Consider the following 144,179-nt stretch of genomic DNA (forward strand, 5'->3'; position numbering starts at 1 on the left):
ACCGCGGCAGCTGCCCAGAGAGGGACCACCGACATTCCCCAATCCCCCCCACACTTCCTGCTCTTCCTGCAGGGGTTATTCTCCCCGGATACTGCCTCTCTCTTCCTGTCCCTTCCCAGCTTGCACCCAGAACCCCCCACCCTGCTTCATCCTCCCGTCTTTGGGGCCACAAAATCCCACAGCCCAGTCTGTTTGGGCGCCTGGACCGGGAACTGAGTGCACCCAGACCGGTGGGAGGTTCCCTGTTTCATTAGCCTGCCTGCTGCACGGTAGGCCCTTTGTCAGTGAGCTGCTTGGCCTGCAAGGAAACCTGACTGTCTACCAGAAGATCCATCATTCATTGGGGTGAGTGAGTGCCTGAACCACAGCAGCCGCCCAGAGAGGGACCACCTACATTCCCCAATCCCCCCCACACACTTCCTGCTCTTCCTGCAGGGCTTATTCTCCCTGGATACTGCCTCTCTCTTCCTGTCCCTTCCCAGCTTGCGCCCAGAACTGCCCCCCCCCCCCCGCTTCATCCTCCCATCTTGGGGGCCACAAAATCCCACAGCTCAGCCTGTTTGGGTGCCGGGACTGGGAATTGAGTGCACCCAGACCGGTGGGAGGTCCCCTGTTTCAATAGTCTGCCTGCAGCAAGGTAGGCCCTATGTCAGTGAGTCACTTGGCCAGCAAGGAGACCTGACTGTCTACCAGAAGTTCCATCATTCATTGGGGCGAGTGAATTGAATTCATTGGGGTGAATTGAACTTCTAAAAGAAGACCCAAAGGGGATTATTCAGAGGAAGAAATGGGCAGGCACCAATGCAAGAATTCCTCCAACAATTTGAAAAACAACATGAAAGCACCAGAACCCAGCGAACTTATAACAGGAGGACTTGAACATACTAATCAAGAAGTAGAAAAAATTGACTTTATGAAAGTAATAGAGTCCCTTAAACAGGAGGTGAAAAACTCCCTTAAGGAAATGGACGAGAAGAATAACAAAAAGTTTGAAGAATTGAGTAAATCCGTAATGATATCCTAGGAAACCAAGAAAAAACAATCAAACAGATAATGGAAACAGTGCAAGACTTGAAAACTGAAATGGAGGCAAGGAAGAAAACACAACTCGAGGGCCAGCTGGATATGGAAAATCTATGTAAACGAACAGAGACTACAGAAACAAGCATAACCAACAGAATACAAGAGATAGAAGAAAGAATCTCAGATTCTGAAGATACCATAGAGAAAATAAACGCACTGATCAAAGAAAACAGCAAACCCAACAATTTTTCAACACAAAACATTCAGGAAATCTGGGACACAATAAAAAGACCAAACCTAAGAATAATAGGCATAGAAGAAGGAGAAGAATTACAGCTCAATGGTCCAGAAAATATATTTAATAAAATTATAGAAGAAAACTTGCCAAGCCTAAAGAAAGATATTCCTATTAAGGTTCAAGAAGCTTAGAGAACACCAAAGAGACTGGATCAAAAAAATCATCCCCTCGCCATATTATAATCAAAACACAAAACATACAGAATAAAGAAAGAATATTAAGAGCTGCAAAGGAAAAAGGTCAAGTAACATATAAAGGTAAACCTATCAGACTAACACCTGACTTCTCTATGGAAACCATGAAAGACAGAAGGTCCTGGATAGATGTTTTGCAGAAACTAAGAGACCATGGATCCAAGCCCAGATTACTATACCCAGTATAGTATATACTATACCCATTCACTATAAATGGAGAAAACAAAATATTCCAAGATAAAAACAAATTTAAACAATACGTAGCCACAAATCCAGCCTTACAAAAAGTAATAGAAGGAAATTCACAAAAAAGGAGTCCAGCATTGCCCAAAATAACTCATACATCTAGCGACCCTTCACCAGCACAACTAGAAGAAGGGAAACACACAAACTCTACTACCAAATAAAAAATGACAACCGGAGTTAACATCCACTGGTCATTAATATCACTTAATATCAATGGACTCAATTCACCTATAAAAAGGCACAGGCTAAGAGATTGGATACGAAAACAGAATCCAACATTCTGCTGTTTACAAGAAACACACCTCAACCACAAAGACAGACACCTACTCAGAGTAAAGGGTTGGGAAAAGGTTTATCAAGCAAATGGACCTAAGAAACAAGCCGGTGTGGCCATACTAATTTCTAACAAAGTTGACTTCAAACTAAAATCAATCAGAAGAGATGGAAAAGGACACTTTATACTCATTACAGGAAAAATCCATCAGAATGAAGTCTCAATCCTGAATATCTATGCCCCTAATACAAAAGCACCCACTTATGTAAAAGAAACATTACTAGGACTCAAGGCAGCAATCAAACCAAACACACTGATAGTGGGAGACTTCAAAACTCCTCTCTCACCAATAGACAGGTCAATCCGACAGAAAGCTAACAGAGAATTAAGAGACTTGATAGAGGTAATGAACCAAATGGACTTAACAGACATCTATAGAACATTCCACCCAAACAGGAGAGAATATACCTTCGTCTCTGCGGCTCATGGAACCTTTTCAAAAATTGACCATATACTTGGTAACAAAGCAAACTTCCACAGTTACAAAAACATATTAGTAACCACCTGTGTCTTATCGGATCACCATGGATTAAAATTAGAATTCAACAACAATGCTACCCCCAGAAAGCCCACAAACTCATGGAAACTGAACAGTCAACTACTGAACCACACCTGTGTCAAGGAAGAAATAAAGAAAGAAATTAAAGTCTTCCTTGAATTTAATGAAAACAAAGACACAACATACTCAAACCTATGGGACACAATGAAAGCAGTGCTAAGAGGAAAGTTCATAGCACTAACTGCCCACTTAAAGAAAATGGAGAAAGCACACATTGGAGACTTAACAGCACACCTGAAAGCTCTGGGGAAAAAAAGAAGCAGACTCACCTAGGAGGAGTAGAAGACTGGAAATAATCAAACTGAGGGCAGAAATCAAACAAAATAGAAACACAGAAAACAATCCAAAGAATCAATGAAACAAAAAGCCAGTTCTTGAAGAAAAGTCAACAAGATTGACAAACCCCTAGCCAAACTAATTAAACGGCAGAGAGAGAACACGCAAATTAATAAGATCAGAAATGAAAAGGGGGACATAACCACAGACACAGAGGAAATTCAGAGAATCATTAGATCTTACTACAAAAGCCTGTATGCCACAAAATTGGAAAATGTAAAAGAAACGGACACTTTTTTAGACAAGTACCATATACCAAAGTTAAACCAGGACCAGGTAAATGTTCTAAATAGTCCTGTTAGTCGCGAAGAATTAGAAACTGTTATCAGAAACCTCCCTACCAAAAAGAGCCCAGGACCAGATGGTTTCAATGCAGAATTCTACCAGAACTTCCAAGAAGACCTAATACCTATACTGCTTAAGGTATTTCATAATATAGAAACAGAACAGTCATTGCCAAATTCCTTTTATGAAGCTACAGTTACCCTGATACCTAAACCACACAAAGACTCAACCAAGAAAGAGAATTACAGACCAATCTCACTCATGAACATCGATCGACACAAAAATTCTCAATAAAATACTGGCAAACCGAATCCAAGAACACATTAGAAAAATTATCCACTACGATCAAGTAGGCTTAATCCCAGAGATGCAGGGCTGGTTCAACATATGAAAATCTATCAATGAAATCCATTATATAAACAAACTGAAGGATAAAAACCATATGATCATCTCATTAGATGCAGAAAAAGCATTTGACAAAATTCAACACCCCTTTATGATAAAGGTCTTGGAGAGATTAGGGATACAAGGGTCATTCCTAAATATAATAAAGGCTATTTACAGCAAGCCGACAGCTAACATCAAATAAAACAGAGAGAAACTCAAGGCCATCCCCCTAAATTCAGGAACACGACAAGGCTGTCCACTCTCTCCTTATCTCTTCAATATAGTGCTTGAAGTTCTAGCAATAGCAATAAGGCAACATAAGGGAATCAAGGGGATTCGATTTGGAAAGGAAGAAGTTAAACTTTTGTTATTTGCAGATGATATGATAGTATACATAAGCGACCCCAAAAACTCCACCAAAGAACTCCTACAGCTGATAAACTCCTTCACTAACGTGGCAGGATACAAGATCAACTCCAAAATATCAGTTACCCTCCTATACACAAAGGATAAGGAAGCAGAGAGGGAAATCAGAGAAGTATCACCTTTCACAATAGCCACAAATAGCATAAAATATCTTGGAGTAACTCTAACCAAGGAAGGGAAGCATTTATTTGACAAGAACTTTAAGTCCTTGAAGAAAGAAATTGAAGAGGATACCAGAAAATAGAAGGATCTCCCTTGCTCGTGGATTGGGAGGATCAACATAGTAAAAATGGCAATTCTACCAAAAGCAATCTATAGATTCAATGCAATCCCAATCAAGGTCCCATCAAAATTCTTCACAGATCTTGAGAGGACAATAATCAACTTTATATGGAAGAACAAGAAACCCAGGATAGCCAAAAAAATCTTATACAATAAAGGAACTTCTGGAGGCATTACCATCCCTGACTTCAAACTCTATTACAGAGCTGCAGTATTGAAAACAGCTTGGTATTGGCATAAAAACAGAGAAGTCAACCAATGGAATCGTATAGAAGACCCGGATCTTAAACCACAAACCTATGAACACCTGATTTTTGATAAAGGAGCCAAAAGTACACAATGGAAGAAAGAGGGCATCTTCAACAAATGGTGCTGGCATAACTGGATGTCAACCTGTAGAAGAATGAAAGTAGATCCATATCTATCACCACGCACAAAACTCAAGTCCAAAAGGATTAAAGACCTCAATATTAATCTGAACACACTGAGCTTGATAGAGGAGAAAGTGGGAAGTACGCTACAACAAATGGGCACAGGAGACCATTTCCTACGTATAACCCCAGCTGCACAGACATTAAGGGCAACATTGAATAAATGGGACCTCCTGAAGCTGAGCAGCTTCTGTAAAGCAAAGGACACTGTCACTAAGACACAAAGGCAGCGTACTGACTGGGAAAAGATCTTCACCAACCCTGCAACTCACAAAGGTCTGATCTCTAAAATATATAAGGAACTCAAGAGACTAGACTTTAAAATGCTAATTAACTCAATTAAAAATGGGGCGCTGAACTGAACAGAGAATTCTCAACAGAAGAAGTTCAAATGGCCAAAAGACACTTAAGGGCATGTTCAACCTCCTTAGCAATCAGGGAAATGCAAATCAAAACAACTTTGAGATACCATCTTACACCTGTCAGATTGGCTAAAATCCAAAACACCAATGATAAACTTTGCTGGAGAGGTTGTGGAGTAAGGGGTACACTCATCCACTGCTGGTGGGAATGCACACTTGTGCAACCACTTTGGAAAGCAGTGTGGTGGTTTCTCAGGAAATTTGGGATCAACCTACCCCAGGACCCAGTAATTCCACTCTTGGGAATTTACCCAAGAAATGCCCAATCATACTACAAAATCATCTGCTCAACTATGTTCATAGCAGCATTATTTGTAATAGCCAGATCCTGGAAACAACCTAGATGCCCTTCAGTGGAAGAATGGATGAAGAAACTGTGGAATATATACGTGTTAGAATACTACTCAGCGGTAAAAAACAATGACATCTTGAATTTTGCATGCAAATGGATGGAAATAGAAAACACTATTCTGAGTGAGGTAACCCAGACCCAAAAAGATGAACATGGGATGTACTCACTCATAATCGGTTTCTAGCCATAATTAAAGGACATCGAGCCTATAATTCGGTATCCTTGAGAAGATAATAAGAAGGTGAACCCAAAAAAAACCATATAGTAATCCTCCTGGATATTGGAAGTAGACAAGATCACCGGGCAAAAATTGGGAACTTGGGTGTGGGGTGGGATGGGGCCAAGGGGAGATGGAGAGAGAAAAGCGTGAAAGGGAGAATGGGGAGAGCTCGGGGGGAGTGGGATGCTTGGGATACAGGAAGGGTGGATATGGGAGCAGGGAAGCATATATCTTAATTAAGGGACCCATCTGAGGGTTGTCAAGAGACTTGACTCTAGAGGGGTTCCCGGGTTTCCAGGGAGACGCCCCCAGCTAGTTCCTTGGGCAGCTGAGGAGAGGGAGCCGGAAAAGGCCAGATCCTATAGACATACTGATGAATTTCTTGTATATCACCATAGAACCTCCACCTGGCAATGGATGAAGAAAATGAGCCCCACATTGGAGCACCGGACTGAGCTCCCAAGGTCCTGATGAGGAGCAGAAGGAGAGAGAACATGAGAAAGAAAGTCAGGACCGTGAGGGGTACGTTCACCCATGGATACGGTGGGACAGAACTAACGGGAGATCACCAACTCCACTTGGAATGGGACTGATGGAACATGCGACCAAACCCGACTCTCTGAATGTGGCCGACGGTGGAGGCTGACTGAGAAGCCAAGGACAATGGCGATGGGCTTGGATTCTACGGCGTGGAGGGGCTCTGTGTGGGCCTTGTCAGCTTGGTTGCTCACCTTCCTGGACCTGGGGGGAGTTGGGAGGACCTTGGACTTAACATAGAGTAGGGAACCCCTATGGCTCCTTGGCCTGGAGAGGGAGGGAGTGGGGGTATGGGTGGAGGGGAAGGGAGGGAATGGAATGGAGAGGAGGAGGGAAGGAAATGGAAATTTTTAATAAAAAAAATTTCCATTACTACTTCACAACTGTAATTCTGCTAATGTTATAAATGTAAATATCTGTGTTTTCCAATAGTTTTAGGTGCCCCCCTGTGAAAGGGTTATTTGACCCCCCAAAAGGACAAGACCTATAGGTTGAGAATCATAGCAAAGTGGAAGATGACAAGAATTATGAGACCAAAAATACAAAGACGTGTTGTTGAGGGGAAGCTAGTTTTAAAAGACAATTAACTCATAAGGGATTGTATTTCTAGTACTTAATTGACTGTGTGGGTTTGGGAGGAAGCCTGAAAACAATAGCTCAAAGTCTCTGTGCATTCTCTTGGAAATAAACTTATGTCTTTTAAGTGAATTTCTGTTGATCAATTCATGTGGTAATATGACATTTTGAACAAGGACAGAATTTCTAAAATAGGGAGATGCTTCAGTTGGCCAAGCACTTGCTGTGAATGCATGAAGACCCAAGCTGAGATTCCTAGCACCCCTGTAAAAAGCCAGGCATGGAAGGGAGTACACGCCTGTAGACCCCAGCGCTGGGGAGACAGACAGAAACAGCCCTGGAGCTTTTGGGCTAGAGAATTTAGCTGAATTGGTAAGCTTCCGTTCAGCGAGAGATGAAGACTGACTGAGGAAGGCACCTGATGTGAGCCTCTGGACTCCTCTACTCCCACACCAGCATGCATGTACACAACCAACACACATAGAAAATGGACTCCTCTAGTCCCACATGTGCACAGACACAACAAACACACACAAAAGCTAAATCAATAAGCTTTTGCTCACTACAGCTTTTTAAAAAGGCTATCTGATGAAAAGCACACAATCACTAGACCATGTTTTATTTATATGTACAAAACACATTAAAATGCAATGCAGGCATTTCAATTTAAATTAAGCAAAAATTCTAAATTAATGAGTAATAAAATTTTCTCTCAATGTTGCTTGGTTTCCTTTGTAATACTTTTAAAAGTTTTATATCTTTATGGGCTATATCTTTTTAAAAAAAATTCCTAGGATAGCTAGAGAGATGGCTTAACAGTTAGAGCACTGAGCTGTTCTTCGGAGAACCTGAATTCAATTCCCAGCCCCCACATATAAACTGGTTTCTGGGGATCCAACTAACTCTTCTGGCCTCAGAGGCAAGCAAAGTACCCTTAAACATAAAATAAAGTGTTTCACTCAATATTGTTTAACACTGTATTATCTTGACAAACTCAATCATTACTGCCTGAAAAACAGTACACAAAGGCTAAGTGGTAATGGCATGGTGAAGTGCCATGTTGTGACAGGTTAATGACTATTCCTTCATTAATGACTAAAGCATTTTACAGTATGGAGCAGACCACGGCTCAGATACATAATGGGCATTTATTATTTGAGGGGTTGGGTGAAGTGTGAAGCCTCTCTGGCCTGGAGAGTTAAACGCAACTCACTTGTGAGAAAATATCATCAGGTATTCCATGGAAGTAGCAGGCTCATGAGTACCTAGCTACCACTCAGAGGAGGGCTCTCTCCCCTCCTTCATCAAGCCAGCACTTTACAGCACTGATCAGCACTCCCTCTCAGTTCCTCTCTCTAATCAAAGTCTCAGCTCCTATGCCAACTGCCTCCTTCTAATGCTGCCTATAAAAACCACAACCAAGAAGCTGATTAAATTCACAGACAGTATAGCAGTTTGAATGTAATTGCCTCCCATAATCTGACACTACTAGGAGGTATGGCTTCACTGGAGTGGGGATGGCCTTATTAGAGGAAGCCTGCCACTGTGGGGGTGGGCTTTGAAGTTTCCTATGCTCAGGATACCACCCAATGTCTCAGTCAACTTCCTGTGACCTGCATATCAAGATGGAGCCAGCACCACATCACCTGCCTGCCACCATGTTCTCCACCATGATGATAATGGGTGGAACCTCTGAACTATAAGTGAGCCACCCTAATTAAATGTTTGCTTTGTAAGAGTTGTTGTGGTCATGGTGTCTCTCCACAGCAATAAAAACCCTAAGACATAATCACCATCCAATATGAAGCCTTTGGATTGGACAGTCCTCAAAGCAGATGGCCTCAGACTGCTGGACTCTACTATAGCTAGCCTATACTCAGTTACTTTGGGCACAAAGCAGAAATGTGTCCATCAGTAATGGTCATGACAATCAGGAGACTTGGCCAAACAACATGGAGGTTATAGAGAGAAATTGTTCATAGCATTTTATTTGAAAAGGAAAACAAGTACATTGAGAGCCTAAACAGTACTAAAGTTCTGTTTAGTAACACAGTTTTTCTGATACTGCTGGACAGAAAAGAGCTGCTGGCATGGTATCATGTAGAATACATGCCATGCTAAAGAACAGCAGCAGACAACCCATGTCCTGTGGCACAGACGGGATGTGTCACCCAGCAGCTGCCATGCCTGGGTTAAGCCACAGATCTTGGATTTCCCAGCAATATCTCGTCCAGTTTCTTCAGCGTCCCCTGAAACTGCTCTCACATCCAAGAGACAAGCAAAGAGCAATCCTCTGAAATGTGGCTAATCCTTGAAGTCCCCACATATGGTGCTTGGAAATGAGCATGGAAAAGCCATATCTGAGTGCCTAGACACAACGTGACCCATCCAAAGTGGCACTAGTGGAAGAAGCATTTAATGGAGTGTGGAAGAGCTGTACCTTTTGTACCTCGTGATATCTTCCCAGGGAGCATCCTGTCTAAATGGTATTCCTGAGGCGGGTAATAACTGCGAGATTCTGTGGGAATGTAACTGCCAGGGGATTTCCCTGAGAAGTGGCAAGTTCACAGCAGAGAATTGATGGAGTCCTATGTGGAAACACTCTTAAGTACACCTGCCACGTCTTGCTTCCAGTCAGCTAAAGGCCACCTGATTGTGTGTGGACATTCTTGGAAATGCAAATTCAATAGCACATTTTCTCTAATTATGTTATTGTCGGTTCTGATTTGTTACAGGAAATGGCACTTCAATTAGAAGAAACTTTAATTTTCTTTAGAAATTGATTTTAAAATAGTCACAAATAAAGAGCTACCACTTCACCAGAGAAAACATCAAATATTCAATACAACATATAGATATAATATATATATAGATATATATAGATATAGATAACATATAGATATAATCTTTACAAAATTCAAATTCCAGTGGGTATTTGCTTCTGGTCAAGACAGAGTAATGGGAACCAGACTTATCTGTCCACCTTAAAACAACAGGAGACACAGAAAAACCACAAGAATGAGCTCTTATGACAGTGACCATTACCCAGTAAGAACGGCATCCATTGAGGGTGGGTGATGGGGAAGCTTTGTTGACCAATTATCTTCAAGAGGTGGACCAAGTTAGGGTATGGCTTTCTGGAACCCGGAGAAAAAATGGTGCACAACCCAGATGAGCACTCTCTGTGGTTCCCTTGCAGCATAGTTGAGCTTGGACTTCTCGTTCCTGTTTTGTGAGTTTTTCCCCTTATAATAAATAAAAATATAATTGTTTATCTTTTAGCGAGCCTGGTTATTTCCCAAGTCGAGCTAACTTCTACAGTTGGTGTCCAGCATGGGGCTCAGGTCTCCAGTGGCTCTAGCTAGCCGCTGTCAGGTTCTACACCATTCATTTGGGTATAAATTTCCCACGCAGTGGCCCTGAGTAACCACTAGCCACGGTTCTTCATATTTTCTCATTAAATATTTCAGAAAGCCTTGGCCACCTGCTACTGCGTGGCTGGCTTCTGGGTCCAGTACGGGATGTGGGCTTCCCTGCTTTCTTGTTCTCTTTGTGCTCATGCGGCTGCGGACCAGTCACGAGCTTCTACAGAGCGCACAGTCTATAATTTACACCGAATAACTGTTTTTAATATGAGCATATCTTTCAGCATTTACACCAAAATTCAGGTTCAAGCAAGTCATGTGGCTACAAGTACGCTGTGACACCTACTGGCAGAATACAGTTATTGCACCTACTCCAGCTCAAATTCAACCAAAAGTAAGATTTATATTTTAAAATAGAAATTATAAATTTATAATTTAAAAGGGCAGGATGATGGACAATTTAACAATCCAGAAGTTCAATAGCCTTTTTACTCATACTATGTACAATGTTATGCGTGGGTTATATGATTTTCCTCCTACATTCCTCTATTTGATTGGGGGATCAGCTTTGTCTTCCATATTTTCTCCTTAAGAACATGGTTTGATAATAGGGCCAAGAATGAGGTGCTTTTTGAAATGATACAGTCTTTACAGACTGTTAATGACCAACTAAAAGGGAAAATCAGCATTCTGGAAGGATATAACCAATTCAACAAATAGAACCCAGCCAAATGAGGCACTTTAAAAAATGATAATGATCAACTAAAAGGGAAAGTCACGCTTGGATTTAGAGAAGTACAGAGCCATTGGCCAACTCCAAAGCCAGATCTATATATTCCTGTTGTATACACTTCTGTATTGGTTCTAGATGGCTCTTGTTTAGACAAAAGGGGAAGGTGACAGGGAAGCTCTGTTAACCAATTATCTTCAAGAGGTGGGACCAAGTTAGGGTGTGATATCTGCAAATATTTTCTAGATTGCCTCTGTACTCTTGTTCCCTTTTTTATTGCTAGGCATCAAACCCACAAATGCAGGCTTTGCACACAGAAGGCACACAGTCTGCCAGTGAGTGAGTCACGCGCTCAGCCTATCAGAGGAATAAAGGTTAATCTGGGTTCACAGCATCACCAAAGCAGCTCCCTTGCTTTGGGCCTGAGACAAGACAGAAATATCATAACAGCAAAAGAATGTGGTAAATTCTTCTCACCTCATGAGGACAGAAAGCAGAATACAACAAAAGAGGGGCCCAGGGTAAAGATACCTTCCAAGGCAATGTTCCACTGAATTCCCTACTCCAGCCAGGCCCTCCACCTCCAACGTCTGCACCACCTTCTGCTATCATTCATGACGCAGGTGACCCTAGGCTGGTCCCACGAGGGGCAGTGGTGGGTGACCTGAAGCCAAGATACACCATGAAGAGAGAGCTTGGATATAGTTAATTTAGTGGGTATTAGGAATGATATAAGAATAAGGGGTTATGGAGGGGTGGATAAGGACAGAAAAGAGAGGGGGGACAGAGAAGAGAGAGGGCAAAAAGAGGCAGAAACTGCCTCTTCAGAAAAAGGATGGACAGAGAGAGGGGGGGGAGAGGGGGGGATTTCCCTCTGTGTGCTGTGAATACCATTGGTTAATAAAGAAAACTAGCTTGGCCTGATAGGGTAGAGAGGTGGGGAAAACTAAACTGAATGCTGGGAGAGAGAAGGCAGAGTCAGAGGGAAGCCATGGAGCTGCGGCCAGAGACAGACATGCTGAAACCTTGCTGGTAAGCCACTGTTATGTGGCAATACACAGATTAATAGAAATGGACTAAATGTATATGTAAAAGCTAGCCAAGAGTTAATGGGCCAAGCAGTGATTTAAATAATATGGTTTCTGTATTATTATTTCAGGACTGAGCAGCCAGTCTTCTTCCAACAATTTGGCACAACAATGTAGCCAACTAAAAACCTGAGAGAGCTTGAAAAGGAATTCTAGACACAAAAATACAGAGTTTAACATAGCTTCTTGCTGTTTGTTGGCAGCATGCTGCAGCTCCTTTAAAAGAGGTTTTCCAACTCAGCAGTAGCAGAAAAAGCTGTATGGCTTTGAAATGCTGGCTTTCTGGGCTGAAGCTGAGCATTTAAATGGGGTCTGAGCAGAATGCTACAACTGCTTAATGCTCGACATAGACCTGCTGCACACTTGGAACCGGGGCGATGTGCACGGCTTGCAGAGGCGGTAAACGGACTTCCACCATGTTGGACAGTGAGGAGCAAGCAGGAAGGGCCATATATACCCTAGTAATGCCGCATCGTAAGTTTTTAAGAAGTGCTTAGCATATTAAGAAGAACTCCCAGACAGTAAAGAATTACAGGTTTTCAATAAGGACAAAGTCAGATGGAAAAGACCTCTAAATGGGTCACAGTGTTGGATAAATGTACATAGGCTTGGAAGAGAAGAAAAAGAATATAAACAGTTATAAAAAGAAGAAAATGTTTTTTTAAAAAAGGTAAAGTCTTTAAAGAGACAGAGTACAGACAGTCATAGATTAAAGGAATAAAGATAATAAAATATTAAAAAGTAATAGAGTAAAAGCAAATAAATTACATAAAGATGGAGAATACACAGAGAGTCTGGATTATGTATATTATTGTTTTCTTTTAATTTTTTGAATGTGAAGGAGCTAAGTAATCAATGTATATACTTTAAAGTATTATGTCTTCAGAATTTGGGTCTAAGGATTTGTGGCTTTGGAAAAGAGGTTCTTCTTTTGTTTCCACAGAGGATAAGAACCTGTGGTATTTTTCCAGACTAATGTGATTTTATGGGTCAAGACCCCATTGAAAGGTTGCTGTGAACACCCCCAAAAAATTACTTCACCCAACAAAAAGCAGGAAGCAGTCTGGAGAAGAAATATGCTCATATTCCTAAATATTATTTATAAATGTTTCTTTATATTTAAAGGGGAATATGCTATAGAGATTTGCATGGGTATGGATCTTGGTTTATTGATAAAATTTTTTGGTCAATTTTATTGTACATATATTTCTACTCTTGATTAGGGTGTTGTGTTTGTGCAGCTCATTTCAAAGTGTAATGTATAGGTTAATAGATGGTCATCTATAATAGCCAAGCTTGTAGTCATGTTAGGTTTTATATATATATATATATATAATTTCAGTTAGATATTCTTCAAATCTTTCAGAGACCTACAGAATATGGCATTTAAAATGTTTCAATAACTTAGAACTTTTCATGACAATAAGACACATCTGCTCCTGGAAGCACCAATCTACTACAAGAGGATGATGGGCATCAAAGAGGCTCTTTATGGATTTTGTTAGCCATTTGGGCAAGAAACTGCTCTTGCCTGGACTGCTTGATGGCATGCTATGTGAACTGGACATGCAGGACCTACAGAGAAATGACTGCTGAATTTGCCTAAAGGTGATACTGTCCTTCAGGGTTCCTGCTTCATGAAAGAATAGAAAGAGTCTGCTAGACATTCTGCTGGACACAGAAGAAAGTGACTGACAAACTACCAATATAGGCAGAACTGTCTTTGAAATTTCCTGCTTTGTGGAAAAGTCTGCTGGACACTATGGGCCTGTAGGCTGAAGATGGATGCCCCAGCGGTACAGAAGAACTTTGGGTGATTGATTGTTCAGGCAGCAAGATGTCTCTGTAATTTTTAGAGTTTTGGAAGTTGCTTACAATACACCACCTGTTTACTTAGGTAATATTATATCTTCTGGAGTCTTTGATGGAACTGATAGTTATAATTATAGTTTTTCTTAGTTATGATAAAAGATAAAGTAGATATAAATACTGTAACTGTAATTCTTGCTTGATAACTGTTTTGTTATATGTAATTTAACTGTGTTAAAGATAAAAACTTCCTCTTATTTAAACAGAAAAGTGAAGGTGATGTGGGATTCCCCTCTGTATGCTGTAAATACTATTGGTTCATAAAGAAAACTGGCTTGGTCTGATAGGGTAGAGGGACAGAGAAAACTACACTGAATGCTGGGAGAGAGAAGGTGGAGTCAGAGAGAAGCCATGGAGCCACAGCCAGAGACAGACATGCTGAAACCCAGCTGGTAGGCCACGAGCCTCATGGTAAAATTTAAGATAATGGAGATGGGTTAATTTAAGATGTAAGAGTTAGCCAATAAGAAGCTAGAACTAATGGGCCAAGCAATGATTTAAATAATATAGCTTCTGTTTGATTATTTCGGGGCTCAGCAGCAGGGAACCAACAAGCAAATTCCTTCAACAGGAGAGAGATGCCCTTCCAAAATAGGGCTGTCAGCAAGGGACCCATCCTTTAACACATGAACCCATAAGGTCAATCTATATTCAAATCACAGGAGTGAAGAAACTAGTCAAAAACAGATTTTAAAAAATCTGAAATGGCAGAGGGTGCTTTTTGTCTGCAGAGTCCATATTCAGGGGTTCAAGCCACCACAGATCACACATATTAAAATTTGTGTTTGCACTAAATACATACAGACTTTTTAACTGTACATACATACACCGTTTACTACAAGGAAACAACCTGTTTGCAGCAGTCACTTTGCCTCAGGCAGCATGAGTCCTCCTCCTGTGAGCACTATTAGGATTAGGGTCTGCTACCTGGGGGGAGGAGGGGGAGTACGTGGTCTTGGAAACAACCTCAGAGGTTGCCAAGGGACAACTGTACATGCTCATTAAACATACATATTATTCTAGGTTCATAATAGTCAGCTCTTTGAACTGCATTTTAGTATGACAACAAGGGGCAATAAATGATCCAGCTGCCCACTAACCCTAATTCAGATCAACACCGTGAAGGTAGTGGAGCTATTCCCATGGCAATACAATACTCATTTTCACAAACAGCCTTAGATCCACTATTTCAGCGCTATAGAGAGAGCAAATATAGAGATCACGTAGTATTTTAGAGTTTAAAAACCTTTAGGGCAACTTTCTGGGAAATGGCTGCACTGTTTAAAACAACAGCTAAACCAGCATCTGGAGTTTACACCTCAACATGAAAACAGCTACAGAATGAGGACTGGACTGGGGTGGGTTTAGGGGATGGGCTCTAGTTGCACGTGGTCTATTATGGTTTTCTTCGCTCTGAACGGCCAGCGTACAAATCTTAGAATCAAAGGTTTTAGTGTCCTCTAGTGGCCACTCTCCACCTCTGCAACCCACTCTGTCCCAAATATTCTACTCCTCCAATCCTCTGAAGAGAATGGCGGTTATAGCAACTCCCTATGTGTCACAGAAGGGCAGACAGTGCTCTTGAATTTTCCACGATAACAAGCAGCGAGTGGCAAACAAATAAAATTACTGCTATGTTTTTATTTAAAGATTAACTAATCAAAAATACTGACTCACAAGGGAAAAGGTGGGGAGTCTTTCAGTAGGTGACGGCTGTGGACAGTTCTTGGGAGGAACTGTTGATGTGAAGTGACTTGTTGGAATGTCCCTTTCATATCTGGGTCTCCATCTCACCACGCAGTTTCCATTCCAGCCTGAGGCACCAGGTGTCAGTGTCCAGGCACACTTTGGCCCTGCCGCTTGGGCACAGGCACCCCTCTGCTTTGGCACTGTACACAGGTGCAAAGACCCCTTTAAGAGAAGCTCTGTCTACTCCCAGTGCCCCCCACACCTTTCCAATAAACTCCATCCCCACCAATCTCTCTAAAGCCACAGTGCTAAAGCCTTAACTGGCCACCTGTGTGCTTAAGACCAGGCTATACAGCAAAGAATCTTTTCTTCTGTGCACACGCCTGTGTCCGGGCCTTTCTTTTATGACTGTATGACGGTCACAGTAACTGTTGACTAAAGTCAGTTCTCCCTGAATTTCACAGTAGGTTTTTTAGGTGAAAGACCTTAGCTAATATAAGCATCCCTTCCTATTCGTAGGTATTTGTTTCAAGCAATCCATTATTTACAGCCATAGACCATTTTCTGTTGCTATAACTGGAATAACACAGACTGAACAGTTTATAAAGAAGAAAGGTTTGTTCACCTCATAGCCCCTAGGCCAAGCAGATGGAAAGACAAGAGGCTGCCTCTGATCAATGGTCTGCATGCTGTTCAGAACTCTGCAGTGTGCTGAGGTGGCACAGGACACCACAAAGGGAGGGGAGCACAAAAAAAGGCAATCCCACATTGACATTTATAAGAGTTATTCCAGGACACCTCATTAATCTATTAATGGGTCAACCCATTCATCAGATGTGAGCCTCTGTGATCTACTTACCTTTTAAATCTTCCATCTCATTTCTTAAGATCTCACAATGGGGATTAAATCCAAAATAAGTTTAATGAATCATTAAAACCACAATACTTAGCATTTCTTTTTTTTTTAACCATACTTGTTCATTGTGTGGAGGTATGCTTATGTACATGTGTGTGCGCATGCATGTGCATGCAGGCATGAGAAAACAAGTCAGTTCCTTTCTTCCACCATGTAAGTCCCAGGATTAATCACAGATTGCAGGGCTCGATGATATGCACCTCTATCTGCTGTACCATCTCGTCAGTTCAAGAAATAAACATTTCTAAAAATTTGGACATCTTAACTGTTTACTCCAGACCTGACTGCATTTAGAGAATATGATTACAAAGCATTCTGAAGAGGATAAATATTCACATGCACATCCAGTGTGCTCATAAGCCCACCATATACAACCTACCGCATCTTTTAAATGAGAATCTCTTATAACAATCGGGGCTTACCGATGTCTCCCTCCCGTGATTCTGCAGTTTACATGGTAAATCAGCGAGGAAACAAGCAGGAGAATAAGGAAGCAAAGCTGTTGCCTCTGCCCATTCCCATTCCCAGGAGGGCAACTGAGCAGTGAGGGGAAGAAATCTAAAGCTCGGCAAGAGGAGACAGTCAGGATGTCACTCTACCCAAGGCCCCTGATAAAGGAAACTTGTGATATTCCCTGCAAGCTACTACAACTTACTACAAAAACACGATGTTTTATTCACAACTTTACAGAAAATGCTTTACAGTTTCACACAGACCGACTATCCACCTGGTCAAGTTGAGAAAGAAAGTTTCCCTCTACCGACTTGGGTTGAGTGCTCTGGGATCTCTGAATTGGCAACAGGTAGGAGCTCACTGCCTGGGAAGGAGGGAGTGGCTCCTTCAAGGGCCTGGGGTCAAACAGGGGTGGAGTTATATACCAGCTGAAAGTTCAGAAGGCAAGCTGGGACATTTCTGATCAGGTTCCTTTGCAAACTCTTCCGAATCGAACAGTTTTAAACATCAGTCATTTCCCTGTCTGGAAATCTGCAAGGAGCCTGTGAAGGCAAATTCCACACCTCTGCTTTGTGTCACGGGAGGCAGACGACCGTGCCCAACGTTTTCAGTTTAAAGTCATTTTATGACTTGCTGGTGGGTAGGTGGTCCCTTCTAGTCAAAACAGCACAAGAAGCTCTTCACAGAGCTTGCTATGGAGAGAAGAAATCTACACAAAGGAAAACCATTCAGCACACATGACAAAAGCCTAAACACACTGTCCCATAATGCCCTGAGCAAGTCGGTACAGTGCATGACTGCGTCTCAATTCTCTGATGCCAGATAGGAAATGGAAACTGTTATGGAAAATGATTTTAAGGTGGGTTACTTTTGTTCATGCTGTGGAACATTTGTTTAATGATGTAAAGGTGTGTGACTTTTGTTTATGTTGTATTTGTTTAACTCTGTGAAGCTGTGTTCAAACATCTGACGGTCTAATAAAGAGCTGAAGAGCCAATGGCAAGGCAGGAGAGAGAAACAGGCAGGGTTGGCAGGCAGAGGATAAATACGAGGAGAAATCTGAAAGAAAAAAGATCTGGAAATGAGAGAGGAAAAAGGGGGTCTTCAGGGGCCAGCCAGACGCAGAGTAAGAAGGAAAGAAATGGTATACAGGAATAGAGAAAGATAAAAGCCCTGAGGCCAAAGAGAGATGGGATGATTTAAGAAAAGCTGGAAAGAAACAAGCCAAATTAAGCCTGGGCATTTAGGAATAAAAATAAGCCTCCACGTTGATTTACTTGGGAGCTGGGTGGTGAGTTCCCCCAAAAAGCCTAAAGAGTAAACCAAAACAACCAACAACGGACACCATCTGCCCTATGTGGTTGACAGAAGCAGCATTGTGCTCAGGGACCGCAAACGCCCCTCCTCGTTATAGTAAGCAGTCAGTCAGCACGTCTAGGACGCAATTTTAAAGTACAACAGAAGTTCACCTACAGCTGCCATGCTCCCAAGGCCTGTGAGATCATACCGAATCTTTTTTTTTTTCTAACGCTAACCCTAACCCTAACCCTAAAAACCCTAACCCTAACCCTAAGATACAGAATCTTGATCCCTTTATTGCGGAAAACTCTAGAATCTGCTTTTTCTAGTGTAAGTTTACAGGTGAATGGAACCTGCAGTCACACTGCATGAGGACTGTTTCTACGTCTGTCCTGAATCATTTCCATGTGACATTCATTGCCTTTTGCATGAAGAAACCCAGGTTTTCAGCTGGCTAGCCGTGGAAGAGAGACGCCTGGCGAGGGACGCCACCCTGACCATTCAGGCCAAGCCCTCTATGTCAACAGCAAGAACACTGCTGCTCACAGGCCAGGGAAAGTGCACCTGTGGCCCACCAGGTCATATGGTCTGGTGGCATTAGTCATGGTGGCATCTGCACAGCTTCACTTCCAATGCTCTTGTAAGAGGAAAGAAAGCAGGCCACAAGATGCCTGGCAGACAAAACCTTCAGTTTGGTCTTAGTAACTGCCCAGGCATGGTATACTTCATGACCAAGCCACGTTAGTCGATGCTCCTATCCATCTACAATCACGGGCACAGAACAGATGGGATGTTCCACAATGACCTTTACCCTGGAGTAAACTTTTTTTTAAGATTTATTTATTTATTATGTATACAACATTCCTTCCCTGTATGCTTGCATGCCAGAAGAGGGCACCAGATCTCATAGATGGCTGTGAGCCACCATGTGGTTGCTGGGAATTGAACTCAGGACCTCTGGAAGAGCAGTCAGTGCTCTTAACCTCTGAGCCATCTCTCCAGCCCCCCTGGAGTAAACTTTTAACTTTTATACCAGGAGGGCTCCTGGTGTAAAATAATTTACCAAGGGAAGAGAGGGGCTTTGTCTTTGCATGCACACTGTACACTTTCCTAGGTCCATTCTAAGGAAGGGTCTACCAGATATGTGTGCTGGGAGAATAAAATAGGTCAGGTTTGGTTTTATGTGGTCTAAACGAGTAATCGATTAGGTAAGATGACTAGGGTTTGGAATACTAAACAGCAGGTATTTGGGTTGTGTTAGAATTGTGGAGAAAAGCATGCTTTAGTTGAAGCAAACCTCATTTGCAAAGGGGAGACCATCACATAGAAACAGTGGAAGAATATACGAGGGTAGGACAATAATGTCTACCCCATCTTTCTCCCAGTGAGAAAGGAAGATTTTTGTTAAAATTTCTAGGTCAAAAAATTTTCCAGGGGGGGGAAAAAGAGGCTATAAGGAAAGAAAGAGGAGAGAAAGCTGTAGACTTATGACCTTGGACAAAGTTGCCTACTTCAGGGTGGCTGGTGTGAATCTAGGGACCGTCATCAGTGACAGTGCACACCTTCTAACAGCTCTGCAGTATCCTAGTCTGCTGGCCAAAAGGACGGGCCTCTGTCAGATGCTGACAGCCTTGTCCTTGAAGTACTGTCTATGAATGACATCTGTTAGTTTTCATATATACCGGAGTGTATAAATCATTTACCCAAATCCCCATAATAGTCACTATCTAATATAGAAATAAGTTTAGAAATGCCAATAGGCATAAGGCAGTCAAAATTATTTCAAAAGTGGTCTGTATGGTTCAGCAGTTAAGAGCACTGATTGTTCTTCCAAAGGCCCTGAGTCAATTCCCAGCATATGGTGGCTCATAATTGATGTGGGATTCCCCTCTGTATGCTGTGAATGTTTTACTACCACTGGTTAATAAAGAAGCTGCTTTGGCCTATGGCAGGACAGAACAGAGCTAGGTGGGAAAACTAAATGCAGGAAGAAAGAAGGTGGAGTCTGGCAGTTACATTTACAGGTAGGCTACAGCCTCACGGTGATACACAGTTGAACAGAAATGAGTTATTTTAAGATGTAAAAGCTAGCTAGGAACATGCCTAAGCTATTGACCAAACAGTGTTGTAATTAATGTAGCTTCTATGTGATTATTCACATAGAAACCAAGAGCAGTCTCAGTTTAATTACTATCTGTAATGTGATCTGGCGCCCTCTTGAGGAAGAGACCTGGTCAGCTGTCCTCATCAACTTAGACCATGAAACCCAATATGGACACGTTCAACAGAACTGCCATTCACAGGCTGCCCATACATGCTTCAGCATTGCCAGAGCATAAATTTCATTCATTTCTCTAGAGGAACAGAACCAAAAAAGGCATTGCACTAAACCATATGACTAATGTGCAAGTATTATATATATATATATATATTATATATATATAATATATATAAAATTATATAAATATATAAAATTTATTAGCTTGACTGTGGGCTTTGGTCCAGCTAGTCCAACAATGGCTATCTACCACAGGGTGGGTAGGCTTTAATGCCAGTGGAGGAATAGATTGGCCAGCCAGAGTGAGTGCAAGAGAGCGAGCTTCCTCCTTCCCTGTCATTTATATAGGCTCTCACCAGAGGAAAGGTGGATCTTCCTACCTCAGAAGATCCAGATTAAAAGTGGGTCTTCCCACTTCAAATCATTTAATTAAAAAAAACTCTCAAAGGTGTGCCAGCTGCTTGGCTTTATGCTGATTCCAGGTGTAGCCAAGTTGACAACCACGAATAGCTATCACAGGGTCAATGCATGTCTCCTACTCGGGGTATTTAGATGTTTAGAAGAGTCAGCATAATAATTCTGCAATTTCAAGTCCTTGACTGATTTTTCCTAGAGTTCTACTGCTTTGTCCTACAGTGCTACCCTTGGGGGAGGGAGCGAGCAGGCACGGGGTCAACAGCATGGGCTCTGGCAGACAAGCTGAATGCAGCAGGCTAGTTTATTCAGGAGGGGGAAAGCCTTATATACCCTCCCCACCCCCACCCCCGCCCGAGGAAGGGGAAGCAGCACTGGCACCAGGCCATCTGTCATGGCAGCTGGGGACTAGTTCAGGTCTCCTGTCTCATGGCTCAGCAGCTGTTGCTGGGGCCCCTTGGCAGACCTAGGTTGGCTCATTTTGGGGAAATAAACAAACCACATGTTCAGATAGTCAGTTTTGTCTGGTTTAGGCCAGTTTAGGCCTGTTGACACCCCCCTCCCCAGAGTTCTTTTTAATGCACATACCTAGTGAGGCGGTCAGAGAACCTGAAGGAGTGGGTTCTCTCCTTCCACCATGGGGGATTCGGGGATGGACTTCAGGTCTCTCAGGTTGACTGCAAATACCATATCACTGAGATAGCATGCACGTGCATTTCAAGACACAAGAGGCCTTAAATGGCCTAAGGAGAATTTCTTCTACACTCTCTGCTGACTGGCAAAGGTTCCAACCAATCCTCTTTAAGAAGCTGAGGTATTCTTGAGTCAGAAGTTCCTAATCCTTAGTCTAAACAAGTTGAAAACAGACTTCAAAAGTTGGCTGGGAAAGGGAGAATCCATTCACCTCAGCAATCTGGTCTGTGGGAGTCTACCCTTACTCCAAGAGATAATCACACATACATGCACGCAGAGGCAGGACTGAGTAGACTCAGTGGGTCTAAAAGAAGAAAACATGAAATTCAGAAGAAAGATGTGGGGAGGGGAATGGGGAAGAGTTGAAGGGGAAAGAAAGAGAGGAAGATTTGATCAAAGATTTCATTATATGAATGTATGAAATTCTAAAACAACAAAAAACAACACATTAGAAACAAAGAGAATAAGAATATAGATCTGATCTATCCTTTGTCTCCCAGTGCTGAAAACCCAAACTTTCAGTACTCAAACTTTCAGAGCATTAGCTCTGGTTACCCCCTAAATGGGGTATAACCAGTTGTCCTGATGATACCCGATCACTGTGTGGAGCGAACAGAGCAAGCTCCTATTCCATCTCCCAGTTCAAAAAATCCATTTACCATAGTCTCTTGAATAGAGGTTTCAGATAGCAAACTGATAAGAACAGATACTACACTCGTGATGACATGGATGACCCGGAGAAGTTTGTAAGTAAGCCAGGGCAGTCCCAACATAGTCCATATGCGGTGACTTGAGAGGCCACTCTTACAAAGCAAATGGTATTGACCTGGGATTGGGGGATGAGTGTGCTTCACACCAACGCTGAATTTTAACTTAAAATAGTTTTAGATGGTAAATTTTGTTCTACATTTCTTATTACAGCATACAATTGCTGAGACAAAATTAAAGACTCCTTAATTTTTTTCTTAAGCACTGACCCAGGAACTTCCTAACAAAAGACTTCAGGTTACTGAAGACTAGAAGCTACGCCTCTTCCCTGTCATTTACTGTCTTGATCCCACAAGAGCAGGGCCAGGTTTGTCCTCCCTATTTCCCCACGCAGCCTAGTCCCAGCATTCTCAGGGGCACACTCAGTGCAAGCCTTTCTACCCCGTCTCTCTCAGCTTTGCCCTCCTGAACCCAGGCAAAAGTCGGCCTCGTGGCCTTGGGACCACAACTGTGAGCAACATGGAGGTGAGTTCAGTGTCAGTTGGAACAGTATTTACTTTCAAGTTCATGGCAGACAGTAGTGAACGTGGAGTCCCACCCACCCCCCAATTTGCAGATCCTGTACAGAAAAGGGCTTCCCTTCTTTGAATGCTCTATCAAGAAAACGAAAACACAGAAAGAACTGGAAGCCCCATATGACCATGCCCATTATTGATCCAAATGCAAAACTAAATTCTCCCACTGGAAACAAAAGGGAAGAGAATAAACAGAAAGAACAAAAGCAACACAGGCAGGCAGAACTTCCTCTCACTTTGTTAGCTCCTTCAAACAGATCCAAAACTCAGAAGCGTATGTAAATTCGTTTATTGTAGGTCCTCTTTATTTACAGTACAAGTCTCTAAAAGGTTAGGGTTATCTTTAAATAATATGTCAATCATATAAAACATTGGAAACAAGGTTAGAGAAATATATACATTTCAATACATTAAGTACTTTTAATATTGAGTTTTTCATATTAAATTAGGAGGCTACTGTGATTTACAATGTTATTTCTTCTGGTTAAAACCTGTTGAAAGACATTATGTACATCTCCCTTTATAAAACTGACAACGCAGCGTTAGCAAAACTGCTCATGATTGTAATTTTCATTTTTTCCTATAATACACTGCACCCGTTACAAAAACAACCAAAAAAGAGAAAAAAGGCATTGCACTAGGTATTCTGAATACTGCGTAAGTCACTGAGAGAGCATGAATGTCCTGGTCAGACTCCACCAGGCTCACCGGCAACAGTTCTCACAGTCGAAACTCTGCTAACTTTCTACAGGCTAATAACTCACCTTGGCATTTCCACGAAACCCACTGCTGATGGTTAAAGGGCCAAAAACAGTCAGCCACAAAGCTGTCACACGAGCCAATGTTGATCTGAATGACCCTTTTATTTATACAGATGCTTAGATTTCTTTAGGACCTTAAGAACCCATAAAGCACACAGTAGACTACAAAGGGGCTCACAACAGCTCATTTCTCCTTTCTTCCCTCAGGCAGAGAAAAAAAAATTAAGTCTCTTCTAATTTTTAAACAAAATTTTATATCATCAAAAAGCTTCAATTTATAAATAAGTTTTTTTATACAAAGCAATATGTTGACATAATTCTCTCATGTTACTATCAGTTACTTTGAAATTCATTTTATAGTCTGAGCATGAGATTTCTTCCTTATTCACAGCTTCTCAACATTAAAATTCTTTGGGCCATGAAAGAAAGTTCAAGAGGAAATCAGTCATTCAGTTGAAAGCATTTGAAATACTGTATAAACATACATATCGATGGCAGCGGCTAAATGCAAGCAGCCAGGAGTCACACACTTGTATCTCGCAAGACAGATCAATTATGCAATTCCCCTTCATTAATACCAGCCAAACATTAATTTTAAAAGGAAAACTCAAGCTTTCAAAGCAATAATCTTGCCTCAGAAAGTTTAGCTACCAAAATACCAGAGGCAACAATACTTTAAAAAGCAAAATTGCTTTTCAAGTCAGGGGCAAGAGAGGTTGGGCACACCATGCTCCTGTCAGGGGTTCCTGCCCTCCCTGGAGCTCAGCTATGTGCACTGAACTGAAACCAACAAGAAAAACAAAAACAACCACACACAGCAGGGAAAGGCATCAGTACAGCCAGAGGAAGTAGGGAGGACATACAGCCCTAACCAACCAGACAGAAAGAATGAACGGAGCTGGCATTTCAAACCAGACATGAAAGCCTTTGCTTCTGGATGCGCAGAAGCAGCACACACGCAGTCTGCATGTCTGCACAGCTCCTTTACTGACCTTGACGTCACAACTGGACTCTCCAGTGTTTGGTCCACCTTCACAAGGTGCAACATCAGGTAGACGTACATCCTTATTCAGCTTTGCTCTGAATTCAAGACTAAAGCTCTCAATAAACAAATAGTTAGCTACCACTTCACTCTCTACAGCAAACCTGTCAGACATGTGCCTAGTTTAGGTGTAGCACAATACATCCAGCCTTTTTTTTTTCTGTGAATATTGATGTGCTATTAGAGGAAGTTTGAAAAAAATTGAATTACAACTTTATAAATGCCCAAATATCCTTGTCACATAAAAGCCAAGAGGAAATGTTCACATATTTTTTATTATTTTCTGGGGTGAAAGCATCTCATAGTTCGGGATTCCTAGTCACCTTTTAGACAAGACTGCTGGTTAGTAACACGGTCCTTAAATAGGAATAACTTCACCTCTCAGCATTTCTCAGCAGCACTGGTCAGTGTGGTAAAAACTTAAAAGTGAGAATATCCACAGTGAAACCTTTTTACTTTATAGATCTCATTAAACTGCTAACAGTGTTGAAAGACACTTTACCACTATAAAACAAAACAAAACAAAACAATTATTCCTTCTCTCTCAGTTTCTTAGATTGGGTCTAATCTATCTTTTACTATCAAAAAAATCCTTCATTATTAATTATTCAGTTTGGGATTCAGTGACTACAGATTCATTTCCTGCTCATTCTGTTTCCCCAAAATTAGAGAAACATCCAGTCTGTGAATGCATGTGCAGGTTAAGTGCTGCTTGGCACACCTGCACAGAAGCTTTACACAAGCTCCTTGTAGTGCTCTAAGAAAGGCTTTAAAGCACTGGTTAGAGGCTCGTACCACCCGCAAAAATAAAAGCCTCAAATACAATTAAAAACAAGGTGAGCTGGAGAATACAGAGTATGACAGGATTCCCAGTTTAATCAAATTCCTAATAAAGCAAGCACCAATCTGTTTAATTGGCAATTAGTGAAGTAAATAAGAACTTTCCTAAATATTTCAGAAATTATAAGTACACACAAAAAGTTACTACACAGGAAACCTAAAATGAACTAAGCAAGTCTGTAAGTCTCAGGGAAAAAGTGTCAAATGTGATGTCAGACAGGCACAGTCTACCAGACAAGCTACAATCTATCAGTCATAATCTATCATAGTCTACCAAACAGTTACAATCTATTAGACAGATAGTCACGGTCTACCAGACACTCACAGTCTACCAGACAGCTACAATCTATCGGATAGTCACAATCTATCAGTTACGGTCTACCAGGCAGCCACAATCTATCGGATAGCCACAATCTATCAGTCACGGTCTAGCAGACAGCTGTGGTCTATCAGATAGTCATGGTCTAGCAGACAGCCGCGGTCTATCAGATAGTCGTGGTCTAGCAGACAGTCACGGTCTATCGGATAGTGGCAGTCTAGCAGACAGAGCTTTACTCAGTTTCTTGCCCTACACAGTCATCTCCGATCACAGCCCCTGGAGAGGAACCTGTATTTAACTCTGTATAGTTCCCCGCTTTACAGGTAGCTAATTTCAAGTAGCAGAAGCAAAGTACAATTCACAGAGCTTTGACCCTGCAGTTATGAACAGTCTAAAGAAAGTCGATGGGCAATCACAGAACTGAAAGGCCTTTGTGTTCGGTGATAGATGAGACAAAAAAATAAACATGTCATACAGTTGGGTCTCTTGCTCAGATCCACGTTCCTTCACAGTCTACTTCAAATCATCTGCAGAATTTCAGCAATTCAGATCCAACCCTGTCCAGTGGTCCGGCACCATCAGGAAATATTTGTCCATTGCTTCACAAAATCTAGTCCTATACAACTCTGGAGAGACCACAGTTGGCATTTTACCTACGACAATGAAAGACAAAGGGAGGAATTAAAAAATTAAGTGTATGAGCATATAAAAAAAAAAATCAATCGGGCAACCGAACTAACAACCATGAACTGCTCTATGCCAAAGCACTCAGGGTATCTGCTCGGATATCTGCCACAGGTAGAGTCTTTCTTGGATATGAGTTCTACTCTTGAGAGAACAGATACCTAAACTCAGGAATGAACTAGAGAATCTAGAAGATACCAAGTATTAATTAAGGTCAATCCTTTATTCAGAATCTCTAGCTTTTAGAAAACTTCTTACTTTGAAAAAACTGTCAAAAATCCAGTATTTCCCTACTTGCATACATCTCCACAGTAAAGTCATTTTAGAAAATCAAAGATATCCACATTAATTTTTCGTTTTACTTTGCATGTAGAGAGGGGGTCTTACATACCCAAAGCTGGCCTTGAACTCAAGATGCTCATACCTCAGACTCCAAAGCACTGGAATTACACTACACCACCATGCCTGGTAATAACCATGTTTCTAAGTATCCAAGGAATATGTGAGGACAGTTCAAATAGTAAACAAAGTAACATTTTCTCACCTTGTCCTCCTAAAATTCCCGTTGACTTCACAACCATCTCAAGCTTTTTGTCCCATGTAAATGTTCGAATATAATCTAGGGTGGAAAGAGGGCAACGTGAGCAGAAGAGCTGCTGTGAGCGCAAGCCAGAACAGTAGCAATGCCTGGTACAGTTTCCACGGCACCACGGCTAGTGCTATCCAAAGGGCTGTCCCCACATTACTCGGTTAATTCTTACAGCCACGACACAGAGCCTCCTTGTAAGGCGATTGTCATTACCTTTTAATTTATATATTTTTGGAAATGAAGAAACTGAATAGAACAGACTAGAATGAAAACTTGCTTGTTAACTTTGAAATTATAAATGAAAGCTTCCAAAAGTGATGGAGGAGGGTCATCTGTCTATGTGTTACTTTCATTGGTTAACAAAGAAACTGCCTTGGCCCTTTGATAAGACAGAAAATTAGGTAGGTGGAGTAAACAGAACAGGATGCTGGGTAGAAGGCAGTGAGGCAGTCGCCATGCTTCTCTGACCCGAGACGGATGTAGGCTAGAATCTTTCCCAGTAAGACACCACCTCGTGGTGCTACACAGATTACTAAATATGGGTTAAAGCAAGATGTGAGAATTAGCCAATAAGAGGCTGAAACTAATGGGCCAGGCAGAGTTTAAAAGAATACAATTTGTGTGTTGTTATTTCGGGTAAAGCTAGCCGGGTGGTGGGACACAGCCCGCCGCATCATCACTACACAAAAGTGTTCAGTGATTATGATACTAAGCCAGTTCAACAGGCTCTCTGAAATTTTATTCCAGTTTTAACCACAAGCTATAAACAGTACAGTTATTGACTTACCTATGATTCCAACTACCAGCTCATTGCTAGTGTCATCTCGACCAACCAGCAAAGAATAGTCTATAATGAGGTGGCTTGAAAGGAAATGGGCGTCACTATGGATGGAGGTTCTCAGCACAGATTTGGAATGGGAACGAATATACAGAGGGTTGTCACGAACCATCTTTAGGAGGTTCTCATCCAGCAGAACTACATCACAACTCTCTTTCCCAGTGTCAGTTTTTACATTTCGATTCCTAAGTGAACCTTTCAGATCAAAAACCTACCAAAAAAGAAATTCTTTATTATTTATGTGCAAATTTGCCACTACAGTTAATTAGTGCAATTAAAAGACAAAAGATTCCCTGTAGTTACTATCATAATATGCACTTCTAAATTTTATTTCAAAATTTAACTTTTCTAATTTAATTCATAAGTATACAGTGATATAATTATGTAATACAAAAAGTATATAATACCTTAAATTGATGGTGACACAATTATATCATATAAAACAATATACTGGCACTCAATTATTAAAACAGATCAGAAATAATCTGTCAATTTAACCAATTTAAAATATATTACCAAGTTTCATATCGTCCAATGGTATAAAAGAAGACTTATGAAAATTAAGACATTAAAACTCTATATAATCATTACAGGCAAGGTACAAGTGAGAACATAAATTTCAGAATATCTAAAGGGTAGGAATGTCAAAGAACTGAATGACTAGAACTAGTCCACCCTAGAGTGTGTTCTACAGACCAGCGCTAGCCAGTCAGTCCTGGCTCATGAAGATGTTACAGACAGACATTCTCGTGACACACTGGAAAGAGGTCACGGAGCAGCACTGCAGAGAGCACTATGAAGTCTAGACCAGAGGCCTAGTCAGCGGCAGAGGCAGGAACACCACTCTCACAACATCTAGAGCAACATGAAGTCTAGAACCAGCCAAGTGACTGACAGGCTCGGCTAATTCTAGTTTCAGGTTAAGATGGTAGGAGGGTGTCGTCTTCTTAGTCCACCAGCTACCTGATTCTAAAATATGAGATGTTAAATTTTAAAATGAAATATATACCAACTTTTCTTTCTTCCAAAGGTCAGTCAAATGTGCACTACTGACTGACACAGATGTCCTCATAGTGGAATGTGTCACACAATGTCCTCACCTGCGCCATCTTTCTCCCATAGAAAAGATTTTCCATGACAAGGAGATCTAACTTCTTCTCAGTGTTGTTTTGAGAGTTCTTATAACCAATTCTGTAAACTCCAAGAATTTTGGCCAAAGCAGTGGGCCTCTAGTCAAAAAGAGATCAAAATAAACTATTACCAAAATAAGATTATCTCTAAGTCATATAATATCTGATTTGTCCATGTAATAGCCAAGAATGGTTTTCTATTAATATACCAGGAATAGGTACTTGAAATTCTTCAATGTCAGAAGTTGCATGCCAGTAACAATAGTAGATCCTTAAATTATACAACAGGATAGCTAGCCCTTCACAGCTGTTCAAATTCAAAAACTTTATCATCACATGAACATTATTTACCCTAATAATCTGCAAAAAATTATTACTTGACAACAACCAGAAAAGCCCTTCATAACCCTCATTAAGTACTCACGGCCCCTGGTCAAGGATGAGTGAGCAGACACGGGCTACTCTTCTGCTACCCAAGGGAAGCGCCTCCTCATCACCTCCTCATTGCTCAACATCATTATTATTGTCTCAACAAAAACACTATGTCCTTAAATGAACACCTAGTAGTCTCAATATTCTATATTAACTTACAAATGTATGTAGGTATGTACACACCAACCAAAGCTAATTGTTTAAGGTTACATGGTTCCTCAGAGGCAGAGGCAGGGAAAACAGCCATCTAAGATCTCTACATTCCTTCACATCACAATAGAATACAAGATTCCAGGCATGCCCTGCTCTTTCCTTTCCACAGAGAAAGCTTCATCAGGACGGGCTGAGGGTCTAAAGAAGCCCGCACACTGCAACTGCACACAAGACCCGGGCGGGATCTCGGGATCTCGACCTTCTGTTGGACAGCACTTGTGATGTAACTGAAGTAGTGTGGGGCGAAGTCCAGGAAAGACTGCACTTCCAGACGAGGCATCTGCTTCAGAATGAATCTGTCATCTACAGGAAGAAATCCACATTTATTCATCACAACACATACTGTCTGCTATACAATGAAAGGGAAAACATTCCAGAGAACCAAATCACTTGTTTATTTTCTGTTTCAAGGTTTTTTTTTAACCACACAGTGAAAAGTTTGATCAGAGAGCAATTACTAAGTGATTAAAATATTCAGAGTTCTAAGGATTATATGGACTAAAAACACCTACTGCTCCAATCTACCCTCAAATCTAAACTCATAGCATAAATTCATTTATTTACTTTTTATAACTCTCAAAGAATGCTTGTTAACTCCACTGTTACTTCAATAACTCTTGAAAGTCATTAAAGTTTTTATGAAGTCACAAATCTACACTGGCTTCAATAATTTTGTGTTCGGTGGGTATTATGTTATTAGGTAAGCCTGTATAGGAAGAACTTGGCCTTTGTATATTCTGGCCAAACATTTCTACTGTTCCTTTTCTATCATCAGTTCTGTGGCACCCAACTGAGTTTCCCACAGGCTGTTTGCTGTGGTCTGAATCTGAGATATCCCCCACCAGCCCCATGCTTTCAAGCTGTCCAGTCTGCTGACCCTGCTAGGGAAGGGGTGAGACATTTAGGAGGCAGGCCCAGCTGGTAACAGAGAAAGACTGTTTTCCTCTACCCCAGCCACACTTTCTGCCTCCTGTCTCCCTCTGCCAACCACTCAGGAGCTAAACATGAACTGAAATAAATCTGCCCTCCCTTAGGCTGTCTCTGCCAGGCATCTGGAGTGCAGATATAGAAAAAAACCAATGGAGTTTCTATATAGATCTGAAAACTCAGACCTGGAGAGAGTTCAGTAAGCACGCAACCCATTTCTCAGCCTATATAGTCTTTTAAGATTTTATTACTCTTCTCAGGAGCAGAAAGAATCTAGAGGACTTTGTTTGCCAACAGTAAATATATAATGCCCACTTCAAGTGTGTCATAAACCATCTCAAGGCAAAGAACAGCAAGTGTTCTGCACTAGTGAGTAAACAGAATTACCTTCCGTGGCGTAGAATGCAGCTCCTGACTTGCCTCCCCGGGCCTGCCAGGGTGAGGAATGAGAAAGGGAGCGGATGAAATCTTCTTCACTGCTCCCCAGAACCACCTCCCGCATCTTATGAAACTCTCCCGCGTAGTACAGCCGACAGTAAAACTTAGCATTTGCATCCGAAAATTCTACAAAGAGTTGAAAGGATTAAAGAGAAAAAAAGGATATAAACAGAAAATCTCTTACCTCTCCAAGTACCAAACATAATGAAGTAAAAATCTGGTCAATCACAACTGTATTGCGGCAAGCTTCATATATGGTAACACCATCTGACCATCTAATATAAGGCTCTGCTCTGCTTTTACACTGGGTACTGTATTTTCTTCACTGCATTTCTAAAGCAATTCTTAAACGTCAGCTCTTATGAGCATATAGTCATATGGCAGTGAAGACTAAAACCAGGGCTAAAACATGCTGGGCGAGCATGTCATCCCCCACCCCAAATAAACACCTTGATGATGTCAAGCTCTGTGCCTCTCAACTACACAGTAAGAAAATATTTAAATTTTAAAAATTAAAGTATAATTTATTATAAATTACAATTTAAATAAAGAAAATAAATAGTACAGATTTTATAAATTGAAAACTAATACAAATACCTAACATTTAAAAAAAAATCAGTACATTTATCTAGAATGAAGTTACATATCTTAGTTACAGTCCGTCCTTAGACAAAATGTTAACTGCATACTTACGAAGCTCCACATGAGGATTTGTGAGTTGTTTTTTCTGTGTGTCTCCTCCATCTACCTCATCTAAAAGATTCAATATCATTTATAAGAGCAAAGCATTAGACGTTCATTTTGTCCTTTTTCCAAATATAGCAACAAAAGTTAGCAGATTAATAATATAAATATCCTAATCAAATCACTATAAAATACAATAAAATAAAATCAATATAAAATTATGTAAATGACTACAATGAAAATGCATGCTCAATGCTGGGATTTAAATATTTCAGGTTGGATCACTTTTCTACATATGAGTGATTTCTGTGACAGCAACACAGTGAGCTCAGGCTTTCACACCAACAACTCCCAAGGCTGTTCTACCTGTGTTTTTGATAGATTTTTTTTCTAGGTATATATATACACATACTTTGATATATTAAAGTCTTTTCTTTTTGCATTTGACTCATCTTTCTGGCCAGATCCACTGTGCTGTTAGTATTCAGGCGTCTGTAAGGCCTAACCTTGGGGTACACATCCTCAGCCGCAGCCACAATAGGCACCTCCTGTACACATTTACCGCATTCCCTTTAAAAAGGGCCCTGCCCACCTCCCATCCCACCCTCTTCCTCTCTGTCTCTGTCTGTCTCTCTGTTCTCTCTTCTCTTCTGCTGCTACTGTCCCCAGAGGCCGGTCTCCCCGTCCCCTGCCTCCTTTCCCGTCCACTGTCCCCCAACAGAATATCCCTCCCTCCACCTGAGTTCTCTCTCACGTCACTTTTTTTTTAATTACAACATTTACTATAAATACGAAACACATCCTAATGTCTACAAGAACAAACCATCCCCTAAGTCTCACATTTCAGAACCATTTATTAGGCTTCATATCCCTTCATATCCCCCCAAGGAGCACAGTAGAGACACCTACAGACCAACAGTAACATGCAGAATATCAAACATGTATTTCAAAAACTAGTCAAAAAATGTATCAGTTGCTATGTTTTTGTTTTGTTTTTCTTAGTTTTGAAATAAGGTGACCTAAACTGGCCATGAGCTTAAAATCCTCCTGCCTCAGCCTCCTGAGTGCTAGGATGATGGAGGAGAGTTATCTGTCTATGTTACTTTCTTTGGTTAATTAATAAAGAAACTGCCTTGGCCCTTTAAGAGACAGAAAATTAGGTAGGCGGAGTAAACAGAACAGAATGCTGGATAGAAGGCAGTGGGACAGATACTTTAGGCAGTCGCCATAGTGAGTCACCATGCCTCTCCTCTCCGAGATGGATGCAGGTTAAGATCTCTCATGATAAGCTACCCCTCGTGGTGCTACATGGATTACTAAATATGGGTTAATCAAGATGTGAGTAAGAGGCTGAAATTAATGGGCCAGGCAGTATTTAAAAGAATACAGTTTCCGTGTAATTATTTTGGGTAAAGCTAGCCAGGTGGCGGGACGCAGCCCTGCCGCTCCCTTCTACACTAGGATTATACCTATATACCACCAAGTCAATCTGGAGGGTTTTTTTTTTCATGTACAATATGTTGATCCTATTCTTTCCCCTCCCCCAACTCCTCCAAGCTCCTCCTCCCTCCCCACCTGACTTCAGCTCTCAGGTTCTTACCCTCTTTCTCAAAAAGAAAAAAAAGACAGAAAACAAAACATGAAAGTCAAAACAGAAATCTAAGAAGACAAAAAAAAAATCCTAAAAGAAAATATGCACACATACAAAAACAAAACAAAGAGTCTGTAATCTGCTTTCTGTTGGCCAATTGCTCCTGGGCACGGGGCCTGCCCTAGAATGTGGTGATAACCCAGAGACACTCCACTGCCCAGAACTGGTGCTCCTCTCCCAGCAGGAATCAATGACTAACAGTTTGTTGGGTAGGAAATAAACAGCCATCTTACAGGGACTGGGGAAGAAGAAAGCATCTGGAGGAGATAATGGGTAATGAAAAGATGAATACATATTATGAATTATGTTTACATGTATAATGCCACTGAGCCCTTAGAAGACTTTGCTTTTGCTTCTTTATAGGTATGGACACTAAAGCTTTCTGATTCTAGCACACAAAAATTAACATTGCAGACATCTGAAAGCCAGATGGACTCTTCAAGTATCATGCTATTCCTGGTCTATTACACAAAACTGAAGAAAATAAATGAAGACTAAAAATAAGCCCATGCACCCCACTTAGCATACCTTGAGGCTCCCCGCCTTGGCTCTCCATCCCCTCTTTGCCGGTCTGCCCCACCTGGTAGTAAGCACTGTCGGCCCCACGTAAAGTCTCCCTCTTCTGAGAAGAGAGATCAGGGCTCTTCCCTGACGTTCCTCTGAAGAAGGACAACATTCCTGAAGCTTTTTTGGCTTAAAAATAAAAGGTAACATATTAACTTAGGTGTAGGTCACTAACGGTAGCAGTAATCAGGCATGAAGCTAATGGTCTGCGTTACGCAGATACTCTCGTTTACAGATTTTAATTCCACATGCTGATGCGTTTGTAAGTCAGTGAGCACCCTCATCAGAAAAAAGGCAAAAACGTTTGGCTAGTTGAAAGTAAATTGGAGAAATTCTCCAGAATGCCAGACAAAATTCTTTGTTAAGCAATAACAAGAATTACCACAGCATTCTTAAAACACTGTAGTAAAAATCAACATGAAACAATTTCATAAGCTAAAAGAATTCAGAGCTAAAGGTGACATCTGTATTGTTCTAATATTTATTTATTCTTATTTTATACATATGGCAATTTGCCTGCATACACGTACACCACGTTCATGAATTCCTGAAAAAGTCAGAATCCCCTAGAACTGGAGTAACAGAAGGTTGTTAGCCATGATGTGGATGCTGGAAATCAGACCCACATTCTCTGGAAGAAACACTAGCACTCAACCCGTGAGCCAGTTTCCAGTCCCTGTGTTCTATATTTTAACAGAGGAAAACATTTTGTGCAGAATCTTTCAAAATAAAGAAAGAAAGAAATAGGTATCGTATTTCACAGGGCGTTGGAAAGATGACAAAGCAGCTAGGAGCATCCTCCTGCTCTGGCAGAGGACCTAAGGTCTGTCCCCAGCGCCACACCAGACAGCTCGAAATTGCCTGTGACTCCAGCTGTAGATCTGACACCTTCTTCTGACTAGTGGGCACCTAGACTCAAAAGCACACACCTTACAAAGACACACACACATAATTAAATAAAATAGGTGCTGAAGAGAGGACTCAGCAGTTAATGGCACACATTGCTCTTCCAGGAGACCTGTGTTTGGTCCTCAGCACCCATGTCAGGCAACTATGAGCTGCCTGTAACTCCAATTCCAGGGATCTGACATCCTCTTCCGTCCTCCAAGGAGTCACACACAGCATACATAAATACAGACATGTACATGAAAAAATAGTAAAAATAAAATATTTTTTTCATTTTATTTTATGTGCATTGGTATTTTGTTAGGTCCCCTGTAAGTGAAGTAACACAGCTGTAAACCGCCATGCAGGTGCTAGGAATTGAACCTGGGTCATCTAGAAGAGTATCCTTTGAAAAAGCAATCAGTGCACTCAGTCAAAAAGCCACTCCTCCAGCCACAAAAAATAAAATCTTAAAAAATTAGCATATATAAAAATTTTTAAAAAATATCCTAGAATGACAAGAATTTATACTTTTGCTTTTTTGTTTACAGTTTTTAATTTCATTCATCATATCAATATGTGTGATTCTAACAGTATTACAGTATCAATCATAAAAGTGCTTAATACCCACTGGTACATAAGTCTTTCCTAACAGAAATGTAATTTTTGTGGGGATAACCATGTGTAGAGACCCAAAAACCTGGATGGTGGCTCGTATAAACACAGCAGGACACTGGAGCTCTGACTCCTTCGGTCTCTGGAGTCAGAGGTGGCCGGCTCTAAGCCTGCGTCCTGACAAGTCAGTCTGAAGGGCACAGATGAACCTGTAACAAAGAGCACAGGTACGCCCTACACCACCCTTCTCTACTTCAGCACAAATTTGGAATACTGTTTTAATTTAAAGAAAATGAGAAAAATAAAAGATCCTCTCTCGTCACTGAGCAGATCAACACCAGCAACCATCTGTCAGTCATCCATGAAGGCTTTGCAGTCACTTCAGCTTCCTGGTCCGACCACCACAAAGCATCAGCAAACACTGAACATGAGCCACATCCAAGCCCCAGCTCTACTTCCGCCTAGTCCTGAGCAAGAGAATTAGTCTAAATCGTAGCTCCCTTCCTAAAAACATGGATGCAACAGACATTTCTTATGAGAGTGTGGTAAAGTTTAAAGGAGACAATAGCAAAAAAGTTGTCAGTACACCAATAATGACATAAAATTTATAAACATGTACATTGTTATTGTTTCTTAGGGTGTATATTTTAGGTGGAACGCTTAAGAAAGACAGATCCTTCTTCTCACCAAGGGCTTCTACACGTTTTAAATTCAGTAAACTGAATCTGCATTTCCAGAAGACTCACAGAAGCAAAACATCTATAAAACAGGATTTTTACAAAAAAAAATTTTTTTTCAAAGAGTAATTCTAACCAGAGGGCATTTCTTATCACTTTTGTTTTCCTCCACAAATCATAAACAGAACAATTATAGAAATGTCTGCATTTAGGGCTGGTGAGAGGGCTTAGTGGTTACGGGTACTTGCCTCCAGGCCTGAGAACCTGAGCAACTCTGCTGAGACCCACACAGTGGAAGGGTCAGAGTGACTCTGGTCTCCACACTCGTGTTAACACACACATACACGCAATAATAGTAATAGTGATGATGATAATGATAATAATAATAATTAATAATAATAAATATAATAAAAACTTAAATCTTACTTGGTTGAGGTTCTGCTTCTATTGTACGGTTTGTCTGTCCTCCACTAATTTCCGGTAATCTAATGGGGCTGCTACTCTTTGGTCTGTTATCTAAAGCACTACCATGAAAACAAAGAAAAAAATAGTTTGAAGATATTCAGATAGAAAAAAAAAAGCATTCTAATTCCTAAACTAAAGCCACCCACATACCAAAAATCTGATTCATGGTTTTGATAAAAACAAGTTACAAAAAATATTGAAATATTTACTAGGTTTAAAAAAATAAAATACTAGAACTAGAAAAGTATACAAAAATGTACAAAACAACAGACTTTTATAAAATTTTCCCAAATACTGTTAGAACTATAATAAGTCAATTACAAGATTACATCAATTTCATTTTTCTTACTTTAGTTGCAAAGATAATTCAGACTAAATTTTATTAGGTCAGTAAAACAGGAGAATTTATTTCAGTAAGGATAAGCCTATGGCGATTTCTGTCTAAAACAGAGAGCATGCTAAGTGCACTGATCTGAGTATGTACTTTCTAAATATTAGGTTTATTAGCAATACAGAACTTGACAAACACTTAGGACTATAAAGCCGAGCAGCAGCACAGCTGACTTTACAGGTTACTGGGGGTTTTCTTTAATAAAACAGCTTCTTAATTCTATCATTTAAAAAATTGCAAGTTTTAATCCACAGCACACAGTGACACATCACAACAATGTCAGAAACTGTATCCTAAAGGCTGTGGAGACCTTACAAGACTTGAACTGTGCTGCTCCAACAGCTAGCTGAAGTGACTTATGTGATCCTAGGAGACTGTGCTAATGTGTGCAGTCACAGAATACAGTCCAAGGACACAAAGATGATGACGTAGCTCAGTTTGGAAAGAGTCTACGCAGTCATTACTCACCTATTCGCTGGAGGCCCTTCTTCAGCGCTGTCCCACAGAGCTGCCTTGGACAGTTCCTCTAAGGCATTTCGGTATTCTCTACAACTTGGGGCAGAAATAGGTCAAAAAGTGTTAAAACATTAAGCTCCTCTTTAACAATAAAACGTAAGTTTTAAAATAAATTTTGCATTATAGAAGCATAATCATTGTAAATGTCCATAAAGATTTAACTCACCAGTTCATCAACTATCTCCATTGTATAAGGGTTGGGATGAACTTAGTGGGAGAGTTCTCGCTCTAAAGGCCCTGGATTTAATGGCCATCAACAATCCTCACACAACTCCCCTCAAAAAAGCCTATCTACAACTATCTGGATCAAATGAACAGATAAATTAAAATATGAAAGACTGAGACTAGTACAACAGAGAGTAACGGAATTTGAAAGTGACTTTCTATTTCAAGGATCTAAACTTTTAAAAAAAAATAACATTCCAAAGGTTTAAAATCTGATTCTTGGATGAGTAGCCTGAAATAATTAGTATGCATCACTTTCCTAAAATATTGAAACATGAATTCAGGTAGAACACTTGCTTCCTAATAATATAGAGAATGGCTATATTTTTTGTGCCTTTAATATCTACTGACAGACTGTGATTAATCAGCTAGGTAAGAAGCAAATATTATCTTCATAATGCTAAAGCACAAAGAAAAGAAAATCACTATACAGACTCTTAGAAAGTGAAAAACTCCCATTATCTACAGAAAACGCTAATCTCCATGAAGGTAGAAGCAAATACAACTATACTATTTACTCTGGTATATCCAATATCTATGCACCACATTTTGCTTATAACCAAATGTTTTTCAATAAATGTGACATTTTGTATAATCAATACATAAAAAGAATTTTTTTATTTTACACTTTACAATGAAAGGAAAACTTTAATTAAGCACCTCAGATGCTATTTAAATTAAATTCACCCACAGCCAAAATAGTTTTATGAATGAGATTCTTAGGTTTTTAGATATTAGATATAAATATTTTAAAGGTGCAATGCTTCTTTAAGATAAATGGCACATTATACATTCAAATATGTCTTTGGAACAAGGAGCAGAAATAGAATTCTCTAGGTAGGAAAATTTCAGGCAGTATGTGTGTGAAGTAGAAAGGAAATGATATTCAGATAATGCAAAACAGGTATGTTTCACTGTTATGTTAACAACTAAACCACAGTAAGAGTCACCAGGGCTATCAATCAGACAGCATGGTCAGAATATTCAAGGGTTAGTAAATACTACACCAAGTCACATTAGCTGTTAAGTACACGTGCTTAAAAGTCATGCCAAATCCCATTATTTGAGTAAAGGTTTTCAAATTAAACAAACAAAAATAAAAACCATCATGACTATAGAACATATATTTTTGCTTGCATTTAATCATTCTCCTTTATTTTATTGGAAACAGCCCCTAAGTAGGGTAATTAATAGACAGACATAGAAACTTGCAGCTGTAACTACAGGAAAGGCTTAGAATACCTGAGTGCAAACGCAATGATGGAGCTGGGCTCTTTCTCACAGACAGCAATGGGCACCCGTTCATGTTCATACATTAAGTAGTGTTTATCTGGATCACTGCTCAATAAAGTAAGAATATAATTAGAAGTCAAATATAAAAATTGATTAGCACAGTACAATCAAATCTCAGGACAATTTTAAGGCAACCATATGCTAAACAATATCAACATAATTAAGAAAGCCAAGATGCATGCAAATGCTGAGAAACTACATTAACTAAACAACAAAAAGAAAAAAGAAATATTTATAACTCAATTGAAAAAATGTCAGAAATAGTTTGGGGGCTGGAGAGATGGCTCAGCAGTTAAGAACACTAGGGCCAGGGCTTGATTCCTAGCACCCACATGGTAGCTTTGCAACTGTCTGTTACTCCAGTCCAGAGGGAATCCAATGCCCTCTTCTGGCCTTTCCAGGCACCAGGCATACATGTGATACACAGACATACATGTAGGCAAAACACCCAGACATAAAATTAAAATATAAATAGGTTTCAAATGGGGTTCTAGAAATGGTTACTCCCAAGCTTTACCTACTGCCAAGCCTTGGTCATACTAGTTTCAAAAAAGAGTATGCAATAAATAATCTAAAACATGGTGTTCTATCCTAACCCTCAGAGAAGCCTCCTAAAAGTTACGTAGAAATAGTGCTTCTAGTTCCACAGCAATAATGGAAGAGTCACTCTACTGCGATCACATGGAGACCAAGTGTTAATTTCAACCCAAATTTTGTTCCCCTGACTTCTGGTCTAACTCCACTGGGATCTATTAGGTAGAGTCACTGACTTTGCTTAGATGCCATTTACTGAGTATCCAATGTAGTGGAAAATCAATGGTGAAAAAAAGTTCTATTTACGTATTTTCTATGTGTGTACATAATTAAAAATACACTGATGAGAACAAAACTGGCATGTACGTTTGTAGTGCAGGGGGTAAAGAAACAATTCTGCAAGTAAATACAACCACTCTCTGTGGTTGAGTGAGCAAGAGATTTATTATGGATGAATGTTAGGTCCTGTTCCCCAAGTCCCAGTGTAGTGGTATAGGGAGACAGGGCCTTTAGATCAAGAATAACGACACCATACATGGAGTCAGTGTCCTTGCCATAAGGGACAAGTGAGCTCTCTCCACCATGTAAGGATGGCCTGGACGAGGACCCTCATCAGAATCGACCCTGCTGACACAAGTGTGATCCTCCAGCCTCCAGAGTTGTGAGAAATACATTTGTATTGTTTATAAGCAAACCAGGATATGAAAACTCAGTATAGCAGCCTACAGGAAGACAAGAATTCTGACAACACAGAGAGACTTAAGGACACAGAAGGGGTGTCCAGTAAAGTTTTCTTCAAACAAGAACATAACTTCCTGGTTGAGAAAGAGGGTAAGAACACAAAGGCCATTGTTCCCAATGGGAAGAACAAACGACACTGAACTGCTAGGCCTGCAGTTGACGAAGTGAGCTTTATACAAGACACCATGCGGTGAATGCTACATGTCTGAGTATCTCTACTGTCTCTTCCCCAAGACCATGAGCTCCTAAGAGTGATGTTCTCTATCTGGGGACAAGAGAACAGCACCAAATGAAAATTACTACTGAATAAAAACATAAGTAAAGGCTCATGGTTTGGCTATACTTGTGCCAGCAAAGTATAACAAAGGCAGCATTGATGGCCACCCAGGCCAACCAGCAGAAAAACAAGCTTTACAGCCGCCATGCACTTCTTTCCAGTCTGAGCAAGTACAGCATTAAAAAACAAAACAAACAAACAAGCAAACATGAAAACGTACATGGACCATTTTACTCCTTATCAATATCTGTTAAAATAAATTATAGGGGTGGCAATGCACTCATATATAACTAGCAATATGTGTTTTAAAGATAAATGAATGTGGGCTGAGGAGATGACTCAAGTCCCTAGCACCATATAAGAAGCCAGATATGACTACACAGGCCTGTGATCTCCAGTACTAAGGGAGACAGACAAGATCACAGGGGTTTACTGGCCATCAGCTAGCTCTGGGTTCAGTGAAAAGCCCTGATATTGCATATACACACGGATATTGCATATACACGTATACACGTACGTACACACACGTGCGCAGCACACACTTCACATACACACATACAAGCAAAATTCCAAAATGAATTCTTAAAAAGATCAATGGATGTAGCAGTATATCTTTACATAGATGAACATATGTTGTGTGTCTGTTTCCAGAACTAGTGCCTTTACACACTAAGCAACATTAGTTAACATTTCTTCTTCCATTTTCTAGTATATAATGATAACATTCTGGGAATTACACGCTAAAAGCCATCTCTTAGGAGGATGATGTAAAATTTAGAATTAAGAAACATATTTGCAGATAAACTGATCTAAATACATAGGGAGTTAAGCACAGAGAGCCACTTGGTTTTGAAATACTTACAAAGGAAATGGAATGGGATTATAGCTGTTTCCTGGAAGCAAATTAGCAAAGATGGCTTTCATGGTTGACTTTTCCTTCACCTGGCTGTCTGTGGATCCCAGTAAATGCCCATCAAATACATCTAGGATGAAAAATACTCTACTTACACATTTTCAGGAAAAATAAAAGGAGAAGCGTCTTTTATTTATTTTTCTCTTGAGACTATAGACAGGCACACTGAGCATCATGGATATAAACTATGGTTTTCACTTTCTAGCCCAAGAAAGTGACTCTTAGACACTGAATGGCAACAGTGTGGTAAACTCAGCACCAACTCCAAGAAGCATGTTTAGTTCCTTACATCTGAAACTCGGAGCATCCTGATCAGTAGTCTCGTATCGCCACAGGATCCACAAGAGACTTACTGCCCGACTGATGGAGGACTCTCATTGGCTAACAAAGAAACTGCCTTGGCTTTTTGATAGGGCAGGATTTAGATAGGTGGAGTAGACAGAACAGAATGCTGGGAAAAGGGGAAGTTAGACAATCGCCATGCCTCTCCTCAGTGAGAGAGACGCGATGGAGCCAGCCACCAGGTCAGACATGCTGAATCTTTCCCAGTAAGACACCACTCGTGGTGTTACATAGATTATTAGATATGGGTTAGTCAAGATGTGAGTAAGAGGCCGAAACTAATGGGCCAGGCAGTGTTTAAATGAATACAGTTTGTGTGTTGTTATTTCGGGTGTAAAGCGCTTATCATCCGGGCGGGATGAAAAGCAGGCCTGCCCGCAGCTCCACACGACACCCAACTATGCACGACTATGCACGACCTGCCGCAGTGCTGTCGCTGCTACACACGGTGTGCATTCTAGCCACTACACCTGAGCTGACAGCACCGGCACAGTGAGCCCAAGTTCAGAATGCAGGAGGTACTGCTTAACAGAAACCAAGGAAAGAGAGAAGCAAGGCATGGCTTTTGTTGTAAATGTCTGTTGGAAAAAAATGGCACAATTTTCCTTCACCTCACAAAGCAATAATAATACACTTTACACACCTTAAAAAAGATGTCCCCAAGAGGTAGAGAACAATGAGTAATACTGTTTTACTAGGACATTTACATACGCACAGTAATGCATGTCAGTTCAGCTAATGGAAGGCATATAATGAAAGGCTGTATTTAAAAAGAAACTTTAAAAATTAATTTATTATTTCTTTATGTGCATGAGTGTTTTGCCTGCATGTGTATATGTACACCACATGTTTGACTGGTATCCAAGGAAGTGTCAGAAGAGGGAGTCAAATTCCCTGGAACTAGAATTATAAGAGTTGTGAGCTGCCATGTGGGTGTTGAGAATTGAGCCCAGGGTCCTCTGGAAGAGCAGCAGATACTCTTAACCAATGAGCCATCTCTCCAGCCCCTTAAAAAAGAACTTTAAACAAACATAAACAATTCTAAAGGATAAGAAGCACTATATCAAAGAATTAGCCATGGTTTTCTTTTTCAGAGACACATATGAAACAAGGACTCATCTCAGTCTTAGACTCAATGAAATAGGGTAAACAGTGGCCGGAACCTTACCTTCAGAGCCACTGGCTGTGTCCAGGTCGGAGGGCCCTCCCATTAGCTGCTCAGCCAGGGCCTCAGGAGGAGTTGGCAGCTGGAGATGGGTAGAGCTGGTGGAACTCTGGCTGGACAGGGTCGTCAAGAAGCGATCCTCTAGAGAAACATCATCTTAGAGGAGTCAGTTACAATAAGAAGTCCACTGCACCTGAGAACACTTTTTTAAATGCCAAATCGTATTTCTACTTCTTAAAACGTGGAATTTTACCTTTTTGAAAATTATCTAGGTCATGTAACTTATGCCATAAAAATTGAAATAAAAATCCAGGAAGATTATATGATTTGGCCACAATCAAATCACCCTGACCTCTACCTAACACAATACCCTTTCCTTTATGCTACATTATCTGCCTACACATGATCTGGCTTCACAGAGAATGGGATTAACAGCACTGTGGGGAAACTTAGATGTTTATTCTGACAGAGAAAAAAAAGTTATAATTATCACAGAAAAATGTAAAAAAAAAACAGTAAGTTCTATTCAACAGACAATCTATGTAAATTTCCCTAGTTTCCAAAATGGCACTAAGTTACTGAAGAATAAAAATTTTAGAAAACAATTTAAGAACATAAAATATAAATTAACCATGCTAAGATAAACCCTAATAACAGAATAAGGAGGCTGCCTGACTAGCATAAGCAAAAAAGAAGCTCAATGCCAGGTTTTATTCTTTTTCTTCCACTGGCAGCCCTCACTACCATTGTATGCATTTCTACATCCTAATTTATGTTCTTATAACACACTATATGAATCTCAGACCAGAAAGAATTATACGTGTTCTATAAGGAGGAAAATTACTATGGACACGTGTATTAGAAAATAATGCTCACATTAGCAGTTAAAAGCAACTTACAGAGTAAAATCTCTTTAAATGCAAGAGCAAGAGGCCACCAGACTAAAGACCAACCTTTTTCTCCACTGTGAAGTCCTGGAGAAATATTCCTTGGAGATGTGTCAAGTGCACTTATCTGAAGAAAAAAAAAATGCTATTTTTAAGGATATATTTTTTTTTAAAAAAAAAAAACACACTTTAAAAGTAGTCTAGCCCCGTGAATCTTGAAATTTTTGAAATTAAGATATGTTTCCAATAAAATAGTATGTCTTAATAATTTAAAGTGGCTCTTGCCATTTTAATTAATTAAGTTTGAGTACATTCCTAAGTATGCATTTATTGGTTCACTTAGAAATAACACCATTAGATAGAAACATAAATATAAAAGCTAGTTGAAGCAGAATAAAGCTATTTTCCAAAATTTAGAAAAACAACCCCTAAGTTTTACATTAGAAAGAGAAGTGCCACTGTTTTACATTTCAGAACTATCTTAGATGTCTGGCCAACCAGAAGACAGCTAGGTTCTATATGCTGCAAACATGGACCCATGACTTTGAGAATATTGCTCTAAACAGTAGCTCACACCTTGGCATGGACACATCCAGGAGCACTAGGTCTGTCTAGAAAGCCTACTCCTCTCTTAACAGCCATCTAATGGCCTCTTACCCATGGACAACATTAGGAGGACTACAAGCCTCATGGGGAATTTACTTACAAGTCATTTCATGTCAGTAGTGGCTACCATATTAGAGAGATTTTCTGTGTCCTTTAAATAAAATAACCCACCACTATTCCTACTCCATCACCAAACTCTGCCTTCTTTATGCTTTTCTACGACCTGTCTATAGTCACTAATCCTTCCGGGCTCGTGTGTTTTCTACCTGTCTCTTTCTAGCCAGGCCAATGTCTCTATGAGACAACCATGGCTGCTGTCCACGAGTGGACGCCACAGACCTAGAGAAACACGGGCAGGAAGATGGGCACTCAAAACCATTTGCCAAAAGGCACTTTTCCAAAAGCAGATCACTTCATGGGTGACAGTGTATTTCTTTCTTTCTTTTTAAAAGATTTTTATTTATTTTTATGTGCATTGGTGGTTTTGCCTTCATATATGTCTGTGTGAAGGTGTTGGATCCTCTTGAACTAGATAGAGTTACAGACAGCTGTGAGCTGTCATGTGGGTGCTAGGAATTGAACCCCGGGCCCTCTGGAAGAGCAGCCAGTGCTCTTAACTACTGAGCCATCATTCCAACTGTTATTCTTACCTAAATATTTAAGAGGAAATACAATTACTAAATAGTCACTTAACAGACAAAAAGAAATAACCATTTAATTTTCTAAAATGATTTGCAGTATGTGGAGCCATCATTCCATGACATTTCTCTACAACAGTCTGGTGACATGAAAAGAACCCCCCCACCCCGCCCCGTCCTCAAAACCCTGTGATGTCAGGATACAAGGCCATTACACTAGCATCATTTCCTGTGATATCTGAGCAGCACGACAGGCAGAATTCTAAAGGTCTCCCAAAATGTTTAGCCTCTGGTGTATACACCCTTATTCCAATTACTCTAACAAACAGAAGTCTAAGTATTGCTGTGAACAAATTTTGCAAATATAATGGTGCCAAGTCAACTGACCAAAAAACGAAGAGAAATCCAGATACAAGTGCATTAAGTACAAAAATCTTTTTTTTTTTTCTTTTTTCTTTTTTTGGTTTTTCAAGACAGGGTTTCTCTGCAGCTTTTTTAGAGCCTGTCCTGGAACTAGCTCTTGTAGACCAGGCTGGCCTCGAACTCACAGAGATCCGCCTGCCTCTGCCTCCCAAGTGCTGGGATTAAAGGCGTGCGCCACCACTACCCGGCTAAGTACAAAAAACTTAAAGCTGTGTAAGTCAGAGATAAACAAAGTGATCTGAAGCTCAAGAGGAGCTGGACCGGCATGGAAGGCTTAGAAGATGGAACAGATTGCCGGGCAGGGAATGTAAGCATCAACAGCCACCAAAAGAAGATCGGTCACTATAGAAACCAAGTCCTGTCAACAACCTAAAAGAGCTTGAAGAACAAGCTGACGCTCAAAAATGAGAGAAACCCTGGCTGAGCCCTTAATTTTAGCTCTGTGGGATTTTGAATAAAGAGCCCAGTCATATACACCACTATAAAACAGTTAAGTCCGCATTTTTGAACACTAAGTTTGTGGTATTTTGTTTTCAGCAAAAGAAAGCAATCAGTTGGGAAGGGAGTGATCCAGGGAAGACGGCTTAAGAAGAACTTCTCATTCAAGCACAGAAATCAAACATCCAAAACTACACAGTAAGAAAAGTGCCCTAGGGCTTGAGAGAAGGCTTAACAGTTAAGGACACCTGCTGTTCTTCCAAAAGACCTAAATTGGTAAGCAGCACCCACATGATAGCTCACAGTCACCTGTAACTCCAATCCATGGGATCCAATGCCCTCTTCTTGCTCTGTGGGCTCTAGATACATATGAGGTGCATATACAGACATGCAGACAAAACACTTATTCACATAAAATAAAAGTAAACAAATATATTTTTAAAAGAAAGGAAAATGAAAAATTAGAACTCTATTATATATGCTGAGAACCTACAAGTTTCCTCTGTAATATCCTCAATGGTGTATCAGGGACGGTAACCTTTTGACAAATACTTCAAATAAATTAATTATAACACATCATTTTAATTGGGGTTAGCATATAAAAGTAATCCAGACTATATTTCCCTGAAAATACACCAACATGACAGAAAACGTTATGCATTAAACTACCACTCCTAAAGTGTTAGAAATAGAACTAACTATGTGTTTATCAATGAAACAGTAAAGACAAAGCTACACTTTATTACCTTGCTTTCTTCACCTTGTCTCAGTCTCCCAGGACTGGGAGGAACCGAAGGCCTCTTTCTACCTTTTTCCTGCTGGAAAAGGTCCTGCAACCTACAGTCACAGGCAGAAAGGACATGGTTTTATTTCCAGTTTATACTTACAAACTTTCTCTTGAAACAGACTTTAAAGGTGTATGGAGCCACTACTGAATTCTTATGATAGCCAATGATGTTTCACAGGACAATGATCCAATCAATCTCACTCAGCAGCACACATATTTTAAACAGCAAAAAGGGCTGTTTCCTTTTGTTTTGTTTGTTTTTATCTTAACAGACTATGTAAAGGCTGCAATATGTTTTAAAGGATGAAGAAAACAAAAGTCAAAAAATCTTTATAACTAAAAAAAATAAAACATCTATAATTAATAGAGCTTTAAATTTAAAATATTGTCACTGAGAATTTAGCTAAGTGGTAGAGTATTGCCTAGCAAATGTAAGACCTTGGATTTAATCTCCAGAACCAGAAAACAAATTTTGAAAGATCGTGGCAGAAGAAATTTGGTAGCAGTGTCCAGAAGGCCCCGACAAAGCCTTGCCTGCTGTTCCACGCTTGCAGCACCTCACAGAGACTCTGCTTCTTGGCTATGAGGGACTCAAAGATGGACTGCAGCTGCTGAGGGGCATCCACAGAGGAGGACATAAGCCTTGCTTGCATCTTCTCAGTCCAGTTCTTGAACTCACCCTCCTCCATCTGGAAGGCAATAGATTCAAGTTCAATAAGCTGAGACACGACAGAGACAAAGGGATTTCCAGCAAGTCAGCAACTTCAGTATTTTCCATAAAAGAAACAATCACCTCTTTTTGTGCAAAAATATCTTCCATTTTTTCCTCTCTTGTTTTGCTAAATGTATCCGTTTTCAAGGATGCAAGTCTTTCATCAACAGCTTGGTATACCTGTGAAACTCTAAAGATGGGGAGGGTACCACATGTTAGAGGAGTTTAAAATCAAACCACTTCATAGAAATTAGAAGAAAAGGTATTTTATATAAAACTATCAATAAAACAAGCTACCTTATCAAAAATCACAGGGTAATTTTGCAAAGCAAAACAACAAAGCCTCAAAAGATTTACTTCAAAATTTAAGTTGTCACTTACGTTTTGGAAAGGTTTTCCTGTATTATTTGAACTTTTTCTTTTTACATTGAGCACACACTACATATATGGGTAAACCTGACAACTAAATCAGCAATGGGTTACAAACACAACAAAGCAAACATGGATGACCAAAGACAATGAAACCTACTTCTGAAAAAAGTCCTTGAGGTCCTGGAGAAGGGACACTTTCAGTGGGGCTTGACGTTTAATGAATATTTTTGGTAGTGGAACACACACTTCAAGAAGCCGAATAGGAGAATAACTGAGGGGAAAAAACAGTAACAGGAGAAAATAAAAAATATTTTAATAATTTATATAGGGCATATATATTCAAATAAGCATATGAGAAAAATAAAGTTTTCTATAAAATCAAGTTTCATAAAGACAAAAAAAAGTAACTTTCAACTACCAGAGATATCTTCCCCAATATTGAGATTTTCTTTATCCTTGTACTGTGATGCCATTATTATTATCTCTCTGAGGCCCATCTGCTATAAAAAACAGCAATGATTTTACTGTAAACTTTCTCTGTGGATCTGAAGAGACTAAAATGAAGGAAGGAACTTATTACCGTCCAGCTCTTAGGGTTCTTCATGAGTCTTCTTGTCCTTCCTACCTGAGGTATTGACTAATAAATGCTGCATCCAACCTACACCCTACATTATGGTTAAAAGGCCCTGCTTTTAAATGGAAACACATTCTAATTAATAGATATTTCGTGAGCACATTGTGTGTGAAACACGTTCTAAGTACCAAGAATATAGCACCAAAATTTCTGCCCTCCTAACTCTAGAATAAGATGTGGGTAATAAACAAAATGTAAATATCCAGGATATTTTTATCAGAGTACCACAGCAAAAAAGTATTAAACCAAGAGCAAAGGAGGAACTACTTGGCAGGTGAAATGTGAACAGAAAGCTATGCAAGCAAGACAACAACAGGTGATAATGTGCAGGGTCTCTCTGCCATCTCACCTGAAGGATGCCACCATCTGGTTATAAGAGAAATACTGGTGATAATCATGGTGGATAGAGTGACCACATGGCTCAGCATTGGCTCTGCGTGTGTACTGGTGCCCATAAAACCGAAGTTCAAGGTACTTTGCAAATGACATAGACCAGGATTCATTTGAAAGAGCAACAACTGGTGTTACCTGGAGTTCAGAAAGAAAAATCTTTAATAAGTTACATGCTGAAAATCTCGTTTTTTGAAAGATGTATTTTCTATTTTCCAAGACAAACAACATATTCTAACCGAGGGAGAAAAATTGGAAAAAAACAAAATATTCAAAATGGATTTGAGCTGGGATAGTGTAGGAGGTCCTTCTTTCTATGTGTTGCTTGTATTGGTTAATGGATAAAAAAAGTGTCTTGGCCTGATAGGCCAGAACTTAGGTAGGCAGAGAAGAGAGAACTAAATTCTGGAAGAAAGAGAGCAGAAGACAGAGACACCATGGAGCAGCCAGAATCAGACATGCCATATCTTTCCTGGTAAGCCACTGCCAAGTGGTAAAACATAGATTAATAAAAATGGGCTAAATCAAGGTGTAAGAGTTAGCCAATAAGATGTGAGAGCTAATAGGCCAAGCAGTGATTTAATAAATATAGTTTCTGTGTGGTTATTTCGGGGCTAAGCTAGCTGGGCAGCAGGGACAAACAAGCAGCCCTCCCAACAACACTGGGAGGGTGAAGAGGATAGCTCTAATAACCCCTCACACACCATCAATTTGCAGTAGACTCTTTACTTTCTTTACAACCTTTAAATGCCCATGGGGTAGGTCTCACACTGTCACTAACAGGCATCTGAGACAGACAGGTCTCCCTTATTTGCATGATGCTCCCCTGAACATTCTTGCAAACACACTCAAAAGAGACATGTGTTCCTTTAGAATAAATCAGTAAGGGTGGGCAATGACGGATCAAAGGGCAATGGTTCTTTTGTCAAATCAGGTATATTCATTTACACATTTTGAACAACAACAGTAACTAAGAATACTAATTCCCTCACTTTCCTACCAATCCTATGAATTATTCATCTCTGAAATGTTTTTAATGCATTTTACTTGTTTCATTTATATTTGGCTTCATTTATGTTTCAACTAGTTAATAAATAAAATTCATTTGCATATTTAACTGACCATTTGTATTAATTGCTTTGTCATGACCTTTGCCCACTTTTTCTATTACTGTGGATTACAAAATATAACATTAAATTTTTCTAGCACTAGAAGTTTTTCTTTTGTGTATATGTTAACAAAAACTTTTTTCCTTTCTAGCATAACCCCATAAAACTTTTCAAAAAAATTTAAATGCATAAACCAGAGCATGAAAAACAGACCAAAATTTAGCTACTGACTTAATTCAACAATCAATCGACAACAGTGTTTCTCAACCTGTTGATCACAACCCCCTTGAGGGTCAAATAACCCTTTCACAAGGGTTGCCTAAGATCATTGGAAAGCACAGATATTTACATTACAATTCATAACAGTAGCAAACTGTTATATTTTGAGGTGGTGACAAAAATCATTTTATGGTTGGAGGTCACCACAATATGAGAAATTGTATTAGAGGTAAGAACCACTGATCTACCAGCATTTTGGACCAGTACCTAAAGGTCTATGGTATGAGAATGATGCTAGGACCTAGTCTAATGGTAAATAAAGCGCTTGCCTAGCCGGATCTCCACTAACACAAACAAGAAAGTAAGGAAGACTTGATCATTACTATGAATCACCGCAGGCCGGTGTGCTCCCAGCATATGAAGAACACTACTGTCGCCATCCTCAGGTGCTATACTAACAGACACACTGCTGTTTTATCTACAGTTCTCACAGATGCTTTCCAAGCACACTGAAAAATACATCAAGATAATAATGAGGGCAATTTTGATACATAGATGCTGTAATATGAGTGAATATTATATATTTAAAATGTTATAGGAACTGGAGATGGCTCGGCAGTGAAGAGGACAGGCTGCTCTTCCACAGAGTCCGGGTTTGATCCCCCAGTATCTCACAACCATTTTAACTACAGTTTCTGATCTTCTTGGGAAATATGCATATACATGGTACACAAACATACATGCAGGCAAATATGCATGCATATAAAATAAAAGTAAATGAAAGCAACAAACACACCAAAAAAAAAAAAACCCAAAACCCATAAGTCTAGGGCTGAAAAGATACCTCAGAAATCAAGAACACTTGCAGCCCTTGCAGAGAACCCCAGTTCAATTCCCAAATTAGGTTACGGTTCTAAGCGATCTAAAGTCCTCATCAGCCTACTCAGGTACTTTCACACATAGTACACATCCGTGAAGAAGGAGCAGCGGGGCTGCGTCCCACCCAGCTAGCTTTACCCAAAATAATTACACAGAAACTGTATTCTTTTAAAACACTGCCGGGCCCATTAGTGTCAGCCTCTTACTCACATCTGGATTAACCCATATTTAGTAATCTGTGTAGCACCACAAGGTGTGGCTTACCAGGAGAGATCTTAACCTGTGTCCATCTCAGAGAGGAGAAGCATGGCGACTGCATATGGCGACTGCCTGAAGCGTCTCCCCACTGCCTGCTACCCAGCATTCTGTTCTGTCTACTCTGCCTACCTAATTTTCTGTTCTCTTAAAGGGCCAAGGCAGTTTTTTTTATTAATAAAAGTAACACATAGACACTCCTCCATCACATCCGTACAGTTGGGCACACACATATACAAATAAAATTAAATAAACCTTAAACCTAAATCTATGCCACTTCTCTAAAAATTGATTGAATTGATTTAATAAAAAACAAACAACAAAAATCACAATACTGACATCAAATAATTTCTTCAGAGATTGAAAAGATAGTTGAAAGAAATTAAATATGATTCCATGTCATTTTCTAATATTATACAAAAGTCTATACAGGTCATTGTCAGCAAAGCCTCATCTACATGTTTTTAGAAGAGATGTTAATATAGCTCAGATTTGCTAGGAAAATAGCCTAAAATATTATAGTTACTGCTTTATAAGTCTGTCTCCTTCTTTACAAGCGACAATTTACATTCATTCTCTTTCTATGCCTAAAATGCAACACAGTACCTACAACACAGATGGGATTAAGTATAAGCTAAATTAACAAAAATAACTGAATATATAATTTCAATATATTATACTAGAAAAAGGTATACATAAATCATTATTTAATGACATTTTATATATAGGGTTTTTCAAGACAGGGTTTCTTTGTGTATCCCTGACTGGCCTCAAACTCAAAGATCCACCTGCCCCTGCCTCCCAAGTTCCAGGATTAAAGGCGTGTACCACCACCACCTGGCTAATGACATTCTTTAACTAAAGTTTTCTAAAGTATTAGGTTAAACACATAGCACAAGAAGGTATATAAAGAATGTCATGACTAATAACAAAGCTTAAAATACTATTGATTATCTATGCCCCAAAGCACTACACAAACAGAAATATCCCAGCAGCAGCACATACTTGTTTGCAGACTCTGCACCAGGAGTATGTGAGAATTGTATGTTGATACCCAGGCACTGGAGAGTCCAGCTCCTTGAGGATTATCTGCACACAGCCCTGGCCGTGAACAAAGCGTCGAATGTGGTGTACCATGGGGGTGTCGCAGAACATGCTAGGGCACTGGTAAGACGGCCTGTGGAAACAAGAGACTCCTCCTCACATCAAGCATGAAGCAGAGGGTCACATATACCAAGTACTGAATAATCAGAGCCATGACCAAGGAAGTGACACACCACTTAATCTAGAGTAATGACCAACAGTGCACAATCTGAACAGAATATACAGGCCCTGAGCTGCAGCTGAACATTCTGTCTTAAACATAAAGCATTTGTCATCTGTCCATTTGTCAAACACCTTCTAATGCCCAGTTTCAAACAACAGTAAAACCCAGACATTTTTAAGGACTGTACTTCCTGTGGAAAAGGTTGCAAACATTAAATTACTCGTCCCACGCTGTGTAACTTAACTGGTAACAGCAGTGAATCATAAACTGATGTCAAGCTGGTCTTAAGTCTTCCCTGTTTTTCATTTGAATCACTGTAAAAGTAGACACACCAAAGTCTTGGCATGGCAGAGGAGCTGGACAGCTCCTCTGAAATAGACAAGAACTAGAGGAAACAAGCGCTAAGCGCTCCACCATCAACAGTCCTTCACATTCAACTCCCACGTTGTAGCTTGAAATTGTGGGCTTCAAAATGCATATTAATTAATCCCAGCACATGGGAAGCAGATCACTATGAGTTTGAGGCCAGCGAAGTCTACATAGTGAGTTCCAGGACAGCCAGGGCTATAAAGAGGGCTCTGTCTCAAGAAAGAAAAGAAGAGGGGAGGGGAGGGGAGGAGAGGGGAGGGGAGGGGAGGGGAAGGAAGGGGAGGGGAAGAGGGAAGGGGGAAGGGAGGGGGGAAGGAGGGAGGGAAGGAGGGAGGGAGGGAGGGAGGGAGGGAGGGAGGGAGGGAGGGAGGGAGGGAGGGAGGGAGGGAGCAAAGCATAATAAATGATAAGGAAGAAATAAATAAGCTTTTACCTGAAACAGTATCTTTCTAAAAATATTCCCAGTGTAAGATCATTCTTTCCATAAAATTCCATTGTTACAATCCTAAAAGAAGAGATCATTTCTTAGAAATATGTCAACATTACCACCAAGACCACCATATTCTAATTATTATATGCTTATGATGAAGTGATAAAGCAAATCATATATGTTGCTGCTACAGAACAGGTTTTACTTCACCCTGTCAAACAAGTATAGATTAGCCACACCATAGCATATTTTCCACACCCCACCTGTTAATATCTTAAGAAATCATTTAATGAGTGCATAAACCATAAAAACAAATTGAATAAAACTGATTTGCATGAGGAAGAGATAAAATCATCTGTCACAGTTTCACTCCCCGTCAACACTGGGGGTGGGGGTGGGGTAGGTGCCCATCTGCCCTCTAGTCCCTGTCTTCACTGAGTACAGAGAACAGCAGCTCCTAACTGAACTGAACTCACAACTGCCCACAATTAGACTCTGAACGTGTGCTTGTTGAAACCAGTATCCTCTTCTAGGATTACTGAAGGAGTCCATTAAATTCCGAGAAAAATTCTATGGGCTTTCAGAAAGCCAGGCTTAAAGCTGTCCTGGAACTACACATTTCAAGAAAAATCTTTCCACTGAAAATAAGTGCTACCAACCCCACCACCACCACCAACAACAACACACATACACACACACACACACACACACACACTCTCTCTCTCACACACAGCTATATATGTGCACACAGGGAGGAGTAGAAGAAACACAAGCAAGCTTCTCCTGCATGTTAAGTGCTGTGGGAAGAGCCCCCACCCGCACGGGAAGGGGAGTGGAGCAGAGCACCTTCAGCCACGCCTAACTGCTCTCCTCTGAATGATGGCTTCACATGATCAGTTACTTTGAGCTGCAGCTGCTGTGACTTTCCCTGCCATGATGGACGGGAGTCAAATAAACCCTTTCTCCTTTATGTTGCTTTTAACAAAGAATTCTTTAACCCAGCAACAAAACAAACAAACACACACAAGACAGGGATGTAAGGTTTTTTTTGACCATCACTGGAAATATTACATTATAAAATGTATTTGTCTCTATAAATTTACTTAGATGTTCCCAAGAAGAATGTACTAAGGAGACAAAACGCCAGTATGTAGTATAGCTCAGTAACAAAACTACAAACACTAACATAAAAGGCTGACTGCTTTTATAAAAATTATTCAACATGAAAACTCACCTAAACTGCACATGATATAATCAAAATGTAGCTTTTAGCTTTTATAAACCAGTTTTTGCAGGTCAACTTTGTAACCTTTGTAATGTAAAAATTTCTTTTTCTCTCTCAGACTTTATTCACTCTTGTTTAAGGTACTATTTTTACCCACGAACAAATTTCACAGTTACTCAAGTGTAAACACTCTACTGTATGGTATGTGACCATCAATGTGCCCTGCACCCAATAGCAGGAATTGTTTTTCATGCAGTACAGGGCGGGGTGAGGCGTCGTACCAAGGGCTGACACAGGCGCTGGGGGCATTGCTGGACTGGGCCGAGGAGCTGCTGAAGAGGACACAGAGCCGCTGGTGGTTGGCAGGGTTCAGGCAGTCCACCTGCAGGACAAGGACAGGTGAGCACCTGAGTGGGGACTCAGAGCTATCAGGTCACTGACCTAGATCACATTCCATTCTGTCAACAAAGCTAAACATAACAACAGCTGGGATTTGACCAAAGACAATTTCAAAATTCCAAAGTAAACGTAAAAGCATAAAATAATTGAGCTGGAAATGTAGCATCGGTGGGGCCCTGGGTCAATCCCAGCACTGTGCTTGAAAGTGGGAGACCACTAAGAAGCTTGTTTCTTAACATAAACACTCCTTTTTTCAAAATTGTATTATATTTTGGAAGAGCAAATTAACTTAAATAGATCCCTATAGAACATTATGACAGTGGACGGCTAAGGGCATCAATCAGTGGTGTCTAGAAAGCTAATTATACGGTATTTTTTTACCTGTGCGTGTTCCTGTTTATAAACACACCTGAACACATGTGTTCAGAAGCACATGATGTAAGGTCCCTCCTTCTTGGATGCCCCCCACCTCTCAAACTAAAGTTTATAAAACTACTCAGCCCAGCACGGTAGCAATGGAAAGCTCAGCACTTAGGAGGCAAAGTCAAGAGGATCGAGAATTTAACATCTTCATCAGCTGGATCTTGAGTTTGAGGCCAGCCTAGGCAGTGAGAAATCCTAATTCAAACAAACACCAAAAGGAAAATCACTTTTTGTTTATTCACGCTATTTGCATTTACATACATGCACAATCACACATGTACATACACACACAAATATACACAGGTGATTTTGTTTTTATTAAAATGAGACAGGCTGCAAAAATATATTACTATAACTTGCTTTGGGGAGGTACATGCTAAAATGTAACCATTAGTGTTTTATTCTAATAAGTAACAAAACTTTAAAGTTGCATTTTAAAAAAACATTCAAAACCCACACTTTAGCCAGGTGGCGGCGGCAAATGCCATTAATCCCAGCAATCGGGAGGCAGAGGCAGGCAGATCTCTGTGAGTCTGGGGCCAGAACTCGATCTACAGAGCTAGTTCCAAAACAGCTGGGGCTGCTGCACTGAGAAACATTGTCTCAGGAAAAAAAAAAATCAGGTACGGGTTGAATATGTGTGACTGATGCCCCTGACCATGAATCCTGTATTGAAGGTGTGTCCCTCACATTCTAGAAACTAAAAGGTGAGGCCTACATGAAGGAAACAGTCCACTGGCGGTGTCTCCGCGACCGTAGCTCATCCCAGGCCTTCCGACTTCTCTCTGCTGCCTGTCTGCTGTGCCATCTAGCTACCACAAATAATGGAGCCAAGGAGGATGGACTGAAACCTATGAAATCATGAGCTAAAATAAACCCTCTTAAACTGTTTAATGTCAGGTATTTGCCACATCTGCAAAATATAATGTTTTGCTACAAAAAAAATGGATGCAGTGCTTCAACAAACACCCTTGTACATATATTCTTACAACAAGCAAGCATCCTACACAGATGTATTTAATTTGTTCTGCAATAGAGAAGGCGGAATCCTGAGTCAAAGGTGAGAAACGTACATTTAAAGTGAGAGAAACCTTATCACTTTCTGTACATTTCGACAGGATGTACAGACATACACGTACAGTAAGAGACATTTGTACACTTAGACAAAGCATTCAAAATTTCTTGACTCTCACTAACCATGGTTCTTTTCATGAGTCTCAAAAAAACATTTAGCACTTCCTTGACTATCAGTGAAACTAGATGTCTTTTTATTAGTTTCACTACTAGTAATGTATCCATCCACAAGGAAATCTTCTTTAAATATCTTTAATTTCTAATTAGACAAAAAAGATCACTGTCAAAGTTAAATGACAATATAAACTTTTTACTATTAAGTACACTTTCTTAAAACAGGTCCATTTTCAATAACAAATTTCCATCTCTCACAATGACTATAATCAAACAATAGAGCTAGTTGTGGTGGTACAGAGCTATAATCCTAGCATGAAGTGGTACAGGCAAGAGGACTGTGAACTTAAGAGTCAACCAGGACCACATAATGAGACCTGTGAAGGTTAGCTTAATTGCCATCTTGATACAATTTAAAATCAACTAGGAAGAAGAGTCTCAAGGATGGATTATATATTCTGGGTTGGAATATGGGCACATCTGAGCGACTGTCTTAAGTTAAAATGTGGGGAGACCCACACCACTGTGGGTGGCATCATTCTCTAGCAAAAGATCCAGAACTATTAGGAATGGAGAATAGAACAGAACACAAACAAGCAAGCAGCATATACGCATTTATTTCTCTTTGCTCTTGACTTTCGTTGTGGTATCATAAATTGCTCCTTCCTGCTGCCTTGACTTCCCCTAGAATTACAAGCTAAATAAACTCTTCCATATGTTGCCTTTTTTTTCAGATATTTGACAAAAACTGAAACTAAAGACCTATTTAAAAACACTGAAAAAAGTCGAGCTACATCATACCACATATAAGCAATACAGATATAAACGTCAAGCAATTGCCCACTTTCCCTTAACGTAGGTCCTTTCTACTTTACTACAGCGCATATTAAAATCCAAAATCCCAGTTTCGTTCCCTTATGAATCCACTTTTATACTTTATACATAAATGCCATCCAACTCAAGAAGAAAAATAAGCAGAAGAGTAAACATTTACTAAACCTATCAGTCTGCCATAGTGATTTTTTTAATCTTGCATCTCACCTTTGTCGCCCACACGGCATCGCCTGGGACCGAGCCCCTCTCTTCATCGCCCTCAGTCTTGTTTCCCGACTTGCACCCTGAAGCACATGATGCATCTTTTGAATGCACAAAAGGGTCCAAATGTTTTGACTGAATTCTTCCTCCTCTAGCTCGATAATCAGCCAGCATTCTGCCCAAGCTCTGGCTATCACCCAGATGCTCGGCAATCCTGGTGCTCACTAGCTCATGTGAGGGTAAGACTTGAATAGACTTGGCCTGAACACTGCCATTCATGCCCTGAAGTCCAGAGAGATCCCTGAGCAGCTGTTTCTTCCTCCTGAGCGCCATTTCCTTCACCTCTTTGTTGAGGAGAGGAGACCAGTAAATCTGCTCTGGAAAATAATCTCGAGTTGAGCACCTCATCCCCTTTTCTGTTAAAAGGAAAGGTTCCCGGAATGTAATAACTGGAGAGATACAGAGGATCACATCTTTTAATTCTTGTTTAAATGTCAAAGAGTAAGTCTTTCGTTTATCTTCAGAGGAGGTGATTTCCTCAGTAATGTACATCCCAGTGTCATCCTGTAGGGGGTCTCTAAAGGCTCTTATCTGGCTTTTGGGATCCTGTTCATCTGTTTGCTGTGATGTCTCTGGCTCTTCATTTCCTATAGCATCCTGTTGATCCATATGGAGAGGCAACAAGGATTCAGGTACCAACGCAAAGAGAGCACAGGGAATACCTGCTGGGCAAGCGGGTGCAGTATAATCTTGATGTTTCACAGAGGCAACCGCCTGGGAAACACCTTTACTGTCCTGCTCACCCTTCTCAAGCGTAATCCTTGATTCCAACAAAGTGCTATCATCAGAAGACAGGGAGTCAGGAGGGCACTCTGGGTCCTGGGGAAGGGAACTGCCACTGTACTGCTCCTGAGGCACTCCCTCTTCCCCTCGGCCCTCAGACAGAGAATGGAATGAAGGGCTTTGCATTAAAGTTGGAGGCATAGCAAACTCATCCATGAGAAAGGAGATTTCTAGTTGAGAATGATAAGCTACACAGATCATAAATATTAGGATCTCCTTAACTCGAGCCAGCTCATAATCGGAGCCTCCTCTGAGCTTGATTGTACATCCTAGGTGCTGTGGACAGCCTTCAAAAAACATCAGTGTTTTGGTTTGTTCTACAAATAAACAAAATTAAGAGACTTAGGTGAAAATCCAGAGGACCAGACAGAATTTATTACCAACAAAAAAAAAATCCTTACAGCAATAAGACCACACTGAATCACTCTCTCTACCAATGCTAACAGATATTAATACTTCCTGAGTAAACAATACTATATTTAACTAGGAGTTGATTCATTTCTTGAGATTCCCCAAGCTAAGTGAATGTATGCTTAAGATGACTCACCATTGGGTAACTGAAATATCTGCATATAAAATTTGTGGCAAGTGCCCAGATGTGGTTTAGTGAGCAGCTGGTCCATGGACACCACTAAATCACCTTGGGTCATTCGACTGATTCGTTCTAAAACTTGCTACAACACAGAAAAACAGTGTATTACAGAATTAGCTATGAGTAAAATTCTTAATAAATTTAACCTGAAAAAGTACATGAATTATTAAAATAAAATAATGTTCACAATCAGTTTCCTTAATTTTAATAATTATATGACTTTTTTATTCTGTATTAGATCAAATTTGCTTGCTAAATAACCAATGTATGGCCTCAAAAACAAGCCATGCTTGTTGTAACATCATCACAAGATAAGCATGGTATGGTGGTGCACTTGTATAGCCCCAGCACTTGGGAGACCGAGGAAGTAGGACCAGTGCAAGTCTGAGGTCATACTGATTAGTGAGTTCCAGACCTGCTAGAGGTATAACCTGAGACTTTATCTTCTTTTTTATTCTTACTTTATTTTGTTATTACTTTTTTAAAGAGCATTTGGCTAGCCATTGTCTTAGTACAAAATACTATGAGCAAACAAAGAAACAGAAAAATCCGTTTCCTTAAAAGTGGACTCCATTTTGCAGAGGGACTAGTGAAGCACTGGTGAGCACTGGTTGATGGGCTAGCGTCCATTCCACCTTTGGTACCAGAAAGACCCAAAACAACAGCTACACAGTCAGTCACACCTGCATCCAGTGTGAGTCTAGAGTCTCAATAATACAGTAGCTACCACACCAAGTAGTACATCAAACAGAAAGAATGCTGCATACCTACCATACATGCAAAATAATTTAAAAGCCATGGTTTTTTAAGTGAATAAATACAGAAAACACTCACTGACTTTACATTAATGACCAGAGTAATGCCATGTTCCAGTAACATGTCCTGAGCAATCCGAGATACTGTTTTCTCAACTAGAACCAATGTGGGTCGAACATCAACTATCCGTTGAACATAATTCTTCAAGAATTCCCTTTCCTAAGTGAGATAAAACAGAAATACAAAACCTGGTAAATTCAATATTCAAACATATTAAAATATCATGATAATCTGACTTAATATCAATTTTCAATCTATAATTTTTCCTTCACAAATAAGTCTGTAAAAAATTCAAATACAACAAAGAATTTTAGTCATAATTCTAAACTAGTCATTATACTTCAAAGTTTTAGAGATGTTTCATCCTCCAATCAATTTTATTTGAAAGATTTTCAATCCCTGATAATCTATAATTCGCTGAAGATGTAGCTCTGCGGGAGAGTACAAGTTGAACACACTTAGGGTCCTGTGGACCAACCCCAGCAATATGTGAGCATGTGTGTGTGTGCATGGATAATAAACACTAGGGACCTAATAGCATAAACTTTTAAGAAACAAAAAGCCTATTCCTACACCTGTTACAATAAAAGCAACTTCTAAGTTTATGTGATTATGAATTTTCTTCTCCATCTGTAATGTACAATTGTCTCTCTCCTAGGAGTCAGAATTAATAACCCTCAGACAGATGCTACTCCACCTGTTTCCTAACTCCAGTTTCCTAACATTATACCCTACTTCAAACAAATACAACTCAAGTTCTTAATGTAATGCCTATATAATACCACATTAGCTGGGCATGGTAGCACACACCTTTATTCCCAGTCCCTGGGAAACAGAGGCATGTGGATCTCTGAGAGTCTGAGGCAGCAAGGGCTGTTACTCAGAAAAACCCTGTTTAAAAAAAAAAAAAAAAAAAACCACTGAATTACTTTTTCCCCTTTCCCAATGTGGCTACATTAAATAAACCTCCCCTTTCTGATTCTCACTGTTTAAAAAATAAAAGAAAAACAAAACAAAGGAAAAAAAGAAAGAGAGAAAGAAAGAAATTTCGCCACAAAAAAAAGCTTCATTTCAAAGCAAACGAATACTGTACACAGTCCAGGGTAATATAATACAACCTTAACTGTCTCTGCTCCCCACACAAGAGACACTGAAAATGAGCGTGTCTGCCATTTCTTCTCCGTGTGCCCAAAGCGTTTCTTCAGCAATCTGTACAACCATTCCCAGCCACCTCAGTATACGAGATTTTTACCAAAATAAACTACCCTGTAATGAAAGGCATGCTTCTGTCTTTCTCTGCTTTACTTATAGAAAGTAGACTTTTTTTTTGCCTAGCATGCTGGCATATGCCTTCAATCCTACAATTCCAGACTCTGAAGATAAAATTTGGAGATAACCCTAGGATATGTAGAAAGACTATTTCAAAACAAACAAACAAACAAACAAAAAGATACAGCAATTGTGCATTTTTAAATTCTCCCTTTATTAGTAAATTGTTTTTTTCTGAAATACATTAATTTCCCAATCTGCTTACTAAAATTTAATTCAATGACATTTGAAATAATTTTGTTTGTACTACTTCAATAAAATAAAATTAATTTTTTCTGAAACCAAGCAAAGTTAAGACATACCTGTAATCTCAGCATTCAGAAGTCAAATTAAAAGTTCCGGGGAAGCCCAAGCTATATTATAAAACTCTGTGTTACATGCACATGTGCACTCGTGCATACACACACATGATAAATTTCCCCTCAGATAAAAGTCTATTTCCCTAGCCCTACATAAAGCTCCATGCTAAAAAGCAGATCTAGTCTTTGTTCATCCAAAAGAGAGTATCAGGAAGTGGGTCCCAAGTACGGGCTGGTGATTACAAACCAGCAAGTCCAGCAGAGACAGAGTGAGCAAAGCCACAACTTAACTCTACCCTGCACCTTGCCTCTGGCCCTTTCTCACTACCCTGTCTCTTCCCTGGTTACTTTTACACTTGGGGGTAGTAGGAAGGACAGTAGAGATGTACAGGAGAAGGACAGGAAAAAACATGATATTAGTTGATATTTTCTTTTCAAAGTAAAATGTTAAACACAACTGACATTAAAGGTTAAAAAAAGTTTGAAAACACGACTAACAAGATGCCTTGTTATCAAGATTAAATCATGTTTCTAACTACAGATGTGCTCAAAACATAACCCAAATGAAAAAAACAAGGTTGTTAACTAGATTCCAACAGTGCAGTAATTGTGAATAAGTGCAACATTTTACTTTAAATTATCTACAGATTTCAAGTATCAAAGTTCATGAAATCCAAGGCACAATTTTACACATTCTGACAACCCCACAACCAGGAAGCATATTATAATCAATATGGCTGTGATCTAATCCCATGAAAATATGCTGACATCATTTATAAAATCGACAAACCCAAGAGCAAGGATTACGTACCCAGACTGGGGGTAAGCCTGAAGAGTTCAGAAGAGCCCTTCCCTGGACCTAGTACCCAGCACCACCACCACCAACAACAACAAGAGACTTCTATCCCATAAGTATAAGTAACTGTGTTTCCCTTGTTCCTCCCAGGCTCTTCTCTGAAAAGTCATACTCTACCATAATTACAAAGATCCACCTAAGTCTAATTAAGATCTTCCACCTTTACTGAATACAGCTGAAAGCTAAAGACGACAAGAGCTCCAGGAAATAGACTCGTTAACTAATACAGGGAATTTAAACAAGCATTTGCCTTGAACTACAACTGTGTTTTGCTAGTTACTATCTACAGAATGCAATACAAGTGACTACTTCTACCATGCTTGAAAAAATCTGACCATCTATGAATGTAATTTTCTTTACCTAAATATTTCTGGAACTAAGTATAAATGTTTCCATGTATATGACATTTACATTCCTAAAAACCACATATTTTGAATGATCACAAACTAATATTAATAGTATTAATGGGGGAGGAGAGCTGTGTCAAAACAAAACAAAAAGAATTACATATACTGATACATACACTGGTAGTGACTTTAATACCCCACTCTCACCAATGGATGGCCATCTAGACAAAAACTAAACAGAGAAATACTGGAGCTAACAAGCATTATACACCAAACGGAACTAACAGATATTTACAGAACATTTCACCAAAACACAAATGAATATACCTTTTTCTCTGCACCTCATGAAACTTTCTCCACAACTGACCACATACTTAGACACAAAGCAAGTCTCAACAGATACAATAAAACTAAAATAACTCTTTGAAGACCACCACAGATTAAGCCTGAATATCAAAAACAAAAAGCTTATAAACTCATGGAAACTGAATAACTCCCTATTGAATAATAATAATTTAAAAAAATTAAGGACTTTCTAGAATCCAATGAAATTAAATACACGCACACCCAAACCTATGGGACACAACGAAAGTGGCACTGAGCATAAAGACCATAGCATCTTTTGGAGAAATCTCATAGTAAGAACCTAACAGCACCTGAAAGCTCTAGAACAAAAAGAAGTAATCACACCCAAGAGAAATAGATGGCAAAAAATAAACTGAGAGCTGAAATCAATAAAAGAGAAGCAAAGAGAATAATAGAATCAATGAAACAAAGAGTTGGTTCTTTGAGAAAAACCAATAAGATAGACAGACCCTTATTCAAACTAACTAAATATCCAAATTAACACAATCAGAAATAAAAGGGGGGACAAAATAACACACACCGATGAAATCCAGGGAATCATAAGGACATATATATTCTACCAAATTGGAAAATGTAATAGAAACGGCTAATTTTCTTGATAAGTACCACTTACCAAAGTTAAATCAAAATCAGATAAGCAATTTAAATAGATCTATAACCCCCAGTGAAATAAGCGATGAGCATGAACTCTACAGCATGGACGGGCTCACTGTGAGTCTTGTCAGTTTGGTTGCTCACCTTCCTGGACTTAGGGGGAGCTGGGAGGACCTTGGACTTAACATAGTGAAGGGAACCCTGATGGCTCTTTGGCTTGGAGAGGGGCGGAGTGGGGGTATGGGTGGAAGGGAGGGGAGGGAAGGGGGAGGAAGAGGGGTGGAGATGGAAATTTTTAATAAAAAAAATGAGAAAAAAAAAGTCAATAAAAGCCTCCCAACCAAAAAATGTCCAGGGCCAGATGATTTTTTTTAAGAGTTCAACCAGACTTTCAAAGAAGAACTAATGCCAACAGTCCTCAAATTATTCCACAAAATTGACACATGAGGAACACTGAGCCACAGTTACCCTAATACCCAAACCACATAAAGACTCAACAAAGAAAAAGAATTACAAACCAATTTCCCTTATGAACATAGATGCAAAAACCCCAATAAAATACTTACAAATAATACATCAAATAACACATCAAAAAGATCATCCATCAAGGTTCATCCCAGAGATACAGGAATGATTCAACATTCAAAAGTCAGTAAATGTAATCCACCATATAAACAAACTGAAAAAAAATAGATTGTTATCTCTCTCATTAGATGCAGAAAAGAACTTTGACAAAATCCAACACATCTTCGTGATAAAAGTCCTGGAGAGACTGGGGACAAAGGACATACCTGAACATAATAAAGGCAATCTACAGCAAGCCTACAGCCAACACTAAGTAAATGGAGAGAAACGCAAAGCAATTCCACTAAAAAGGGACAAGACATGGTTGTCTATTCTCTCCATATCTACTCAAAGTACTACTTGACATCTAGGCTAGAGCAGTAAGGGGATACAAATTGGAAAGGAGTCAAAATATACTTACTTACAGATAATGATAGCACACACAAGTGTCCCTAATATTTCCACCAGGGAACTTCTACAGCCGACAAATACTTTCATCAAAGTAGCTTGACAAAAGATTAACTCAACAAATCAGAAGCCCTCCTAATACACACAAGACAATTTGACTAAGAAAGAAATCAGGCAAACAATACCTTTCACAATAGCCAAATAAGGTAAATTAGGGCTGCTATTCTGGTACTCTTCACTTAGGAAACAGAAAGAAACCAGCACAACCTCCACCTTGAGATATTGTTCTATTTACAACTACATACAAGCTATTTAAATTCTACAAATAGGTATTAGTTGGAGTCTATTACAAATGAGAGGTTCCATTAGAGACTTGAGAAGTTAGAGAGACTGTCCCAGTAAACCAATAGCCAAAGCAGAGAAGAGTAATAAATCCAAACTTCAATTTTCACTTTTTCTTCCATACACTCCCAGTCGCATGCTCCTTTAACACTCTGAAACTTCAGAAGCGAGTGAAGGAGATTGGGGTGAGCTACTTACTAAAGTGTAACAAAAACCTGCCATGTACAATTAACTTTTGATATGTAACAAGTTTTTTGAAATTAAGAGGTGGCAAGCAGCACAAAATGTAAACATTTCATCCCATCAAACGATTTCTTCCAGAAATTCTTACCTGAAGCACAATAGGATCAATGCAAGTAAACTTAGTTTCTTCTCTATAGAGATACTCAATGGAACACTTCAACAGAAGGATTTTGGGATTTTTAATACAAGAATTCATCTAAAAAAAAAAAGTTTGTTAAAGGTTTGCACTTTATAGGCTTTTAATCATAATTTTAAATTCTTATGGTCCTACTAATTAGCATTGTCAAACTCCAATTTATTACTTTTGGGTTATTCGCTTTAATTTTTTCAAAGTTCTTCAAAGCAACTTTTTCTTATCTATTCCTCTTTACTCTTATATTTTCATTTACTATATACTGAAACATATACTATGTTTTTCTTTTCTAATTCTCATGCTGTAAGAAGAAACTGCATGCCCTGGGTGGTGATAAGTATTATATGCAGACTATTTTACACACTCTAGATCAGCAACGTTGGAAGTGTATTTCAATCTTTCTAAACTTCAAAAGTAGAAAAGAAAGGGGAAAATGTAATGGCACTTGAACATTATTCTAACACAGTAAATTCCCCAACAATCTTAAACTGGCAAGCTCAACTGGGTAATGTAATGTGAGGTTAAAAGAGGTTAAAACATATTAAATCATTTTCAAAAGCAGAAATTCATGCTAACACTCAACCATGCAAAATAGCCTGGGTCCTACCATCAAGCCTTCCGTTTGACCAAGCTCACACAGCCCAAACTGGCAAACAGTTCTAAGGACAGTAACTAGCTGGGGATGCTGTGGGACAATGGTTTTACCCTGTAAAGATTTGCTTCTTGTACTTGTTTAATAAAATGCTTATTGGCCAGTAGCCAGGCAGGAAGTAGAGGTGAGGCGACCAGGCAGAAGTTGAGGCGACCAGGCAGAAGTTGAGGCAACCAGGCAGGAAGTTGAGGCAGGGTAATGAGAATAGGAGAATTCTGGGAAGAGGCAGTCTGCAGTGGTCACCCAGACACAGAGAAAGCCAGACACAGAGCAAGCAAGATGTGACTGCCTCGCCGAAAAAGGTACCACATCACGTGGCTAACACAGACAAGAATTATGGGCTAATATAAGTTATAAGAGTTAATAAGAAGCCTGAGCTAATAGGCCAATCAGTTTATAATTAATGTAGACATGTGTGTGTTTTCTTTGGGACTGAACAACGGAAGAACCGGGTGGGACAAAAACTTCAGTCAACAGGGAAAAATATATTCAGGCTCTAAAATTAAAGACTATGTCTAAATATGATCAGTGAGGCAAACCAATAATTCATGGTTATATTTCTACCTCTCCTACAGGATTTTCTTCAACTCCTGAAAAGACATAACATGCTTAATCTTTTCCCCCTTTTTGGTTTTCCAACACAGGGTTTCTCTATGTAGTCTTAACTGCCCTGAAACTCACCCTGTGGACTAGGCTGGCCTCAAACTCACAGAAATCTGTCTGCTTCTGTCTCCTGAGTGTGGAAGTTAAAGGCATATGCTGCCACCACCCAGTTAACATGCTTACTCTTACTTCAATAAACATCACTTATTTTCATTTGACATTCTGTCTTAAAAGGGTAATATACTGTATTATAAGAGTATATATGCAAACACCCAGTGATTTTTGGGACAATGTTTAAGAAATAATATTGAATACCAGCATATTATTTATAAGTGACCATTAACAATTTTCTAAAGGCTAAGTGTCTTATAGCCAGCCTTCCACACCAGTAATTTCCACATCCTAGATTTGACTTATTGTGGATAGAAAATATCTTGCAAGACTGGAGGGGGATGTGTCTCAAGCATATTGTAATATATATATATATTACAATATATATATATTGTGTCTCAAGCATGCACAAATATTGTAATATATATATATAATATATATATAATATATATTATATATATATATATATATTATAACTTATTAGGCCCTAAACACAATAGCATAACAACTATTTATACAACACCTACATTGTAGTAGCCATTGTAAGTCATCTAAAGATGATTTCAAGTCTATAGGAAAGTATTCAATAGCTTATATAAAGAGCCTGAGCACCAGATTTCAGCATCCCCTTGAGACCCTGGAATCCTTACCTGCAACAACTGAGAGACAACTGTGTCAGTCTATACTTAGAAAAGAGTAAATCAGGACCACAGGCCAACCATCTACTTTTCTAGATTAGAACAGCTGTCTCAACTTTTCCAGCAATAAAGTCAATATCTACTGTGATAAGGCCAAGGTATCCCAAGTTTTATAAAGTTTCCTTGATGGTCAGGGAGTAGAGCAAGGTCTGAGAATGCTGCTATAGTTTCTCAAAATGTAAAGACCAGTTAAGAGCAGTTGGTGTACAATTCCCAGCACCTATGGTAGCTCACAACCATCTGTTCCAGCAGATGCAATGCCCTCTTCTGATCTCCATGGACACCAGGCACACACATGGTGCACAGACATATATGCAAGCAAAACACACACAGAAAGTAAATCAGCAAAAATTTACTTTAATATAACAACCAACAGATGACACTAAGACATTCATAGTGCCTACTTTCAATGCAATACTATCCTTCCCTTCACTTATCTACCTTTTCCTACTCCCTTAAACCTACTGAGTTAGACAGTTTAAGTTTAGGGGTCCATATATTTAGCAAGGTGCCCAGAAAATACTGATATACACTGTACTTTGAGAATCAAAAGCCCTCAGAAGTTCGAAACCCTTGGTGGGACACAGGAACCCTGCCTGCTTCTTTAGTATTGTCTAACACTGTAACATTTTATACTTTTGTGTCTCGAGATTCCTGAACACTTACCTAACCTAACCTAACCTCCTATATTTGTGCTAGTGCTAGGAAGATGCCTTGGAACTGAAGGTAGAGCTATAATGGGTGAGAAGCATAAGAAACTAATGACAGCTAGGTAGGAAGACCAGTTGTAGAAAACTACACCATTTAAAGGAATACAGCCTTTCAGAAAAACTCTGCCTGGAAGCAGAGTCTAGGGAGTCATGATACCAGTATGGTACCCACTGTTGATCTGGAAACCTGACTCTTCCCTTCTTCCTTCTGTCTTGTGAATTTCCATATTCAAATCCCAATTCATCATCAGCTCTCTGAGATATTCCTGGAATCTCCAAACTTTTGCCTCTATGAAATACATGGCTAGGTACCCTTCAACATCTCCTTTTGTTCCATAATTGAGAAATTCCAACTTATGAGCTTAGTACATAGCCATGGTCTGCTGAATTTCACTGCTGAACTGAAACTCATTACCTTTTTATGTGCAATGTTCTTGGTACAGACAAAGCCATTGACAACCACAGAATCAAATTTCTTTCCACCTGGAATCTAATAAAACAAGAAAACAGTAAGAACCAGTAATATATCCTCAGACTTTATCATGACTAATGTTTATTATGTCTTTACACCTTTGAACTGTTAACATAATTAACATGACTAAGAGCAGAAAGGACCAGAATATAGTTCTCGTCATCTCATGTTATCTCACCATGACTGTGTTCTCCTACCCTCTAATCTCTAACATCATATGCACTATTCTAAAATACTCATTGACTAAATAAGCTGGTGTCTGTGGCAATACTTTTAACATTAAATATTACAAGTAAAATATATATTCAGAACTTAGTATTATCTAACTAAAGCAACTACCCACTGCTTTTCCTCATGACAGTGTCAATAGTCTATGAGAACAGACTTTCTCATAAATGACTTTCCAAGAAGAAGCATTAAGAAAGGAAGAAATTATATTTATTTTGGTCCTCACCACACACCCATCTCACTCTTCCCACGCACCTCTCATTTCCAAGAGCTCTACTTGCACTGTTAACAGAGCAGACAGCCGCACAGGAACGGTTCCCTTCAGATCACCATTAAGAGATGACTATTAGCTCTGCCCCATCAGTTCCTAGCATCGGCAAACATTAGCAGAACTCACCTTCTTGATGTGGACAAACTGGCGGATATCCATGTCATCATCCTGGTGCTTAACATCAGGTCGGACTGTCTGAACAACCTGGCAGACTAGGGACACAATGATGTCCCTCCAAGACGATGACAATGAATCGTTGTGAAGCAACTGCTGGAGGAGTGCCATCATGTGGTTATGATTAGCTGAGCTACAAAATGTCACAGAAACAAGTATGCACAGTTAGGACTAATGACACAAGAAGCACTCTACAAACAAACATTTCAATTATGGTTAACAGATAAGATCTTCCGTGCCAATTTTATTCCTTCAATTTATCTTCACCATGATTCTGCACATAATCGAAATCTGTTGTAAATATCTTCAAAGTAACAAAGCACCTTCAAACTGCTCAATTAAGATTCTAACACATAAACTAAAATGGAGACAATCAGCTTGGGACTCTGTTTTATGAGCTACGTCATCAGAAGTCAGAATACACTTTCTATTAGTATTTTCCACTTTATAAGGAAAAGGAATTATACATATTGTAGATGGAACGGCAGGGCTGTGTCCCGCCACTAGGCTAGCTTTACCCAAAATAATTACACGGAAAACTGTATTCTTTTAAACACTGCCTGGCCCATTAGTTTCAGCCTCTTATTGGCTAATTAACCCATATTTAGTAATCCGGATAGCACCACGAGGTGGATCGCTTACCAGGAGAGATCTTAACCTGCGTCCATCTCGGAGAAGAGAAGCATGGCGACTGCATATGGCAACTGACTGAAGCGTCTCCCCAACTCTGCTTCCTTTCTCCCACAATTCTGTTCTGTCTACTCTGCCTAACTAATTTTCTGTTCTCTTAAAGGGCCAAGGCAGTTTCTTTATTAATTAACCAATGAAAGTCCTCCATCAGCATATGTCCAAGCCACTGAAAAATAAAAATCTAGCGCCTTACAGCAGCCTTTCCATGGCTTGCTTCTCCTCATTCTCCTCCCGCAAGAGCTCCAGGTTGTTATGATGCCAGCCCAAAGGGGTAAAAGGCAGTTCTTTGGATTTTTCCTCTACTCGACGATTAAACAAAGATTCTAAACACAAAATAAGAAGTTAGTATTTCACGGTCATGTTTTACACCATCAACTCATATACTTAGAAAATAAAAGTATCTTAAGTTGACCAATATAAATTATTGCTATAAAATGGCTAAGCCCTTCACAACACACAATTAAAATACATAATAAAATATGTATCAACAGTACAGGCATCGATACACTGAATTGCAGAAGCACAGCTTGAGGTGCAGTGCTTCTGTATCATGTGCGAGAACCTGCATGGGGGCCCAGAAACAGCTGGCATCAGCCAAAATCTGAGCACAGCTATGAAAAGTAAGTTGACCTAAGGAACAAAGACTCTCAGTCAAGAGTATCATCAATTCTGAAAGACAAACAGAATAGTATTTTTGCACTGTTTGTTTTAAAGAGGTAAAAGAATGCAGATTTTGCACATAAAATCATAAACTGAAAACCACATTCAATTGAAACCTGAATGGTGACAATAACAGAGTCATGTGTGCACTGAATTCTCAAGAAATTCTCATGGACACTTGTGTTGAGTATAGTCTCTCAACACAATCTCCACTGTATTTTTACAATATAGGCTTTAAAACAAAATTTTAACAAAGTAGACAAAAAAGCCTTAAAAAAGGTTATACTAAATAAAAACTAATAGTTTTATGTAAGATTTTGAAGTCTTCAAATTTTTAAAAACAGTGAAATGACTGGGTGTGGTCGTGCACATCTTTAATCCTAGAACTCAGGAGGCAAAAAAGGGGCAGATCTCTATGAACTTGAGGCCAGCCTGGTCGACACTGCTTTCAGAGCTGGGAAATTAAGAGCATCTGCTGCTCTTCCAGAAGACTGGAGTTGAGTTCTCAACACCCACATTAGGCAGCTCACAATCATCTGTAACTCAATCTCCAGGGGATCCAACACCTCGGGTTTCTTTGGGTGCCTGCATTCACATGCACATACACACACATAGACACACACTTCTCATACATGACTTTAAAAGATAAAAGTAGTAATTTTTAAAAGGGCAAAATAAATTTAAAAAGTTAAAATAATGTTTTACAAAAATGTGCTCATTAATAATCAGCGACTGCTGTGACAACAAATGAAAAGGCGAGACCCTAATGCTTTCTCTTTCGGAGCGAGCAGCTCCTATAAAGCATGGCACATAGGCACAAGACTGGCACTTCCCGACAATGAACAGCCAGTCCAGAAACTTACAGTTGGGCTACATGTTAGGAGGCAATTTAGATAGAGAATCAAGCCAGATCAGCTGCCACTGGCCTCCTGATTCCAGCTTGCCCCACCTTCTCTCTTTCCTAAAACCCCAGGAACTAAGATGACCACTGGAGAAGGAGTCTTTTCTCCCTTTGTCTTTCTCCACGGGAGAAAAGTTTAAGTTAAAGGTAGGAGAGATCTGTACTCATCTTCATCTACTCTTCTTTTGTCTCAATGAAACTCATCAGTAGATTTGGTGCTTTAGTCTCTTTGCCTACTTCTTTTTCCCAACTCTACAGGGCAAACACCCAAATTCAAGTGATAAGCTAACTTGTGAGCTCTTTGGCAAAGAGGCAATCCGCATATCAATATTCACTTTTATACACTGCCTATAAAGAATAAAATACAAACTACTCAAAAAATTAAACAATAATTTTTAAACTAAAGATTCTCTCTCAAATCAAGACCAAGTTTGTATCCTTGACTTCCAACATACTCAAAAGTCATTCTGCATATTTAAAACTAGGTTCCTATGATATTAACTAAATATACTTTCAGCACTTTCTGTCAATGTGCTAAAACTTCAAGCACACCATCATGAAACAGACATCACTTTGAGTACAACTGTTTGTAAAATTACCTTTGATGAAGGCATCACTTATTGAGAGCTGCTGTCCTCCAGTGTCAGAAACCAAATACTCTGCAACCCAGGAGGAGAAGAGAGAAGAGGAAGGAAAGACATATGACTTCAATACGGCAGTGTAATTATGCAGCAGAACACCCACGCACAGTGTGCACTACTCCTACAAAAATCACCACTGTCCGGAAAACTTCAGAAACATTTTCACTAAGATGTTTCTATACACAGGTTCTATATATTTCATATTAAACTATTTTCAGTAGACTTAAATTGACAACAGAACCATTAAACAATTTGCCTTGGTTCAAAGGTCAGGCATTTTAACATATTTTTCCAAATGATGCTTAGTTGCCAAAGGAGAACTAATTTAGAAACCTGTTTCCAGGCTGAAACATGGAGACTGAGGTGACCTAAGCCTTTGTTCCTGGGCCACGGCCACTCAAAATGGCTCCAGGGTAACCTCTCTCTTGTTCCTTTAAAACAAACATTAAAAAAAGCAAAGGTCTTTAGTGATTGGTATAATAAGCCTTAAAATACCACACCACTTTCCTCACGCACTACTGCATTATCTAACAATAACTATCTATATATACAGTACTTCATAGAAGAAGCCACCTAAGAGAACAGTATAATTATTTTAACTTCAGAATATATGCAATAAAATAAATTCATATGGTAGATGATAAAAATATAATTTAAGGAATTTTTGTGGTTAAGTTTTAAAGTCAGTTTTTGGTTCTTTATTAAAACTTCTAGCTTACTACCAAATCTTTACCAGAAGATAACTGATGAACAGACTCTGAATGCCTTCAAAGCATTTAAAATCTAAACACTTTTCCACAAGTGAACTTTCCTCGAGACACAGCTCAGAGGAGTCCTTTCTACTATGCAAACTGAACCACAAAGCACTGACTATTTTAATGTGAATATTTTCCACAAATTTTTTCTGAGTTCATTTCCAAGCCAATACATTCACCCTTCCAGTCAGGAAGCAGAGAAAACATTATAACTGAAGAGCATTATACAATACAATCAGGTGTGTAGATACAATTTGTTTCTATAATTTATTTCTGGCAGAAATAAGCAATGCCAAATTCTGTTAGTTCAACCCATGCATTGTTCTTTAAAAGCCCTACTTCTCACACTAAAACTGAAAATATCAAATTCCAGAAGTGATGGTTGACTCCTTACATTACGGAAAAATTAAAATACACAAAAAGTCCTGTCTACTGTCCACCTAGATTCAGTAATTATTGCAGACTTGTCATATCTGTTTTCTCTGTATGTCTGCGCATGCTTTTAAAGTTACCCTGCAGCTAGAGGAATGGCTCAGAGTTGAAGAATATCTGCTGTGTCCCAGAGGACCCGGGTTCCAACCCCAGCACCCACACGACCATGGCTCACAACTCTGTATTACAGTTCCATAGCACCATACCCCATACTCACAGATGTGCACACAAAATTTTAAATGTAAGTTATCCCAGCTAATTCAAGTTACACACAACACTTTTCAAGTAGCACATCAGGATGCCTTTCTTTAAACAAGGCTACTCAGGCGGGTGGTGGTGGTGCACGCCTTTACTGCCAGCACTGGGGGGCAGACAGGTGGGTCTCCCTGAGTTCAAGGTCAGCAGACCAACAAAGCAAGCTCCAGGACAGCCAAGGCTGTACTGAGAAACCCATCTCAAAAACAAACCAAACAAACAAACCAAGGGCACTCTTCTCTGTAGCCACCATATCCTGTACACACTTACGAAAACACACGATACTGCAACAATCACAGAACTGATCCATATTCACATTTATCTGTTTGCAGAGTCTTTCATAGATATATCCTTGAAAACAGGAGCCCATCAAGTTGATAAAGGACTCCTCTTGCTATGCCTCCCCACTCTCTTCATCTAGAGCATACCTCCTACTTTCTTTCCACAATAATGAATTCTGACAGAACCAGAAAAATGTCCTACACAAAGTCCCCCTTTCTAGATATGATCCAGTGTCTCCCCATGGTGTGTTGAACTTGCTCCTCAATCGCATGTTTTCTATGCATGGGAAAGCTACTCAAAGGGCTTACAGAGCATGGCTTTCACCTGTGTCAAAGTCTAGTCACTAACTTTCTAAAAACAGCTCAGAATCCTGCTTGTAACACAAAATATATTTTAATAATACAAATCTTCAAAAAATGAAAAATTATTAAACCAGAAAACACACCAAGTTTTCCAAGCTTTTGAGGCTGTCTTATAGAATATTTAAAAAAAAAAAAAAGCAACTTTTTAAGTATGGATATTTCAGTAGTTTTAAAAATCTAAATAAAGAACGGGCTGTAGATGGCTCAGCGGTTAAGAACACTCACTAGCTTTTTTTTTCCTGAAGTCCTGAATTCGAATCCCTTCAACTACATAGTGGGTCATTACCATCTATAATGGGATTTGATGCCCTCTTCTAGTATGCAGACATACATGCAGATAGAGCACTCATATGAATAAGATAGATAGATAGACAGGAAGGTAGGCAGGCAGGCAGGCAGGCAGGCAGGCAGATGTAGATACACATACACAAACAAATAGGTGAAATAAAGGGCAATCCACAAAAAGGATAAAGCCAGTATCCCTGCTCACATAGGCAAAACTCTATTCCTTCACAAAACTCTAAGTTACTTTGATAATCTTTACTTGTTAGCAGTCACTGTTCGACTTAGCTACCACAGAGTAAAATGTTTTCTCATATTTCAGCTTCGTCAGACAATAGGAATTCTCCTCCATACACACACACACACATACACACACACACAAGATTTCATATAAACATATGCCCCATACAACCCCCACACACGAAGTGCTGAACAAACTGACTATAGACATGGCAAGTCCTGTAACAAAACCTAGGAGGATCTTCTTCCTGCTGGTATCATTTCAATATTGTGCACAATCACTCAAGCGAGCTACACAACTGTGTGTCAGTAGTAGTAGTAGCACTGCTGAACTCCTACATGTACCAAGCACGCTACGCTCTGCGTGTTTCCATACAAAATAAAGCTCACAGTGGGCAGAACAGTAGGCGTCAGTGGCCAGGGAGTAGAGAGAATAGGGAAGTATTGGTCTAGGGCAGGAAGTTTCAGTTATGAAAAGGAACTGAGATCTACTTTATAGCATGATGAACACAATATGGTAATGTGTAGTAGATATTTCAAAATTCCTAAGAAGTAAAATTTGAAGGTTCTTGTCATAAAAAAAAAAAAAAAAATGATTGGTTCCTGAGATGCCAGATGTTAACTGGTTTTATTGACTTATTGTTCTTTATATACAAATGTCATTGCATCACTTTATACCATATATATATATATATATATATATATATATATATATACACTTCCTAATACAAATGTGAAGATATTTATGAATATATGAAAAAAGCCATAATGAAACCTATTATTTTATAATATTAATCTACACTAATAAGTGTTGGACACTGATTTTGGCAAGCAAAGCCCTATAGGATAACTTTGTACATCCTCTGCCTACTAGCATCTAATAGACAATGATCATTTTAGCATTTTAAACAAGCAACAGATTATTATAAAGCTATTTCAGACTCCATGGCCTATTAGGTAATCACTATACCACTGAGTTGTATCCTTAACTAAGAGAGCACTCTTAACATGTTTCTCGTGTTATACTAGTTATTGTAAAGATCTCTGTTATTTTTCTTATTTTTTAAAATCTTATATGCATTGGGTATTTTGCCTTCACGTATGTCTGTGTGAGGGTGTCAGATTCCTCAGAACTGGAGTCATGGACCAGCTGTGAGCTGCCATGCGGGTGCTGGGAATTGAACCCGGGTCCTTTAGAAGAGCAGCCAGTGCTCTTAGCCACTGGCCCATCACCGCTCTCGCCTCCTGCTATTTTTCTTAACAAGTATGTAACCTTCTTTCAGACTTATCATCACGTGGCAGCTACTACTCACAACTTTTAAAAAAATTTTTTAAAGATTTAAAGCCAGACAGTTTCCAAAAAGAATCATGAGCTTTCAATTGCAGGTGTCTCTCTTTTTATTCTCCAGGGAGTTACACCGAGGTTGGCAAAAATGTCATTTTTGAAGTCTCCAGATCCATTCCTCACCCAGCATTCTGAGTTGGGTTTCCTTCCCAAAGAATATGTGTGCCGGCTCAGCAGTCCACCCTCTGCCATGAGGAATTCTAGGATGAAAGGCTACTTTTTTTCAAACTTTTCAGGACATCCTTAACATTACAAGGGGTAAAACCCCCAGCAAACAGCAAGTGTACTTTACACTCAGCTTTAAGCAAAATGGAACAGCTAGCAGGCATGTTCAGAGGGCAGGTGTCCTGTCGCGACAGACTTCTGCTGACCTCATCCCTATCAAAAGCCTAATCTCATGGAACTGTGGCGTACAGTACAGTCTCACAAGGGTCAGATCTCCACACTGCCCTTCATACTCACCCAAAAGCTCACCTATAGTCAAATCTCCTTTCTCTCTCTCTGTGCCTTATTTTTTAAATAAGAAGCACCTTTTATTACCATGATTATCTTAATTAACATTTTATCACATCTTGATAATAATTGAGAAATTTGTTGGGGGATGTAAATGCTTCAAATTATGAAATAAACATTTAGGTTCTATAAATTTTTATTATTTTTAGGTTCAAAGTAAAGAGTAGCAAAGAATTAGGCAAGCATTTCAGAAGCAATTTAGTTTTAGAGAGTTAAATGTTTAAAATTCAAATACTGCATAAAACCATGGAATTAAGCATTATATTTATAATAAAGATGTTTTGATGATGATTATTATTATAATGAACTCCCATAATTACTTATTTTATTTTCTTTGAAAAAATGGTACATTGGGTTCATTAGGTTTATACCTGAAATTAGCTTCCAATTGTATCTAATAATATATATCTCATCCTACATTTTTAAAAAGGAGCAATCAATTCATGCTGCTATGTTACATATTAGAAAAGGTTCACTGTATCTTTCCTTTTACATCATGTTTTTGTTTTTTTGGATTTTTTTTAATGTGGTCATTAGTATTTTTGAGTTCACAAACTAAAAAAATCAAATAAGACAGCTGAAGAATTTATTACAAAAGAATTCATTTCTCACTAGAGAAGACATTTTAAAATAAATGTAATGAACATAAATGAATAATTTCCCCCATCTACACTCAAGCAGAATAGCACAGGCAAAGAGGATTTGATGTTAAATGAGGAAAAGACAAAAGAATAGAGCAGAACGTCCATGTTAGAAATGCAAAGAAATTCCACCTTGGAAGTTGCACATTATGGGAAGAACAGTCAGATACAGTTCCTTTTAAAGACTATATGCTTTAAACTGGGCATGGTAGTGCAAAGGGAGAAAATAAGAAATAAAAAGAATCAACCAAAAAAAAGTGTGGGGAGGAGTACGGGGTGAGGGGAATCAGAAACGGTGGAACAAAACCCACTCCAGATCCCATCAGCCTTTTGGGACAGAGGACGGCAGAGGACAGGCTGTAATGAGACCCTAGGGCCCATCCAGGTGGTGACTGCCTCCTACCTTTTTGGTCAGCAGGGTGAGGGGGCACATGTGGGTACTTGGAGGGCTTCTTGATATGGAAGTTCACGTTGTCCAGCTCCACGTTCAGGCTGATAGAAGCGGCTGAGTCACTGTCCACTGTGGACTGGAAACTGCTGACTGAGGTGCGCTTGCTAGGACTGGCAGAATCTTTTAGTGTTGGGAAGGGGAAAGGAATACAGGGAGAGGGGAGTAAAAACGGGTTTTATCAGGGCATCGGAGGAAAGGAAAAAAATTTTAATACACAAGCCCAATGTGCAATACCAAAATGGATACAGTATTTTCACGTTCTTCTGGGTAGACTTAATAAATTTAAGCATGTCAAATTTAAAACGAATTTTTAAAAAAGGTTTTAAAGAGAAAATATACTGGAGGTTCTGCAGAGAGAGAGAGTCGATACCACAGTGGAGAGATAAGAAAGCTGCCTGTTGCGATATTAGCTCAAGAGTTACTTTTAAGCTGCTGCAAACTAGAGGCCATGGCAACATCCAGAAATGTCAGTTGACTAACAAGCTGCCTTCAGAAAATACTGTATCTAAGCAAGATCACTACTATCACATGTTGAGATCAAGTGGGAACCATAAATCATACACAAGACAATCATTTCACCATTCCAGCACAGCAATAAGCCATAAACACTACAACCTTAGAAAGTCAAACTTACTAGCCAAATTATCGTCGCCTTCTTCAGCAATCTGTTCTGTGTCACTATCATCAAATTTTATGTCTTTAAACCAGGATGGTTCAGAGTGTCCTTCCACAGAGTTCACCGAGTCGCTGTCCGGAGAAGGTGTTTCAGAAAACTCGGTACTCTGAAAGGACCAAAGCAAACCGAGCAACTGAGCCTGAGTGACAGCATCAGCATATGATAAAGAAGTTGTGGCCTATATTTCTATAACTCTAACAACCCAATAAATTCACATAAAAAATAGCTAAATAACAAAAAGGAGGTACAAAGCAGTAGTATCATATTGATAACCATACTATTTGTTTGTTTATTATACATACAATGTTCTGCTAGCATGCACCTGCCAGAAGAGGGCACCAGCTCTCATTATAGATGGTTGTGAGCCATCTTTTGGTTGCTGGGAATTGAACTTAGGACCTCTGGAAGAGCAGCAGGTGCTCTTAACCTCTGAGCCATCTCTCCAGCCCGATAACCATACTCTTAAGATTATAATTTTCACTGCTGCAAAGCGAATGTAGCATTTTACAAATGAACATTTCTTTGGTATGTAGTTGGCAAGGTCTCACCTCATCCTTTAGTGCTGAGTGAAGATAGCATAAAATGTAGTCTAACCCTGGCAACTCTAACCCCCTAGAAAACAATCTGATTCTAACAAATTATAGCACACCACTCTATGAGGCTACTGGTCATTTCCAATTATGGGGCTTCCAACTTCAGTTTATAAATCAGCGTTCACAAGCTGCTCACAGTTTCACCATATGAATATGTGTGTATATGTGTGTGTGTGTGTATTCTTTTACATAAACCAAAATTTAAAGAATCACATCTTTTCTAAAAAATTTATCTATAGCCAGATGGTGGAAGCAAGTAGATTTCTGAGTTCAAGGCCAGCCTGGTCTATAGAATTCCAGAAAGCCAGGGATACACAGAGAAGCCCTGTCTCAAAAAAAACAAAACAAAACAAAACAAACAAACATAATTATCTATAAATAATTTTCATTCTTATAAAATAAATTTTAGCATTAAATCGTTAGTATACGATTTGTATACAGAGTCAAAATCTATCTCAATAGCTAATATCAAATTTTCAAGTCACTCTGATTTCCGCTCTTAGTCCTAAAGTAAAGAAAGTAAAAATGAAAAGCATTAAAATTAAATGACAGTAAAATAAGTACAGAAGCCCAGTGTGAGCAAAGGCACAGCACACATAGCGCCTGACCCTAGAGGGAGGCCACTCAGTGGAGGAGCACGTCCCCAGCACTGAGTCTGAGAGGTTTTAGAAACAGAGTCTTTAGGTGATTCACCCACTTTTTATTCCTACTAATGAAAACAGAATTTCGAAACGAGCTATCAGCAGTTCTTATCAGCAGTATCCCTACCAATTACCTGCAACGGTCTGTACAGAGCATACTCGTCCCTGAAAAGCTGGTCGTGATGACTGACACAATCCAGCCAACGTCCATCAACCATCGCTTGTCCAATTGCTATCGCTTGTGCCCTAAATCAAGACCAAGAAAATTGAAATTTAAAAAATCATACAGAGTAATGTATGTTGGACACATAATAAAACACTTCTTTTTTTAAATCTTTATTTCTAATCTAAGAGGAACTATCAAATGGTCTTCAGATAAATAAGGGGTAAGAAAGAACTACTGAAAACAAACTCTACTAGGTGATGTAGCAAAGGAGAAACCACTGGTGAGGCCGACCTGAAAACAGGCTCATTTCAGTCTCAGTGAGCACGCACTGAGTACATACGGCATTCACACTCATCCTTAACAAAGTAAAAACACTGAGAACGGCATGGCTCCTATACTCAAACAACACAAACATTAAAGAGATATGAAATACATGAATGAAATGGAAACAACACATTATAGTATATGACATTTCACAAATTTATAAAGCACTTTGCCAACATTACTTTGTTCAATATCCAGAGCTTATTTACAATACTAAATCATTTCCCTACACTGCAACTAAGGGGTCCACGTCTCAAAGAGACTGAAAAGTTTGACTAAAGACACAAAAGTAAAACGACTTACAACCAAATTATGATCCAGAGGTTCCCTGCTTACCGCTAGTTCTTTCTTATTCATTCTCATGAGAGAAGACTCATCTGAGCAAATATCAAACACTAAGAGACATCGTAACTTGAAAGGTGTGGTGGTTTGAATAGGAATGGTCCCCACAGACTCGTGTATTTGAAAGCCTGGTGCATAGGAGTGGCATTAATAGAAGGTGTGCCTTTTGGAGAAAGTGTGTCACTGTGGGGGTGGGCTTTGAGGTCTCAGATGCTCAAGTTACACCCCGTGAGGTACACAGTCTCTTCCAGCTGCCTGCAGATCAAGATGTAGAACTCAGCTCCTTCTGCCACACCACATCTACCTGCATGCCACACTTCTTGCCATGGTAGTGGACTAAGTCTCGGAAACTGTAAACTTAATTAAATGTTTTCCTTTATAAGAAGAGTTGCCACAGTCATGGTGTCTCTTCACAGCAACAGAACAGTGACTGAGACAGTTCCCATATGTTACACGTGGTTCCTAGCTGATGGTAGTGTTTGGGGGGATTTAAAAGATGCAGCTTTACTGGAGGAATTATGTTAATGGAGGCCAACTTTCAGGGTGCAAACCTCTTGCCCTTCTACTGTGGTTCAAGATGTGAGCTCTAAGCATACTGTTCTTGTCGCCATGCCTGCTGGCTGCTGGAATGCTACTACTGCTGTCCTGTTTAGGATTTTGTTTGTTTTCTGCTTGTTTTTGTTTTTCTTTACTTGGGAAAATGCCCCCACTAGAATGGCCTGTGGTCAAACCTCTGGAGCACTTTCTTGATTAATGACTGATAGGGAAAGGCCCAACACACTGCAGGTGCTCCCACCCCTTGGCAGGTGGTAGCAGGTATGTAATAACGGAGGCTGGGCAAGCCTTAGAGAGCAAACAAAAAAGCAGCATTCCTCCAAGGCTTCTGCTTCAGTTCCTGCCTCCATACCCTTGCTTGAATTCCTGTGCTGACTTCCCTCAGTGATGGAGTGTGACCTGAATGTTGTAAGCTGAAACAAACCCTTTCTTCCTCAAGGAGCCTTTGGTCATGGTGTTGTGTTGTGTTTTGTTTTTAATTATTTTTTTTATTTTGAGATTATAATTACATCATTTCTCCCTCCCCTTTCCTCCTCCAAGCCCTCCCATATACCCTCCTTGCTCTCTTTCAAATTCATGACCTCTTTTTTTATAGTTAATTGTCGTTACATATATGTAAGGTGTTTGACCATAGCAGCAGAAATTGTAACTAAGATACCCATCATTATGTACTTTAACCCTCTGTAACCTTAAGCTAAAATAAATTCTTTCTTCTATAAATTTCCTTGGACATAGTATAATATTACAGCAACAGAAAAGTAGCTAACACAAAAAACAGCAGATCCTGTCTGTCATATGTTTCATATGTGATCTCTGAGACAGACTAGGTCCCTCCAGAAATGAGTTATGTATGGACTCAATTCTCAATCCAGGTTGCAATGTCTGGATTACAGAATAGTGACAAGAAAACCCTTTGACCTTAGACTCTAGCTAGCTATATTCTCCTATCCAGCTTTGCTAGGGATCCATCTGAAGAATTACTGCATATTTCAGGTTCTGTGTGTTTGTGCGCACATGGGTGCTCACATGGTGAAGCAAGCAGTTGAATCAACAGGAAGTGTCTTCCTCAATTGATACCCACCTATCTTTTGAGATGGGTATCTCACTAAATTTGGAGTTCATCAATTACACTTAGACCAGCTCACCAGTTGAACCTCTGGCCTCTGCCCCCGGAGCTGGGTTACAGGAGTACATTGTTGCACCCAGTTTTTCCCATGGGGCTTTTCACCACATTAGTCCTCCTCTTATAGCATGTGGATTTGGTTAGTCCAACACAGATCTTCCGGCTTGGGAACAAGTGCCTTCACCCACTGATTCATCTCACCAGATTCAAGTCCTTGTTTTTAAGTATAGTTTATTGTGACCCCAATCAGGTTCCTTGCAAACATTTTCATCAGATGAAGGAAGCTGAAGAGCTTGTTCCTCAAACCATCAAACCCATAAAACATCATCATAACTTATTCACAAAAGATACCCTTACATCTTCAAATATACACCCTAGTCATTAATAAGCAATAAACTAATGAATAATTTCAAAACATCTTAAAATTATAATACCTTGTAGCAATGTGTCCATTTCTGATTAGCCAGTTGACTAACTCCTTTCCAACAATGCAGTTGGGATGTGTTCTCAGCCAGTAGCGGTGATCCTGGAACTCCATCCCGCTGCTGTGATGGCAGATCTTCTTCCACAGCTCTTTTAGCTGGACACTGTCCTACAATCACATGGAAGCAGTTAGTCACCCTGAGAGGGGTGCTGGGGACCTGTGCAGAGGCGTTCCTATGATTGTGAGCTCAGAAGGAATCTCGGTCTGGAGTCCCTCACAGCTGCTACCTGATAAGTTATTCAGTATAAATGGCACATGCATGGAAACAGCTTCAATTTGACTCATTTGGGTTTTTTTTTCTCTTCAAAACAAAATATTCCAAATGTTCCTCCTTTTTCAGTCAATGGCACATATTACTTGTCTCTCAGTTAAGCACACAATACATTCTATGGAGACAAATCAAGGTAGACAAAGACGACAGTCAATTCCACTAACCTAGTTAGAGTAGCCTCCACTCCACAGATTCTAGATGTCCTCCCATTATTCTCAACTGACCAGTAAATGTTTCTTAAGAAAAGTCTTTGTTAAATAACTTCCTACTCAAGAAAACGTTCAAAGAAGTTCATGAACTACAAGTTCAAATGTAAACGTGAAAGGACAGATGTTAGAACAAGGTCCAAAATATGGAGAGGTGTGAGAATTCTGAGTGCTTATGGGAAAACTCCAAGAAAACAAGGCAAGAGTCTTGTGACCTTAGTTTCTTTAAAACATGGAAATGTTCCTGGAATGTGTGTTTATATAACAGATATAGCAGATAGGAGTTTAATTCAGATTATTCATCATAACTGGCTACTATTATTTATTTATATGCCTCTAAGGGGAAAACATGTTTTTGCCACATGAGACTTGATCTCCACGTGTGGCTTGCTCTGAGTGTACATATCTCATGTGACTCTTCTTACCCTCAGAATATAAATTCGTCTGATGTTCTGAATAAAGCTGGCAATGGCATGAGACTTTAACCTGCCTCGTTTTATCAGCTCCATTGTCCCAAGTCCCACCACCAGCTGGAGAGGTAAAAAGGTGGCACAGGAACAGGGACTGAAATAGGTTATGAGATAAGAAAGCAGGGCACTCACAGAAGGAGGTGAGCACGAACAATGGGGCAGAAACCAGAGAAGGCTTCTCTAGAAGGAAAGCTGGCATGGACAGTCCTTGCATATGATTTTGAGAAGAAAAGAACCACAGCAATTCGAATCTAGACTAAAAGAAGCATCTGTGTATCATGTAGATCTTTCACCTCCTTTAAGCTTACTTACTTTCCCCACTACATTATAGCCCAAAAGAATAAACCTTTGGAATGGATTTATTCACACCTTAAGAGCCACAAAGTACCAACTGCTTACCTTAACTCCTCTTGCTCTCAATAAATAAATCAGGGGAGAACATAATGTCAGCAATTATATGGATTTATGTATTTGATCCTTGTTGTATTATATTACCCTTAACTAACACTCAGGTTTTTTGGGGTTTATGTTTTGTTTGTTTGTTTTCAAGACAAGGTTTCTCTGTAGCTTTGGAGCCTGTCCTGGAACTAGCTCTTGTAGACCAGGCTGGCCTTGAACTCACAGAGATCCACCTGCCTCTGTCTCTGTACTGGGATTAAAGGCGTGCGCCACTAACTGTCATTTGGGAAGCGATATGCAGATAGAGCTTGTCAGTTGAAATAGGACTCTGTGTGATTTCTTTTCCCTTGGTGCCCTCACAAGGGCAGACAGGACCTCTGATGATATGGTCAATATCTCCTTTTGCCCTTTAGCTGGAAATGTACCTATCTGCTCTGACCTGTGCATCTTCAGAGAGTGCCTCTGAACACTTATGCTTCTCATCCTCCTTTACCTCAACTCAGGTAGAGGTAATGGATCCAGCTCCTGTTATCTTTACTAATGACTCTGTGTCTATGCTTGGACCTTAGGACCATCATAAACTCCTTCATTCATCTAAAGACAGAACTGAGTTTAATTTTTCTTTGGGATTTAAATCACTTCCTATTTGCATACAACATCAAAACATTTGTGTTCCTATTAAAAGACAAACAATATGAACTTAAATTCTACAAAGGTCCGGAACTATTAATCATATGGGTCTCTTTTCAAGCTATTCTCTAGATTTTTCTGATCAATATAATAATGTAACCAATAGTACTGGACATAGTTTGGATCCCTGTACTGGTGGCAGAGTATTACGCAGAATGCTAGATTTAGCTACAACATCTCAAATCAAAACCATTCTGGATATCCTACTAATAAAAAATTAAAAAGAGGGAGATGTCAGAACACGGTCATTTGTTGGCTGCATTCTCCCAGGTCCCATCACTTCTTAAATGGTAAACAGACTGATGAATCAAAATAACCTTCATCTAACTAGTCACTGATTCCAACTTAAACTCTATCTCGACAAATAAATTCTATTGTCCATGGAAAATGCTTTGATCCTAAATCTATACCTTTGTAATATCCTTAAATAAGATTCATATTCTGCCTAACAAAAGTAATTTCAGCCTTTGAAATCCAGTTCAAGCCCTTGAAGACTTCCTAACTCCCTCAACTGCTAACAATCTTCCTATTTTATTTCTCTATAATATATACCTGTTATACTTTTGATACATTTTTATTATTAAAGTAGTATTTCAAAGCTGGGCACAGTGGTATGCACCTTTTAATCCCAGCATCTGGGAGGCAGAAGCAGGCAGATCTCTGTGAATTCAAGGACACTTTCATCTACATAGAGAAATCTGAGGCAACACAGAGGTCATGTCTCAAACACAATAAAATTATAAAATAAAATATTACTTCTTTCACTAGTAAAAATATTCCCTCTGATCTCACTTCTGTCTTTTGAATGAACCTCTTTAAGACAAAAGACTTATTTAACATTTCTTTGAATTGTTCTTAGATTGTAGTTTGCTTAAACTTTGAAACATCATTCTTACATACATGGAAAACTCTGAGAAACTTTAATTTCAACTGTTTTATGACATAGTAATTGGTTCTTTTTCAGTTTATGTATATGTAAAACATTTGCCTAATTCTAAGAACAATTGAAGTTAGATTGTAGTTTACTTAAACTTTGAAACATCATTCTTACATACATGGAAAACTCCGAGAAACTTTAATTTCAACTGTTTTATGACATAGTAATTCGTTCTTTTTCAGTTTATGTATATGTAAAACATTTGCCTAATTCTAACTTCAATTCTTGTATTAGATAAATGATTTTGTCAAATGAAAGGGGGAAAGAAAACAGTAATACAATGAGTATGAGAGAGTATTTACCCAGTTTCTCAGGTGATGCTAGTAAAATAAAGGTTAAGCTAATTCATTCCCTGTCTAATTCGTAAACTTTATTTTTTTAGAGCAACACCCCACTTATCCCAAACGAGCCTCAAACTCAAGATTCTCCTGCCTCCGCCTTCTCAGTACAGGAAATACAGGCATGCATAGCAAGCCCAGCTGACACTTATGTACGTATTTCTTTATGGGAATAAAAAGTCATCATTTTTTTATGCTCAAAACTAGCAACAGATTAGATGCTAGACTGGTACCAGAAGAATTTTGCGTTCATCCTCAGTAGTCTCTGTTCTAACGTAGGTTCGGTTAGCCTGGGGACTGACAGATGTCTCATATGAAGGAACCATAGGAGAACCAGATCGATCCAGTGACAGATTAGTAATGCTGGCTGATCTGGAAATAAAAACAAAAAGTAAAATCACAATTTTAAGTTTACCTGCGAATGGAGTTAAGTGAAATTCATGCTCACATGTTTAGGTGCTATTCGTAGTTATAAGGGTGGACTACCACTGGAGAAAAGTAGGGAAGGACACCAGAAACAATTGTTTAAGAAAAAAAAAATTTGAACAGTTTTAAATACTATAGGAAAACAATTATACAGTGTGCATATTAGTATTTCAAAGGAAGAACACAAACTCTGCTTGAAAAAATACTGGAAATTAATTTTTATAACTGAGAAAAATAAGAAATAACAACTACATACAATAACCTACGTATCTGGGTTAAACACAGTATGGTATGCATGCCAAATCCAGCCTGCCCTTGTTTTTCTATCACCCAGAAACTAGAAGAATCAGTTTTAGAGTTGAACATCCTGCAATGAATCTGATAATAGGAATACTAATCCTGATCTGAATTACAGTAGCCTCAAGAACAAATTATTTTCCTTCTCATTAGTAGGCCTGTACTTAAAATACTGTGCTCAAATAATATGATACAGGCCAGGTGGTGGTGGCACATAGCTTTAACCCCAGCACTTGGGAGGCAGAGGCAGGAAGATCTCTGAGTTTGAGGTCAGCTTGGTTTACAAAGTGAGTTCCAGGACAATGCTACTCGGAGAAATCCTGTCTCTCAAAAAACCAATACACACACACACACACACACACACACACACACACACAAACCCATTTCTTCAGTAAAAAAAAAAAAAGTATAATAATTGAGTCTTTCGCTTATGAGAATGCCAATGTGGAGTGTAAAAGGATCCTGGGGCCTTTAAAGATGAGATCAGCGCCCTTGGACGAATGGGTCTTGCATACAATGAATGTTGAATCATTTGACTATGGCACTGAAGCATGGGTAGAAGAAGCAATTTCTAATGCAAAAAGGAGGCATCAAGTTACCAAATGTTTTAATTGTGGCAAAATGGGACATATTAAAAGGAATTGCAGACAACGGATTTTCAGAAATAATAATAATAATAATAATTAATAATGCCTCTTCTAGAAATAACAGACGTAGGAGGACTCAGCCTTCAGGTATATGTAGGAGATGTGGAAAAGGCAGACACTGGACAAATGAGTGCAGGTCAACAAGAGATAGACAAGGCAACCTGTTGCCACTGGGAAACGCAATGGGGGGCCTCTCGCAGGCCCCCATGGCGATTGTGGTCCAGTCATTTCTGGTTACTGCAGAGAACATGCCTCGTCAAGAAAATTAGAAAGCCCCATGCCTGCTGTTAAAAGCAAAAACGGCCTGAAAGATGAGTTACGTGTATTTTGGCAGACTTTTATAAATGAACAAAGACCAAAGTTAAGAGTGTGTGTAAATGGCGTTTTTATTACTGGCCTACTGGACACAGGTGCAGATGTAAGTATCATTACTCCAGAATCTTGGCATCTGTATTGGCCTCTTCAGGACATAAATGTTCAGTTCCTGGGAATTGGAACCCTATCTCAAGTAAGACAGAGCACGAGATGGGTTGAATGCATAGGACCAGAAGGACAAATAGGAAAATTAAGGCCATATGTAGCCAATATTGCAGTGAATTTATGGGGCCGTGACCTGTTGCAGCAATGGAATACCCAAATTAACATTCCTGCTGCTTCTAGAGCCTATATCACTGAGGAAAATATTAAAAGATATTACAGAAGGCAGAAACCGGCTGTTCGGGCTGTACAAGAACGCAAAGCAATTGATGGCCCTTCAGAGATACGAACAACACTGCCTCTAAAATGGTTGACTGAGAAACCAATATGGACAAAGCAATGGCCTTTAGCTGAGGAAAAGTTGCAGGCTTTAGAACAGCTGGTACAAGAGCAATTAGATGCTCGACATATAGAAGAATCTACCAGGCCGGGTGGTGGTGGCGCACGCCTTTAATCCCAGCACTCGGGAGGCAGAGGCAGGCGGATCTCTGTGAGTTCGAGACCAGCCTGGTCTACAAGAGCTAGTTCCAGGACAGGCTCCAAAGAAACCCTGTCTCGAAAAACCAAAAAAAAAAAAAAAAAAAAAAAAGAATCTACCAGCCCTTGGAATTCTCCTGTATTTGTTGTTAAGAAAAAATCTGGTAAATGGAGAATGGTGACAGATCTGAGGGCTATCAATAAGGTTATTCAACCTATGGGCTCTCTGCAATCTGGAATTCCTCTGCCCTCTTTATTACCAAAAGGATGGCCTCTCATAGTTATTGATTTAAAGGATTGTTTCTTCACTATACCTTTACAAGAAAAAGACAGAGAAAAGTTTGCCTTCACAGTGCCTACTTATAATAACTCTCAACCTACAAGGAGATACCAGTGGACCGTCCTCCCACAGGGCATGTTGAACTCTCCTACCCTGTGCCAATACTTTGTAAATCAACCATTGCAAATAATATGCAAGCAATTTCCCAAGTCTATAATTTATCATTACATGGATGATATTCTGTTATCTGATTCAAACATGGATACTTTAGAAAGACTGTTTGAAGAAGTAAAAATACTTTTACCTAAATGGGGATTACAGATTGCTCCTGAAAAAATTCAGAGAGGAGATTCTGTTAATTATCTAGGTTATAAAATAGGTTTGCAAAAAATTAAGACACAAAAGGCACAAATTAGGAGAGATCAACTACAAACTCTTAATGACTTTCAAAGGTTGTTGGGAGACATTTCCAGCTTTCGACTGGCTGTTGGGATAACACCTGATATGATAATTCATTTAAATAAAACCTTGGATGGTGAAAAAGACTTAAACAGTCCCAAAGAATTAACAGCTGAAGCAGAAAAGGAGCTGAGAATGATTGAGGAGAAATAAAAGAGACACATGTGGACAGGGTGAATCCAGAGCTCAGTTGTATTCTCGTCATATTGCCTTCCAAAATTTCTCCTACAGGAATTTTAATGCAGAGAGATGATATTATCTTAGAATGGATCTTTTTACCACATAAACCAAGTAAGAAAATAAAAGCTTATGTGGAAAAACTCTCTGAATTAATTATAAAAGGCAAATTGAGACTTCGTCAACTAGCAGGCATAGACCCAGTGGAAATTATAGTGCCTTTCACTGCTGATGAACTGAAAAAGTTGTGGGAAGATAACGAACCATGGCAAAGAGCTTGTGCTAATTTTTTGGGAGAAATCAATAACAACTATCCGAAAAGCAAGAGGCTTAACTTTATAAAGAGAACTTCTTGGATTCTTCCTCGAATCATCCGTGATGCTCCGATAACTGGAGCACGTACATTTTATACTGATGCTAATAAATCAGGGAAGGCAGGTTACAAATCAGAAGATTTGAGTAAGGTGGAACAAAGTCCTTATGATTCTGTCCAGAAGGCAGAGTTATATGCCATTCTTATGGTGGTAAGGGATTTTAAAGAACCTCTTAATATAGTTACTGATTCACAATATTCAGAAAGAGTTATCTTACATATAGAAACTGCTGAATTTATACCTGATGATACAGAACTAACCTCATTGTTTATCCAGGTACAAGACATGATCAGGAACAGGCTTTGCCCTATGTATATAACACACATCTGATCCCATATGGGTCTGCCAGGTCCTCTAGCACAAGGTAATGCAGAAATTGATCAATTGTTGATTGGTAGTGTGCTGCAGGCCTCTGAATTTCATAAAAAACATCATGTCAATAGCAAAGGCTTGAAGAAAGAGTTTTCTATTACATGGCAACAAGCTAAGGAGATTGTAAAGAAATGCGCTACTTGCTCTTTTTATAACCAAACACCACTGCCTGCAGGGGCTAATCCAAAGGGCACTCAAAGGAATGAAATCTGGCAGATGGATGTGTTCCACTTTGCAGAATTTGGCAAATTAAAATATGTACACCACACCATTGACACTTATTCAGGTTTTCAATGGGCAACTGCTTTACGCTCAGAAAAAGCTGATTCAGTAATCACTCATTTATTAGAAGTTATGGCCATCATGGGTATACCTGCACAAATAAAGACGGATAATGGTCCAGCTTGTCTCTAGGAAAATGAAACGGTTTTTTGCTTATTACAACATTAAGCATGTTACAGGTATACCATACAATCCTACAGGTCAAGCAGTCATAGAAAGATCAAATAGAACTATAAAGGATATGTTAAGCAAACAGAAAGGGGTGGAAAATACTCCTAGAAATAGGTTACATAGTGCTTTATTAACCTTGAATTTTCTCAACGCTAATGAGAAGGGGACAATGGCTGCAGAAAGACATTGGATAATGGAAAAGTCTGCTGAATTAAATCAACCAGTTTATTTCAAGGATGTGCTGACCTCGCAATGGAAGCCAGGAGATGTGCTACGCTGGGGAAGGGGTTTTGCTCTTGTCTCCACAGGAGAGGAAAAATTGTGGATACCATCAAAATTAATAAAGGTTCGGTTTGAAGAGGAGAAGCCCCTTGGAAAAGAAAAATAATTCATTCACAAGGATGATGATCATACTGATGGTAAGAAAAGCATATAGGTTGGGGACAGGGTTCTTTTCTTATCTCCACAGGAAACCACTCATCTTCAAAGAACTTAAGGGACCCTGGATATTTAAATACTGATGGATGGACACTAGTTACAACCTAATATGGATCAACACAGAACCTGAATAGGTTTAGTAAGTATAAAACGTTTTTTACATATATATATATATATATATATATATATATATATATATATACACACATATATACACACACACACACACACACACACACACACATATATATATATATATATACACATTACTGTGCTTTTATTTATATGTATGTAGAGCTGGTTTTGGAGTTGGACTATGGCTCAGTCCCTCTTCAATTCCAAGCCTGTTGATAAGAGATATCTCAGAGTTTCTGTCTCAGGTCAGCAGCCATGAAATGGGACAGAATAATAATAATAATAGTAATAATAATAATAACATAATAATAATAATGATACTTGATAAACTTTCTTTGCCTTTCCTCATATCTGTGTCTGTCTTTATTATACCTTCCATCAAATATATATGTCTGTATATGTCTTTGTAGATAATGTTTACCTTTCCTGTAACAAACAACAAATTTTCCTTCAGTAATCTTTGAAGTTTCCAGGATGAAGATGGGGCCCCACAACATCAATTTCACCTGGTTACTATGACGTCATGTTTTTAATAGCGCTAAAATTAGACCTGTTTTTTGGTACCAACTACACAAGACAGTTTCAAATGGTGCACAATTTTGACAACACTCTGGACGGACCTCCTCAAAACACTCAGAGGCTAGTTACAATTTCCTCGACCAAATGTTATTCTGGGAATTTTACCATCATTTGCTTTCACGGGACCCCCTGAGAAGAACATCACCCCCATGTCAGCTGGAAGCAATCTTAGAGGACAACGCCCCCTCTCCCAACAGAGTTTGCCCTCAGGTTTAAGGACATCATTTAGTAGTAGGTATAGGGTTGAGGGGATGGGGGAGGTATTATATGGACTCAGGGGTGTTTATGAAAAAAAAGGGGGGGATTACCTGGTTTGATGGGATGATTGGTATTTGTGAATTATTGTTTTTAGAAAATTGCATTGTTGATTCTTGTATATTGAACACTGTATGTGAGTATGCTTCTACCTCTGTTTAAAATAATTGTTATATTGAGATATTTATCATATTGCAATGTACAATTCTACCTCTGATATTATTTATGTAATGACATTGTTTACGTTTGGGGATATTGTCCTCATTTATTGCACAGTTGTTTATTCTCTTAATCTCCAAGTTATATAGGTATCGAGAATTATATAACAATAGTCATATATATTTGTCATATTTATATTTAGGACATTCAGATTTTTTAGATACATAGAAATTATATTTAGTATAGATAGTACAATCTTCGACCTCTTTGAAGAGCTGTAGAAAATGGCCTTTAATCTAACCTAGAGTTTTGTACTTATGAGACACAATCACTCCTGGCAACACCGCTCTACTCCCGAGAAAATGTTGAGCACCAAAGGCACTCCACTGGGAGCTTGTCTTCTTCTTGGCAGAACTGGCCTTTGGGCAAAGAAAAGCCCATACCTCAACTACTGACAAAGATACAGAATATCCATAAGTTGATAAAATAGGATTGTCTTATCTTGCCAAGACAGGGTAGGATAGTTCTACAAAAAGTTCCTTGCCTTTGAAAAATGTTATGTCAGTTGTGTTAGGCCTTAGCCAAAGTTGGTTGCCTCAACATTGCAAACGAAACTTTGGGTGACTGCCCAGGTAGTCAGTTGTCTCTGTCATTTGTTGCACATTTTGGAAGTTTCTTGTTTGTACTTCCTGGTTGCTTAAGTAATATTATTTCCCTTCTCAGATCTTTAATGGGGTTGAAGATTAGATAATTGTAGTTACCCTCTACATTATTTAGACTCCTTGAAATAGAATGTTTAGTAAAACTTTTGTTATATGTTTCTTCTTAATATTATTTGTTGTTTGTAATTTTATATTTGTTATTTGTTCCTATTGAATATAGTTGTATTTGGTTTGGTTCTGTCTTATTTAGACAAAAGGGGGAGATGAAGGGGAAGCCTAGCCAAAAACCTTGTTTTGTAAGGCGTGTCCCCCTTCGGCTAAAGGCGTGTCCCCCTTAGGCTAATATTGACTTATAAAATCTTGGGGGCCTGTGGCCCTCCTGCTCTTTGTTTTCCTGCGCTCCTCGCTGGAACCTTGGATTTGTAAATTCCCTTTCCTTTATAAAAACTGATATATATATATATATATATATATATATATATATATATATATATTAAAGCTAGTCTGGTGAATCATAACTGCCGATCAACCACACACCTTCAACAGAGGGAAATCCCACATCATTCAAGAATCAGGTATAAAGAAATTTATCTAAAGTCAGTTCACTAATACTAAGAGGTGCCAGCCAAAACCCTAAGTCTCAAGAGGAAATTCACCCTCTGTGCAGTATAAACACAAAAATATTTTTAAATAAATCATTCAAAGATTTAGCAGAGTTAGTTAATAATCAATTACTTGCTTCTTGGCATTTTCTTTTAGTGAAAGGCTGTCACTGTATCTTAGTCAGCTAACTGAAGTCTACCCTCAGTGTGTGCACTCACTCATGCTGCCTGGTTCTCTAACACTGCAAGGATCCCTGAGTGCACTCTAATAAAGTGGCATCAAGAATAAAAGAAAATTAGTTGTTTTTGCTGTCAAAAGCTCTAGTAAATAAGCTATGACAAGGATGCTGACTAAACTTTATTAAGACAGCAGATACTGATGCAATTCTCTCTGGCCGGAAGACCTTTGTGGATCCACGCCTTCAACACAAAGCCCAGGGAGACATACAAACCAGCAAAGCTGTACCTGCACATGCCAACAAGGGTACTGCAAAGCACCTTACCTTTTAAAACCTGGCTCTGCTCTACATCCTTCTGTAAAGACCCTCCTTACAGCAAAACTCCCATCCCCAATTCTTCCTTTTTCTCTCTTTGATGACAAACAACTCACTGAGATGGTCTGTTATGGTCACCGGTGTTGTTCGAAATCCAGTGCTCAGCTTTAACTCAGCTTATGTGACACAGCTGCAGTAAATTCCTGCCTTGCTCAACACCTCTGCTCACTGCCTGCTAATACAAATGCCCTCCTGGCTTGTCTCTCACCTCACTGGCCTCTCCACCTCAGTCTCCTCTTCTGGATCCTCTTCACTTCCCACCCCTCCTCTCCCATTCACTTTCCTGATGAGCTATGTCATAGCTTTAAGCCATTCACACGATGACAATGCTGAGATCTCTATCTCTAGCCAGTACTTCTCCTCTAACCCATCTATGTGTTTACTTGACATCTCTCTTAGATAGCTAGATGATATATCAAATTCAACACGTCTAAAATCAAACTGTTACATGTATCCACCCTCCACTGCATTTCAATAAATGCTAATGCCACACTTAAGCTGCTCAGGTCAAAAAACCCTTAACCATCTTTGATGTCCTTTCTGGTTTAGCCTACATTGTATTAATTAGCAAGTCCTATTTACACATACCACCAGAACACATGCAGAACTTGTCCTTTACTAGTGTGCTCACACCCCTCACCCCACGTATATGCTGCTCTAAGTATGTTCTCCAGCCTAGGCTGCTGCTGCTGCTGCTGCTGCACCGGCTTCTCCTCCAACATACTCACTAGAGAAGTCAGACTCCTTTTAAAAAATAAATCAGAACACTGCATGCTCCAAATTCCCCTTTTTAACTTTCCAACAAGAGGAAGTTTTCATAGGCTAGAATGTCACCTAATAATTACAGAAGGACTGACTTAGTTAGGAAAAAATATTATAAAGCCTTAGAGTCAGTCAGAAAGCTAGAACTACTGACTGAACCAATGCAACCTCAAAGTATCCCCACAAACCTCTTCTAAATGACAAAGGGAAAACTGGTAACTTAGACACAACCCTAGCAAGAACGTAAGTCAGTGCAAGCACCAACACAAAGAACTGTACCCATTCTTGTAGGACAAAATGAAAACTACACAAAACTTTATAGCATTCCTTTCAAGAAGGAAGGAAGGATAAAAATTATACAATAAATCCAATCCAAGAAGCATATGACAAGCACAAATCAATGGACATCCTACTAAATAACTGGCTATCTCTTTACAAATTGATATCAGGACAATAAAGGAATTATTGCATAGTAAAGCAGACTGAAAGAAATGACAATCAAATGTAACACATGGACCTAGTGTGGCGCCCACCTTCGTTAGTTAGTCATGGTCTCACAGAGGACCACACAATTAAATCTTTAGTTAGTCATGGTCTCACAGAGGACCACACAATTAAATCTTTAGTTTGTCATGGTCTCACAGAGGACCCCACAATTAAATCTTTAGTTTGTCATGGTCTCACAGAGGACCCCACAATTAAATCTTTAGTTTGTCATGGTCTCACAGAGGACCACACAATTAAATCTTGGGGTCCTGAAAAATCTGGCAAACATGAAAATTTTCTGAATATACAACAACCAAAAATTAATTCAAAATCAAATATATAATGAATCCAAGATGTTTCTAGCAGCCATCACTCAGCACCCACATGATTGTTCCAGAGGATTTGACACCCCCTTGTGGTCTCCACAGGCACTGCATGAATGTGGTACACAGACATATATGTAGGCAAAACATATATACATAAAATAAAAATAAATATTTTTTTAAAAAGAGTTCTCTAAAACACATTCAGAGTCAGCACAATCTTGATCAAAAGCAAAGTGAATTATATTGCAGATAGTGACTCTAAAGACCCAAGGACAACAAAACAATAAAAAAAAAAACCCAGCAAGCCGTGAACACACTGTTATATAAAGAAGACAAAGAGAAGTTAGAGAACTGACACTACCTGAATTCAAGGCTTATTATACAACTACATCTATCAGGATCATAAAACATTGGGAAACAAAGAAACAAACATGTCAATAAAGCACAACAGAGTTCAAGACCCTCAAAATACAGTTAAATGACCTCTGATAAAGAAGCAAAGGCAAAAACAGAGCAAAGAAGATTTTTCAATAAATGATACTGGATCAAATGGATCAACATATACAAAAAGAAATATAAAGTTATGCCCGTCACAAAAAAATAATTTAAATGGATCACAAATCAAAACATAAAATACAAGACTACAAAACACCTAGAAGATATAACACAGGAGAAAACCTAGATGCCATGAATATAGTAATAGGTACTTAGATATAACACCAAAGGCACACTCCAATTAAAATAAAGTACTTATGCTCCGTAAACAATGTCAAAAACTGAAGACCAGCCACCATTAAAGAGTATTTGCAAATGATACATTTAATAAAGATTTGTTTTGTTTTGTTTTAGACAGAGTTTCTCTGTGTAGCCTTGGGAGTCCTTAAACTCAGAGATCCACGAGCCTCTGCCTCCAGAGTGCTGGGATTAAAGGTGTGCGCCACCAGTGCCTACCTGCCTCACTTTCTCACATCCTTACAGACACTATACTAAGCTAGAAGACAGAAGACAGGAAGACAGGTGTGTGTGTGTGTGTGTGTGTGTGTGTGTGTGTGTGTGTGTGTGTGTGTCTGTATAAAATCTCTTACAACTCAACAGTGAAAAAAATAAGCAACGTAACCACAAAATGGACTCCTTTTACAAAGAAGACACATGCAAGGTAAATAAGCAAATGAAAAAAATGTTCTGTTCTTATCAGGAAATTACAAAGCACTGGCAGCACCAGTGCTGGAAATGGGGTGCTAGAAGAGGACTCTCCTGCACTGCCTACGGGAATGTGGGGTGCTAGAAGAGGACTCTCCTTCACTGCCTACGGGAATGTGGGGTGGTAGAAGAGGACTCTCCTGCACTGCCTACGGGAATGTGGGGTGCTAGAAGAGGACTCTCCTGCACTGCCTATGGGAATGTGGGGTGGTAGAAGAGGGCTCTCCTGCACTGCCTACGGGAATGAGAAATGGAAACGGGGTGGTAGAAGAGGACTCTCCTGCACTGCCTATGGGACTGAGAAATGGAAACGGGGTGGTAGAAGAGGACTCTCCTGCACTGCCTACGGGAATGAGAAATGGAAACGGGGTGGTAGAAGAGGATTCTCCTGCACTGCCTATGGGACTGAGAAACGGCAATGCCAGTTCTAGAAGAAAGTTCGGCAATCCCCTGCAAAATTCAACATGTTCTTTCTATATGATCCCACAATCATGCTCTCTGGTATTTACCCAAATGAACTTAAAACTACATCCACACATACAACAAAATGACACAGAACTGAGTATGGTGTGTGCACCTTTAATCTCGGCACTCAGAAGGTATGAACAGGTAGCTCCCTGTGAGTTCCAGGACAGACAGAGCAACATAATGAGACAAGTCTCACTTTAAAAAAAATGCACACAGATGTTCACAGTCTTCTATATAACTGCCAAAACACGGAATTTACCCAGATGTCTTTCAGAAGGTGAAGGTAAATTATGGTACATCTAGAAACTAGAATATTGCTTAGCAACAAAGAAAAATATGCAGTGAGTCATGAAGAAATAGAGGAAACTTAAGTGCACATTACTAACTGAAAGAAATTATTATTTCTATATACGTGCTATATGATTCCAAGTTTCTGTTTAATTTTGCTATGAAGCCAAAACTGCTACTAAGAAAACAAAGAAGAATTCTCAGGTGGTGTAAGCAGTTCTGGCCTACAATCCCAGCACTCAACGAGCTGAGCTAGGACTGTGAGTGAGAAGCCAGTGTGGGAACGCGGCGAGTCCGAGGCCAGCAGGATCCTGTCTCAGACATAAAACATTGTTTGAACTTAATTACCGAAAACTAAAAAGCGACGGCGTCACTCCTGAGTGGTTTATTATATAACATGTGCCAAAATACACAGACAAACATATCTTAGTGGGAATATATGACATTTATTTCCATATTCTTAAAAGACTTTTACAATTTTCAATTTTACAAAGCAATTGAATTTTTTTTTTTACTTTCAATAGCTCCTCATCTGAGACCGGATTAAATACCCTGACCACTCCTCCTCCGGAGCCAGTCTCCTGCAGCACACAGGACCTCTCAGACTCCTACCAGGTGTGGTCCCCCTGAGCATCTGCCATTCTGTTTCCCTGGTACACATTTTCACAGAATGCCTACACGTGCCTCACTAACCAGAAGACAGAAGAAGGTCCCAACATCTGCAATCACCAAGGAATAGCTGAAAGAGAAACCACCAAACAAAGGAAGGACACCCTCTCACCTGTTTGTCTGTCTGTTCTCATTTCTATGGACATAAACACAAATCGGAGTAGCTTTCATTGGGCGTTTACCTGTTCCGCGCGGGAGACTTCCCGGCGTCCTCCTGGACAGAAGCGAGTCTTGTTGAAAGGGCGCTGCTTGAGGAGTCCGGATGGGCCAAGCTGCGGAGAGGATGAAACACTGGGGTCATTTGGGGGGGGGGGGGGGACTGCAAGCAGATGCTTCAAATTCTGAAGCAAATTATTTTTCCCTGCAACAATGAGATTACATATAGTTCATTTTTGTCCTTTTCATTTATTTGAGGCAAAAAGTGCAGTTTCACTGGGCAGTGGTGGTACACACATTTAACCCAGCACTCAGGTGGCATAAAAGGCTATTCTGGTCTACAGATCGAGTTCCAGAAAAGTCAGGGCTACACAGAGAAACCCTGTCTCAAAAAAAATAATAATGTTTTAAATGTATGGAATATCAGTAAACCACCAAATCTGATTGGATAGGTGATTTATAAAACTCATTTCCATACCACATATAGAAGATGAAAGTGATTTGTGTTAAAAAAAAAAATCTGTGTTTCAAAAATTCTATTCTCTGTCCCACAACTCATAAGAATAGTACCAAAGAGTCCAACAAACCAAGGTCCAAGAACAGGGCCCATTTCTTACCAGCTGCGTGACCTCAGACCCACTACGTAACCTTTCTGAACTTTAGCATCAACATCTGTCAAAAACAGAAACAACTTCCCACCAAAAAGATGTGCTGACTAAAGGAGCACGGCACGTGAAGCTGTTAACACGGCGCCCAGGACCATCTCTGAGGCCCGTCCTCTGTCTCGCATGATGCTTTATTAAATCATACTTGCCAATTCTGAGATTACACAACTAGACCACACACAAATAATAAGCATTGTTAACTAAAATAATAAAAAAGCTAAAGAATGTAATCTTCGGGGGCTGGAGAGACGGCTCAGTGGTTAAGAGCACTGGCTGCTCTTCCAGAGGACCTGAGTTCAAATCCCAGCACCCACATGGTGGCTCAGAGCCATCTGTAATGAGATCTTGTGCCCTCTTCTGGCCTGCAGGCATACATGGAGGCAGAATGTTGTATACATAATAAATAAATAAATCTAAAAAAAATCTTAAAAAAAGAATGTAATCGTTATACTGTTTTAGTAAACAGAATCAATCACGTTTATACAATGTGCACAAAATGTAGCCTGACTACGATGCCACGAACGTCAGAAGACCCGTCAGGCCACTGAAGGAGAAGATGCAATGGCCACTGAATTCACGAGTCTGCATTCCCTAACCAGTACCATCTTTTTCCCTAATCCCAATGAAACAATTACTAAAAATTTACATTTAACCAATATTAAGAGTAATGAGACAAGTAACTAATAATTATAGCATTTGTATCTTCATTTATATAATTCTGAACAATATATAATTAGAATCTTAGTGCATATTTGATTTGTGACTTTCTTTTCTACTTATGTCCCTGTGATCAAATATGATGAATTAGTTATAATTCATTTCTTTTTAAATATGCAATATATACTAATTATTCTCTTTGTTAAGAAGTAACTAATAAAATTACTCATCAGAATGTTAGTTAAAATGGGTATGGTGGTGCATGCCTTCAATCCCAGCACTTGTGAGGCTGAGGCAGGTGAGTCAGACTGGACCACAGAGTGAGTTACAGGGCAGCCAGGGCTACACAGAGAAACCCTGTCTCAGTTTCAAAAGCCAAAACAAAACAAAAAAGGAAAAAAGCAATTAAAACTCTGAGATTGATAACACGGAAAAATTAGGAGTCATGTGTAAGAAGATAATTCTCCTAAAGGAAATAAGTGATGGACCTTGGATTCCAGTGTAAACATAAACACGTCAAATACTCCAAACAACAACAACACAACAACACCACTAACTGACTCTGGAAACAGACCCAGATCCGAGGAGCACTCTCCTCTCTCTAAGAGGACTGCATCAGGAATTATCAGTGTCAACGACTCTGCTGCCTCATCACCAACTACTGCAAGGATCATGCACCTGCCACGTATTCTGTTTTTGGTTTAATAGTAGAAGAGCAAATACACCTGTATAAAAGCTCTCCTCTCATACACTTATATTTCAAAGCCAATATAATCACCATCCATAAACATCTATGATCCTTCTGTAAATGAACTGGAAAAAATAATAAACTGGCAGATAAGAAAAATAAATGTTCATGAAATATACAGGTCACAGGACTAAGCATTTCTCATTTAAATCAAATTGTATTCAAGTGACAGTACCTTTGCCAGGCTAAATCATCCTCTAAAAATATGTTACGACTAGCTTTTCTGCTCCCAACAGGTGTCCGAGGTTCACTGGGATCAAGTGTGGACACAGAGCAAGTTGAATCTGAAAGAGCATTCAAGTCTTCCCCAATGGAGCTGCTGTCTGTGGAATGAGCATAGCTTAAGGCTATTTTCCTGCAGTATGTGCATGCTCGGAGGTCTCCTAGGAGGAAAAATAATAAGGAAAGATATCAGTAATATATTATTTAATAAAATATTTTAAATCTTTGTGTTAATAGGTAGTTTAATAAAAGGAAGTGTCTTCAAGTAAAGACCACCAAAAAGACATTCCAAGTGGAATAAGTGGAATTCTTGGATGGTTCTGCTGTACATGCTACATTTATTAGTACGATAAATTCAACAAGCTTCTCAATTACTTCAAGTATCTGTACCAGTTAAGAAAATTTGACCCAATAATAACAGAAAATCATGGCTGTAAGAATACTTTTTTCATAACTGTATTCATGCAATGAGGGATCTACCAGAGGTAGTACTTTCAATGAGAGTGGATCTGAATATAGTAAATAACAACAGAAACAACTTATTGTCCCTGGATATAGGCAGGGATGAAAGAATGCTAAGGTCCCTATCATATAGCTCTGAAGAAAGTCTCCAGAATAGAACACATCTTTTTAACTAAAATAACTCTTGAGAATTTCATAGGTGAGTACTCTAATTACATCATTTCCACTCCTCCTTCTCCCCACTTGAGCTCATTCCATGTCCCCCAACTCCCTCTCAAATTCATAAGATCTTCTATAATTATTGCCATACACACAGGCATGCATGTAAAAAATACAACCTGATCGATTTCTCAGAAAATTAGGAAACAACTACCTCAAGACCCAGCAATACCACATTGGGTATATACCCAAAGGATGCTCTATCGTACCACAAGGACATGTGCTCAACTATGTCCATGGCAGCATTGTTTGTCATAGCCAGAACCTGGAAACAACCTAAATGCCCCTCAACCAAAGAATGGATAAGGAAAATGTGGTACATTTACACAATGGAGTACTACACAGCAGAAAAAAATAATCACATCTTGAAATTTGCAGGCAAATGAATGGATCTAGAAAACATCATACTGAGTGAGGTAACCCAGACCCAGAAAGATAATTATCATATGTACTCACTCGTAAGGTTTTGTTGTTGTTTTGTTTTGTTTTGTCTTGTTTTGTTTTGTTTGGATTTTTCAAGACAGGGTTTCTCTGTAGTTTTTGGTGCCTGTCCTGGAAATAGCTCTTATAGACCAGGCTGGCCTCGAACTCACAGAGATTTGCCCGCCTCTGCCTCCCAAGTGCTGGGATTAAAGGTGTGCGCCACCACCACCTGGCTTCATAAGTGGTTTTTAAACATATAGCAAAAAAAAACCAGCCTACAAATCACAACCCCAGAGAACCTAGACAACAATGAGAACCCTAAGAAAGACATATGCGGATCTAATCTACACGGGAAATAGAAAAAGACAAGCTCTCCTTAGTAATTTGTGAGCATGGGGACCACGGAAGAGAGTAGAAGGGAGGGGAGAGGCAGGGAGGGGAGCAGAGAAAAACGTATAGCTCAATAAAATCAATTGAAAAAAGATTTTAAAACTACAGCCTGATGTACTGAGATGTGCAGGGCTGAGGCCGGGCCTGTCCCTGGAGGAGCCTGACTGTGCCTCTCTCGGCAGCCACGCAGCTCTTCCCCTAGGGATGGGTCTGCACATCTCCTCCATCTCCTAGCACACTGTTTAAAACCAACAGGAACAGTCTTACACACAATATGACACATCAGATCCAAACTGAAGGAAAAGCCCTAGTGGAACAGGAATGAAATGTTCTAGCCGGGAGTGCGGCTCAGTGACAGAGTTGGAATGCTGGAGGCCCTGAGCTCGGCCTCTAGCACCGCAGAAGCCGCTCCTAGGACAAACAACATTGCTCGATACTTTCAACCATTTTGTTGGACACAGTCCTGTTCCAAAATAAGTTTCATTTCTATTCATTTTTATAAAACACTGTTTGATGTGATTCCATAACAATCTGGTGTACTAAGAGGCAAAATACCCCAAGTACCACATGACATTTCAGTTAACAACCGACTACATCATACAACAGTGGTTTTGTGAGATCGTAGTGGGGCTGAAAACTTCTTACTGCCTGGTCCAACAGCCATCATAATGGTTTAGGGTGGCATATTATTCACATTACTGATCTGTAAAACACATGGTCTAAATAACTAACACTTGATAATAATTAAACAACTAGCCAGGCAGTGGGCGCACCTTCAATCCCAGCGGGCAGGCTGAGGCAGAAGGATCTCAGTGAGTTTGAGGACAGCCTGGTCTACAAAATGAGTTCCAGGACAGTCAGGGCTGTCTCAAAAAAAATAATAATAATAATAATAATAATAAAGTAAACAACTATGTCACTGGTTTCTATCTTTACTATATTTTTTATCATTTTTTTTATTTACCAAAATAACAGTCTACTGTTTTGAGGGGCCATGTTGGTATTGGGAAGACCATACATGCACAGCCTGGGCAACACAGTGACACCATCTTAAACTAAAGGGAAGTTGTGCATAGTGGCACATACCTGGTATGTAGAGGTAGAAAGAAAAGGCCTTCTGGTAGGCAAAGAGGATAAGGCTTTCAGAACTAGCCTGAGTTAAATGGTACTGTGGCTCAAAAATCATAAGGAAGGGCATGTCGGGTAGACATTCTTCAATGACCACAATGCATTTGTGGTCAGTCTTAGATCTCTTTTTTTTTTTTTTTTTTTTTTTTTCGGTTTTTTGAGACAGGGTTTCTCTGTGTAACAGCTCTAGCTGTCCTGGAACTAGCTCCTGTAGACCAGGCTGGTCTTGAACTCACAGAAATCCACCTGCCTCTACTTCCCGAGTGCTGGGATTAAAAGCCTGTGTCCCCACCGCCCAGCCTTGGCTCTGTTTCTTGACTTAATAATTTTAGTTCTCATAATGAGATCATTCCCTGCCATTACAGAATTTATAGTTCACTGGAAGCAACTTTCTTACTATCTAGCTATTCCTAAGAATACTCTACGATGTTCAAACAAGAACAAAAATTCCTAAGGATACATTTCTCAGAACTTAGCCTACCACTAAGTAGCAAGACAAATAGCTGTTCACTAAATAGCATGTCGTTTAACAATTATACTTCAATTACATTTTATCATTAACATTAAAATCTGAAGTAATACAAATATTTCCAAAAGTTCAATATACATTTACCATAAATTACTACCAAGTATACTACTTTTTTGTTGTTGTTGTTTGTTTTTTGTTTTTCGAGACAGGGTTTCTCTGAAGCTTTGGAGCCTATCCTGAAACTAGCTCTTGGAGACCAGGCTGGCCTCCAACTCACAGAGATCCGCCTGTCTCTGCCTCCCAATTGCTGGGATTAAGGTGTGCGCCACCACCGCCCAGCTCAAGTATACTACTTTTATTGTCTCATTTTAAGATAACTATTATATAATTCTGTTTAATCAAATTATATAAGTATATTAATCAAAATGTCACTAGTTTACTAATTTCTAACATTATAATTTAGCAGATGAAATTTATCTAAAATTTAAATAAACACAAATATATCCATTTTAATCAGGACTTAGTAAACAATAACGAAATAAAGTGTTCTTTGGACTAGGATAAATAAAAGTGCTCTGATAATCACTACTGCTGTCCCAAACTTAACTACATTAAAGAAGCAAAACTATTCTCTGCAGAAAGTCCTTCAATTTTTACCACAGCAAAGACGATAAACTCCCTTAACCAGTCAACTATTAAAACTATCAAATCAAGAAACAGAGCCAAGCCTGACCACAAAAGCTTTCATTCCATGAAGAATGTTCGTTCATCAGCAAAGGACTACTGGACACATGCCTAGAACTGTTGGAAGGCAGACAAAGATTGACAAGACAGGTCCTTGCCTTGCAGAATCTATAGTTCACTGGAGGCAACGGACACATGCAGTTTAAAAGCTGTATGATAAATGCAGATGTTCCTGCTATTTCCTCCAGTAATAGCGGCTTCATTCTCACTGATTCCCTAGAATACTCATGGATTTTCCTTCTATTTTTTGAGACAATGTCTCATTGCATAGACAAAGCTGGCTTCAAACTCAGAGAGATTCACCTATCTCTGCCTCTTAAGTGTTAGGCTTAAAGGCGTGGGCCAACACACCAGGGCAATTCATTAATTTTTCTCTCTATCAATATTCCAGGTATTTTCCATTTTTTCTGGGTCTTTGCAAGTAAGTGTGTCCAATATACATTTTTCACTTGCAAGGACTAATCTTACGGTTCAATTTGACTACACAAACTTTTGTTCCAACACTAATGTTGAAGCTCATTTGGTTTTGTTGTTTTTCCAGTGTTATTAACATTTAAGGCTGACTTTTATCTGACAGCAGTTAACTATCCTCAGCATGACTCTCATCTGAATCAAGTGAGGCCTCAAGTACAAAGAGTTTCCAAAAGCCAAGGGAATTCTTCTGTCTCAGCACAAAAACTGGAATCCTAGTTTCCAGCCTCCTGACTAACCCTTCAACTTAGACTTCACGGCTACACGTGCACTTGAGTGATTCCCTGATTACAGGTAACTCTGTCAGCCCACCCATTAGTTCCACTCTCTGGAGAAACTTGACTCTGCTGACTCAGTGCAAGAACGGTTTTATAGACAGAGTATCTTAGGGATAAGTTTTCTGAATTGGATCAAGTTTCTGAAATTGGTTCTCTAATTAGATTCAATTTAAAAGAATTAATGAAAGGGCTGGAAAAAAGGTTCAGTGGTTGACAGCGCTTTGTTGCTCTTGAGGAACAGCCAGGTTCAATTCCCAACACCATCCATAACTCCAGTTCCAAGAGATCCAATGCCCTATTCTGACTTCTGTGAACACTAGGCACATCCATAGCACACATATATCATTCTTGCAAGCAAAACACTAACACACATAAAATAATTTTAAAAAAACTTTAAAAAAACTAAAGAAAAATAAAAATATTAGTATTCCCAATAGTAAAAAAAAAAAAAAAAAAAAAAAAAAACACTAAGAAAGTGGTAGGGAAATAAAGGCTTGAAGACAGTAACTCTAGACCTTCTAACTGAATACGGCCAGTGCTCAGGTTAACACTTAACAAACCTCCTGTTAAAACAAGTGTGAGATAAGTTCATTGCTCCTAAGTGGACAACAAAGTAGAAAAAAGGGTTAGCTCAAGGACTCACATTCCCAGCTCATGAGCCTTACAAACTGGCTAGGAATGTAGCTATACACAAGGCTCTGGGTTCAATCTTCTGGGAATAACAATATAAAACAAATTAAAAAAAAAAACTGGACAGGAAGAAGTGCTTACTTTCTGTTGCCGTATTGCTTGCTAAGCTAAGATTGAGAAGAGTCTCAAACTTTAAGTATGTGAATAAAAACAGTTAAAGTCTGGTGGTGGTGGTGCACACCTTTAACCCCAGCACTCAGGAGGCAGAGGCAGGCGGATCTCTGTGAGTTCAGGTCAGCCTGACCTACATGAGCTAGTTCCAGGACAGCCACCAAAACTACACAGAGAAACTCTGTCTCAGGAAAAAAAAAAAAATTCAGAGTTAAAGAGAAGAGAATTGCTTATGACGACATACATAAAAAAATAAGGAAAATTGAGTTGGAGACACAGCTCAGCAGTTGAGCACTGACTGTTCTTCCAGACCAGGGTTCAATTCCCAACACCTACATGGCAACTCTTAAGTGGTTCATGACTCCAGTTCCAAGGAATCCAACACCCTCACACAGGGTTTGTTAAGTATTAACCTTAGCACTGACCGTATTTAGTTAACAAACCTCCATCCTTGAACTTTCTCCATTACTACAATTTCACTATATTCCCCATGAAATAATATGAATAAAATGCAATTTGACAAAGTACACTATCACGTAAGTCAAGGGCAACCTCTACTTTGTGAATAAAAACTCTATAGAAATATAAATTTAAAATCTACTTATCTAATAATCTCTAATGCTGCTATAGGTTTTTACAATATCTATACTTTTACTCTAGTTACTTATGAACACTCTCATCTCTTTTACCATTCAAATATAAAGTTCTTAAAATCAAAGCTCTACCTCTTTTTCTCACTACAATACCCTGCTACCATAAATATAAAGCCCAAAATTTAAAAATGGCTTAATATTGGCCTTCTATTTAACTATTTCATAATTTGACTTTTAAATATGATACTGTTAAGGAAATACACTTACCTGTGTAGCCCATAAACTTTCCAGGGATTTCTTGATTACAACAACGACTACAGAAAATCTGTCCACACAGTCTGCAGTGGTGCCTGCGCCTGAAGGTGGTGAATTTCTCACTGCAGTCGTAGCACTCTCTGCACTGGCTGTCTGGCATCCAGTACTGCTTCAGGTCACTGTCCTACAGAAACAAAAATGTGTGATGGCTTCTTGAAAATATGAGCATTAAGTTGTAATGACAAATGAAATCTTAGAAGGTGTCTTTTGACACGCTAGTTTTTCAGATAAAAGGCAAAAAGGTTAAAATAACCAACACAATCTTGAAGAAGAAAAATTGAAGTATTTACCTCACCCACTATTAGAACTCATTCTAAAGCTACAGTAACTCCAGACAGAGTAGCAGTACAAGGACATAAAGAAATGGAACCACAGTACAGGAAAGAGAGGCATGCCAACACAGCATATGAACTTCTGATGAGCTATAATGCAGCCTCTGAAGGAAAGGCTTTCTAAAATCAATGTACTGGGTCCAACTGGATATCTATAGGGACAAAGGAAACCTGAACCCTATTTATGAACAAAAATAATAAAGCTTGTTGACAAAGCCATATGTGAGACTATGTACTAACACTGACCTAAAGCAAACACCGAAACAAAATATAAAAAGGGCAAATAAGAAACAAACTACACTTTAAAAAAATTAAGAATTTATGTGTAAAACTCTGCTATTCAGAATCAGAAGAAATTATAAACTTTCATTTAAGTGATATGATGCCATTGCCAGCGGTATGGCATGATCTCCATGAGTGCTTGATAAAATTCTCCCAACATCTACAGTACCTGGCTCTTCCCTTCCATGATTTCCTTGAGGCGCTTCAATACTGTGCTGAGGCTTCGAAGCTGAACAGCTGTACGTGGGTCATGACCTCCAAAGGCTGGTTCTACTTTCCTTCTTGAGTCTGAGTCAGATTTTAAAAAATAACACTAATTGTTTTATAGTTTCTAGTAACCATATCAAACATTATACGTGTGTAATATAATACAATCAAACCCTATCGTTAGCATACATGCGTTGTCCCAGCCATTAACATTTGATTAGAATTAAAACTGATCTTTATCAAGAGTAATAAGTTGTTTCAAGTATGTCTTATTACACATAAACCTCAATTTTAATGTAGTTAAGTACTAAGAACTATCTTAAATGATTGATGATTTTGAGGGTGGAAATGGAATCATCACTTACATGCCCAGAATTTATTAATGATTTCTTGAACACTTTTTTCCCAACCAAATAAATAATAAACACCTGGGAGACATTGAACAGAAAAAAAGTAATCCCAGAGAATTATTTTAACTTGGTCTAAAAGTCAAATAAGTAAGCAATGGGACCAAACTGTTCTATTCCACAGCAGATCATCAGAAAGAAATTTTATCAACCAGCCTTCCAAAGATCCCAGCAGGCTTTATAGGACATCCAGGATGATAAAATATGACCAGTGTCCAAACAGATTAAAACTGCCAAACCTTCGACCCTACTCTCCCCCAAGCCCACACCCCTCCCGCCACCTCCCCAACCTTGCAATTACACACTGCAAGGGATCACTTACATTTGAAATAACAATATGAAACCAAATCTACTGATAATAAAGCAAGTCCGAATTCTAGCTTTGTAGCCAGAACAAAGTATGACCACCATAGCTGCCACCTATTCTTTTTTATTTAGACAAAAATCACAACTGAAATTTCTATCTATAGCTGGCTACAGCAATTTCAAACTCTCAGGGGAAAATGAAGGTGGCTTGACCAAAAAAAAAAAAAAAAAAAAAAAAAAGAGCATTCTTGTTAGCTTAAGCACAATAATCTAACAACCTGTGGAGTCCCCCAACATACATAATTCCTCCCTATCTCAGTTTTACTTCCTAAGGTTTCAGTAACCCTCGGTCATATAGTCTGAAAATATTAGTATCTGTCCTAGCTCAAGAGAAATAGATCACATTCACATGATTTTACTATAGTTACCACTGTGCTGGTTAGCGTTACTATTATTAATCTCTTGGTCTAATTTATAAATTAAACTTTATCATAGGTTTCACTGCATAGTGGAAAAAAAATTATATATTAAAGCTCTGAAAGTGCCTATGGCTTTAGATATCTACTTGGGGATCTAGAAGGTATGTCCTACAGGGAAGAAAAATTTCTATAAAATGGAAAAATATCCTATCCTGAATCTATCTCATCATTTGCTAGTTTTCTACTAGATGGGTTTTTTTGAGGGGGGAGGGGATAGGAATTGCAAAGAATGAGAGGTTGCTATATAAATCCAAATGCATCAAGAATTTAAGGCAGTTGAATCACTAAAATAACACCTTATCTAAACTGCACCTATCTTAATTGAAGCACAGATCTCAGATGTGCGGTTAATAACATGTATTACAACTCAATTTTTCTTGAGTCTCAAACAATTAAAAAAACTCTCCATGATTATAAATTCTAAAGAGTCATAATGGAGGTGCTTCCTGGCACAGGTAGTAAGTTGTGAAGCCTTTGCACTTAGCTGCTTGGAAGAGAAAAAAGTATCAATATTTTCCACTGGGAAAGAATGAGCAGGAAGACTCGGCTTGGCCTCAGTGGAAGAAAAGAGACCCTTGCCCTCAGACAAGCACCATTAGCTACTGCATCTGTAAATGGATTCTAGAAAATCAAGTAACTTCCCTAAGATAGGAGAACTGCCAAACTGTAGAGTTAGACATGTAGTGGGGGAAAATGTATGTGACTAAGCAGTCCCAAGCTTCTGAGGTCTAAGACCTCCAGGGAAAATCCAAGATGCAAGGAGACTTGTTGGACAGTAAGGAGCATGGAAACCACAGTGAAGGGGGCATCCAAGCGCTGCCTATGGACAAACAGTTCAAATTTATCCTAACAACAAAGGCAAATTTTGGCAAGCTACAACTCTGCAACCCCTACAAGACTACAAGGATTCGAGTCCAATTCCTCAATTTCACAAGTGAAGAAACCCAGAGACTGCTCTTTGGCCCATTCTTCCTCCCTCTGCAGCAAAGAATAGCTTGGTATTATGTGAAAAACTAAATGTGAGTTGTTTAGCAAAGAGAAGGAAACAAATGAAAGCTTTTGGACAGTAACATTTAATTCAGCATAGAATCTGAGCAGAAGACCATCCTCAAATACAGACACTGTTGCCAGGCGCCAGGTTTTGTTGCTGTAACTTGTTTTTGCTTCTTTCCCTAAGACAGTCTCACTATGGAGTCTACATTGGTCTAGAATCTGTTAATATTTCCTGGCTGGCTTTGAACTTGCAATCCTCCTGCCTTATCCTCTGAAGCCACGGGTTGGGCTTAAGGGGATTGTAATAAGGTTAAGGTTAAACCCGGATGATCTAGAATGAAAAGAAAATCCTCTGCCTCATCTCCCAACTCTTCCTTTCAAAATGATGTAAGTTGGGCAGAGGTGGTTGCCCTGGAAAACCTGTGAGCGTGACACAGTCCGCTTTGTTTTAGCCCTTCAGCAAAAGCTCCTCTTCTACTTCTGCTTCCCCCACCATCCAGTCTCAACAGGCAATAAACATTCTGCCAACCACCATTACACAAGTAGTGTTCACTCAAGCATTTCATGGAAGTCAGTGGTCCAGACAGGACAGACCCGGGGTTTAGGGACACTTGGTTCCCAACACTGCGCCTCTCCTCTCTATGGAATCATTGCCACTGCCCTTCTTCTATCACCTTACTGAGCTGAACAATCTAACAGAAATAAAACATAAAGCACCCCAGTCCCTCAGCTGAAGCACAGACTGCCAGCCACACCCATCGGAAGAGCGGGAGAATGAACGAGATGACAACATGGTAAGCAGGCAGGCAGGCGAGAGGAGCAATGTGTGCAGCCACCAGACAGTGTGTGCAGCCACCAGACAGTGTGTGCAGCCACCCAGACAGTGTGTGCAGCCACCCAACAGTGTGAGCTCCGACCATGGCAGCCACCAACAAAGTCTGACAGTGTTCAGCAGCCAGTGGCGTGCTCACCACACCTCATTAGCATCCCAAGAATAGGTGCAGAATCCATCTGTAAAGTTGGAACTAACCTGTGTTCTCCTGGGGATGTGGCAAAGTGTTCTCTGCTGAAACCCAAGCAAGCAATTAATCAAAATTCAGTCAAGACAATCAGTGCTTGCATAATCAAAGTTTAAGGACATGATAAAGAGTGTTTCGGGAATTGAAAAATTCTCTTATTACCCAAGTTTTACTTATTCTAGAGTACTTAACTATTCCAAGAAACAGGAAAACTGTTGGTATCTGACCTAGAAAGACATGAAGGAGATTCACACACAGAGGGGAAGACGCTGCTTTACCTAGCACTGAAGAGCGCCGCTGGAGCTCCTCGTTAAGCTGCTTTTTATAAGGTACAGGCGACTTCACAGACTGTGTCCTCGAAGGGATCTGAGGGCTGGACCAACCTGCACTCGGAGACGGCTGCTCTCCTTGGCCCCCTTCTCCCCTCTCTGTGACAAAGGAAATTTGGTATTACTTGAAAAGCTAAGGCCCGGAGTTCAACAAGAAAGTGATAGATAAAATACTTGGGCCGGTATGTTCATGTATTAAATTCATAACTGAGTGCACGCTGCTCTTGCAAAGGACCTTTGCTCAGTTTAGAAGCAACTAACCACCTGTAACTCTAGCCCTCTCCTCACCTCTGCAGGCGACCACACGAGTACACAAGTCTATACAGAAAAATAAAACTATTTTTCTTAATTTTTAAATACTTTAAAGAAAAGGTCAAAAGCTGCTGTTCTAACACATTTCAAAAAGAAAGACAAATGAATCAGGATGGTAGCTCATCCCTGTAATCCTGGCTCTCAGGAGACTAATACACGAAGACAGCCTCTTGATCAAGGCTAGTCAGAGATACACAGTGAGTTTCAGGCTAGCATAGGCTAACCACTGGACTCTTGTCTCCAAACAAACAAACAAAAAACCAAAGGCAAACTGAGGGCAAAATATGGCTGCTTTTTTTTTTTTTAATTCTTCCTGGTTAAAAAACAAATAATATACTATTCAAGAACTCATTTTTAAATTATTTTTTCATTTGATATCACTTAAACTTAATCCAGTAAGTGTTAAATCTCAACAGGCCTGGTGGCAGCTTTTAATCTTTTAAATGTATAAACCATGCACTGCTGTTTAATTTTATTGCTTTAATTAAAATCTGTGTTATTAACACCTCCCTCACAATAAGTTTCATTCTGTAAACTTACTAAGTTGAAGCACATTAACAAAAAAAATATAGAAAACTGCTTTCTCTTTAAAAAGGACCTCCTTAACCATTTTAAACTCAATTCACACAAATAATTAATCGGATTACAATGGAACGCTGCACTTTCCGTCTGAAGACGTAGTGACTGTGACTAAAGCTACCGCCCTGTTAATACTTCACTGCCTTGCAACAGCACAGCACAGCACAGCACAGCACACTGATTTTTATAAGTAAGTCTTACCTTTGTTAAAACGGAAAAGATTTACAAAAGAACTGTATGCTGACTTGAAGGGGGGCTCATCCTGGTCAGGGGTCAAGGGTTTGAAATGCGTGAGGTGAGACGGACTAGTGGTCGAGTGGGGCGGATGGCGGGCAGACTCCAGTGTCGGGGAGCTCTTCTCATCTGTGGCCATGGCATGAGTCTACAAACAGAGTGGGGAAAGACTGAAAGAGTTCCCTAGAGCCCATCCCAAGAACAGGCGAATATCCACACAGCCAACTGTGTGATAATCCGTACCAATAACACCAAGGAGTAATGAGATCTATTTTCACATATTCAAATTCAGGATTAAAAAAACCCTACTTGGGCTGGCTCAGAGGTTAGACGCACTGGTGGCTGCTCTTCCAGAAGTCCTGAGTTCAATTCCCAGCAACCATACAACCATCTATATGAAATCTGGTGCCTCTTCTGGCAGTAGGCATACACACAGAGAGAACACTATATACATAATAAATAAATCTTATTTAAAAAAGAACTGCGGTCTAGATGAAAAAAATCCTCAACACCTTAAAAAAAAATATGACTATGTGGACAAGCTAATTTAAAATATTACCATTCTAATTTTTTTTTTGAGACAGGGTTTCTCTGTAGCTTTGGAGACCATTCTAATTATTTTTACAATTAAAGTTAATTTAAAATTTGTAGGTAAGGCATAAATGTGAGCAGATGAAAAACTTTCCCATCATTTATATCATACTGTACAAGGTTTTTTTTTTTTTTTCGGGGGAGGGGGAACAAAACCTTTTAAAGTTATAGGGGAAACTGACTTTACATAACACAAGCTATTCAGCCATATTCTACTTATATATCTCAAGAAAAAAATCAGTCCCCTTCTGACACATCTACACAATCTGAGCAATTAGCTTTTGGCAGTACCTGTGACACATGAACTTGGGATTTCTATGATTCCCTCCCCACCCTCCCAGCCTAAACTCCTAAGATATTGATGTAATGACCTTCTTAAAAGTATATAACCAAAAAACATAACTGGTCAAAGCAGTTAAGTCTAATCACCAACCAGAAGGAACAGAAAAGCCCTGGGGCTTTTTCCTTCCTTTAGACTGAAAGTTAAGTATCCTTTTGCTGTGCTAATCATTAGGATGCTACACTGTGTAATCTATACTGCACAAAAGTGAACATTATTACACACTTCAAAAAAAGTCTTCTCCTTCAAAATCGTATCTATCAGCTCATTTTATCAATACTCCTGGAAGCCACATAAGCGAGCCTTATTTCTATGCTTAACAGCTGTGGCAACTAAGGTACACCAAATGTAAAACGATTTTCTTTGGGTGGATCAGAGACAGTAACCAACTTGTGACTATACTCCAGGTCCCGTCACAAAATTCTCAACAGTCTGCTAATGATCAAAATTATTTTTGCAGCTCTTCACAGACTTCCAATTCTAGCTGTGTTCGCTTGATACTGAAGATTTTCCCAGATTAGTAATGTCACTGATAATTTTAAAAAGGAGAAATAAAACCGCTGGCTTTGATGGAATTTTAGCAACAAGTGATTATTGGAAGGGATGGGGGAGAAAGGAGCAGAGAAAGGCAATGGAGTAGAGGAATGAAAGGAAGGGAAAAGAGGAAAGACGGGGAAGGAGAACCTCCAGGGTCACGTTCCACTGGGAGACAAGGCAAAGCACTGTCTAGTTGTGGTTACTATTGTTATGATAAAACAATAACCAAAGTAACTTGGGGAAGAAAGGCTCCACATCATTGTTCACTGTCAAAGGTGGTCAGGATAGAGGCAGGAACCTGGAGACAGGAACTAAGGCAGAGGCCATAGGGGAGAACTGCACTCACCATGTGTGCTCACCATGGCTTGCTCAGGCTGCTCTCTTATAGAACTCAGGACCACCAGCTCAGGGATGGCACCACCCACACTGGTGCCTTCCCCATCAACCACTCAGAAAATGCCCTCCAGGCCTGCCTGAGGCCCGTCTTCTGGAAGCATTTTCTTAATGGAGGCTCCCTCCTCTCTGAAGACTCCAGCTTGTGTCGAGTAGACATTAAACTATCGTGATAACTGATGCTCCAGCATAAACGGGCAAGATGATGACTCGTCAAGTAAAAATTCAAGGTTTTGTTCTGCTTTGTCTTACAGACCACCAGAGAGAAGGATATAAGGGCAATAAACCCCTCAGTTTCTAAACACAACCTATTCCAATTCCACAAAAGTACCAACAAAAAAAGCACAGTGACCAATATGCATAAGGAGTCTTTGAATTACTTCTAAAAGTCATCCATAGCCAGAACTTTCATTACGCTTTGAACATATGAAGCTAAATATTAGCATGAAAGTGCACAGCAAGTGCTGTCTCTAAAACATAAATACAATCACATAGAATTAATCTCAGTAATTACATGCCACCAGCATCCAAAAAATTACAACTCTGATTTTTAGCAGCATAATAACTATTTAAGCTGTAAAGCATGGCTCTTTCTGCATACATAATTAGAAATATTAACCTACTTATCCAACAACTTCTGCAATGTGAAAAACTGTTTTGTCTCTTTTTATTCCAAGGAGAGAATGATATATACAGACTTGCTACACAGTATCCTGGTGAAGCAAACCAGAAAACTAATCCATTATTAAAGTGTAGAAAATAATTTGATTCATCAGCCCATATGAAAACTTTAGTTGAAAATCCAAGTGTCACCCTAGTCGTTTTCTAGGGTCAGTTTTTTTCTTAAGTACAACTCTCAAACATTGTCTATCAGGACAGGACAACTCAATACAAGCAATGTTCACTTCCATGGAGAAAGGGGTTTTGGGCCGAGCAGTGGTGGCACAGGCCTTTAATCCCAGCACTGGGGAAGCAGAGGCAGGCAGATCTCTGTGAGTTCGAGGTCAGCCTGGTCTACAGAGCGAGTTCTAGGGCAGGCTCCAAAGCTACAGGGAAAACCTGTCTTGGGAAAAAAAAAAAAAGAGGGGGAGGGTTTATTTTTGACCTGAGCACAACAGAAACACTAAAAACATCACAAAAATTAGGGGGGAAAAATCAGGAAATTAGTCTTGCTTCTCAAAAACAAAGGCCTGACCTTTATCTTTGTCACAAGCCTGAACCTAAGAGAAAGAAAAAAACTAAGAATCCCTCCCTCCGTCTTTATGGGGGGGGAGGTGAGAGGAAAAGTGGGAATACTGGAAAGGATTCAAATAAATGGGAAACAAGATGGTGTGAATTGCCATGGGCCTACCTCTACTGTCAATATACCAACACAGGACGCACCGAATTATCAACCTTTATCATTTAACACGTAACACACAAGATACACCGCAATGACCTGCTCTGTACAGAATCTGCACCTTCCCTGAATGTCTTAAAAACATAAATAGGGCAGAAGACCCTAAATTCCTAAATGCATCCATCGAGTTTGATTTTCATCCTCTCTTGGGAAAGGAGATTGACTGTTGGGAAATCAAGTTTCTTCCTCAAAAGAGGCAAAGTTGAAGTGAAAAAGCCTCAAAAGTCAGCGTTTAATCTGATGGACACACGCCAAGTTTGGAATGGTTTCTGTGGGTCAGAACTTTCTTTTCCAGCCTAGAGCAGCACCTCAGGCTCAGAGGAAGGGAAGGCGGTCCCCCTCCGAAATAAGTTCGTGCATCAGGGAAACAGAGGGGCAAGAGAACTTTCAGCGTGTCAAGGAAGCCTCTGCAGGAGGTGCCCAGCCAGCTCCCGTCCTGTCCCACCACACAGGGCCAGTCGGTCCCCGTCGGGTCTCCCGCGCTCCCCTGGCCGAGCCTCGGCCGCAGAGCCTCGGGCCCTCGCCATCCCTCCCGCCGCGCTCGGCGATCACGCCGGCCTTGCTCCCACTGCGGGCCCCGCCGGCCCACACAGCAACGCCTCCCTTACCTTCGCCTCCCGCGCCGGCCCCGCCGGCCTCCCGCCACCCCGGCCTCCTCTTCACCCTGCTCCGCCCGAAGCCGCCGCCAAGAGCAACGCCGGCTTCTCCCAGGCGGCCGGCGGTGGCTCGGAGAAGAGGTTTACGCGGTAGCTGCGGCTTCTCGCTTCCGCCCACCGCCGCAAGGCTCCGCCCAATCTCCGTCCCAGCCAATCCACAACCTTTCCTCCGTGCCGACTCCGCCCACCCCTCCCCGCCCTCCGGACCTTCCGATCAGATGTCCAGACAGAAGGAATCGAAGCCAGAGAGTCTCGTGCTAGGCCCCCCCCCCCCCCCCCCCCCCGGAGGATTTAAGGCGGCCTCAGCCTTCCCGAAGGAAGCGGGGATGTCAGTGCACGTGAGCATCACGCGTGCGGGTCACTGGGTGGCGCGCGGGGCACCGGACGTCAGCCCAACTGCCGTTACCGTAAGTGTTCAACACTGTGAGCACCCACAATGTGGGACCTGCATTCACCTGAGTAGCCCAAAGCAATGAGGTGAATGCTTTCAGGATACTTTCAGGACTCCGCTGAATCGGACAAATGGCTTATTTCTCTAGGCCTCCGACCTCTGGTGGGAAAAGGCGGGTTAATTAAAGGCAGCATTCACTCCATGGTTTTTGTTTGTTTGTTGTTCTTTTGAGGATGAGGTAAAACAGTACATGTAAAGCAGTCGGCACAGAGCCCGGCCCAAGTGATGTTGACTGTACAGTTTTGTTTTGTTTTTTTAATTCGGGTTTTGTGTTGCAGATAACGTTATCAAGCCCCGACTTTCTCAGCTTGGTATGAACGTGACCCGTTATTTTTGTCCTGATAAAAAGAGCTGTGCAATTAAAAGTAGAAAACAAGCTAAAACCTGCTCGCTGAAAAATGGGGCTTTGCAGGGGAGCTTTGAAAGGAATCCGAGGAGGCTCCGGATCCTGTTCCTGCAGAATTTGGGCATATCCACCCATCTTTCTCCAGTTGGTCTTTTCAGCCCTGGAAGGTATCACCAAAACCAGACGCTAGGGGCCGCTGCAGCCCCAGGTCGCTTCTTAACTCGGCCCTTGGTTTGTGTCCTCAGCGCCCTCTCGCCGCCTTTGGGGTTCATTACTGCTGTACCTCTCCACTCCGGGTACCCTTGTTCCCGGAGAGTTTTATCCCTGCCATGGGCTATCGTGGGTGCAACCCTTAACCCAACCAACTCCAACACACATCTACCTGCAACCACATCTCTCTGGGCCTGCCTCCCTCCTTCATGGATCATAACTTTTTCTTTCCAGCCTTCTATCCCTGGGGGCTTGCAATGTCTCCTCAACCAAATCTTTCCCGATGACTTCTTCCTCGACCCATAAATATACACATGCATCTTCCTTTTAAAAAAAAAAAAAAGTTTCTTCAAACCCCTTAACTGGTAAAGAAACACTAGTTTAACTGTGTGTGTGTGTGTGTGTGTGTGTGTGTGTGTGTGTGTGTGTTCTGTAGAGGTGACCAGGAAGGCTGGAGGAGTCCAATTCCTCTGAAGTTGGAGTTATAGGATGTAGTGAGCCCCCAAATATGAGTGCTAGGATTCAAACTTGGGTCCTCTGCTAAAGCAGCATGTGTCCCTAACATCGAGCCATCTCTCCAGCTCGTCAACTAACATTTTCTGAGTCATTAATTGGACCACTCTTGTGTGGGGTAAGAAAGAATAAAGTTGCCACCATTATGCTGTCTGTGTTCCCCAGAAGGTTCCACTCCCATGTGTGTCTACATTAACATGTGATGTGGGGTTCCCCTCTGTGTGCTGTGAATATTATTAGTTAATAAAGGAACTGCTTTGGCCTATAGCAGAGCTATAGGGGAACAGAGCTAGGCGGGGGAAACTAAGCTGAATGCTGGGAAAGAGAAGGCAGAGTCAAAGAGAAGCCATGGAGCCTCCTCCAGAGACAGATGTGCTGAAATTTTGCTGGCAGGACACTACCTCGTGTTGATACACAGATTAATGGAAGATGGATTAAATTAATATGTAAGAGTTAGCCAATAAAAGGCTAGAGCTAATGGGACAAGCAGTGATTTAATTAATATAGTTTCTGTGTGATTATTTCGGGCCTAAGCAGCCAGGAACCAACAAGCTCCCTCCTTACAACATGCATGCACTTTAACTTCTGTGGAAATTTTGATTTCTCGTTGGAAGAAATCTTATCTCATACTAGACATCAAAAATTAATTCCAGGTGGATTTCATCTGTAAAGTCATTTTGTGAATGTCTGTAACTATCCTCCCCATGAATACCCATGCAAGGTATTCTTGCTGAGCTGGAATACAGTATAGAGCCACATGCTTCTAGACGTTGTAATTACTTACACTTTGCTGAAAAGCCACAGCTTTTCCTTCTTAGCAGTACCGACTTCTCTGTCTTTCAGCCGGGCCCTGAGTCAGCACTGTCACGGCTCCGTTTAGGGAAGTTACCCTGATTTGGCCAATAGGAGCCCCATGAAAACCCCTGGGAGGGCTTTCCATGCTTCCATGACTTCCTGAGTATTTGCTTTTTGTTCTGTATTTCCCTCTTTCTTACCTCTGCTCCCCACCCCCTAACAACCACTTTTCTACTCTCTTCTCCTAAGATTAACTTTTTAAAAACTCTACACATGAGCTCCTGCAGGATTTTTCTTTCTGGTGTATTTCACTTAATAAAATGTTGACTTAATGCAGGTTATGTATGTTGCCACAAATGATATCTACCTCTTTTTGAGTTTCTGTTTATTGTATTTCAAAGTCATGCGGGAGGATGCACACATGTTCGCCAGGACTCATGGAGGCCACAGATCAGACTCAGATGTTGATCCTCAGTTGCCGCATGCTTTGTTTTTAGACAAGGTCTCCCATTGGTCTCGAGCTCACCAGGGAGATGATGCTGGCCGTGGAGAGAGCCCAGGGACCAGCCTGTCTTCACTTACCAGCACTGGGAGGGACTATGTGTAAGCGCCACTGTGTCTGTCTTTGTTATGTGTGATCTGGGGATCAACTCGGGGCCTGGACTATCACTCCAACCTATTATTTTTTCTTTCATTTTTCTTTTTTGGAGGATAAATCGTACTTTGCTATGCAAATATGCCACATCTTTCTTTACCCATTCCTCCAGTGACGGATACTTGGGTTATTTGTTCATCTTAACTGCCGCGGGTCATTCTGCACTGAAAATAGAGGTGTGTGTATCTGTCTGTTTGACGCACTCATTTCTTTTGTGCATATACACTAAAGCAGAGTCACTGAATCATGTGGAATTTCTAGGTTCTGAGGAACTTGAATATTGTTTTTCATAATGGCTGCCCCAGTGTCTGCTCCCACCAACAATATGCACGAATGTTCTTTTCTCCACTCCCTTGTGAAAACTTGTTATAACAATAGCCATTCAGATGGATGTGAGGCTATGATACCTCTGTGTAGCTTTAATTTACATTTTTCTGATAACTAGTGATGTTTATCTTGTTTATATGACTCAGGAGTGTTTGCTTTTTCCTACCCTTTCTTCAGTTTACAGCATTCTTAGTGCTTTTCCCTGTTGAGTTCTCTGTAAACGTTGGATGGTGGTATCTTGGCCGATGTGTGGTTTGTAAATATCCTCTGTCATTGTCTCTTTGCTGTTGTTTTTCTAACTTTTCAGAGCATTTTATTTTTATATAATCCTATTTGTCTGTTTTGCCTTTCCTCCCTAAACTTTGGGTTATACAAGATGAAAATAAAAATCGCTACCCAGGTAGTGTGTTGAGGCTTTTCACTTCTGTTTTCTTCTGCTAATTTGCATTTTCAGGTCTTACACTTAGATATTGCCTTAGTTGGGTTTTTTTATTGCTGGGAGGAGATATCACCATGGCAACTCATAAAGAAAACATCTCACTGGGATGGCTGCCATACAGTTGCAGGGGTTCAGTCCCGCCATCATCATAGCAGGGAGCACGGCAGAGTGCAGGCCAGCGGAGTGCAGGCAGACATGGTGCTGGACTTGTTCCTGAGAGTCCTCCATCTTGTAGACAACAGGAAGTCATCTGTCACACAGAGTGAAGCTTTAGCAAAAGACCTCGAAGCCCGCCTCCACAGTGACACACTTCCTCCAACAAAGTCACACCTCCCATAATGCCACTCCCTGGGGGCCGTTTTCTTTCAAATCATCACAAATATGTTATTCAATTTCAGTTGATTTTTAATAGAGTGTGAGATATGAATCTACTTTGATTCTTGTACAAATGGGTATTCAGTTTCTCCCATAACATTCACTGAACATACTATTTTACCCCTAGGGTTTTCCAAATAATAAGTTTATCATAAGTGGATTTATTTCTGCTCTTCTTATTCTATTCTAGTGGTCTACATAACTGTTTTTAATGCTGTTTTGATTACCATAGCTTTGTACTATGCTTTGAAGTCATGGGTGTGTGAGGTGCACAGCTTCATTTGGCAGTTTGCAGTCTTCGGGGTTTTATTTTTATTTATTTTTCTTATTTTATTTTTTGATTTTTTTTTTTTTGAGACAGCGTTTCTCTGTGTAGCCTTGGCTGTCACGGAACTCACATTGTATCCCAGGCTGGCCTAGAACTGACAGAGATCCACCTGCCACTGCCTCCAGGGTGCTAGGATTAAAGGAGTGTGCCACCACAGTGCAGAAAGAATTTTTCAAAAGACTGTGTTGAATCTGCTGGTTGGTTTGCATAGTTCATATTTACACCATCACCTCTTCCGGTGTACACATGCACATGCACGCGTGCGTGAGCACACACACACACACACACAGAGAGAGAGAGAGAGAAGGGGGGGATGCTGTAGATGAAGGCAAACACTGTCTCTGTTTATTTCTGCAGTTTTTCATCTGTTTTATACTTTTCAGTATCACCTTTGTAAAATTAAACTTATTTCTAAGCATTTTAACTTTTTTTGTTTTTGTTTTTACAAGGCAGGGTTTCTCTGTGTAGTGCTGGCTGTCCTGGAACTTGATTTGTAGACCAGGCTGGTCTCAAACTCATAAAGATAGAGCCTCCTGCCTCTGCCTCCAAGTGTTGAACTAAAGGAGTGTGCCACCACGTGTTGTAGAAAATTAAGATGTGTTGCTTTTGATATGCTGCATTTGTTTAACGCTGTAATTCTTTGCCTGTCTAAAACACCTGATGGTTTGATAAAGAACTGAATGGCCAATAGCCAAGGGAAAGGATAGGCAGGGCTAGCAAGCAGAGGGCATAAATAGGGAGAGAAAGAAGAGCAAGAGAAAGAGAGGACACCAGGGGCTAGCCACCCAGCTACACAGCAAGCCACGGAGAAAGAAGTAAAGTCAGATAAGATATACAGAAATAGAGAAAGACAAAAGCCCAGACGCGAAAGGTAGACAGGATAACTTAAGTAAAAGCTGGCAAGCAACAAGCCAAGCTAAGGCCAAATATTTATAACTAAGAATAAGCCTCTGTGTGTGACTTATTTTTGTGGGTAGCAGCCCCCCCAAAAGAGCCAAACGGGTAAAAACATCACACAACAACCATGCCCAGCTAGCATTTGAATTCTGTAGCTATTATAAATAAGATTGTTTTCTGGATCTCTTTTGAGGCATTTGTCATTGGTGAATAAGAATACTGTTGATTTTGTGTGTGGGTTGTGTGATATACAGTGCTACTCAGTTGCACTGCTTCTAACCTTTTCACTCCCAGCTTTAAGATTTCCCATACCTAAGATAATATCACCTACAGACAGGACATTTTCACTTTTTCCTCCCCAATCTGGATACCTTTATGCCGGTGTCTTGCCTAATTGCTGTATTGTGTGTTGAGAAGTGGGAAGAGTGGGCATCCTTGTCTAACTGTACACAAAAGGCTTTGAATTTCCACAGTTAACAGTGATGTTGGCAGCTGACCTGTGGGGTGCAGGGCAGTCCTTCTCAACATAACATGTTGAAGGTACATATTTATTTCCTGGCCCAGCGGACTCGTTTCCAACATTACCTGTCCAGTGCCTATAATCAATTGATGTCTATGAAGCTTTGCTTCTCTTTGGTAGATAATGCAAAAACTATTTGGTTTTTTGGTTTTGTTTGTTTGTTTGTTTGTTTTTAGTTTTGTTTGGTTTTATTGAAAGACTCACTTCTAGATAGAATATCATGAAATTACCACTCTTTCATACTTTATGTGAAAGTGTAAATGGGTATATGCTGCCAGCAAGATGATTTGGTGGCTCTAACAAACACTGTAAACATGTTTATAGTCTTTGATCTAATACTTACAGTTCTACTAATCGAGCATTTTAAACAAGGAAGATAAAGGAAGATGTGTTTTACATTGTTATTGGCACAATAAGGAAATAAAACAGAAACAACCAACACGAACGACTCCACAGTAACAGACTCAGGTCCACTCTGCTTAAGACAAATAGCCTGCAGGTATGCCAAATGCTGGAAAAATGTGGAGCCGTCAAAACGGGTGTGGAGACAAGAAGATCAGGAGTTCTAGACCAGCCTCAGCTACATAGCAAATTCAGTGCTGGACTACATGAGACAGTCTTTATTAAAAAGTGTTTTCTTCGCAATCATCTTCCTTGTCTCCCTTCTAATATCTTCCACTCACAATTCAGTTTTCTGCACCACGGCTCCTATCATAATCAATTTGGAGTCATCCTACTAAAATCCCATTTGTGAGTTCTTCCTACTTGCCAAGTTATTTCCGGGCTCTGTCATCTTTCTTATTACTTCATTTTTTTAAACTTTCTGGGCTGTTGGCTTCCACATCAGACTCTGGGAGTCTCCAACCCTAGTTCCTCATTCTCCTTGGCTGGGAGGCTCCTATCTTCCATGTGACCCTTGAAGATTTAGTCATGCCTCAAGGTTCTTGCTGGTAGGCTTTTCTCCTGACAGAATTTCTGGATGAGCTCCCACACCATCTTCAGTGCTAGCAGCATACACCAACAAAACCCAGGTTCATATCCCCTGCTCAGCCACCTCTTCTGAGCTCCAGATGCACGTGGCTAGCTGCCTCCTGGACATCCCCACCTTCCTGTCACACAGCCTTTCCCACCAACAGTCCTGGACTTCCACTCATTATCTTAGCCGTCCAGCCCACGCCCATATCCCTTCCTTGTTGAGGGGTGTTCTATCACCCAAACCCCAAGTGTAGCAGTCACCTTTACAGTTCTCTTGCCCATAACCTTCATGGATAAGTAGTTGTACTCGTCCGAATGTAATTGGCCCCCATAATCTCATAGGGAATGGCACTATTAGGAGGTGTGGCTTTGTTGGAGTAAGTGTGTCCCTGTGGGGGCAGACGTGGAGATTTCCTATGCCAGGATGCCTCCCAGTGTGTCGGTTGTCTACCTGTTCCCTGCAAGTCAAGATGTAGCCAGTACACCACCATGCTCCCTGCCATGATGATAATGAACTGTAAGCTGCCACCCCAATTAAATATTTTCCTTGTAAGAGTGGCTGTGGTCATGGTGTCTCTTCACAGCAATAAAAACCCTAAGACAGAAGTGATCAAGTCCTGCTATGTACCTTCATTTTGCTTAAACTTATTTTGCCCGTGTATGTATGCATGCATGCACATCTCTGTACATATGCATGCCACAGCACATATGTGGGGGTCAGAGGACAACTTGCAGGAGCCAATACTCTCCTGCCATGTGGGTACCGAGGACTGAAGGCAGAATATCTACTTTGGAAGAAAATGCCTTGACCTACTGAACCACCTCGCCAGTCCACTACCTTGGTTTTGTTTGTTTGTTTTCAGATGGCCAAAATGAAAATACAGTGGCTTTGGATTTTCCTGGGAATCCCATCATCTGAATGAGTGTCTCATAGCCAAACAGATGCTAAAAGACATTTTCTGACCAGGTTTCCACTGATGTTTGCAGCAGTGTTTTGCGCCAGACAGTATTCAAATATTTAGATTCTTATGTAAATGAAAACAAGCGGCATCAAGCCCTGTACACGGAAATGCAGTGAGCAGAGTGAACAGAAGCGGTGAACTCGGTGTTCACAGTTTTAGCAGCAATGCAACTGCAGCCGAACACCAGTTGTTAACTCTAACTGTTGCTGACATGGTGAGGTCCTGCTCCGAGAGGGCAGAGGGAGGCAGCTGCAGCAAAGCACTTGTCCCATGAGCCTTTTGGCTTGTTCCATCTCCAGAACCAACAACGCTCAGAAATTATCCTCTGACTTCCACATCCCTGTTGTGGCATGTACATACATCCCATGCGCACATATATACACAAATAATTATCTTTAAAAGGCTTTGTAATGTTTTTAGTCATTTGGTCTATAAGCTTATTATTTTATGATCCCACATGGTTTTACCCATGTATTTATTTATGAGTAGGGTATTGTCTGTTCTTGGTTTTGAAATGGGGTCTGATTAACCTGGACCCATTAGGTAGACAAGGCTAGCCTGGATCTTGTGGCAGTCAGTCCTCCTGCTGAGTGTAGGGATTACAAATATGCACTACTGCACATGGTTATTTTGTAATATTTTAATGTAAGTCAATTCTAGGCATCTACAAATATCTGCTTTCAGTTATGTATCAGTTATGCTGTAGCCCTTGCAAACATGGTTTCGGATGGTGACATGTTCATAAGTGTCGTATTTCCCATCTCAGTGTCTGAGAGACACATTCAGAATGCCTGGCACATATTTAGAACTTAATGAGGATGTCTACATTCACCTTCGTTCTGTATCATGCCCTACACGTTCCATCATATAGAGTCAGTACTTCTTATTGTGTTATAGTCTATGTTTCCTGAATTTATTCTAGAATGCTTTCTATAACACGACTGGATATGAATAGTTACTGTTAGTAATAAACAATTACAGTCTCATGTGATTTAGGGTATGAGATTAGAAGTGAAAGTATAAACTCACACCCTCTCTGATCTCATAAGAACAAACGGAAGTGTCCCCAGTACCCGTTCATCCACTTGACAGCTAACACCATGTACATTATTCCTTTTCCAGCTGGGGAAATTCTAGTGCCCTTTAGCATCCAAAATACATCTTGCTAACTGCCTTGCACTCATAACTTTACAGTGCAATGTTGGATGTTTTAAAGGTGAATTTTGGAAGATTGAATTTTGAGCAATCAGGGACCTATTGTCCTACAAGTCATAAATAATATTATTGTTTCAAGACTAAGGAACACAAAAAATAAACCTCTGGAGAGATAGGAATATTTTTAACCCACTCTTAGGATCAAAAGTCCTGTATCCTGTATCTCTGGTGCATCTTCATCGGAACCTAGAAAATAAACTTCATTGTCTTCTTTGGCAAATACGGAGTGGGGCTTATTTATGAGTAGTAACAGTTGGGAATACAGATCATTGGTAGTGAATTGAATTGTTGAGGTGGTATGGCGGCCGGTTCAGCCTTTGCATTCTAGCAGCGTCTATTGTCGCCCCCCACCTTTGAGACCCCCAAACGCATATTCTTCAAAATGCACATTCCAGGTTAAGGAGCATCCGTAAACGCCACGAAGGGAACCTGCCAAAATCCAGTCTAAGGAGCTCTCCCTGGGTGAGAACCGGGACACCGACGCCCGGAGCCTGCCTGTAGGTGGCATTCTCGCTCCTCAGCGGCAGGGTGCTCCCGAGGAATCCCGGCGGCGCCCAGCCCCATCCCCCACCGGGAACACCCCGGAGGCTGCATCCTAAGGCCCCGCCCACCCTAGAAAGTCCGCGCGCAGCGAATGGCGTCGTGGAGGGGGCGGGACCACGGGAGGTGGGCTGAGGGGGTGGGGCCTGGGAGGACACAAAGCCGGGAAGAGTTAAAAAGCCTTGACCCTGCCCCTGGTCGTCAGTGCGAAGGTTGTGGCGGATGCTGAGCCTGCAGCGGCTGGGTTGTGACAGTCTGTGCGCACGGGTGTGAGCCGGTGAGTAGCCAGGGCGCCCCGGGCTGCAAGCAGGCGCTCCTTCCCCTCCCTGCGGGTGCCGCCCCTCACTGTTAGGCTATTCCGTGGGAGGCTGGAGTGAGAGAAAAGGAAGAAAACTCAGATCTTGAATGTGCAGACGTGAACTCAGTGAAAAGGCCCTGGTGCACCGAGGGACACTTCCAAAGTTTGGGCTTAGGGAAGGGAAGTGGGGGTAGCGGAGTGCTGCTTGCCTTTCTGTATAGAAGGGCGCTCCCGAGGGTGGGATCGTAAGATCCGGACGGCGGGGACGTTACAAGCACTGACAAGTGCCAAAGCAGATCTGCACCCGCGGAAGAGAATCTAGCTGGGGAGAGGACGCACAGAACTCCTGAGTCTAGGCTGTAAAAGGAAGAAAATATGTGACCGCAGGGAACTGGTTGTAGAAAGGGCGTGAGCCGGGAACTATAGGCGTGTGCTGAGCACTCGTCAAGGTTTCGGAGGTGGGACCTGCCTTGAGGCCGGAGAAGTGCTAGTCAGAGTGGACGTGAGGGAGGGGGGTGAGGGTGGGCGGACCTCCAGTTTCAATCTAGAGTGTTTGCTTAGCCACTTGGGGGCGCCCTGAGGATTGAGAGAAGGCCCCTTCCCACCTTCTGTCCTGCTTCTGGATTAGAGTTCTGAAGGAGGGGTTCTGCAGCCAGCTGGGTGGACCTGGTGTTAAAGGTCCTGGCACCGCTGAGAGACGGGGCAGGTGTAGGGATCTGGAAGCAGGAACAGAGTCAACTACAGTTTTAGACCTCTTGCACAACGCCCACAAGGATATCTGCTGGCTCACAGTGTCAACCGAGGTCGAGCAAATCATAGACCCGCAAAAGAACCAGGAATAAGGCGCTCGCCCTGGGTACTCACCCTCCTTCGGGTGCGCGCAAGGGTATTTGTGGTCTTTTGACCTTTATTTGGAAAGCTCCTGTGCAAATAAGCTGCCCTTTGCCCCTCCGGATACACTCAGCACTGTACTTTAAACCAGATAAACTGGGCTGTCAGGCTGGTATTAAAAGAAACTAAATCCTCCTGGCAGGGGTGTTAGTATGGTAAGACTTTCTATTCCCGATTTTGCTTTGTTTTACGAGATAAACTGAAACTGCAGCTGTTTGAGACAGCAAAATTGAGAGGCTTTGTTAAAACTGGAAGTCCATTCACCACCAAGATGAGAATTAGCAATTCAGCCTCTCAACCTGCTTTCTTTAATGTGGCCGGGCACGCTGGACAGTTAATTGGGCGTTGGTGTAAGTACTGCGAAAGAAGGAAGCAGGAATTTTCCAGCAATATACTGCAACTGCTTCCTTAGTGTCCCCGTATGTCTTGCAACTTGAACTCGTCTGAAAAAAAAAATAATTAGCTCAAAATAGAAGCTTGAGATTTATGGAAATAAAATTAAGCACGGCAAAGGGCTCCTATTGCTTCAACTAGTCTGTTATTATTATGTTTCTTTTCTGGAATTGCACAAGCATGTCAAGACATTGGAATTCAGTCTTCAGATAATGTAAATGAGCTGGTGGCCCCTGAGCTTGGTTCACACTTTCCTTCAAAAGTTGATGTTGGGTGGATTCTGAAAATGTGAGACCCGAGGATGCAGGGAATCCAGGAATGCCTAAAGCCCATGTCCCATGAAAGCAAACTCAGACATGCAATAATAGTCACGATACATCTTCACTATTTTAGTTAACAGGTGATAAAAAAATGAATAGATAAAGTGAGGGAAATCTGACATGTCTCCTTAGTGCATTCTGAGATACAGAAAGATTATAGCAGAGTACATATTCACCAAGAAGGAAATAACAAGCCAGAACAAAAATTGCAGACATTCCAGGCATTGTGATCTTTTATTAGCTGTATTTGCCATCTCAGGAAAATAGCCTAGTCATAACTGTTGTGTAATGCTGTGTAGGAACATGGCCATGAAAATGTGCTATCAAAACCGAGATAAGTTTGCTGTCCCTTCTTGTTTGACTTTGTTTAACTTTAAAGCACAGTCAAGGTGAAGATAGAATTAATTATGGACTTTATACCCTACTGTAAGTTAATCTTTAAGTTGTATCTGATGGGTAACATTGGTCCACCTATACCTGTTGGCTGTTCTAATTGCCTTCCAGAAACTCTCTGGTAGTAGACTAAGGGCACCATCTCGATACTAGAAATGGAATTCTAGAGTTACAAATCTAAGAAGTAAAACTGGGACTTGAGAATTGGAGAAGTAGTCCTGCTCTGTGAGGAGCTGAGACATCCCGTCTAACAATCATTTCTTTTTTGTTAACTTAGGGCCCGAGTAGTTAGCTATCCTTTTCGAGACAGCTGTAGGTTGTTATCTAGTAATTGCTTTAATGTCTGCTGACTTCCCGGTCCTTAGCTATAACGCAGCTGTATTTCCAGAAGGATCCCATTAGAGTGTATATTGTGTGAGGCAGTCCACCTTGCCCTGTATTGGAACCAGATAAGTTGACACTTTTTGAAATGATCTGTCCTTTTAGAACAATGTGGTGGCCCATCCTGCAGAGAGCCAGAGGAGCAGTGCAGGGCTTGAGATACCTGGGAACATGTCTTGGATGAGCGTGGATGCTAGCTAGGCAGGGCTTCCCATGTTATCATTTCCTCAGCCGAGAAACCACTGTTGTAATAGAGCCCCACATTACCAATATCTGTAGTATCACTAGGAAAGCCTTATTCTGCAAAGAGTCCTGCATTGTCCACTATTGGAGTCCGCCTGAATACGGGTCTTCAGAACCGTTGAATCGCCTCTACATACAACAGAACCACTCTTACAAGACAACCAATGGTTGAGAATAATGATTACATTAAGGGCATGTTTCAGCGTCAGGGTCCCCCACACACACTCTAGCCAGATGGCTTTGGCAAAGACATTTTTCTCTCAAGCTGGAAAATAATTTCGTACAGAACTGTCTTATACTGCTGACATGGAAGCCACACATAATCATTGTGGCATGGTGTCTTAGATTTCTCGGTTCTGCTTACTACTGGTAGTTGTTATTATATGTCGTTGTTACAACTGTTCTTTCATAATAGTCAACAAATCATTGATACTTCATTTCTACTTTATAACATGACAAGGTGTGTATCTATGTTTTTTTTCCTAAGGGTTATTGAAGTAAAAATGTCCAAAAAAATTCGTGGCGGTTCTGTGGTGGAGATGCAAGGAGACGAAATGACACGGGTCATTTGGGAACTGATTAAAGAAAAACTCATTCTTCCCTATGTGGAACTGGATCTGCACAGGTAAATGAATTGCTCTTCCGTGTAGCTAGCAAACTCAGAAACGTAATTTCAAAATGTACCTCACGTTTTTTTAAGTGCATAATAGCTGTGTTTTGTGATTAAAGCTTTTAATATTTTTTTTGGTGGTGCTTGGTTTGGATTTATTTTTTGTTTTGTTTTCTTTAAGATACAAAGACTTGCTAGATAGCCCAGATTGGCCTTGAATTCACAGCAGTCCTCCTGCCTCAGTTTCCCAAATTCAGGAAAAAAAGTCATATACCACAATACCTAGCCCAAGCTTATGTTTTAGCTTAAATATATACATGTGAATCTTATTTTTTGAAATTTTTTATTTACAGTTTTGTGTGTGTGTGTGTGTGTGTGTGTGTGTGTGTGTGCACATGCCACAACATGTATATAGAAGTCAGGACAAGGTGGATTCTCTCCTTTTACCATATGGGCTCCAAGTATCAAACTCCAATGAGCCATCCCTTGCCAGCCCTTCGGGAATCTTCTGTTTCAACACTGTGAGAAAAAGTGAGATTGCCATTAGTTCACAGTTAAGAATTATAAAGGAAAAGTGGTGTTTTCTGAGACATTTTTAACTCCATTTTCCCTGCTGAAGGTTTTATTAAATCAGCAGTCTAGAGAAGCGCAATGTATTCATGGAAAGGAAAAAAGTAGCGGACAATAAGAACCAGTGAACTAACTGAAGAACTCAGTGTGTCCCTTCCAGCGGATTCTCCGTCCGTCTGCTGAGTCAGCGGCTGGAGTGTCCTCCTCATCCCTCCTCTCTGTCCTTCTCAAGCAGTTACTCAGCAGAAGGCCACCTCCCCTTCCAGAGCAGCTCCCTCAGTCTCAGTGTCCCTCTCCCCTGGGCTTGTTGTGTTGAGAGATAGACTAGGAAATTAAGAAGTATGTTATTTATTCTCTCCTTTTTTTCCTAATTTTTTTTTCTCCCCTGGCCCCATTTTGATTTGTTTGTTTTTGTTTTTTGAGACAGGGTTTCTCCCTGCCTCCCCCGGCTGTCCTGGAACTTGCTCTATAGTCCAGGTTGGCCTCAAACTCAGAGGTCTACCTGCCTCTTAAAGGCATGTGCCACCACCTCCTGCTATCTGCCCCGCTTCCTCTTTGCCCATTTATTTTATGCATTTGAACTACACAGAGACATTTTTTTACAAGGATGAAGTGGTCAGAGACTGGCATGGTATAATGGTGAGCAACACATTTAAAGCAAACCATTGGTGTCTGTCTTTGCCTTGACCCAGAAGAACTCACTGTGCATGTCCTGTTGCTTAGTTGGGCCTAGATATTTAGTTCACATGATGTCATTAGCCACCTTTTGATTGGGTAACCTAAGCTGGTGTACTGTCTGTATTGCAACTAAAATAAAGTCAATATTGTAGTTGCTGAAGACCCCAAACATATTGAGATGGACACACACACACACACACACACACACACACACACACACACCGCAGAGTTTCCAAGTGAGTTAAAGAAACATTTTAGGAACTTTTCCCATTCAGAACTTTGCATGGCAGTAAGTGAGCCAAAGGGCTTTTGTGTGTGTGTGGGGGGGGGGGGTGTTGTTCTCAATTTTTTCTTTATTTTAGGTATATAACTCTTTGGCCTGAATGTGTATATATGTTCCCTCTGCATGCCTGGTACCTGCAAAGGCCAGAAGAGGGCATCAGATCGCCCGAACTGGGTGTGAGCCAGCATGTGGGTTCTGACATCAAAGACACCCAGGTCCTCTGCAAGGGCAGCAAGTGGTCTTAACCGTTCAGCCATCTCCCTAGAACTTCTTTTGGTTTTGATTTGGTTTTGTTGCTTACTGTTGTTTTGTTTTGTTGTTTTGAGACAAAGTCTCACTGTGTAGCCCTGGTTAACCTAGAAATTACTATGTAGGCCAAGCTGACCTGGAGCTCATGAACCAATACACCCAGCTAAATGGCTAGAGGTTCTTAGTCTAGGGGCAAGAGTTCTTATTTACTTAGCATCTCTCCTATCTTTCTCTTTCTTTCTCTGTGTATGTATGTACATTCATGAACATACGCACACATTTGTGCATATAGCATATAGGCCAGAGGACAGTCTTGAGTATTTTTTTTTTTTTTGAGGCAGTCCTTTCACTAACTTGGGATCCACCAAGTAAACTGGGCTGGCAGCCAGCAAGCCTCAGGAACCCTCCTTGCTCTGAGATTACAAATGCATAATCATGTTCTGATTTTTTTTCATGCCTAGCCCTTTATTGTCTTTGAAGATAAATTCCAGGTATTGAACTCAGGTCCTCATGCTTGTGGGACGAGCACTTTAGTGACTGAACTCTCCCCCAGCCCGCATACAGCATGTTAAAGAAGAGTCCTTGTGGCCCATGCCTGTAATCCCAGTTCTCGGAACGCTGATGCCATAGGGTTGCTGTGAGTTCCATGCTAGCCTAGTCTACAGTGTCAGACATTGTCTAAACAGAGAAAGTGAGAGGGGGCACTTGTGCCCAGAAAGAAAGGAGTATATGACTGCAGGCTGTCAAAGACTCAAACAGATTTAAATAGTTCCCCAATTATTATGATAACTGGTTATTATGGTAGGGAAGGAATGTAGGATAGTTAGGGGTTTTATTGTTTCATTTTTTTAATAGAGACAACAGAGTGGTCCAGGCCTTTTATTCTTTCCTTTCTCCCAGAAATACTAAAACAAGGCAGACAGAAAAACCTACCCATCTGTGGACAGGTTCTCCTGAGAAATAGCTCTGATAGCAGGAAAAACATTATCCACAATCCTGTGAGGTGGGCTTGGATATCTGGATAGCCAGCATGTCCTAGGCATGAAAGATGAGACTGTGCGTGGCTGTGCTACATGTGTATGAACTGTCTAAAGCTGAAACAGAAAACATTTTTGTTTGGGAACACATCAAACTGACTGTCTCTCTGTTTGCACCAGCTGTTGAGAAAGGAAGATACAAACGCTAAAAGAGAAAGACTGCTTAATTCTTAGCTGCTTTTGAGAATAAAATGTTCTATAAAGACATAGAAAACAAAATAAATCACTTAATGATTTTTGTTTTGTTTTTGTTGTTTGTTTTTTTCTGGATTGAGGGTTGTTGTTTTGTTGTTGTTGTTTTGGTTTTGTTTTTTTTTTTTCACTTTTTTAAGACAGGGATTCTCTGTGTAACAGCCCTGGCTGTCCTGCAACTCATTTTGTAGACTAGGCTGGCCTCGAATCCAGAGGTCCCCCTGCTTCCACTTCCTCAGTGCTGAGATTAAGGGCGTGCGCCACCACTGCCCAGCTTGTACTGCCTTCAGTAAACCATTACATACTTAAGCTTTACGGTTATTCTCTGTGCTCTGTGGACAGCCAGCGTTCACTCCTCTATGAATGGTCTGCACTGTGAGAGCTGAAGCTAAAACCCGTGTGTACAAGATGGTTGGTGGATTCCTTTGCTTACCCAATAAACCGCAGGCTTGTTTCCAGAACAAAGAGACTTACCCAAGAAGTAGGGGAAGGTTCACCTTATGACTACTGGCTTCAGCAAAAGAGTCCTTAACTCTTTTGGCACTGATCAACAGACCTAAGCTTCCCACCACTTCAGTGCCAGAAATACAAAAAAAAAAAAAAAGAAAGAAAAGAAAAATCCTTTTTACCGCTCCACCTCTTTATTGGTAAGGTATAAAACTTACTATGGGAAAATAAAGTTGTACTCGGACTTAATTCATATGCTAATCATGTGGAGAGAAACCAGGCCAAGGGTTTCCCATGTGCTGTCGTTGTCTTTATATTGTGAAAAAGAGGTAGTTTAGCTGAGTTCGTTGGTTTCCGGAAAGACAGCTTCCCACTGACTGCAATTCAGGGAAGCAGGGCCCAGACTCCTAGTGGTTTTCCTAGTTTGTTTGTTTGTTTGTGAACAGGCACCCATCTTTTGTTTAGAATGTGTTGATGTTAAAACTTAGCATATTTGGAAGTGTTGGGGTCTTCGCTTTGGCCGGGCCAGCTCTGCAGGCAGGTGACAGCCTGTCAGTTCAGTTTGTCCTCAGAGTTACACTGACATCTCTCCCTCTCCAAGCTATGACTTGGGCATAGAGAATCGTGATGCCACCAATGACCAGGTCACCAAGGATGCTGCAGAAGCCATAAAGAAGTACAACGTTGGCATCAAGTGTGCTACCATCACCCCCGATGAGAAGAGGGTTGAGGAGTTCAAGTTGAAACAAATGTGGAAATCACCAAATGGCACCATCCGGAACATTCTTGGTGGCACTGTCTTCAGGGAAGCTATTATCTGCAAAAATATCCCCCGACTGGTGACGGGCTGGGTAAAACCCATCATCATTGGTCGTCATGCCTATGGAGACCAAGTAAGTAGTTTGAACATAATTTGATTTTTTTGTGTTTATTTTTTGTGAATCTATAGCTATTTCTGTGTTTTGTTCTTTGGGTTTCTCTGCCCTTTAGAGAAGTCCAGCATATTTTGTGTAAACTGTGTATTTATATATGTGTAGGAAAGGATGAAAATACAGATAAACTTTCAAATAAGCACCCATCCTCCCCCCCCCCAACATAGTTTTATCCTTTTGTTAAATTATCCACATGATACTCTCATTTTTTGCCTTGGTGATACTATAGCCTCAGATGGGCGGTTTTTGGTGCTGGCTGCACAGAGGGATCCTTTCATGAGATTTCACTGTCGATGGGAGTGCTGATGGCTGTATTTCATTGCTGCTCTGTTGTCTTGTTTGTTTGTTTCACTTCCAGTATCTGACTCCCATCCTAGAGAAGCTGAAGTCTGAATTTTGTAAGGATCAGGGGGCAGTTATTTTGTTTTAAAACCCAGCTGATTCTAATAGGCAGCCACCTTAAAAACTACCAAACAATGCTGGGTAGTAGTGGTACACACCTTTAATCCTAGCACTCGGGAGACAGAGGCAGACAGATCTCCATGTTTGAGGCCAGCCTGGTCTATAGAGTGAGTTCCAGGACAGCCAGGGCTACACAGAGAAACCCTATCTCAGAAAATCGAGGGGAAAAAAAACCTACCAAACATACTTGAGTCACCCAAGAGTTGAAATCAGTCTTGATAAAGCATTCTGTACTGCTTGGAAAACAAGTGTCATTTCTGTTCTTGTATAATAGTCTCATTGGTGAGCTGAGCAGAAAGGTTGCAATGACACAGATTCCAAAGTCTGTTGAAACTGTTTTTCAGGTTTTAATCGAGAGTAGTTTATAAATGAACCTTAAAAATGGAAATGTGTAATACTGACGTCTAGAGGTGTCCACGGGGTCATCCCTGAGGGCAGTGTGGCCAGCAGATGTGCCTGTGTTCCTGGGAGAAGGCCACCAGCTCGGTCCTGGACATGTCCTGTGGCTTTTGTTTTACATTGTGGCTCATGATATTGCTTCATCCTGGCCAGCCCTTCACAGCTGTCTCCGAAAGGCCTGAGCAAGAGAGTGTAAATGGCACAAGTGCCAATTCTTTGTCTTTGACCTGACAACTTACTGCCTAGTTAGTGTTTTTGTTTTGTTTGTTCTTTTGTTACTTATTTTTTTTATGGTATTTGTCATTTGGAAGAATAGATTTTTCTTTTTGGAAACAGCGTGTTGGTTCTGTTAAACGTTCATAGATCTTTACAAAGTATTTTAGGGCACATCAATGTCTGAATTACTATACTAATGGACTTCCTATGACAGAAGTGTTTGATCTTCTCTGTTATCTGACTGTTTCTTACACACTGTGGCTAGGATTACTGTGAGGCAGCAGGTGTGGCTGCCCCCCACTGCTGCCTGACTCTAGCTACTGGATAAAACAGATCACTGGAAAAGTTCCCATTGGGCAATGACTTGTGGGTACCTGGTGTGTGTTGGATACATGTCTCCACTAGAGCGGCTCAGGCTCAGCTGGGAAGTACCTGCCCTCGGAAGGGCCAGCCAGCAGCCTGTCACTGCTGCCTCTTGTGGTCTGGTGCTGAAAAGAACCATCATCACAGAGAATGACTCAGCCCTGAAAATCTCACAGCAGGACACCTCCCAGGCCACTTGACCTGGTCCATTCTTTCCCGGTTCCTTCTTGATAAACTTGTTGGAATCAGCTTTGCTCAGCATTCGATTTCTAGCTTAGAGTCGGGACAGAGCACAGGCTCTGCTGTCCTCATCCACACCAGAGCCAGTGTTGGCTCCCCCTCCAGCCTGACCATGGCCAAGGCCATTTTCCTTCATTGTCTCATTTCCCATGTCTCATTTCTGACACTTGAAACTTCTGCTGTTGCCCTCGCCTATGCTTGTCTTTATGCGGCTCTGAGCTTCCTAGTTGAAAACGTCCGCAACGGTCGGTTTTGATCATCTGTTACCACACTTTAGAATCACCTGGGAAGGGAGGTTCACGAAGGAATGGTCTAGAGTAGGTTGGCCTGTGAGCTTGTCTGTGAGGGATTTTTGTTTTGTTTTTTTTGTTTTTGTTTAAATCCAGTTAGTTTGAGTGGGAAGATCCTCCTTGACTGTGGGTGGCACCATATCCCACACTGGACCTTAGAATGAGAGAGCAAGCTGAACACAGCATGTGTGCACCCATTGCTCTCCTTTCCTGATTATGGGTGTGCTAGGACCAGCTTCCCCAGCATGTACTGCTGTGACTGCCCCATTCTGGTGGACTGTGACCTGGAACTGTGCTGAAATAATCCTTTTATCCCCTAAATTGGTTTTAGCGGGGTATTTGATAGCAGCAATGGAGACAGGGTTAAGACAGAACTTAATGTTATTCTCTGCCCTCTCTGAATCATACTCACTGTACACGTGGGGGCTCCTGGTCAAGACTTACTGATCTTTAACGTGCACTGTTACTAATAGGACTTCCTGGACCGCTCCTAACCCCATCTCTGGAAACCGAAGAGCGTCAGATTACACGGCTACGTTTGGCTATGTAATCTGTTTTTCCCCCATGCACTTCCGGATGGGGCACTATTCTTCCTAATATGTATTCCCTCTTCACAGTACAGAGCAACTGATTTTGTTGTTCCCGGGCCTGGAAAAGTAGAGATAACCTACACGCCAAAAGATGGAAGTCAAAAGGTGACGTACTTGGTGCATAGCTTTGAAGGTATGTGCAAGCAGCGTTTCATTTGAACAGGTGCCTTTGCAACCTTGTTACTGTTTTGCAAAAACCACTCTATGCAACTGCCTTAAAAGACAAGCTGACTATGCAACATTTCTGAGGAACATCAAAGGCTAAAATAAAAACGTGATGAGTTCCATGGTTTCCCGTGGCACAGATAGGCACAAGGGCCAAGCCTAATAGCTTAGGTGGAAATGCAGAGAGACAAAGAGTAGGGTGTAAGCGTGCATTTGTCTTAGAGTGGAAAGTGTCAGCCTCTGTTAGGATTGTACAAGTTAGGTGTTCCGGTCTCCTGCCCTGTATCCTTCTTCTTGCTTTATTGGGCTTTCTACTTAGACTTGATTTCATTATTTGCTAAATTATTTTCCTTTTACCTTTTTGAAAATCTATAGTAACAACAAAAAGAGATTTCTAAACACTTCAAGTTTCTTTTGAAATTAAGAACTGAAAAGTAACGCCAAGAAAAAAAAGGTGCATTAAGGGATGGGAGGGTGGTTTTGTGGGTAAAGCACTCACTGCACAAATTTTAGAACCTGACTTTGAAGCCCCAGAACCCACTAAGCTAAGGACAGTTATATGTCTGTAACCCCAGCGCTTTAAGACAAGAGGTGAGACAGGGACAGGAGAACCCACCCTGGCCTCTGCAGCAGTTAGTAGCAAGAGACCCCACCTTAAACAAGGTGGGAGACCAACACCTGAGTTGGTCTCCACACACAGTGGTATAGACACACACACACACACACACTGCACACACACACACTGCACACATACACAGATTTATCTTAAAGGTTTATAAAGAAAATGGTCCAGAAATGAAAGCTTTTGTTGTCCTTACCTTCTCTAAGCAATATTGTTTTAGTAGAATCTAGTTCTGCAGGTTTTAGTGTTTTTCACGTTCTCAGCCAGTTAGCCTGGGGCCTTGGCATGGATTCAGGTTCTGACTTTCAGTGATAACACAGGTCAGTTAAAAGGAGCTGTGAAACACCCGTGATTACACGGAAACACAATTATTTCCACCAATTACTGTAGGTGTGCTCAGTATCCCCAGGAAATGAGAAGATTTTCACGCAGGCGTTAAAATGCAAATCTTTCTCCATGAGTGAAGACTAAGCACACCTAAGTTTAAAATGCGCATTGGGAACTGGGGGGGGGGGGTGCCTCACTGGATAAAGTACTTGCCGCGCAAGCATGCGTTCAAATCCTCAGAATGCACATGAAAAGCCAGGCACAGAGGCAAATGTGCTCACCCAGGGAGACAGGAAGCAGAGGCGAGGGACTCTAGAAGCTAGCTGACCTGACAAACACAGCCGTGAGCTGCAGAAGAGATCCTGCCCACAGCAACAGAAGACGAAGACTCACGTCAGAATTTGGCTCTTGGCTTACGTGAGCGCCATGGCAGCCAGGCATGACATCGACACATTCACAGACATATACATCACATATGCACACCGTTAAAAAATGAAATACATGTTGGAAATCGTTGAAATGTGTGAAGAGTTCCAATTTACTTGACTACTTCTCCCACCCCCTGCCCTTTTTTTATTGAGAAGGGTTTCACTGTGTAGCTCTGGCTATCCTGGCATTTACTATGTAGACCAGGCTGGCCTCAAGTTGACCGAGATCTGCCTGTCTCTGTGTGCCTCTGTGCTTGCAGTCTTCAGACACTTAAAGACCATATGATTTCTTACTGCTGTTGCCCTTGCAAACACACATTCAAACATCCTCACCTAGCGCAAGTGCTTCTCTTAGGTGCCTGTGTCGTAGACTGTTCAAACTGGACAGTCACCTGGAATTCCACAGTCCTAGCCGAGTCCTGGCTGCTGAGAAATTGGTCTTCGGTGGTTATGCATGGTTTTGGCTCTGCTACAAATCCCATCACCCTGACCTTTCTTCTCTTTGTTCTTGGTGGTTTCTCCTTCACAGAAGGTGGTGGTGTTGCCATGGGCATGTACAACCAGGATAAGTCAATCGAAGATTTTGCACACAGTTCCTTCCAGATGGCTCTGTCCAAGGGCTGGCCTCTGTATCTAAGCACCAAAAACACTATCCTGAAGAAGTATGACGGGCGTTTCAAAGACATCTTTCAGGAGATCTATGACAAGTAGGTGCAGCTCTTCTCTTCCTTCTCCTGTTTGCAAGCAAGCTGGCACCTAGGGTGTAGCTCCTGGGACAGACGGAGAGAGCATCATCACTAATCCTCCCCTCAGGTGATGTCAAGTCTGAGTTTAGCAGAACTGGAAGGAAACCCCTCTCGGTGCCCCTAGAGGGTAAATGCACTCTTAAATTAGGGCCACACATTTATTTCTTGGTGGGGGAAGGATTGTTCAATGTTTGAATAAAGTAACCCATTTATATTGTAAAGTACTGATGGTCCAAAGTGAGTTTCTGAGGCAGACCCAGCTTGTTTCTTTTCTAAGACCTTTGCTACGATGGAAAGTTCTGCTTTAAGCTGTCATTTGTCTTAGTATATAACAGTTTTCATTTCAGTGACGCGTACGCATGGCATAAGTCCCTGTTAGAGCAAGTGTTCAGGCGGGGGCTTAGAGATTAGATGAGAGACCTTTACTGGGGCATTGAGATTATGCTTCTTCCTACTGCCCACTGTTCCAGGCCTGGGCACCATCCACAGTGTGTCTGATTCCTGAAGTGTATCAAGCAATGCAATAGTCTATTCCCCTTTACTATATTTTGAAAATAAATTAAATCTCAGAATCTGATCATTATACTGAAAATAATAGGACTTAAAGACATACTTGGGAGAACCTTTTTCCTCACCTAATTAATTCTCAGACCTTCATTCCTAAGACAGAATATTGTTCTCAGAGATGTCCAGTTTGAGGGGTCGCCACGAGAAGATGATTAGATAGGAATCTAAGCACATGTCTGTCAGTTCCAACTTTGTGCTGTATCTACTCAAAATAATATTTCCTGTTCCTTTTGTGAGTTGCAAATGGCATCCCTGAGAAAACTAATTCTGTCGTCTTCCTGCTTTCTGCTGTTTGTTTGTGTTAGGCAATACAAATCCCAGTTTGAAGCTCAGAAGATCTGGTATGAGCACAGGCTCATTGATGACATGGTGGCCCAAGCCATGAAGTCAGAGGGAGGCTTCATCTGGGCCTGTAAGAACTATGACGGTGATGTGCAGTCAGACTCTGTAGCCCAAGGTAAGCAGCCAGAGAACCGGGGAGAGGAAGCACGTGTCTGCTGGCAGTGAGGCCCATTCCACAGAGTTCTCAGGGGTGATAAGGGAATTTCTTAGTCCTTCATTGTCACGTGATGACAGTCAGCACTTCGGGGTGCCTGGAGGCACTCTTTAGGTAAGGGAAGCAAGCTCCTCCCAGGAAAGTGGCTTTGTTCAAATCACACAGCAAGTTCCGAGGTGCTTTGACCTTCCTGGCTCCGGTCTCACAATGGCGGCACAACTCAGCCTTGACGTGTCAGAGCCTCTAGTCGGCCTCAGTTTCCCCATCATCTCGTGGCGAGAATGTGAGCAAGTGGATTTCTTTGAGTTCCAAAGCCAGAATGATCTATGTGGTGAGTTCAAGAACAGCCAGGAATCCAGAGAGAAGCTCTGTCTCAGAGAAACAAAAGAATGTAAAAAGAAAACCAAGAAGAAGGAGTGAAGTGAGGGATCCCCCAAGGATGGGGTCTCCAAGAGCTCATTCATCTGGCAGTAAATCCTAAGTATGCTTCTGCTGGCCTTGAAGGCTGTTCTGATGTTCTGCAAAGCAATTGTTTGGTGTTCAGCTTCTAACTTGGGAAGTGACCAAAGCCCAACGTGGTTCACAAAAATTCCAGGAACCAGGGTGATTGTGCCAGGTGTTAGGGTCAAATAATTCCACACAGATTCCCTGACTTCCTCACGACCAAATTGTTCCTCGATTGAGGTTTGCACAAGAGAACTCCATGAACCTGAATCTCCCCTGATGAATGTTTGCTTAGCCCAGTTGTGTTTGTTTTCCCAGAAGGCACTGCTTGTGAGAGTTGAGTGTCTCTAATCAATTTGAAAACCAGTAGGCCAGCCTGACTGAAGATAACATGTGAGTTCCAGGTACCCTCCTAGTTCTCTAAAATCTCAAACATTTATGCTGAGTGGACAGAGGAAGGACAGTCCTTTTGCCAGGTCTCCATGGTAGATAAGAAAAGCCATTCCTTGTCATCCAAGTTCTGGAAAAGGTGCGCAGTCACCCTAAGACCTTGTGTGTGCTAGACAGGCGCTGTGCTAAATCCCCACATCTGTTGTTTTACATGTCCTGTCCTCATAGGAAAAGCATCTGGAGAAATACTTCTATTTCTAAAGTGTGGTAAGCCCTAAGCAAAGACCCAGGCAAGACCCCGTGTTTGTCTAGAGTCATAGTTCTCAGCATGCGGGTCTCAACCCCTTTGGGGTCACACATCAGATATTTATAATACGATTTCTAACAGTAGCAAAATTACAGTTGTGACATAGCAAAAAGAGATGTTATGATTGGGGTGAGCACAGCATGAGGAACTGTATTCAAGGGTTGAGTTAGAAAGGTTAAGAACCACTGCTCTAGAGCCTGTAAGTCAAGTTACCTCAGAGAATCAGTCAGATTACAAGGCAACAGACCCAGCTCCTGAGAGGTACGGCTGCTGGGTACCCTTCATTCATGTCCTCAGCTTGACAGTGGCACCAGCTAGTGTCTGAGTAGACGGGATGGGAGCCAGGAAGCCACAGTTGGGTGGCGTGCAGGTCAGTGAGATGCTGAGTTCCTCTCCAGTCCTGTGCATCTGAAGCCCCAGGCGGCACAGCGACTGAGCTGCTGCTGAGAGGCCGCTTTCTTTCCTTTCTAAACACTTCACCTTTGATTCCCAATTTTTTTTTAAATATTTATTTATTATGCATACAATATTCTGTCTGTGTGTATGTCTGCAGGCCAGAAGAAGGCACCAGGCCTCATTACAGATGGTTGTGAGCCACCATGTGGTTGCCGGGAATTGAACTCAGGACCTCTGGAAGAACAGTCAGTGCTCTTAACCTCTGAGCCATCTCTCCAGCCCTGATTCCCAATTTTGAAATACGCAGTTGCTCTTATGCTCTCGGATCACTGTGCATAGATTTAGATTGGTACAGATAGGCAGTGGGAGGGGGAGTCATGATTCCTGCGGCGCATGCTTAGGACCTGTTGACGGATAGATAACAAGCTCTTGCGGATGCCGTCCTTTGGTGGTTAGGGGCTCCTCACTTTACACCTTGCTAGGTCCATGGTTCTCTTTTTACAGTCTCACCATGGGATTTGACCATAGGGAAATTGAGTGAGTCTCAAATTTGGTTTGAGTTTGTTTTTTTTTTTTTCATCAAATGCTTGAGATAACAAGTTACAGAGGGAAAAGACTGATTTCACTGAAGTCAAAAGACCAAAACAACATCTGCTGCTAACTGTGGCTCAGCAGGCAAAGGCATCTGCCACCAACCCTGGCGACCGCAGATCAGGTCCCAGGGTCTACACGGCAGAAGGAGAGAAGTGTCCTCTGACCTAAACGTGTGCAACACCCGCAAATAGTAAAGAAGTATGACCAAAGTCGATGTCAGACCAAAAAGAAAAGACATCAGCTTCAGTAGGAGGCGCCCTGTAAGCAAGTGGAGAATGCCTAAAAAGAAAAGGCAGTTGTGTGCACTTAGAAGCTGGAGTAAAGTTCTCTGAGTAGGAGCTACAGAAATGTCAGGAGTGCTGAACAGGGAAAGGATGTCCCTGCATCCAAGTCATCCTGCTTCTAATCTTTCTTGCCCACTCCAGCTGCAGAAGTGGAATGGAGGATAGGTGGTCCCCTATCCCAGAGAAGATGCCCCTAAGACAATGAAGGTGCCTCTCCAGACAAGTTCGACTCAGCCTTGAAGCTAGGATCCTGGATTCTGAAGGGCAGAGAGAGGCGTTACCGACAGTTGTATGTTCATGAGCCAAGTTTATCACAGTCTGTCAGCATCCAGGCCCTTATTCTCATCTCCAGAGGCAGTGCTGCTCGTGCAGGTGGGCCCAACACTGTATGCTCTACCCCTCACAGGTTACGGGTCCCTTGGCATGATGACCAGTGTGCTGATTTGTCCAGATGGTAAGACGGTAGAAGCGGAGGCTGCCCATGGTACCGTCACACGTCACTACCGCATGCACCAGAAAGGACAGGAGACGTCCACCAACCCCATTGGTAAGATGCTGTACATCACTGATTTCCAACCAGAGACATCATCAAAGGCAATCTCAGAGGAACTGGGACACGTACCTTTGCCTCTTAGTCTCCTGTGCAAAACTGTCACGAAGTTACAAAGTTGCTGGCTCATTAGTGCTAGAAGCTGTGGTTTGTTTTAAGTGTGTTTCATTTGGATAGTGGGTAGTAAGACAAGGTCTCCCTATGTACCCCAGGCTATCCTAGGACATACACACACACACACACACACACACACACACACATTACATAATAGCCTTGAACTTGCAGCAATCCCCCTGCCTCTACTTCCCAAATTCAGGGAATATGGGTGTGAGCCATCATGGCCAGCTACTGGGAGCTATTATAATGTCCTTTAAAATGCATAAAGTTGATCTTTGTTGGGGAGTAGAGATTACAGATAGGAGTGTTTTCCAAAGCATTTTCCTTCGCCCCGGAACAGTGAAGTGTTACTTAAGGCCATAGGGGTAATGGGGCTTCAGCTGTCCTAAAACTCGTCTCTAATTCATAGCATCTAATGATGCCCATCACCTAGACAAAACCCTGCCCCATCTCTGGAAAGGGTGAAACACTTGGAATCCCCATAACTGGAGTGGTAAAAATGCAGACTGCTCGTTTTCTTTCCACAGCCTCCATTTTTGCCTGGTCCCGAGGGTTAGCCCACAGAGCGAAGCTGGACAACAATACTGAACTGAGCTTCTTTGCGAAGGCTCTGGAAGAAGTCTGCATCGAGACCATCGAGGCCGGCTTTATGACTAAGGACTTGGCTGCTTGCATTAAAGGCTTACCCAAGTAAGTGCGAGGGTAGCAGGTAGGGACCCACTCAGCTTTGTGAGATGATAGTCTTTCTACGGCCACTCACCTTTGCCACAGATCACACAGAAGTGCCCAGCTACAGTGGCCTGCCAGCCAAACTCACGAGGCTGGAAAGGTGACTCGGTGCTTAAGAACACCTGCTGCTCTCACAGAGAACACGAGTTGGGTTCCCAGCACCCAGGTTTGGTGGCTCAAAACTCCAGGGGTTCCAACATAGGCACCTACGCTGACATGCAGGCACACACACACACGCACGCACACACATGCACGCACACACATGCACGCGCGCGCGCACACACACACACACACACTTAAATAAATCTTTAGGAAGAGGGTAGACAGTGAAGAGAACTTGGAGACTAGGTTAGGTTATCCTACCCTTTGTTTCTTTTAAGTTACCAATGAGTAAAGTAAACAGCATCAGTGTAAGCAGTCTGGATGGCACGGTGCCTTCCTGAAGTATCGTCCAGTGTCCCTGCAGTGCCAGGGTTTTTCTGAGGACCTGGAAGCTGACGTCCTAGCTAAATCAGCTGTTTTTCAGAGTCAGAGCTGGTTACTACATCTCATCTCAAGGAATCCTAAGGTCAGCCCTAAAGCCATATACACACAAGCAACAAAACCTGGACTCCTCAGGCTATGTTTATATGTTTATGCATACATGTGTAACAATAATTGGTGAAGAAGAGCCTATTAACCAGAGAGTGGAGGGACA

General features: G+C 40.6%; 2 protein-coding genes and 1 pseudogene across 7 annotated transcripts in view; 1 reads left to right on the plus strand and 2 right to left on the minus strand.

The window, feature by feature from the left end:
* Positions 1-22,268: 22,268 nt before the first annotated feature.
* On the minus strand, positions 22,269-22,433 carry LOC119822108 (annotated as a pseudogene).
* Positions 22,434-23,260: 827 nt separating this feature from the next.
* Pikfyve (phosphoinositide kinase, FYVE-type zinc finger containing) lies at positions 23,261-116,397 on the minus strand. 6 transcript variants are annotated; one of them, XM_038338979.2, is made up of 43 exons: positions 116,248-116,397; positions 112,347-112,527; positions 111,204-111,353; positions 110,937-110,969; positions 107,684-107,802; positions 106,853-107,024; positions 100,561-100,768; positions 98,342-98,431; positions 86,371-86,509; positions 82,777-82,934; positions 79,967-80,078; positions 78,557-78,704; positions 77,875-78,042; positions 72,323-72,382; positions 70,356-70,485; positions 69,425-69,605; positions 68,743-68,817; positions 65,509-65,616; positions 60,091-60,231; positions 59,212-59,338; positions 57,828-58,981; positions 55,058-55,158; positions 53,555-53,626; positions 52,491-52,662; positions 48,983-49,161; positions 48,157-48,270; positions 47,709-47,817; positions 47,450-47,604; positions 46,875-46,965; positions 44,090-44,150; positions 43,140-43,277; positions 41,579-41,699; positions 39,114-39,209; positions 37,599-37,682; positions 36,701-36,798; positions 34,062-34,226; positions 31,892-31,951; positions 31,148-31,324; positions 30,033-30,136; positions 29,159-29,287; positions 28,008-28,269; positions 27,176-27,250; positions 23,261-26,600 (listed from the first exon to the last, which is right to left on the minus strand). In XM_038338979.2, the coding sequence occupies exons 2-43, from the start codon at positions 112,516-112,518 to the stop codon at positions 26,485-26,487; spliced, it is 6,324 nt and encodes a 2,107-aa protein (XP_038194907.1). In that variant the 5' UTR covers positions 112,519-112,527; positions 116,248-116,397; the 3' UTR covers positions 23,261-26,484. The 6 variants fall into 6 exon arrangements, with proteins under 6 accessions (XP_038194907.1, XP_038194906.1, XP_038194908.1 ...); XM_038338978.2 differs by having other exon boundaries at positions 110,937-110,972; XM_038338980.2 differs by lacking the exon at positions 110,937-110,969.
* Positions 116,398-125,994: 9,597 nt separating this feature from the next.
* Positions 125,995-144,179, plus strand: part of Idh1 (isocitrate dehydrogenase (NADP(+)) 1) — a 20,402-nt gene continuing 2,217 nt past the window's right edge. The window contains exons 1-8 of the mRNA XM_038338970.2: positions 125,995-126,120; positions 129,250-129,387; positions 133,430-133,721; positions 136,348-136,453; positions 138,392-138,569; positions 139,481-139,632; positions 142,493-142,633; positions 143,281-143,443. Of these exons, the coding sequence (XP_038194898.1) occupies positions 129,266-129,387; positions 133,430-133,721; positions 136,348-136,453; positions 138,392-138,569; positions 139,481-139,632; positions 142,493-142,633; positions 143,281-143,443 (1,154 nt within the window). The 5' untranslated portion in view covers positions 125,995-126,120; positions 129,250-129,265. The remainder of the gene's footprint in view (positions 126,121-129,249; positions 129,388-133,429; positions 133,722-136,347; positions 136,454-138,391; positions 138,570-139,480; positions 139,633-142,492; positions 142,634-143,280; positions 143,444-144,179) is intronic.

Source organism: Arvicola amphibius, chromosome 8 (genome assembly GCF_903992535.2).
Source record: "Arvicola amphibius chromosome 8, mArvAmp1.2, whole genome shotgun sequence".
Lineage (NCBI taxonomy): Eukaryota > Metazoa > Chordata > Mammalia > Rodentia > Cricetidae > Arvicola > Arvicola amphibius.

Coding starts and splice junctions, on each gene's coding strand:
- Pikfyve (XM_038338978.2), bottom strand. CDS start 112,518: ATGGCCACAGATGAGAAGAGCTCCCCGACACTGGAGTCTGCCCGCCAT. Junction 72,383..77,874: donor TCACCCTGCTGACCAAAAAG/GTAGGAGGCAGT, acceptor CCTGGGTTGCAG/AGTATTTGGTTTCTGACACT. Junction 47,818..48,156: donor CTCAAGGACTTTTTTCAGAA/GTAGGTTTCATT, acceptor CCCCATCTTTAG/AGTTTCACAGGTATACCAAG.